The sequence below is a fragment of the Colletes latitarsis genome, chromosome 8 (genome assembly GCF_051014445.1).
Source record: "Colletes latitarsis isolate SP2378_abdomen chromosome 8, iyColLati1, whole genome shotgun sequence".
NCBI classification, from domain to species: domain Eukaryota; kingdom Metazoa; phylum Arthropoda; class Insecta; order Hymenoptera; family Colletidae; genus Colletes; species Colletes latitarsis.
The window spans coordinates 6,377,507-6,521,685 of NC_135141.1; the positions used below are offsets into that span (position 1 = coordinate 6,377,507).

General features: G+C 46.4%; 3 protein-coding genes across 3 annotated transcripts; 1 reads left to right on the forward strand and 2 right to left on the reverse strand.

Moving 5' to 3' along the window:
• Positions 1-35,934: 35,934 nt before the first annotated feature.
• LOC143344536 (uncharacterized) lies at positions 35,935-40,512 on the reverse strand. Its single transcript, XM_076770673.1, has 4 exons — positions 40,183-40,512; positions 38,784-38,914; positions 36,220-38,718; positions 35,935-36,130 (listed from the first exon to the last, which is right to left on the reverse strand). Exons 1-4 carry the CDS (start codon positions 40,510-40,512, stop codon positions 35,935-35,937), a joined length of 3,156 nt encoding a protein of 1,051 aa, XP_076626788.1.
• Positions 40,513-41,743: 1,231 nt separating this feature from the next.
• On the reverse strand, positions 41,744-67,191 carry LOC143344538 (uncharacterized). The gene is made up of 3 exons (XM_076770674.1): positions 66,752-67,191; positions 66,212-66,688; positions 41,744-41,822 (listed from the first exon to the last, which is right to left on the reverse strand). The coding sequence occupies exons 1-3, from the start codon at positions 67,189-67,191 to the stop codon at positions 41,744-41,746; spliced, it is 996 nt and encodes a 331-aa protein (XP_076626789.1).
• A 42,294-nt stretch (positions 67,192-109,485) lies between these two features.
• LOC143344539 (uncharacterized) lies at positions 109,486-115,094 on the forward strand. Its single transcript, XM_076770675.1, is given in 7 exon segments — positions 109,486-110,235; positions 110,317-110,528; positions 110,530-110,756; positions 111,228-111,610; positions 112,945-113,458; positions 114,362-114,742; positions 114,802-115,094. Coding segments are annotated over 7 exon segments (2,760 nt in total).
• Positions 115,095-144,179: the final 29,085 nt, after the last annotated feature.

The window sequence follows — 144,179 nt, forward strand, 5'->3', positions numbered from 1 at the left end:
CTCCCAGCCTAGGTCATCCGCCACGCCGAGGCGGCCGCCCGCGACGCCTCGCGACCGGGCGACGACCTCGGGCCACCGCACGAGCGCGAGCTTCAGCGGCGCGCTCCCTCCCCGCGGCCTCCTTCTGCAACATTACGTTCTCGCAGAAGGAGGCCACGGCCCTCCACTTCTCCTCGCTGCCTAGCATGGCGCGCACCACGCCTGGCAGCGAGACATCCCGCCCGACGACGCCGACCAGGACACGGCGCTCCGCCTCTCACGCGGGGCATACCTCCAGGGTATGTTCCGCCGTGTCCTGCTCAGCGTCGCAGTGGCAGCAACGCGCCGTCGGCTCCTTCCCTATCCGGCACAGGTATCTTCCGAAGCTGCCATGCCCGGAAAATACCTGTGCCAGCCGGTAGGTGAGGCTGCCATGGCCTCTGTCCAGCCACTCCTTCAGGAGTGGCCGAACAGCCCCGACAGTCCGGTGCCCCGCGGTTGGCAGAGCCAGCCGCTCCTGCCACGCGAGCAACACGGACTGCCGGGCCTGGCGCTTCAAATCGCCCCAAGCAGGTTCCTGCCCGCCCGGGACCGCCCCCACCCCCGCGCGACGGTCGACGCGGTGCCGGTACATCACCGCGTGCGACCGCGCGAGCAGGTCCATGGGCGGCATCCCCGCTAGAACCGTCGCCGCCTCATGTGACATGGTCCGATACCCGCGGACGACCCTGAGCGCCATGCGCCTCTGCACCCGACGCAGCATAGTCATGCTGCGCCGGGAGGCAGCCAGGTCGTCCGCCCAGACGGGGGCCCCGTATAGGGCCACCGACTGGACCATTGCCACATAGAGGCGACGAACTCGGCCCGCCGGGCCCCCCAGGTTGGGCAGGATCCGGCCCAGAGCCGCAACCATCCTTTCCAACCGGGTGACCAGGCAACGGAAATGCTCCTCGAAACGCCAGTGGCTATCGAGGATCAGCCCTAGATACCTGATCTGGGGCTTCACCTCGATGTCAGCCCCACCCACCCGGATCAGAGGGGGTGGCGGATCCTGCCGAGGTGAATGAAACGCAATCACCTCGGTCTTATGGACCGCCACCGTCATCCCCATCCCCCTGATCCGGTCGACGACGCGTTGCGACCCCTCCTCCGCGCGACGCATGGCCCTCCCCCCGTGCGCCCCGACGGCCAGCACCAGTGTGTCATCCGCATAACACACCGTGCTGACGCCGTCGGGGAGGCCGGCCCGCAACACCGAGTCGTACGCGATGTTCCACAGGAGTGGCCCGAGGACCGACCCCTGCGGAACACCGCAGTACACCTCCCTCCGCATATCACCATCCCGGCCCGGATACTCGATCCACCTGCCGCCGAGATAATCCCCGACGACCGCCCTGAGACAAGGGGGGACTCGATGATATTCGAGTCCCGTCCCTATCTCTTCCCAGGGGAGGGTGTTAAAGGCATTGGCAATATCCAAGGATATTGCCAATGCCACCCCTCCCCGGGAGACGGCCGCCTCCGAGAGGGCCCTCACACGACCTATCGCGTCGATAGTCGATCGGCCCCCCCGGAAACCGAACTGGCAGTCGGCCAGACCGGGATCACCCCGCGACAGGTGCTCGACGAGGCGGGCAGCAATCACACGCTCGAAGAGCTTGCCCACCTCGTCGAGGAGACAAATGGGCCGGTATGCGGAGGGAGACTCCGCGGGCCGACCCTCCTTCTGGAGGAGGACCATCCTCGCCACCTTCCAACTGGGGGGGAATCGCCCGTCCCTCAGGCAGCGGTCGAACAACCGCCTGAGGTCGGCCCCAAGGACGCCCTGGGTCAAGACCCAAACCCGGCCGGGCACACCATCCGGACCCGGGGCCGTGTTACGAACCCCGAGCCGTCTGATGGCCGCTGCCAGCTCCTCCTGCGTGACCCCCAGCTCGGCCGTCCACTCCACTGGGACAGCCGCCGCCGCCGGAGGACGCGGTCCCCTATCCCCAATTGGGAAGAGTGTATTGACCACGTCCTCCAGCAGCCGGGGGTCAAGACCCTCGGTGACGGGGGGCGCCCACGGGCGGAGCTTATTCAGCACCACCTTATATGGGCGCCCCCATGGATCGTCATCAAGGGTCTGGAGGAGCTCCTTCCATGCCTGGGTCCTGGCCCGTTTGATGGCGACCTGCAGAGCAACCCGCGCCACGCGGTATGCTTCATACAGGTCATCAGCTGCCCTCGCTCGCGCCACGCCGTCGCCTGTACCTTGACGACGGCGCGCGCGGGTGTACTGGCGTCGGGCGCGGACAGTCGCGACTCGCAACTCCGCGATCGCATCCGACCACCAGTACACCGCCCGGCGAGGAGAAGCCCGCCCGACCCGAGGCATCCCCGCGTCGCAAATACCCGCGACCAATGCTCCGAGCCGGGCGACCTCCTCCTCTATGCTCGGCAACTCGGCCGCTCCCTGCGGCCAAGTTACAGCGAGGGCAGCTGCCATCAGGGCGTCCTTGTCCAGGCGCCGAAGCGCCCAGCGGCGTGGTGGGGTGCCACGCAGGCGGCCGTGTCGGGATGCACTCGCTGCGGCAGAGACCTCCATCTGGATGTACCGATGATCGGAGAGTGTCTCTGCCCCCGCGACCACGTGCCAACCCGACACCATGCGCACGGCGTTGGGGGTCGCGAATCCAACATCCACGATGGACCCCCCATATCGCCGCACGCATGTGTGCTCCGACCCCCGGTTCAATACCCGGAGGTCGAGCCCCGCCGCCCAATCGCCCAGGATCCCGCCGCGAACGGAGGTCCTGGGGGATCCCCAAGCCACCGACTTGGCATTAAAATCCCCCAGGACCAACACCGGCCGGGCCGCGTAGCGCTGCACGCATGCCGCGACCTCGGCCAAGTACAGCTCGAACGCAGCGTGACCGCTACGGGGCGAAATGTAGCATCCCACCACAGCGACTCCCCCCCAGTCCACGGCGACATCAAGTCCTGTGCCGCGCGGCAGTGGTTGAGGTTGGCCTGGAGGAGGAGGCGGGGCGGCATTAATTAATTAATAGCCGCGCCAGCCTCCTCCCGGCCGTCCGTCCCCGTAGCACCGTCCACCTCCATGGAGGACGATGCCACCGCCCTCGGCACCGGAGCCGGTGCAGCCCGCCTCTTCCTCTCCTTCCGGGAGGGGGGGGGGGAGCACTTCTTGCTCCCCACCCTGTGATCGGCTGGCCTCCCCATGTCCGCACACAGCGGGCAGTGGGGGGCCGCCGAGCACTGGCTCGCACGATCTCTCCGATCCGCAGGTCCTCCACAGGACAGTCCCCCGCCCTCGCAAGGGCACGGGACACATCCTGTGCGCTGACCGAGTCGTCCAGCCCACAAACGCGCATCTCCGTGCGCTTCGTGGGCCGGGCGACCCGGACACCTCGCTCGCCCAGCTGCTCCCGGAGCCTCTGGGCGAGACGATCCGCCTTCGCGCCGCCTTCTGCACCGGGGATCTCCAGCAAGAGACCCCCGGTCACGGCCCTCTTCGCCCTCACGGAGGCGATGCCCAGCTCTTCCAGGGAGATATTCTCCATGGCGAGCCGCATCGCCTCCGCGAGGGTCAGGTCGCCCCCCTGCGCAACGGTCAGCGTCACCGCTGCCGTTTTTGGGGGACGACCTGGTCGTGCCTTCCCGACCTTCGCGGCCTTTACCTTGGCCGCCGGCGGCGGAGGCGGAGGCTGCGGTTGCGAGGCCTTCCTCGCCGCCCGCTTCGCCTTCCGCCCCACCACCTCACTCCACGCCACCCCCCCTTGGGAGGGTGCTGTGGAGGACGCGACCACCGCGACCACGGGTACACCACCCCCCTTGGGGGTCGCGACCCGGGGCCCTGGTGCCGCAACGCTGGGCGGAGCCTTCACTCCGCCCTTCTTTGCCATCCCCGACTGTACCGGAACAGGTCGGGGAGGCACCGCCTTCCTGCTGACCGCTCTTCCGGCGAGGAGCTCCTCCCGGAAGGCGGCCAGCTTGCCATCAATCATGTCCCCAATCCTCCTCAGAAGATCGTCTTCTGAGGAGGACGAGGACTTCTTCACGGGCGGAGTGCGGGTGGAGGGGCCCGCGGTGCCCCGCACCACTGCCGCCGCACTCCGCTTATTTACCTCCGCCGAGGGACGCGGCGGTGGAGGAGGAGGGAGGATGGGAGGGAGGGCCGCGCTGTTCCACAGCGCCTCTGCCCTCCTCCTCCCCTGTCGCTCCTCCTCCAACAGGAGCTGCAGACGGGCGTTCCGCCCTCTGAGCTCCCGCGCCGCCTCCCTCATTTCCTCCGCCGCGGCCTTCAGGGCCTCCGCGCCACCGCTTTTCTGCCCCTTAAAGGCGCAGGCAGCGGCGACTTTCTCCACCCGCCTCAGGGACGAGGAGATCCTCTCCGATATCTCCTCGGTCACCTCGTCCCTGAGGCAACTCAGCCTCACCGACGGGCTCATCGCCCCGCCCACCTCGACGACGGCCTGCCCCGTCCTCTTCCTCTTAGAGCCTATGTGGCTCGTGCTGGAGGAGAAGGACGAGACCGACGCCGTCTCGTCGTCCTCCTCCACCCTCCACGAAGCCGGACCTGGCGCTGAGTGGGGCGCGAGCGCCGCCACCCTAACCCCAACCCCGTCTCCGTCCTCCCCAACCGACAAAACCGGCCCCATCCCCATTTTATTTTCTGTGTCCATAATAATCCCACGAGATGGTCGGAAATAAAGGTCCACCCGGGCAGAGCCGCCTTACCCGGGTAAGCCTAATACTCCGGGGGTTCGGCAGGTTCCCCGGAGGTGGTCGCTTGGGATTGGGCCTTCTCCCCCAACCATGCATCCCATCGCCGCGCACCATAGCTTAGGATTGGAGGGCGATTTTATAGAGTCGCCATACTCGTGGCCCAGGCGGTTAAGCCAAGACCCCCGTTCCTCCTGCGTCGCGTACCATTCACAAAACCAATAGGGAATTGTGAATGGGTCGTTGTGACGACCAACAGGAGGCTTACGGTGTGTGTATGACTCGGGTACCCCGGGTTCGTTAAGCCCGTACTGCAGCTGAAAGGCTGGCAGCCCCTGAGGGGTTGTTCCTAACTTACTGCTTTCTTACTAACATACTGCTTTCTTACCAGCGTAATCCTTCCTTACTTGCTTGCAGCATGCGTGCTAGCTTAATGCTTTGTTACTAACTTTCTGGTTCCTTACTAGCATAATGCTTGCTTACTAGCATACTGCTTCCGTACTAGCTACATGCTCGCTTACTAGCTTCCTGCTTGCTTACCTGCAAACTGGCTGCTTACTAGATTACCGCTCGCTTACTAGCATACTGCTTCCGTACTAGGTACATGCTCGCTTACTAGCATACTGCCTCAGTACTAGCTTCCTGCTCGCTTACTAGCTCACTGCTTGCTTACTAGCCTGCTGCTTGCTTTCTGGGCTTGCTGCTAGCTTACAAGCTTACTGCTTGCTTAATAGCTACATGCTTTCTTACTAGCCTACTGCTAGTTTACTAGCTTACTTCTTGCTTAGTCGACCGCTGCTTGCTTTCTAGCATACTGCTTCCTTACTAGCTTCCTGCTTGCTTACTATCTTACTACTATACTGCTTAGTATCTTACTACTTGCTTCCTAGCTAACTGCCTTCTCACCTGCTTACTGCTTGATAGTTGCTTACTTGTTGTTTACTAGATTACTGCATGCTCACTATCATGCTGCTTTCTTACTTGCTTCCTCCTCGCTTACTAGCTCACTGCTTGCTTACTAGCTTGCTGCTTGCTTACTAGCTTACTTGTTGATTACTCGCCTACTGCTTTCTTACTAGCCTGCAGCTGGCTTTCTAGCATCCTGCTGCATTACTAGCTTCCTGCTAGCTTAATAGCATACTGGTTCCTTAATAGTGTACTGCTAGCTTACTAGCATTCTGCACCCTTGAATTGTCCCGGCTCGCTTACTAGCTCACTGCTTGCTCACTAGCTTACTGCTTGCTTACTGGCATACTGCTTCCTTACTATCCAGCTGCTTGTTTACCAGCTTACAATCAGCTCACTCGCTTAGTGCTTGCTTACTAGCCCGCTGCTTGCCTTCTACCATACTGCTTGCTTACTAGCATGCTGCGTTCTTTCTAGATCACTGTGTGCATACTAGCTTACTGATTCCTTACTAGCTTCCTTCTTGCTTACTAGCTTACTACTTTTTTTTTTTTTTTTTTTTTTTTTGTCGTGGGGAAAATCTTCGAAAGACTCCCTCCCACCTCCTTGGGGAGAGGTGGGAGGGGTGTGTGTGGGATTCCCCGCGCCCGTACAACGACAGGCGCGGGACCTACCCACTAAAAACCCCACGGTGACCCTTCGGCACGCTTTGGGAGGATACCGGGAATCGCTCGAAGCATTCTTCCGGTATCCTCCCCGTGCCCGCGCTTTCGCGCCCATCCCCCGGGGGGACAATCGGTCCCCCCAGTAGACACTCTGCCTCATAGCGGCGGGACGGGGCCACTCCATCCCGCCGCTATCCGTCCCGGGGCCGCGTTTAGTGGCGGCTGCGAGCCCCAACTCGCAACCGCCCGCGACCCCGTTTCCACCCCTCGGCGGCCGGGCGTTCATGGCCGCACCAGACCGCCGAGGGTGCCTCCCCTTGCGTCGGACCGGTGGGGGGAGGCACTCCTACCCCCAACCGGTCCGACCCGGCGCCGCCTGGCGGGAGGAGGGTCCCCTCAGGACCCCCCTCCCAGCCTAGGTCATCCGCCACGCCGAGGCGGCCGCCCGCGACGCCTCGCGACCGGGCGACGACCTCCGGCCACCGCACGAGCGCGAGCTTCAGTGCGCCGCTGAAGCTCGCGCTCCCTCCCCGCGGCCTCCTTCTGCAACATTACGTTCTCGCAGAAGGAGGCCACGGCCCTCCACTTCTCCTCGCTGCCGAGCATGGCGCGCACCACGCCCGGCAGCGAGACATCCCGCCCGACGACGCCGACCAGGACACGGCGCTCCCCCTCCCACGCGGGGCATACCTCCAGGGTATGATCCGCCGTGTCCTGCTCAGCGTCGCAGTGGCAGCAACGCGCCGTCGGCTCCTTCCCTATCCGGCGCAGGTATCTTCCGAAGCTGCCATGCCCGGAAAATACCTGTGCCAGCCGGTAGGTGAGGCTGCCATGGCCTCTGTCCAGCCACTCCTTCAGGAGTGGCCGAACAGCCCCGACAGTCCGGTGCCCCGCGGTTGGCAGAGCCAGCCGCTCCTGCCACGCGAGCAACACGGACTGCCGGGCCTGGCGCTTCAAATCGCCCCAAGCAGGTTCCTGCCCGCCCGGGACCGCCCCCACCCCCGCGCGTCGGTCGACGCGGTGCCGGTACATCACCGCGTGCGACCGCGCGAGCAGGTCCATGGGCGGCATCCCCGCTAGAACCGTCGCCGCCTCATGTGACATGGTCCGATACCCGCGGACGACCCTGAGCGCCACGCGCCTCTGCACCCGACGCAGCATAGTCATGCTGCGCCGGGAGGCAGCCAGGTCGTCCGCCCAGACGGGGGCCCCGTATAGGGCCACCGACTGGACCATTGCCACATAGAGGCGACGAACTCGGCCCGCCGGGCCCCCCAGGTTGGGCAGGATCCGGCCCAGAGCCGCAACCATCCTTTCCAACCGGGGGACCAGGCAGCGGAAATGCTTCTCGAAACGCCAGTGGCTATCGAGGATCAGCCCTAGATACCTGATCTGGGGCTTCTACTAGCTTACTACTTGCTTACAAGCTTGCTGCCTGCTTACTAGCTTACTACTTGCTTAAGAGCTTACTGGTTGCTTACTAGCTTATTGCTTGCTTACTAGCATACTGCTTCCTTACTAGCCTCTTGCTTGCTTTCTAGCATATTTGTTGCTTCCTAGCCTGCTGCTTGCTTATTAAGCATACGGCTTTCTTACTAGCTTACTGCTCGCTGACTAGCTCACTGCTTGCTTACTAGCTTACTGCTTTCTTACCAGCTTACTGCTTGCGTACTAGCTCATTGTTTGCTTACTAGTATACTGGTTGCATACTGCCCTACTGCATTCTCACTAGCCTGCTGCTTGCTTACTAGCCTACGGCTTGCTGGCTAGTTTATTGCTAACTTACTAGCTCACAGCTTGCGCACTAGATTACTGCATGCGTACTACCTTACTGCTAGTTAAATCGCTTAATACTTGCTTGCTGGCTTACGGCTTGCTTTTTAGCTTCCTGCTTGCTTACTAGCATACTGTGTTCATACTAGCTACTTGCTTTCTTACTAGACTGCTGCTTGCTTACTAGTTTATTTGTTGCTTACTTGCTTACTGCCTGCTTACTAGCTCACTGCTAGTTTATGCGCTTACTGCTTGCATACTGGCTTACTACTTGCTTACTAGATAACTGCTTTCTTACTAGCTAACTGCTTCTTTACTAGCTTGCTGCTTGCTTACTAGCTCACTTCATGCTTACTAGCTAACTGCTACCTTACCATCTTACTGCTTGCTATCATACAGGATGCTTATTAGCTTACTTGTTGTTTACTAGCTTCCTGCTCTCTTACTAGCTCACTGCTTGCTTCGTACATTACTGCTTGGTTACCTGCTTACAGCTTGCTTAATAGCTAACTTGTTTTTTACTAGCATGCTGCTTGCCTTCTAGCGTAGTGCTTGCTCACTAGCCTGCTGCTTGCTTTCTAGCTCACTGCTTGCATACTGTCTTACTCGTTTCTTACTAGCTTACTGCTAGCTTACTCGCTTAATGCTTGCGTAAAAGCCTCCTTGGTGCTTAATAGCATACTGCTTTCTTTCTAGCTCACTGCTTGCTTACTGTCTTACTGATTGCTTACTACCTTACTGCTAGCTTACGAGCTTAGTGCTTGCTTAAAAGCCCCTGGTTGCTTTCTAGCTTACAACTTGCTTACTAGCTAACTGCGTTCTTACTATCTTACTGGTTGCTTACAAGCTTACAAGCGTTCTTACTAGCATACTGCTTGCTTACTAGCTAATTGCTTTCATACTAGCTCACTGCTTGTTTATTAGCTTACTGCTTGCTTACAAGCTTACTGCCTGCTTACTAGATTACTACTTGCTTACAAGCTTACTGGATGCTTACTAGCTTACTGCTTGCTTCCTAGCTACCTGCTTCCTTGCTACCCTGCAGCTTTATTTCCATCTTACTGCTTCTTTACTAGCTTACTGCTTACGTACTAGCTTACTGGTTGCTTTCAAGCATACTGCTTGCTTACTAGCTTCCTGCTTGCTTGCTAGCTAACTGCTTTCTCACTAGCCTACTGCTTGATTCTTAGCATTTTGATACCTTACTAGCTTCGTGCTTGCTTACTAGATCACATCATGCTCACTAGCTTCCCTCTTGCTTTCTAGCTCACAGCTAGCTTACTAGCGTACTACTTTCTTAGTAGCTCACTGCTTGCTTAGCAGATTACTGCTCGCTGACTAGCTCACTGCTTGCTTACTAGCTGACTGCTTCCTTGCCAGCTTACTGCTTGCGTACTAGCTTACTGTTTGCTTACTAGCTTGCTGGTTGCATACGGCCTTACTGCATTCTGACTAGCCTGCTGCTTGCTTACTAGCTTTCTGGTTGCTTACTGGCATACTGCTTGCTTACAATCTTACTGTTTGCTTACTATCGTACTGCTTGCTTACTACCTTACTTTTTTTTTTTTTTTTTTTTTTTGTCGTGGGGAAAATCTTCGAAAGACTCCCTCCCACCTCCTTGGGGAGAGGTGGGAGGGGTGTGTGGGATTCCCCGCGCCCGTACAACGACAGGCGCGGGACCTACCCACTAAAAACCCCACGGTGACCCTTCGGCACGCTTTGGGAGGATACCGGGAATCGCTCGAAGCATTCTTCCGGTATCCTCCCCGTGCCCGCGCTTTCGCGGCCATCCCCCGGGGGGACAATCGGTCCCCCCAGTAGACACACTGCCTCATAGCGGCGGGACGGGGCCACTCTATCCCGCCGCTATCCGTCCCGGGGCCACGTTTAGTGGCGGCTGCGAGCCCCACCTCGCAACCGCCCGCGACCCCGTTTCCACCCCTCGGCGGCCGGGCGTTCATGGCCGCACCAGACCGCCGAGGGTGCCTCCCCTTGCGTCGGACCGGTAGGGGGAGGCACTCCTACCCCCGACCCGGCGCCGCCTGGCGGGAGGAGGCTCCCCTCAGGACCACCCTCCCAGCCTAGGTCATCCGCCACGCCGAGGCGGCCGCCCGCGACGCCTCGCGACCGGGCGACGACCTCGGGCCACCGCACGAGCGCGAGCTTCAGCGCGCCGCTGAAGCTCGCGCTCCCTCCCCGCGGCCTCCTTCTGCAACATTACGTTCTCGCAGAAGGAGGCCACGGCCCTCCACTTCTCCTCGCTGCCGAGCATGGCGCGCACCACGCCCGGCAGCGAGACATCCCGCCCGACGACGCCGACCAGGACACGGCGCTCCCCCTCCCACGCGGGGCATACCTCCAGGGTATGATCCGCCGTGTCCTGCTCAGCGTCGCAGTGGCAGCAACGCGCCGTCGGCTCCTTCCCTATCCGGCACAGGTATCTTCCGAAGCTGCCATGCCCGGAAAATACCTGTGCCAGCCGGTAGGTGAGGCTGCCATGGCCTCTGTCCACCCACTCCTTCAGGAGTGGCCGAACAGCCCCGACAGTCCGGTGCCCCGCGGTTGGCAGAGCCAGCCGCTCCTGCCACGCGAGCAACACGGACTGCCGGGCCTGGCGCTTCAAATCGCCCCAAGCAGGTTCCTGCCCGCCCGGGACCGCCCCCACCCCCGCGCGACGGTCGACGCGGTGCCGGTACATCACCGCGTGCGACCGCGCGAGCAGGTCCATGGGCGGCATCCCCGCTAGAACCGTCGCCGCCTCATGTGACATGGTCCGATACCCGCGGACGACCCTGAGCGCCATGCGCCTCTGCACCCGACGCAGCATAGTCATGCTGCGCCGGGAGGCAGCCAGGTCGCCCGCCCAGACGGGGGCCCCGTATAGGACCACCGACTGGACCATTGCCACATAGAGGCGACGAACTCGGCCCGCCGGGCCCCCCAGGTTGGGCAGGATCCGGCCCAGAGCCGCAACCATCCTTTCCAACCGGGGGACCAGGCAGCGGAAATGCTCCTCGAAACGCCAGTGGCTATCGAGGATCAGCCCTAGATACCTGATCTGGGGCTTCACCTCGATGTCAGCCCCACCCACCCGGATCAGAGGGGGTTGCTTACTACCTTACTGCTTGCTTACAACATTCCTTCTTTTTTCCTAACTTACTGCATTCTTACTAACTTACCGCTCTCTTTCCAGACGAATGCTTACTAGCTTCCAGCTTGCTTACCAGGTTACTGCTTCGCTAAAATCTTACTGCTTTGTCACTAGCTTACTGCTTGGTTTCTAGGTTACTGGTTGCTTACTGGCTTAGTGCTTTGTTACTAACTTACTGCTTTCTTACTAGCTCACTGCTTGCTTACTGGCTTGCTGCTTGCTTACAAGCTTACTGCTTGTTTACTAGTTTATTGCGTGCTGACTAGCTTACTGGTTGCTTACTAGCTTACTGCTTGCTTACTAACATACCGCTTCCTTACTAGCTCCCTGCTCGCTTATTAGCTCACTGCTTGCTTACTAGCATACTTGTACACACGAAAAGAGGCGCGGACGAGGAACAGGGACGCGAAGAATGGCGAAGCAATTCACACAATCACAAATTTATTGTAAGATTGCACAGCGTTCACACTGCGGCAAGCGTAACTGGGACGCGGTGGGCACGTGTCCGATAACAATTGCAGGGGCAACTCCCTAGGAGAATGAGCAAGGGCGACGAAGGTCCGTTCTCGATATCACGTACAATCGGATCGACAGCTTGGATCGTTCTGCCGTTACAGGATCGCGCACGACAAACCGTTGATCTTTCAAATCTCGTCCATAGATCGGTGACGGTCGCGCCAACCGTTGGCACACATGACACGCTCTCACAACACTCATTCACTCTTTCTCTCATGCAATCCACACCGCTCGCACCTTAATCTAAACGCGAAGACGGTACAATAAACGTATTTCTATATCTTATCCTAATTCTTACACCTTATTCTAAACATGCCGCCCGCCTCGGCCGCGTGAAGGGCGACCGATGCCCCTTAGGAATTTTCACCGCACGCCGTCACGCCGTCGGGGTCCTCCGCAACCGGCAGGAGGACCAGGCGAGTGATAGGTCGCTCAATTTCTCCGCACGACGTGCGGATGGAGACCACGCGGACTCGCCCATCTCGACCGGGGTGTGCTCTGACTATTCGTCCTAACCTCCACTGACCCGGGGGAAGATTGTTCTCCCTGAAGACCACGAGGTCGTTGGGTTGGAAGTCCTGCGCTGGCCGTAACCACCGATATCGCTGCTGAAGGGACAGCACGTAGTCGCGCTGCCTCCGCTTCCAAAAATGATCGCACATTCGGGTGACGACCTGCCTACGGGAGAGCAGCGACGTCGCAGTTGCTTCGGGAACGCGAAGCGGAAGCACTAGCAGGGGGCCGCCGATTAGAAAATGTCCCGGAGTGAGTGCCGCACTATCGTCCACATCCGTCGACAGGGGTGTAAGCGGACGCGAATTGAGGCACGCCTCGACCATGGCTAACAGCGTCGCGAGTATCTCGAAGGTGAGAGGGTACTCGCGGGTGACCCGACGAAGATGATGCTTCACGCTTTTCACCGCGGCTTCCCACAAGCCTCCGAAGTGCGATGCATTGGGGGGGATGTATCGCCACGATAACTCCTCGGCATGAATGAACGCGGTGAACTCGGCAGACCGCGTTGCCGACCGGATGGAGACCCGCAGCTCACGATCCGCGCCGCGGAAGTTGGTCCCGTTGTCATTCCAAACCTCGGTTGGCTACCGCGTCAAGAAACGAAGCGCTGAAGCGCTGCAAGGAAGCCGTCGGAAGAGCAATCAGACACCAGTTCTAAGTGAACTGCCCTTGTAGCAACGCATACAAACACGCAGATATAGGCCTTGCGGGTCCGAGATCCGCGACCTCGAGCGATCCTAGTGGACAAGGGCCCGGCGTAGTCGACTCCCACACGTGAGGATGGACGCGAGGGGGTAATCCGAGCGGGTGGTATATCAGCCATCAACTGTACTCCAGTCTGAGCGCGATATCGGGTGCAGACCATGCAACGGTGTACCACGGAGCGAACCGCTAATCTGGCGCCCAACATCCAATAGATGCTTCTTAACACCTTGAGAGTGAGTTGGGGGCCCTCGTGCATTGCCCGTAGATGCGCATGCTCAATGATGCGGGCCGTGAGTGGTGACCGCGGAAGGATTATCGGATGCCGGGCGTCATATGAGCCTGGCGCGTGATGGATGCGTCCCCCCACCCGGATGACCCCGTCTTCGTCGACAAATGGGACGAGCGTGGTCAGCGTACTCGACGCGGAGACGGGCTTTCCCTCCCGAAGATTACGTAATTCCGCTCGAAACTCGTTAAGCTGCATCCACCGAATCCAAAATACACGCGCCCGGCGGCTATCCGGTATGTCGCGAACAACGAGGGGCCCCGGGTCGCGTGTAGCAAGGGATGCTTGGCTCGCGTGGATGAAACGCAGAATATGTGCGGTGATGCGTAGAAGTCGCGGCCACGATGAGACGCTATTCGGAAGGGGTTCGAGGGGACTACTCGCGGGAGCAGCCGAGCAATGCGCGATTGTCGTACGCAGTTCCGGTGCGACCGTTGGGGACGCGTCGTCCTGAGCGGGCCAGTCTGAGCGAGGGCTCGAGAGCTAGCCGGGGCCGTGCCACCACAGAGTATGGGCGAGAAAGGCTTCGGGTAACATTCCCCAGGATGCGCAGTCGGCAGGATTGTCGCGGGTCGGCACGTGTTGCCAGGACGCCGTGGGAAGTGCAGTCTGGATGTCGGAGACGCGGTTCGCCACAAAAACCTGCCACGTAGAAGGGTGTCGGCGGAGCCACTCTAGGACAACCCGGAAGTCCGTCCAAGCAAAAATGCTAGCCCGTACGAAGGGTGTTTCGGCGTGAATGCGCGCGAGGTGGCGCGTGAGCAGCACCGCGGCGCACAACTCGAGGCGAGGAATGCTCAACGTTTTGACCGGGGCGACACGCGTCTTAGCTACGAAAAGCGTGACGCGGATCGCCGCTCTCCCTTCCGACGCGACTCGGGCGTAGACCACCGCCGCGTACGCACAAGAGAACGCGTCGGCAAACCCGTGCAGCTCCAACGCCATGTTGCTCGGCGACAGCCCGCACCATCGTGGTACGCGCACGTGACGCAGTAAATGCAGTTCCGCTGCATAGCGACACCACTCCTGCAGCAATTCCGGCGGAAGAGGTGAATCCCAGTCGACCCCGCGAATCCATAGGCTTTGTAAGATAATTTTCGCGACAATGATGACCGGTGACACAACCAAGAGGGTCGAATAGCCGCGCCGTCATGGATAATACGGATCGCTTTGTGGGAGTCTCTGCGCTGGGCTTGTCCACGCGATACGCGAACACTTCGTCCTCGGGGTTCCACTGAAGCCCTAAAACGGAATGGAAGGGCTCATCCTCCGATCCTAAGGGTAGGGAATTTTCCGGCAAGGCTCCTTCCGGGAGAACGGCCGCCTCAGTTGCTGCCCATTTCCCCAACGAGAACCCGCCTTTCGCGAGCAACGAGGTTAGGTCGTGACGTGTCGCGATGGCTTCGGCCAGAGTGTCAGCCGCGAAGATGACGTCGTCGACGTAGAAGTTGTGGGTGAGAACGAGGCGACCGCGTGGGAAAGAGTCTCCGTGGTTATCGGCCAGCTGCCGTAGGACCCGCTGCGCTAAAAATGGTGCGGAGGTAGTGCCATACGTAACGGTACGTGTTGCGAAGGTGCCCGGTTCTTGCTTTGATTCGCGACGCCACAAGATGTATTGGTACGCGTGATCTTCCGGATCAACTAAAATTTGACGATACATTTTTTGTATGTCGGCCTTTAGAGCGACGCGCGGGATTCGCTATCGGAGCAGAATTGAAATCAAATCGGCCTGTAATTTCGGTCCCACCAGGAGGTGGTCGTTGAGCGACGTGCCGTTCGAGGTCACAGCGGACGCATTAAAAACTATACGAAGCTTGGAGGTCTGCTCGTGCACCACTGCATGGTGTGGTAAATAGACCGGCTCCGTCGCGAACGGAGTGCTGACGGGAGCCATATGGCCAAGAGCCTCATATTCGCGCAAAAACTCGACATATTGCGCTTCTAGTGTCATGTCGTTTTTCAATCTGCGATCGAGGGATCGCAGGAGTGCGACCGCGCGGGAACGGGACTCGCCGATGTCAACAGGCGGCTCGGTGCGAAAGGGCAGTCGTACAATGTACCGCCCGTCAGCCGCGCGACGATGCGTGCGCGCGAAGTGTTGTTCGCATCGAGCTTCTTCCGGCGATAGCGAAGAAGGAGACGCGACCTCCTCAATCTCCCAGAACCGACGCAGTAGGGAGCCGACGTCATCTCCCTTCGGCGGAGCGAGCGCGCGAGCATGATACACACCCACCGAGGACGTCTCGCGAGCGGTGGGCCCGGAGACCACCCAACCGAACACGGTGTGCTGCGCAATGGGGTCCTGCGCTCGACCACGACGCAATCCTGGGAGCAGGATGGCACCGAAATAATCTGCCCCTAATAAGACGTCGATGCCGCGAGATTCAGACGAATTGGAATCTGCGAGGGGCAAGTCTCGGATGTGAGGCCACGCAGTGGGAGAGAAGCCGGACACTCCCGAATAGGCGGTGAGGCGGGGAAGGACAAGAGCCGTCACTGTTGTATAAGCCAGGTCAGTACCTACATGCCGGAGTAATATTTCGACCTTCGCGGCCGATGTTCCCACTAAGACTCCCGCCGCCCCCGTGATTTCTGTAACGGCCTTGCGTTTTTATAGGTGGAGTGTCTGTACCAAGGACTCGGACACAAAGGAGGCATCCGAACCCTGGTCCAGTAATACGCGGACCAAGACGTGCCACCCGGATGCCGACCGCGCTTGCACGACAGCTGTCGCGAGCAGTACAGGGGTACTCGCGCGCTCTGGAGGGGCCGCGGCGCACGTATAGACGGACCGAGTGCCGTTAGATCCCGAAGGAGTGCCAGTGGGTTTCGAAGATGACGCTGCACGATCGCCGCCCGTCGGCGCTTCGACACTCGTCGTGGGAACGTGTAACAAACTGTGGTGATTGCGGTTACATCGCGAGCACGTGGTGCGAACCGGACACGTCGAAACCATGTATCCATCGCGAAGACAGTTAAAACAGGCGTTGGTCTGAGTCACTAGGTCTCGCCGCTGCGTAGGTTGTAGGCTATGGAACGCCGGACATCGATATAACGGATGCTTCGATCGGCACATCGGTCACCGGTTCAGAGCTGTATTCGCTGCGTGCGTGCGAACTCCCGTCGAGGGCGCCGATCGCGGCGCGGCGAGGCGCGCGGCCGAAGTTTCGGGTTTGTCGTGAAGCGCCTCGAGAGCGCGGATCCGCGCAACGAGGAATTGGTCGAGCATGTCGAAGGTGGGGGGCTCGGTGCTTGCTCCGCGGGATATCTCCCACTGTCGTAGCGTACGGCGGTCTAGCTTGGCGGTAAGGAGGAAGACGATGACGTCATCCCATGTATCCACCAAGCGACCGATACTGCGCAACATGGCGATCGACTCCTTCGTTGTGTCGCGAAGACGAGATAATTCGTCCGCGGACTCGTTAACAATAACCGGCAGCGAGATGAAATTGCTTAATAATGTTGATACTATAACGCGCTTGTTATTGTACCGGTCGGCTAGCGTCTTCCAGGCCGGTTCAAAATTCGCGTCGGTTATCGAGAAATGCGCGAGCAGGTTCGCGGCGTGACCTTCAACGGACGATTTTAAATAGTGTAACCGTTGCACGTTCGTTAGGGACTTATTGTCTAACACGAGCGATTTGAACAGATCGCGGAAACTGTGCCATTCGGCGTACGACCCAGCGAATTTGGACAGCGGGATTCGCGCGAGTTTCGCGACGGAGATGGAGTCGCCTGTGGGCGCAAGAGAGGGACTCGCTTGCGCGGCGCTGGTCGCAGTGCATTTCGCTGCAACGTCGGCGAAAAAGTCCCACGAGGCCCAATAGGTCTCCTGCACCCTTTCGAAGGTTACATCGATGAAGTACGGCATGATAGACTTAGCTTGAGCGGGGACTAACTGCAGAAACTCCAGGTGCAGCTTCTCGAAGCGCATCCACTCGCCGTCCAGTCTCTTGAGCCGTCCCTCGGCGGAAGCTGCGGAGAACTTGGCCTGCCCTTCCTTCCGGTAGTTAACCTCCATCCGGGTGATGGTGTGGGCGATGACCTGCAGCTGGTGTAGGTGAGCTTCCACGGTCTGATTGGTCAGCGGCGCTGATGTTGTTGCAGTTCGTGCGGTCTCCATTCTGCGTCGTCCTCAAATCCGGCTCGAAGGACCACTTTGTTAATGCACAGACGAAAAGAGGCGCGGACGAGGAACAGGGACGCGAAGAATGGTGGAGCAATTCACACAGTCACAAAGTTATTGTAAGATTGCACAACGTTCACACTGCGGCAAGCGCAACTGGGACGCGGTGGGCACGTGTCCGATAACAGCTGCAAGGGCAACTCCCAAGGAGAATGCGCAAGGGCGACGAAGGTCCGTTCTCGATATCACGTACAATCGGATCGACAGCTTGGATCGTTCTGCCGTTACAGAATCGCGCACGACAAACCGCTGATCTTTCAAATCTCGTCCATAGATCGGTGACGGTCGCGCCAACCGTCGGCACACATGACACGCTCCCACAACACTCATTCACTCTCTCTCTCACGCAATCCACACCGCTCGCACCTTAATCTAAACACGAATACGGTACAATAAACGTATTTCTACATCTAATCCTAATCCTTATACCTTATTCTAAACAATACTACTTGCTGACTAGCTTACTGCTTGCTTACCTGCTTATTGCTTGCTGACTAGCTCACTGCTTGCTCTCTAGCATACTGCTTGCTTACTGGCTTAGTGCTTTGTTACTAACTTACTGCTTTCTTACTAGCTTACTGCTTGCTTACTAGCGCACAGCTAGGTCACTAGCTTAATGCTTCCTTACAAGCTGCCTACTCGCTTACTAGCACACAGCTTGCTTTCTAGCTTACTGCCTCGTTACGAGCTCCGTATTCTCCTGCTAGCTTACTGCTTGCTTACTAGCTTCTTCCTTGCCTAGTAGCAAGCTGCTCGCTTACTAGCTTACTGCTTGCTAACTAGCTCACTGCTTGCTTACTAGATTACTGCTTGCTTATTAGCTTACTGCCAGCTTACACGCATCCTGCTTGCTTACTATCTGGCTGCTTGCTTTGGAGCCTACTGCTGACTTACTAACTTACTCCTTGCTTACTTGCCTACTACTTCCTTACTAGCTTACTGTTTGCTCACCAGCTTACTGCTTGCTTACTAGCTTACAGCTTGCTTAATAGAGTACTGGTTTGTTACTAACTTACTACACTGTTACGAGCTTACTGCTTCCTTACTAACTAACTGCTTTTTTACTAGCCTGCTGCTTGCTTACTAGGATACAGGTTTGTTACTAACTTACTGCTTGCTTACTAGCTTACAGGTTGCTTACTGGCTTACTACTTGCTTACTAGCATAACGCTTCCTTACTAGCTTCGTCCTCGCTTACTAGCTCACTGCTTGCTTACTAGCTTACTGCATGCATACAAGCTTACAGCTTCCTTACTAGCTTACTGCTTGCTTACTAGCAGGTTCCTTGCTTTCTAGCTAACTGCTTGCTTCCTAGCTTACTGCTTGCTTACTAGCAGGTTCCTTGCTTTCTAGCTTACTGCTTGCTTCCTAGCCTGCTGCTTGCTTACTAGATTACTTGTTGCTTACATGGTTACTGCTTGCTTACTAGCAGGTTCCTTGCTTTCTAGCTTACTGCTAGCTTACTAGATTACAGCTTACTAGCATAATACTTGCTTACTAGCTAACTGCTTTCTGACTAGCCGGCTGCTTGCTTACTACATTACCGCTTGCTTACTAGCTTACTGACTTCTTGCTAACTTACTGCTCTTTTCCTAGCCGAATGGTTCCTTGCTATGACTCAGGTTGCTTACTAGGTTACTGCTTGCTTAGTGGCATACTGCTTTCTTACTAGCTAGCTGTTTGCTTTCTAGCTTAGTGCATGCATACAAGCTAATTGCTTTCATGCCGCGCTTACTGCTTGGTTACTAGCTTACAGGTCGCCCACTAGCTTACTGCATGATTATAAGCATCCTGTTCCTTACTAGCTCTCTACTCGGTTGCTATTTCACTGCTTGCTTACCAGCTTACTGCATGCTCACTAGCTTGCTGCTTGCTTTCTAGCTTACAGCCTGCTTACTTGCTCACTGCTTGCTTACTAGCTGTGAGCTTTCTTACCTGCATACAGTTTGCTTACTAGATTATTACTTGCTTGCAAGCTTACTGCATTCTTACAAGCTTCCTGCTCGGCTACAAGCATTACTCTAGTAAGCAAGCAGTAACCTCGTAAGCAAGCAGTAAGTTAGCAACAAAGAAGTCTGCTAGTAAGCAAGCAGCCGGCTAGAAAAAATGCAGTTGTTTTGTAGGGAAGCTGTAAGTTTGTAGCTAAACTGTAACCTGGTAAACAAGCAGGAAGCTACTAAGGAAACAGTAAGCTAGTAAGCAACAGTAAGCTGACCAGAAAGGCAGAAGCAAGTTAACAAGAAAGCTGGAGTGTAGTAAGAAAGCAGTAAGTAGTAAGCAAGCAGTAAGTTACTAACAGAGCAATATGCTAGAAAGCAAGCAGGAAGCTAGTAAGGATGCAGTATGTAAATAAACAAGCAGTAAGCAAGTAAGCTAGGAAGCAAGCAGGAAGCTTGTATGTAACCACTTAGCTAGTATGAAAGCAGTTAATTAGTAAGTAAGTAGTAAGCTAGTAAGCTTGGTGTAAGCCAGTAAGCTACCACAGAGTTAGAAAGCGAGCAGGGTGCCAGCAAGGGAGCAGTAAGCTAATGAGCAAGCTGTAACCTTGCAAGCAAGTAGTAGGCTAGTAAGCAGGCTGTATGCTTCTAAGCAAGCCGTGAGCAAGTAAGCGAGGAGGAAGCTAGATAGCAAAGTGTAAGCTAGCAGCAAGCTAGTAAGCAAGCAGTAAGCTAGCACGAGTATGCTAGCAGCAAGCTAGTAAGCAAGCAGTAAGCTAGCACGAGTATGCTAGCAGCAAGCTAGTAAGCAAGCAGTAAGCTAGAAAGCAAGCAGCAGGCTATTAAGAAAGCAGTAAGCTATTGAGCTAGTAGTAAGCTAGTAAGCAAGCAGTATGCTAGAAGCAAGCAGCAACTTTGCAAGCAAGCAGTAAGCTGCATAGCAAGCAGCAGGTTAGGAAGAAAGCAGGTAGCTACTTAGCAAGCAGTAAGGTATTAAGGATGAAGAAAGCTAGTAAGCAACCAGTAAGCTTGCAAGCAAGTAGCAGGCTAGTAAGCTGGCAGTATGCATGTAAGCAAGCCGTGAGCAAGTAAGCGAGGAGGAAGCTAGATAGCAAAGTGTAAGCTAGCAGCAAGCTAGTAAGCAAGCAATAAGCTAGAAAGCAAGCAGCAGGCTATTAAGAAAGCAGTAAGCTATTGAGCTAGTAGTAAGCTAGTAAGCAGGCAGTATGCTTGTAAGCAAGCAGTAAGAGTGTAAGCAAGCAGTGAGCTAGTAAGCGAGCAGGGAGCTAGTAAGGACGCAGTATGCTAGTAGGCACGCAGTAAGCTAGTATAAAACAGGTAAGCTAGTAAGCGTGCAGCAGGCTAGTAAGAAAGCAATAAGCTAGTAAGCGACCAGTAAGATGGTAAACTAGCAGTGAGCTAGTAAGAAAGCAATTGTATAGTAAGCAAGCAGTAACAGAGTGTGCAAGCAGTTGGCTTGTGTGCAAGCAGGTAGCTACTAAGGAAGCAGTGAGCTAGTAAGGAAGCAGTAAGTTAAGAAGAAAGCTGTAGTGTTGTAAGGAAGCTGTTAGGTAGTAAGCATGCAGTAAGCTAGTAAGCAAGCAGCAGGCTAGTAAGCATGCAGTAAGCATGTAAGCAAGCAGTAAGCTGGTAAGAACGCAGGTAGCTTTTAAGAAGGTAGTAAGCTAGTAAGAATGCAACACTCCGGTAAGGAAGAAGAGGGCCGTGACCGGGGGCCTCCTGCTGGAGATTCCCGGACCGTAGGGCGGGGAGAAAGCAGGCTAGTGAGAAAGCAGCTAGCTAGTAAGAATGCAGTAGGCTAGTAAGTAAGCAGTAAGCTGTCATGAAGGCAATTAGCATGTAAGCAAAGAATAAGCTAGTATGCAGGCAGTGGGATAGTAAGCGAGGAGGAATCTAGTAAGGAAGCAGTATGCTCGTAAGCAAGCAGTAAGCTAATAAGATGACAGTTAGCTAGTATGAAAGCGGTATGCTAGTCAGCACGCAGTATGCTAGAAAGCAAGCAGCAAGCTAGTGAGCAAGCAATAAGCTAGGAAGCACGGAGCAGGCTACTAGGAAAGCAGTTAGCTAGTAAGCGAGCAGTAAGCTAATAAGCAACAAGATAGTAAGGAAGCAGTTAGCTGGTAAGAAAGCAGTACGCTAGTAAGCAAGTCGTAAGCTAGAATGCAAGCTGCAAGCTATGGAACTAGCAGTAACCTAGAAAGCAAGCTGTAAGCTCGAAAGCAAGCTGCAAGCTAGCAAGTAAGCAGGCAGCGAGTAAGCTAGCTGTAAGCTGGTAAGCAAGCAGTACGCTGGAAAGCAAGTGGCGACTAGCAAGAAAGCAGTTAGCTAGTAAGCAAGCAGTAAGCTGGTAAGAAAGAAAATTGCCAGTAAGCAAGCTGTAAGGTTGTATGCAAGCAGTGAGCTATTAAGTCAGGAGAAAGCTAGTAAGCAAGAATTGAGCTAGTAAGCGAGCAGGAAGCGAGTAAGGAAGCAGCATGATGATATGCAAGTAGTAAGCTAGTATGCAACAAGTAAGCTCGTAAGCATCCAGTAAGCTGGTAAGAAAGCAGTTAGCTAGTAAGCAAGTAGTATGCTAGTAAGCAAGTAGTAAGCTAGTAAGCAAGCGGTGTGCTAGTAAGCGAGGAAGAAGCTAGTAAGGGAGCAGTATGCTAGTAAGTATGCAGTAAGCGAGTAAGCTAGCAGTAGGCTAGTAAGCAAGCAGTGAGCTAGTAAGCGAGCAGTAAGCTTGTATGCAAGCAGTAAGCTGGTAATCATGCAGTTAGATATTAAGCGAGGAGGGAGCTAGTAAGGAAGCATTATGCTAGTAAGCATGCAGTAAGCTAGTAAGCAAGCAGTAAGCTTGTAAGCAAGCAACACTCCGGTAAGGAAGAAGAGGGCCGTGACCGGGGGCCTCCTGCTGGAGATTCCCGGACCGTAGGGCGGGGAGAAGGCGGGCCGACTCGCCCAGAGGGTCCGAGAGCAGCTGGGCGAGCGGGTTGTCCGGGTCGCAGCGCAGGATGTGTTTCGTGCCCTAGCTATGGCGGGGTATTGCCCCGAAGGAGGCGTGCGGGTCGGGGAGATCCGCAGGTCTCCTTCCGGCCTGGGGTCGGTGTGGGCCCGGGGCCCTCTCTCCGTTCCCCGCGAGGTTCCGGAATCCGTGAGGGTGTTGGTGGGTTGGGTTTCGGCGCGAGTGGAGATACTCGCGCCGCGCCCAATACAGTGTCACAGCTGTCTCGCGTTGGGGCACGTGTGGCTGTGGTGCACCTCACCAGTGGACCGCAGGGGTCAATGTTATCGCTGCAGAGCGAAAGGCCACCGGGCGAGCCAGTGCTCGGCGGCCCCCTACTGTCCGCTATGTGCGGACTTGGGGAGGTCGGCCGACCACAGGATGGGGCGCAAAAAGTGCTGTCCCGTCTTCTCCTCCAGGCAAACCTCAACCACTGCCGCGCGGCACAGGACATGATGTCCCAAGTCCTCGCGGAGTGGGGGTACCGCGTACTTGATCACCCTCATTGGGTGTGGGACGCGGACGGCTTGGTGGCGGCGGTATTGGTAGGAGTCGACGGGACCCCGCCTTTCTCCATCCTGGAGCGCGGTCGGGGATTCGTCGCCATGGACTGAGGGGGAGTCGCCGTGGTGGGGTGCTACATCTCGCCCCGCAGCGGTCACGCCGCGTTCGAGCAGTACCTGGCCAAGGTTGCGGCATGCGTGCAGCGCTGCGCGACCCGGCCGGTGATGGTCCTGGGGGATTTTAACGCCAAGTCGGTGGCGTGGGCATTCGTCAGGACCTCTGTTCGCGGCGAGATCCTGGGCGACTGGGCGGCCGGACTCGACCTTCGGTTACAGAACCGGGGGTCGGAGCAGACGTGCGTGCGGCGATATGGGGGGTCCATCGTGGATGTTGGATTCGGGACCCCCAACGCCTTGCGCATGGTGTCGGGATGGCAGGTGGTTTGGGGGGGGGGGAGGGGGAAGATCCACTCTCGGACCACCAGTATATTCGGATGCAGGTCTCTGCCCCCGGATGTACATCCCGACACCACCGGCTGGCTGGCGCCCCACCGCGGCGCTGGGCGCTTCGACGCCTGGACAAGAACGCGTTCTTGATGGCAGCTGCTCTAGCTGCAACTTGGCCGCAGGGAGCGGCCGAGTTGCCAAGCATAGAGAAGGAGGTCGTTCGGCTCGGGGGATTAGTCGCAAATATTTGCGACGCGACGATGCCCTGGGTCGGGCAGGCTACTCCTCGTCGGGCAGTGTACTGGTGGTCGACCGCGATCGCAGAATTGCGCGTCGCGAGTGTGCGCGCCCGACGCCAGTACAACCGCGCGCGCCGTCGTCTCCGAAGAGACGGTAGCGTGGCGCGAGCGAGGGCTGATGACCTGTATGAGTCATACCGTACGGCTCGTGTTGCTCTGCAGGTCGCCATCAAACGGACCAAAACCAGGGCATGGAAGGAGCTCCTCCAGACCCTCGATGACGATCCTTAGTGGCGCCCGTATAAGGTGGTGCTAAATAAGCTCCGCCCGTGGGCGCCCCCTGTCACCGAGGGTCTTGACCCCCGGCTGCTGGAGGACGTGGTCAATACTCTCTTTCCAATTGGGGAGGGAGGATCACGTCCTCTGGCGGTGTCGCCTTTCCCAATTGAGGGGGTGGCCGTGCTGAGGGTCTCGCAGGGGGAGCTGGCCACGATCATCAAACGGCACGGGGCGCGGAACACGACCCCGAGCCGGATGGTGTGCCCGACCTGGTTTGGGTTTTGACCCAGGACGTCCTTGGGGCCGACCTCCGGCGGTTCTTTGACCGATGCCTGAGGGACGGGCGATTCCCCCCTAGTTGGAAAGTGGCGAGGATGGTCCTCCTCCGGAAGACGGGTCGGCCCACTGAGTCTCCCGCCGCATACCGTCCCATCTATCTCCTCGACGAGGTGGGCAAGCTCTTCGAGCGCGTGATTGCTGCCCGCCTCGTCGAGCACTTGCCGCGGGGTGCCCTCGGCCTGGCCGACTGCCAGTACGGTTTCCGTGAGGGTCGATCGACGCCGGCAGTCTCCCGGAGGGGGGTGGCTTTGGCAGTATCCTTGGATATAGCCAACGCCTATAACACCCTTCCCTGGGAAGAGATAAGGAGGGGGCTCGAAGATCATCGGGCCCCACCTTATTTCAGGACAGTCGTCGGAGATTACCTCCGCGGGAGGTGGATCGAGTATCCGGGCCGAGATCGAGATATGCGGCGAGAGGTGTACTGCGGTGTTCCGCAGGGGTCGGTCTTCGGGCCACTCCTGTGGAACGTCGCGTACGATAAGGTGTTGCGGGCCGATCTCCCTGACGGCGTCAGCGCCATGTGTTATGTAGATGACACATTGGTGCTGGCCGTCGGGGCGCACGGGGGGGAGGGCCAAGCGCCTCGCGGAGATGGGGGCGCAGCGCGTCGTCCGCCGGATCAGGGGGATGGGGATGAAGGTGGCGGTCCATAAGACCGAGGTGATAGCGTTCCATTCACCTCGGCAGGAGCCCCCCCCCCCCCCTCGATGCAGGTGGGTGGGGCTGATATCGAGGTGAGCACCACATGAGGTATCTGGGGTTGATCCTCGATAGCCACTGGCGTTTCGAGGAGCATTTCCGCTGCCTGGTCCCCCGGTTGGAAAGGATGGTTGCGGGTCTGGGCCGGATCCTGCCCAACCTGGGGGGCCCGGCGGGCCGAGTTCGTCGCCTCTATGTGGCAATGGTCCAGTCGGTGGCCCTATACGGGGCCCCCGTCTGGGCGGACGACCTGGCTGCCTCCCGGCGCAGCATGACGATGCTGCTTCGGGTGCAAAGGTGGATGGCGCTGAGGGTCGTCAGCGGGTACCGCACCGTGTCGCATGAGGCGGCGTCGGTCCTTGCGGGGATCGTCATAGCGTCGACCGTCGTGCTGGGGTGGGGGCGGTCCCGGGATTGCAGGAACCTGCTTGGGGCGATTTGAAGCGCCAGGCCCGGCAGTTCGTGATGCTCGCGTGGCAGGAGCGGTTGGCTCTGCCAACCGCGGGGTACCGGACAGACGGGGCTGTTCGGCCACTCCTAAGTAATTGGCTGGACAGAGTCCTTGGGCCTCACTTACCGGATGGCACAGGTGTTCTCCGGACATGGCAGCTTCGGGAGATACCTGTGTCGGATAGGGAAGGAGTCGACGGCGCGCTGCTGCCATTGTGACGCTGAGCAGGACACGGGTGAACATACCCTCGAGGTGTGCCCTGCGCAGGACGGGGAGCGCCGTGCCCTGGTCAGCGTCATCGGGTGGGATGTCTCGTTGCCGGACATGGTGCGCGCCATGAACTGTAGCGAGGGGAAGTGGAGGGTCGTGGCCTCCATCTGCGAGAGGGTAATGTTGGAGAAGGAGGTCGCCAGCAGGGAACGCCAGCTTCAGCGGCGAGATGAGGCTCGCGGACGTGTGGTGGCAGGAGGGCGTCGTCCAGGCGCCGTGCATATTGGGCGGCCCCCGCGGCATGGCGGTTTACCCTGGCTGGGAGGGGGTTCCTGAAGGGAGCGTCCTCCAGGCACGAGGTGCAGAGCCGGATCGGATGGGGGTGGAAGTGTCACCCCAATTCCGGTCCGACGCATCGGGAGGCACCCTCGGTGGCATGGTGTGGCCATGAGCCACCAGCCGCCGAGGGATACAAATGGAGGTGCGTGCGGTTGCGAATTGGGGCTCGCCGACGCCACTTACCGCGACCCCGAGACGGATGGCGGCGGGACGGAGTGATCTCGTCCTGCCGCCATGAGACAGTGTGTCTGCCGGGAGGAACCTTTTGTTCCTCCGTGGAGGAGTGCACAGCGCAGGCACGGGGAGGCTACTGGAAGTATGCATCGAGCGATTCCCGGTATCCTCCCAAATCGTGCGGAAGGGCCACCGTGGAGTTTTTAGAGGGTAGGTCACGCGTCAGTCTTTCCACGGGCGCGGGGAATCGCACACACCTATCCTGCCTCACCCCAAAGAGGTGGGTGGGAGTCTTACGAAGATTTTCCCTACGAAAAAAAAAGGCTAGTAAGGAAGCAGTATGCTAGTAAGCAAGCTGTAAGTTAGTAAGTAACCAGTAAGCTAGTAATCAAGCAGTAAGCAGGCATGAAAGGAATTAGCTCGTAAGCGAGCAGTAAGCTAGTATGCAAGTAGTGACCTAGTAAGCGAGCAGGAAACTAATAATGAAGCATCATGCTACTAAGCAAGCAGTAAGATAGTATGAAACCAGATCGCTATTAAGAAAGCAGTAAGAAGGTAAGCAAGTAGTGAGCTAGTAAGTGACAAGTAATCTTGTAAGCAAGGAGTGGGCCAGTATGCGAGCAGCGAGCTAGGAAGGAAGCAGTATGCTAGAAAGAAAGGTGCAGGCTGGTAGGAAAGCAGTTAGCTATTAAGCTGGCAACAAACTAGTAAGCAAGCAGTAACCTTGTAAGTAAGACGTGGGCTAGTAAGCGTGCAGGGAGCTAGTAAGAAAGCAGTCTGCTAGTAAGAAAGGAGTAAGAAGGTAAGCAAGTATTGAGCTAGTAAGCGGGCAGAGAGCTAGTAAGGAAGTAGTATGCTAGAAAGCAAGCAGCAGGCTAGTAAGCAAGCAGTGAGCTAGTAAGCGAGCAGGGTGCTAGAAAGAAAGCAGTATGCTAGTAAGGAAGCAGTAAGCTAGTACGCTAGCATTAAGCTAGTAAGCAACCAGCAAGCTAGTATGGAAGCAACAGGCTAGTATGAAAGCACTTAGCTAGTAAGAAAGCAGTATGCTAGTATTAAGGATCTATCTTTGTGATAGATTTCTCCAATCGCTTTCCGCAGAAAGAAGAAGGAATAATTTGTTGAAACGGTATAATGTGTAAGACACGGAGCCGACGAAATGTGTGGAATACTTTTCTCCGCGGTCTGGGTTGTCGCACGACTAACTTCAAACCGGGAAAAATCCCGGCTATATATGCGTCGCCAAATGTTCGGCAGACCTATTGGTTTTATGACATGGCCTGGGCCGACGTCGAACAGAGAAAAATCGCGAAGATTATTTCTATTCTCAACACTCCCACTTATTTTGAATGTCCGCTAATATTTAATTTTTTTCTCGGATTGCAAAACGGCTGCTTTTGCAAAGGCTTAGTAAAGATATCAGCCAATTGTTCTTTCGTTTGAACATATCTAATTTCTACTTCTCCGCGATTAGTGACATCACGAGTAAAATGGTACTTTATATCGATGTGTTTCGAGCGCTTATGGTTTTCGGACTATTAGCAATTTTTATGGCCGCTTGGTTATCAACGAAAACAGGGACGATATTGCACACAACATCCAATTCATTCAACATACGACGTAACCAAACCGTTTCTTTCACGCCGTGAGCTAACGTGATATATTCCGACTCAGCGGTCGAAAGGGCAACGACCTTTTGCAATTGACTGGACCACAAAATTGGTCCACTATTCAAAATATAGACAAATCCACTCCTAGATCTTCGAGTCTCTGAGCATCCGGCATAATCAGCATCCGTGAATCCCGAAATATCAAGCGAACTCCCACTATTTCCGCAAACTATTCCGTGATCATGTGTTCCATTTAAATAAAGCATTATTTTCCTTACCGATTGCCAATGAGTGTCGTCGTAAGAACTCAAAAATTGACTTGCGTAATTGACCGCAAATTCGATATCTGGGCGACAAACTCGCGCAGCGAATAATAAAGAGCCTATTGCCTCACGAAACGGTATTTTACTGTCAGTCGCAGGTGTTTGTTTTTGCATGGGCATACCTGGTTCCGCAGGTACACTTGACGGATTTGCTTCATGCATATTAAAGGTCTTTAATATTTTCTTAATATAGCGCGGTTGAGAAATTTTTAAGAGTCGTCGTTCACGATCGTGTTTAATCTCGAAACCGAGAAATTCATCGGCCCGATCTACCGAGATTTTAAGATTACCTTCTAAATAATCTAAGATACTCTTAATTGCATTCTCGCTTTTGCTCATAATCAAATCATCATCCACATACAGGGCTAAATACACTTTTAAACTTTCCACTACACCGCCAAGCACGCACTTATCACTTGCGATGTTCACGAGATTAAATTCGTTCAAAAACCTCGTGAACTGCTCGTTCCAGTATTTGGGTGACTGCTTCAATCTATACAAACTGCGATGTAGCGGGATGACTGCATCCGGTTGCCTCTAAATTGTGTATTCTGGAGGCTGCTCCAAATAAATTTCTTCTTGAAGATCGCCATATAGAAAAGCGGTTTTCACATCAAACTTCATTATTTCATAATCTTCTTCCGCAGCTATTGCAACAAGAGTTCTAATGGACTCGCAGCGAACGACAGGTGCGAATGTGACAAAAAAATCGATTCCTTCTCGTTGTCGGAATGCTTTCGCTACGAGTCTCGCCTTGTATCTCTTAAGATTTCCAGCTGCATCATTTTTGATTGAGAAACCCCATTTGCGGAGTCTCGCTTGAGCCGTCACAACGTTAGGACGTACTTGTTTACGCTCGTGCCAGCGAGTTTACCATTCGATTCTATTATATAGTGAACCTATTACGGCAAAATAAGTTTCTGTGCTTTCTGTGTTCGGAAGTACTTTTCGTGGAAGGAGTATCAGCATAAATGAGTGCCTCCAATATTGGAGGTGCCCATTCTCAACGTTTTGTAAACTACACTGAAGTAAAACCAACAATATCTACAACAATGTCTACATCAAACGTATCGTATGCTCAAGTTACCCAAAATGTTGTCTTGACCCCCGGCTGCTGGAGGACGTGGTCAATACACTCTTCCCAATTGGGGAGAGGGGACCGCGTCCTCCGGCGGCGGCGGCTGTCCCAGTGGAGTGGACGGCCGAGCTGGGGGTCACGCAGGAGGAGCTGGCAGCGGCCATCAGACGGCTCGGGGTTCGTAACACGGCCCCGGGTCCGGATGGTGTGCCCGGCCGGGTTTGGGTCTTGACCCAGGGCGTCCTTGGGGCCGACCTCAGGCGGTTGTTCGACCGCTGCCTGAGGGACGGGCGATTCCCCCCCAGTTGGAAGGTGGCGAGGATGGTCCCCCTCCGGAAGGAGGGTCGGCCCGCGGAGTCTCCCTCCGCATACCGGCCCATTTGTCTCCTTGACGAGGTGGGCAAGCTCTTCGAGCGGGTGATTGCTGCCCGCCTCGTCGAGCACCTGTCGCGGGGTGATCCCGGTCTGGCCGACTGCCAGTTCGGTTTCCGGGGGGGCCGATCGACTATCGACGCGATAGGTCGTGTGAGGGCCCTCTCGGGGGCGGCCGTCTCCCGGGGAGGGGTGGCATTGGCAATATCCTTGGATATTGCCAATGCCTTTAACACCCTCCCCTGGGAAGAGATAGGGAGGGGACTCGAATATCATCGAGTCCCCCCTTGTCTCAGGGCGGTCGTCGGGGATTATCTCCGCGGCAGGTGGATCGAGTATCCGGGCCGGGATGGTGATATGCGGAGGGAGGTGTACTGCGGTGTTCCGCAGGGGTCGGTCCTCGGGCCACTCCTGTGGAACATCGCGTACGACTCGGTGTTGCGGGCCGGCCTCCCCGACGGCGTCAGCACGGTGTGTTATGCGGATGACACACTGGTGCTGGCCGTCGGGGCGCACTGGGGGAGGGCCATGCGTCGCGCGGAGGAGGGGTCGCAACGCGTCGTCGACCGGATCAGGGGAATGGGGATGACGGTGGCGGTCCATAAGACCGAGGTGATTGCGTTTCATTCACCTCGGCAGGATCCGCCACCCCCTCTGATCCGGGTGGGTGGGGCTGACATCGAGGTGAAGCCCCAGATCAGGTATCTGGGGCTGATCCTCGATAGCCACTGGCGTTTCGAGGAGCATTTCCGCTGCCTGGTCCCCCGGTTGGAAAGGATGGTTGCGGGTCTGGGCCGGATCCTGCCCAACCTGGGGGGCCCGGCGGGCCGAGTTCGTCGCCTCTATGTGGCAATGGTCCAGTCGGTGGCCCTATACGGGGCCCCCGTCTGGGCGGACGACCTGGCTGCCTCCCGGCGCAGCATGACTATGCTGCGTCGGGTGCAGAGGCGCATGGCGCTCAGGGTCGTCCGCGGGTATCGGACCATGTCACATGAGGCGGCGACGGTTCTAGCGGGGATGCCGCCCATGGACCTGCTCGCGCGGTCGCACGCGGTGATGTACCGGCACCGCGTCGACCGTCGCGCGGGGGTGAGGGCGGTCCCGGGCGGGCAGGAACCTGCTTGGGGCGATTTGAAGCGCCAGGCCCGGCAGTCCGTGTTGCTCGCGTGGCAGGGGCGGCTGGCTCTGCCAACCGCGGGGCACCGGACTGTCGGGGCTGTTCGGCCACTCCTGAAGGAGTGGCTGGACAGAGGCCATGGCAGCCTCACCTACCGGCTGGCACAGGTATTTTCCGGGCATGGCAGCTTCGGAAGATACCTGTGCCGGATAGGGAAGGAGCCGACGGCGCGTTGCTGCCACTGCGACGCTGAGCAGGACACGGCGGATCATACCCTGGAGGTATGCCCCGCGTGGGAGGGGGAGCGCCGTGTCCTGGTCGGCGTCGTCGGGCGGGATGTCTCGCTGCCGGGCGTGGTGCGCGCCATGCTCGGCAGCGAGGAGAAGTGGAGGGCCGTGGCCTCCTTCTGCGAGAACGTAATGTTGCAGAAGGAGGCCGCGGGGAGGGAGCGCGAGCTTCAGCGGCGCGCTGAAGCTCGCGCTCGTGCGGTGGCCCGAGGTCGTCGCCCGGTCGCGAGGCGTCGCGGGCGGCCGCCTCGGCGTGGCGGATGACCTAGGCTGGGAGGGGGGTCCTGAGGGGACCCTCCTCCCGCCAGGCGGCGCCGGGTCGGACCGGTTGGGGGTAGGAGTGCCTCCCCCTACCGGTCCGACGCAAGGGGAGGCACCCGCGGCGGTCTGGTGCGGCCATGAACACCCGGCCGCCGAGGGGTGGAAACCGGGTCGCGGGCGGTTGCGAGTTGGGGCTCGCAGCCGCCACTAAACGCGGCCCCGGGACGGATAGCGGCGGGATGGAGTGGCCCCGTCCCGCCGCTATGAGGCAGTGTGTCTACTGGGGGGACCGAATGTCCCCCCGGGGGATGGGCGCGAAAGCGCGGGCACGGGGAGGATACCGGAAGAATGCTTCGAGCGATTCCCGGTATCCTCCCAAAGCGTGCCGAAGGGTCACCGTGGGGTTTTTAGTGGGTAGGTCCCGCGCCTGTCGTTGTACGGGCGCGGGGAATCCCACACACCCCTCCCACCTCTCCCCAAGGAGGTGGGAGGGTGTCTTTCGAAGATTTTCCCCACGACAAAAAAAAAAAAAAAAAAGTTACCCAAAATGTTTTTGTTCCGAAAAAGGATCATGCCGTTGTAGTCGATTCAATAGAAGGAATCATGATCAAAAAATACACCATATCCATTGGAAAATTAGTCGGTCCAACTAATATACGATTCAGATCCAGAATTTCTCACGGGAGAGTATGTCTATATTTGAGCAGTCAAACTATCGTTGACACTCTCCTCAGTACCCACAAAAATGTAAACATTAGCGGTCACATTCTTGAAATACGTCCGCTTGTTTCTCCTGCTAAACGTATATTATTGTATAATGTATGCCCAACAATACCGAACAATATCATCGAAAATAAATTGATAGAACTGAATATATCTATAAAATCTCAAATATCGTATATTCGAGCAGGAATGACTGAACCTGGATACAGTCATATTCTGAGTTTCAGAAGACAAGTGTATATTGAACCAGATGATATTAATAAACTACCAGATGCTATGCAAATAAACTATGATAACACATTATACTGGATTTACATTTCAACTGTAAAATTGACGTGTTTCATTTGTAAAGCCGAAGGTTATCTCGCCAAGCACTGTAAAAATAGTGGCACTGCCAATCAAGAATCTTCAGTTACCGTTCAGCAGGAAGATCATACTTCTTTCACTCCAATGGTCGACCTTGAGAAGGAATCCAGTAATGATATGACTACTTACAGTCAAGTGATGGATGACATATCTGATAATAACAACCTTTCTCAAGAAATTCATCAGGATAAACAAGCATCAAACGAAGAAAACAATTCATTCAAAGTTCCTCTTGTACTCAGCATCAAACGTCCTCATTCAGACAACAGTTCGGTCTACAACTCCTCTAATTTAAGAGAAATTCCAACTACTACGGACATCGAAATTAAAAAAGCCATATGCAAAAACATAAAAAAAAAAAATAAGAAGTCTAAGACAGATAGCTTTTCAGATGAATTTAAAGAACAATTCGATCTTATAAAACCACTCATTAAGAGTACGACACAAAACCCTCCTCTCAGTGTTGAGAATTTATCCAATTTTATTGTGGAAAGTTTGAACAACTCAGATATACAAGGACTTGCTTTTAAATTCATCAACGACACTCCAGCACTTATCGAAATGTTAAAACAAACGCAAAAACACATCAAAAAGGAAAAATGTAAGGTTCTGACTTCCAGTATTATTAAAAAGTTACTATCAAATAAGAAAGACACTTCTAGTGAGGATTTTAGCTCTACAGAAGACCAATGAATAATTCAAATTTGTTATTTCAATCGCAATCTCCCACCTATTCTACTCAACGTAGTCGCAGCTCCTCAAATTTACGTCTGTTCTTCTGGAATGCAAGAAGCATCATACAACGGAAAGAAGAAGTTGAAGTTTTGTTAAAAAATTTAGACATATTTGTGTGTGTGGAATCGTGGTTGACTCCCGAAAAGGACTTAAAGTTTCCAAGCTTTAATGCATATAGACGTGATAGACTACATTCTCGCGAAGGCGGCATTATTTTTCTTATACGTAAGTCCATTGCGTTTTCAGAGATATATCATTCAATTTCAGTTCATGACTCCATCGAAATTGGTGGCGTAAATTTAACTAATATTAATCCCCCTTTAAAGATCATATCTTGTTATAGAACTCCAGGTTCTGTTCTTTCCCAATCACAATGGGATCAACTAGTTAGTAATATTGGAAGAAATGACAATTGTATTTTCATGGGGGACTTTAACTCCCATCATAGGATATGGAATTGTTCCATTACTGACCAGAATGGTGAAAGGCTTTTGCAGACTATTGATAATAATGATTTATTTCTGCATAACCCAAATTCATTCACTCATATCGATCTTTGTAGGAATAATAAGTCTAATATTGACCTCATGCTATCATCTATGAATATTGCAGATAAAATGAACATTAAGGTTTCTGATGAAACTCTAGGTTCTGATCATTATCCTATCTTTTTTGACATTTTGGTCGAAAAAAATTATTATTATAGAAAATCTTTTAAAATTGATTCTGTTCGCACAGATTGGGACGGTGCCCTATCATACCTAGATATTCATTATGTCGATTTTTTTGATCCTCTTTATGACACTATAACTGCTAATGAAAAATATAAATTTTTTATTAATGTACTAACGAATTCCATTAAGCACAACACTCCTGAAAGGAAAAGAGTAAATCTTCGTAGACATAGAAATCCTGTCCCTTGGTGGGACTTGGAATGTGATAAGTTCAAAAGCCTAAGAAAAGCTGCATATAAAAAATGGGAATATTCTCATAACCTAACTGATTTAATTAACTATAAGAAAATTCTAGCTCAAACAAAGAACTTATTTAAAAAAAAAAGAAGGATAGTCTAAGGGAATTCGCTGAAAAAATCAACATTCATACTGATACAAAATTTGCTTGGAACAGAGTTAGAATTTTAAAAAATAAATGGGTTAAAATTAACCCAAAGAGCATAACTGAGAATCTCCAAAATGAAAATCAAATTTTGTCTTCTCTGGAAAAGATTAGTCCTCCATGGGTTCCTATCGATCCTACCTATATATCAAACGGTAATGTCAATGAGTTTTTTGATGTATGCTTCAATCTAACCGAATTTAACGCTGCCTTAGCCTCACGATATGATGGCTCGGCTCCAGGTCTTGACGGGATCAATTATCTAGTTATCAAAACATTATCTGTACAATATAAGTTATTACTTCTAGATATTTATAACGAAATTTACTTATCAAATGACTACCCTCAGGAATGGAATCAATATTACATTCATTTCATTGAAAAATCAGGCAAAAAAAGCGTCCGTCCTATAGCCCTTTCCTCTTGCTTCTGTAAACTGTTTCAAACGCTTATAAAAAATAGGTTACAATGGTGGATTGAACACCAAAATCTACTTCCAGCTAGCCAAACGGGTTTTCGTAAAGGACAATCATGTATAGATAATGCCACCAAGCTAATGTTATACATTCAGGAAGGATTTTATAAGAGAAAGGACACCTTGGCAGCCTTTTTGGATGTCCAAGGTGCTTTTGATAATGTTAATAGCGATATTTTGTTAAACAAATTGGCCTCTGTAGCTTGCACTGACCGTTTAATTCCATTTGTTAAATTTTTAACATACAAAAGAGAAATAATCACAAGTTTTACAGGCGACGAAGTTAGATTTGTCTTCAAAGGTGTCCCCCAAGGAGGTGTATTGAGTCCACTTCTTTATCTAATATATGTTCCAAAAATTACTGAAAATTTGCCCAAAAATATTTGTGTATCTCAATTCGCAGATGACATTGCAGTTTATTGAAAAATCTCTCCACTAAGAAAATGTAAACATCATATAGAAAGATCTATTTTCATTATAAAGTGTAACCTTCTTTTATTAGGTTTGGAACTTAGCCCACAGAAAACAGCCTTCCTTCACTTTAACAGCAAAAAGATCCTTCCTGGACAAACTGAAATTAAAGTAAATGATTGCATTATCAAATCTAGTTGCTCCACTCGATTCTTAGGAATAATTTTTGATTATGAACTATCTTTCAAGATTCATTTATCTTATGTTCATAACAAATGTATGAGAGCCTTAAATTTCGTTAAATTTCTATGCGGAACATGGTGGGGCTCAGCACCAACAACATTATTAATTCTTTACAAAAGTTTCCTTCGTTCAAATATTGATTATGGATGCTTCATTTATTTTCCTACATGTAAAGATCTAAACTACAAACTAGAAAAAATTTAATTTCCTGCCATTAGATCGGCTTTAGGTTATCGTATATCTACTCCTACCAACATTCTATTGGCTGAGTCAAAGCTCCCGTTAATAAGAGATCGTGTAAAATTCTTATGTAATAGCTACTTGAGTAAAGTTATTTCCAATACTTCCATCCTGGTCAACAATGAAATACATCAATATTATTCCAAGACCAGAAATTTTAAACGCAAGAGGAAAAGACATACATCAATGTATTGATGATATCCCTATCATAAAAAGAAATTTAAGAATCAGTAACTGTTATGATATTTATCGTCTGGATTATAATGTTATTATTAATTCGATTCCAATAAATACTGAACTTGGTCATGATCTTAAAATATGTGACCATCCAAATTCCATATTACATAATTGGCTTTCAAACTGTGACTCATACGCAATTTTTACTGATGGTAGTAAAATTCCAGGTTCTAACTCTGTTGGACCTGGATGCATTTGTAAGGATTTAAATATATCTACCAAAAAAAGCATCCCATCTAGTGCTTCTATATTTACGGCTGAATGCATTGCTTTAATTGATGTTCTTCTTCTTCTTCATGGATGTTTTTTTACGCCGCGTCGACTGCGAGGTCCTTGGCGGCGGATGTGTACTTCAGCGTTATATTTTGTTGTATATGTTTGTTTCTTTGAGGAATTTTATGGTGTCTCTTATGCTGTTCTGAGCTGTAAGGGCTGTGTCCGGTTTTATAGAATATTTCTGTCTTTGTAGTTCGGTTCTTCTGCACTGGTATAGGATGTGGTCTACTGTGAGAATTTCAGTGGGGCAGTAGTTGCAATAAGGTTGATCGGCCTTTTTTATTATATGTTCATGCGTTATCTTTGTATGGCCTGACCTTAGTCGAGACATTATGGCCTTTTCTTTTCTATTTAAATTGCAGATAGGGATTGGTTGGTAGAAATTTTGTATTATGTCGTGTATTTTTGTTCTTTTTGTTGTGGTCCAAATTCTGTTCCATTCTTCTTTTGTGGTTTTTTTAATGTGGTTTATGAGGTCTTGACATGGTATCGGAACGGTTATTTCGGTTGGTGGTAAGGTTGTTGCATCTTTTGCTGCCACGTCTGCTTCCTCGTTTCCCGTTATGCCTTGATGCGAGGGTACCCAAATAATATTTATATCGGTATTGCTATTTTTGTCTAATTCTGTGTATGTTTCCTGTATTTTTGTTATGATCTCATGGCTATTGTTGCTGTTTGTGGTTTCTAGGTCTTTTATCACACTCAACGAATCCGAAAAGATGGCAACGTTTTTAAGGTTGTTGATGCTAGCATGTTTCAGGGTTTCAAATATTGCATATGCCTTGGCGGTAAAGATTGATGTCGCTTTGGGGAGACTTTGTTTTATTGTCAAGTTTTCGGTGACGATGCTGTATCCTGCTCCTAAATCGGATTTGGAAGCGTCGGTATAGATTTGATTACAGTGAGAGAAGCTGTTTTTTAGGTTTAGGAATTTGGTTTTATGTGTTGTTCGGTCTAATTGATTTTTTGGCAGGTCCGCTAGGTTCAAGTTGATGGGTGGTGTCTTGATAATCCAAGGAGCTATTTTACTTTGTTTGCGTTCGATAGTAGGGGTCCATTCGATGGGAGGTTTCAGGATTTTGTTGAGTCTGATACGGAGTGGTTGTGGGAGTTTTGGTTTTTTGGAGTATAATTTATTAAAACTATCAGAGTAAATACGGTTGAAGGTCGGGTTGTCCGGAGTGGCGGAGATTTTTGAGGCGTATTTGAGCGTTAAATATTTCCTTCTTTGTTCGAGGGTCATTTCATTGGCCTCGAACAGAATGCTGGTTATTGGGCAGGTGTAGTATAAGCCTGTAGAAATACTCAGTGCCGTATGGTGAATTGGATCAATTATTTTTAAGGTGCGTTTCTTTGCTGAGTTGAAAACAGTTGAGCCGTAGTCAATTTTTGCTCGTATCAACGCACGGTATGTTTGTAGCAGTATTTCCTGGTCAGCTCCCCAGTTGTTGTTGGCTAGTACTTTAATTATATTTAGCCTTTTCATGCAGGAGTCTCTTAGGTATCGCATGTGTGGGACCCACGTCAGTTTCTTGTCCAGGATGAGTCCTAGGAGTCTAATGTGATCTACAAATTTTAGTTCAGTTTCTCCCATAGTTAGTTTTAGTTGAGTCTGGTATTTTGTTTTTTTGGTGAAAAGGATGCATTGAGTTTTTTGGGGAGAGAATTTGAGACCTGATTTGTTGGACCATTCCTGAAGATGGTTTATGGATGTTTGCAGAAGATTATATATTGTGTTTAGGTTCTTACCGTGGCAGATTATTGTGAGGTTGTCGGCGTATAGATAGGCTTTTATTGGCGCGTTTAGGTTTTTTACAATATCGTTGATCCCAATTAGAAAGAGGGTGACACTTATGACGGATCCTTGGGGAATCCCGTTCTGTATTTTTATGGGATTTGATATTGATCCATTAGTTCTGACTTGGATTGACCTGTCTATCAGGAAATTCACTATAAACGCTAGCATATGCCCGTTGATGTTTATTTTGGAGAGAGTTTTAATTATTTTGGGTTTCCAGATCATGTCGTATGCTTTTTCAATGTCGAGACATATAGCAACAAGATGTTCGCTTCTCTGGAAGGCATCACATATGTCTGCTTCAATGTTGGTTAAGACGTCTATTCTCGAACGATACTGCCAAAAACCATACTGGATTGGGGTTAGAATACTGTTAGCTTCTAGATGCCATCGGAGTCTTTTGTTGATAATTTTTTCTAATAGTTTGCACATAGTGTTTGTGAGAGCAATTGGTCGGTAGCTTTCTGGTTTATGTTTGTTTTTATTTGACTTGAGAATAGGTACCACTATGGCTTTTCTCCAGTTAGCGGGGAAGACTTTATGAGTCCAGATACAGTTATAGATCTTAAGTAGGTGGTCTATTCCGGGTTTCGGGAGGGACTTTAATAGTTTGTTTTGAATGTTGTCAGGTCCTGGTGCAGAGTTTTTTGTTGTTGAGAGGGTACTGGTTATTTCTTTTGATGATATTGGAACATTTAATGTAGGGTTCATATTGTTATCGTCGGTGTGAAGTAAGATTTCTTTTAGGAACTCGTCTTGATCTGGGTTGTCGGCTATAAAGGACAGGTTGTAGTTGTTGTTGCTTGAATTTAGTTTAAATTGTTCGGCTAGGAGATTTGCAATGTCGTCGTGGTGCGTTACGTATTTATTTGGCTCAGTTTCGAGAAACTGTATCCCGTGGTTTACGCGGTCCCCGTTGATGCGTTTGATTTTTTCCCATACCCTTTTAGTAGGAGTTTGTGCAGTTATACTCGAGATATAGTCTTTCCATGCTTCCTTCTTGCTTTCTTTGCAGATTCTGCGGAATTTGGCTCTTAGCTTTTTAAATTCTATTAGGCTTTCATTAGTGGGGTGTTTTTTTGCTCGGTTAAATGCGTGATGACTTTCTCGTAGGGCTGCTTTACACTTTTCATTCCACCAAGGGACGGTTTGTTTTCTGGTTTTCCTAGTTTGGGGGGTTTCAGATGCTTTCCTTGCTGCTGATTTGATAATTTCTGTGAATTCATTTATTGCTTCATTGATTTTGTTTGGGTCTATTTTGTGGTTCTCTTCTCTTTCAGTGAGCGAGTGTGTTATATTTGTTTGATATAACGTCCAGTTAATTTTGTTAATACTCCATTCAGGTCGGGGGAAACTTTGAGGAGGAGGGATATTGTCTTCAAATGTTATTTTGATGGGGAAATGATCACTGTCATATAGATAATTTAGGGTTTCCCAGTTTATATGTTGTGCTAGATTTGTGCTACATATTGTGAGGTCTATTGCACTTGTAGTTCCATTGTTAATGTTGAAGTGAGTTGGGGTGCCTGTATTTAGGAGAATTAAGCTCGGGTTTCTTAACAGCTCTTCAATCTTTTCCCCTCTGCTGTCCAATTTGGATGACCCCCATAATGAGTGGTGGCTATTAAAATCACCAGCTAGAATTAATGGTGTCGGGATTTGTTTAATGAGATCTTCAAGTTCATCAAGTTCGAGGGGGTGGCTGTTTGGGATGTAGATACTGCAGATATGTATTTTACGAGGTATAGATGTTGAAATTGCTACTGCTTCTATGTTGGTGGTTAGAGGGATTTCGGTCGAGTCATATTTACTCGATATTGCGATGGCTACGCCACCACTTGCGTGGTTTTCGTTTACTCTGTTTTTTACAAAGGTATTGTAATGTTTTATGGCGGGGTAGTGATTCCGTTTGAAGTTAGTTTCTTGCAAGCATAGTATGTCTGGGTTGTGTTGTTTCAATATAATTTGGAGTTGTTCGAGGTGTGCGTAATATCCATTGATGTTCCACTGTATGATTGACTTCATATTTATTTTGGATGTTTGTTTAAGATGATTGTGATGTGTCAGATTCAGTATCTGATGCCCAGTTAACCGAGTGTTCGTTAGGTGTTTGAGCGGAGAGTTTTTTGCAAAGTCTGTGTATTCGGTTTTTTATACTTCGATTATCTAGAAGGGGGTAGATATCTTTTAGCATTTGTATTAAGGCCGGTGTGTTTTCTGTATATTCTTTGGATATTTCGAGTGGGTGGTTTGTTCCAAAAGTATTTTCAAGGAGGCTTTTTAACTGAGTGTAGTTTAGGATATATTTTTCTTTATGGAATTCAATTTCTTGGTTCGCTGGTTTTAACATTTCTTCTATTTTTTCATGGTTTATTGGTGACTTAGGCCGTATAGGTTGGATTATTTTTTCCTTTGTAATGGCAGCTTTTTTAAAGGCTTTGGTTGGTAGTGGCGTGGGGAAAATGATTTCGTCTAGACTTACATAATCGGGGTTGGTATCGTTTGATGAGTGCGATAAAGGTCTTTTAATGCCTGTGTGGGTCTTCGGTGGATCTGTTGTTGATTCCGTCGTTTGTTTTTCTGGTAGTTCCATCGGTACTTCAGGTGTTTCAATTGCCGGTGTGTTCCTGTTTGTCGACGATTCTGTAGTTTGAAAGGTGACGCTGGGACTCGAGTTTACGTTGGCTGTTGTCTTGTCTTGCTTTGAAATTGTATTATAGGGGCACAGTTTGGCAACATGGCCCTCTTGTTTGCACATGAAGCAGTTTAGTGTATTTGTGGTAGTAAAAATTCGATATTGCGTGTCTTCCATGGTTATTAGAAATGAGTCTGGGATTTTTTTAACATCATCTGGGTTGACGTACACTTGTCTTCTAAAGCTTAGTATGTGTGAATATTCTGGATCAGGCATTCCTGCTTTTAGGTAGGATATTCTTGAGCAAAGTCGGACATTATTTTGTTTGAATGTGTTTTCTATTGTTAGGTTGGGTATGATGGGGGAAACGTTAGATAGAATTATTCGTTGGGCTGGAGTCAGCATGGGTCTCATTTCAATTGCTTTATTGTTTATTGTTATTGATTTGTGGTTTGCAGTTAGGAGGGTCACTGTTTCTTTTTTGTCCAAATAGATGCATACTCTGCCATTTGATATTCTTGATATAAATTTTATTGCTTTCGGGCCTGTTATCTTTCCTACTGCACAGGCGTATTCTTTGATACTAATGCCGTCTATTGCTTCGAGAATGATGGCTTGTTCTTTAGTGGGTATAGATTCGTATTTTGCAGCATGGGCATAGGATCTGTCTGGAGCTGAGTTATTTTCGGTTGAGCTTTCTCCTGTGGGGGTTGTGGGCGAGATGCCTCTGTACTCAGAAGTCTCGTTTGATTGCCGATGATCTATTGTCGGTTCCATTGAGGTTGGCTTTATTCCGTATACGAGTATACGGAGCCGATTATTGCGAAGGCACTAACACGAGTGTCTTGTTTATAACACTTTCACTAGTACACTTGCACTGTACGTATGGCACACGCGGCGGAGCCGTTGTAGCACGTCTACACAGTTATACGGTTGACGCGAGACTGAATTGATGTTCTTGACATTGCTCTTTTGGACACAAACCAAAATTATAAAATATTTACCGATTCTCTCAGTGTCCTGTTATGTCTACAAAGGTCAAAGATTAATATAATGACCAACTTCTATATTTATGAAATTAAGAAGAAATACTTTAAGTTTAAGAAAAGCACATCAAATAATAGCAGTATAGAATTTGTTTGGATTCCGTCCCATTCAGGCATTGTTGGAAATGATGAGGCTGACGCCGTAGCTAAGTCGGCTACACTAGAACGAGCTAATAAGAGTATTGTCATTCCATTTCCTGATTTACGGGTATTTATTAAACACAAATGTAGACAAAGTACTAGTGATTTCACAATGCAGCAGGGTCAATTTAAAGGCAAGGAATACTTTCAGTATTATGTTAGAGATGTTACTGCACCATGGTTCTCGGGTAGAGGTTTATCACGGCAATTTATTGTCACATTCAATCGTTGTAGAGCAGGTCACTATCATCTTGCAGCATCTCTTTCACGACTACACATAATAGATGATCCCAAATGTAACTGCGGTAATGAGGTTCAAGATCTTAACCATACCATTTGGCAATGTACCTTGTTTGAATCACAAAGAGTTGATCTCATGAAAAAATTAAGGAAGCTCAAATTGTTTCCACCCTTAAATATCAGATCGTTACTTTATGAACCGAATATTCAGGCATGTTATTTTCTTTTCAATTTTTTCAAGCAATGTAATTTAAAGATTTAAAGTGATGTACTTATGTGTTATTTACCTAATGTGTCCCACGGATCCGATATTCTTAATGCTTAACAGTAAGATATACATATATTACTAATGTATAGCTTTATAACCCCCTATGGGGGGATTCAATTAGGCTTGCAATATAAAAAAAAAAAAAAAAGTAAGCTAGTGAGCAAGCAGCAAGCTAGTAAGCAAGCAGTGAGCTAGTAAGCAAGCAGTAGGTGCGTAAGCTAGCATTAAGCTAGTAAGCAAGCAGCAAGCTAGTAAGCAAACAGGAAGCGAGCAAGCCAGGAGGAAGGTATAGAGGAAGCAGGAGGCCAGTAGGCAAGCGGTAAGCTAGAAAGCATGCAGCAAGCTAGTCTGCAACCTGTAAGCTAGAAAGCAAGCAGCAGGCTAGTAAGAAAGCAATTAGCTATTGAGCAAGCAGTAAACTAGTGACCAGCCAGTAGACTTGTAAGCCAGTAGACTTGTAGGCAAGCAGTAAGATGGTGAGAATACAGTTATCTAGGGAGCACGTAGTAAGCTAGTAAGCAAGCAGTTAGCCCGAAAGCAAGCAGCAGGCTAGCAAGCAAGAAGCAAGTAAGTAAGCTACCCCGGGACGGATGGCGGCGGGATGGAGTGGCCCCGTCCTGCCGCTATGAGAAAGTGTGTCTGCCGGGGGGACCGTTTGTGGGGTTTTTAGTGGGTAGGTCCCGCGCCCGTCATTCTACGGGCGCGGGGAATCCCACACAACCCTCCCGCCTCTCCCCAAAGAGGTGGGAGGGAGTCTTTCGAAGATTTTCCCCACGACAAAAAAAAAAAAAAAAAAAAAAAAAAAAGTAAGTAAGCTACCGGTAAGCCAGTAAGCAAGCAGTGAGCTAGTAGGCGAGGCGGAAGCTAGTAAACAACCAGTAAGCTTGTCAGCAAGCAGTTAGATAGTAAGCAGGCAGTAAGCTTGTAAGCAAGTAAGACTGGGATCCGGGGGATGGGCGCGATAGCGCGGGCACGGGGAGGATACCGGAAGAATGCTTCGAGCGATTCCCGGTATCCTCCCAAAGCGTGCCGAAGGGTCACCGTGGGGTTTTTAGTGGGTAGGTCCCGCGCCTGTCGTTGTACGGGCGCGGGGAATCCCACACACCCCTCCCACCTCTCCCCAAGGAGGTGGGAGGGAGTCTTTCGAAGATTTTCCCCACGACGAAAAAAAAAAAAAAAAAAAAAAGTAAGACTGGGATTTGCCCCCATCTGGCTCATACTTTCGCATTTTTCGCATACTTGTTGGCCAGATCCTGAGTTTTCTCTGGTTTGGATCACGCAGTAATGTGGTACCACACTGAAACAGTCGATTAAACCTGGTCTCGATCAATATTTTAGAGGATAACGCATGTTACGTCTGGGTTAGGTCTAGGATTTGATCTCATCTGGCTCATACTTTCGCATTTTTCGCAAACTTGTTGGCCAGATCCTGGGTTTTCTCCGGTTTGGATCAAGCTGTAATGTGGTACCACACTGAAACAGTCGATTAAACCTGGTTTCGATCAATATTTTAGAGGATAACGCTGGTTAGATCTGGGTTAGGTCTGAGATTTGCTCTCACCTGGCTCAGACTATCGCAATTTTCTCATAGTTGTTGGCCAGATCCAGGGTTTTTTCTGGTTTGAATAACGTAGTAATGCGGTGCCACACAGGAACAATCAATGAAACCTGGCCTCGACCAATATTTTAGAGGATAACGCCGGTTAGGTCTGGGTTAGATCTGGGATTTGCTCTCATCTGGCTTATACTTTCGCATTTTTCTCGTACTTGTTGGCCAGATCCAGGGTTTTCTCTGGTTTGAATCACGTAGTAATGTGGTACCAGACTGAAACAGTCAATTAAGCCTGGTTTCGATGAATATTTTAGAGGATAACACCGGTTTGGCAGGGTTAGGTCTGGGTTATACCCGCATCTGGCTCATACTTCTGGCCAAGAAGTATGCGAAAAATGCGAAAGTATGAGCCAGATGAGGGCAAATCCAAGACCTAAACGTGACCCAACCGGTGTTATACTTTAAAATATTGATCGAGGCCAGGTTTAATAGACTGTTTCAGTGTGGTACCACATTACTACGTGATCCAAACCAGAAAAACCCCAGGATCAGGCCAACAGGTATGCGAAAGATGAGAAAGTATGAGCCAGATGAGGGCAAATCCCAGACCTAAACGAGACCTAACCTCCGTTATCCTCTGAAGTATTGATCGAAACCAGGTTTAATAGTCTGCTTCAGTGTGGTACCACATTACTACGTGATCCAAACCAGAAAAAACCCAGGATCTGGCGAACAAGTATGCGAAAAATGCGAAAGTACGAGCCAGGTGAGGGCAAATCCCTGAACTAAAGGAGACCTAACCTTTGTTATCCTTTAGAATATTAACCGGAACCAGGTTTAATTGTCTATTGATGTTCGGTGCCATATTAATACGTTATGCTAACCAGAAGATGCCCAGGATCTGGCCATCAAGTATGCGAATCTATGAGCTAGATAATGGCAAATACCGGACCTAACCCAGACCTAACCGGCGTTATCCTGTAAGATATTAATCGCAACCAGGTTTAATTGCCTGTTTCGGGGTAGTATCGCATTACTACGTTAACCAAACCTGGAAAAGCCCTGGATCTGGCCAACAAGTATGCGAAAAAAGCGAAAGTATGGGCCAGATGATTGCAAATACCAGGCGTAACCCAGACCTAACCGGTGTTATCCGCCAATATATTGATAGCAACCAGGTTTAAGTGACTGTTTCTGCATGGTACCACATTACTACGTGATCCAAACCTGCAAAAGTCCAGGATCTGGCCAACAAGTATGCGAAAAATGCGAAAGTATGAGCCAGATGAGTGCATATCCAAGACCTAAACGTGACCTAGCCTTTGTTATCCATTAAAATATTGTTGCGCCGGGGAGTATTGCTCGTCGATCGCCTCATATTATAACACAATTAAAATAGCACAACTAATGCAAACTAAGAACTTTATTAACAAGAGTGCTTTTCGATACGTTTGTTCGCCTTGCGATCTGTCGTAATTCTAATCTTCAAATCGTTGCCGGTTTCTCAGCAACCGGAAGGCTCGGGATCTCGCATCCGTTCGTTTTTGTGTGGCAACTTCACCTCATCGCGAAGCCTCTTCACACCATTGCGGCGATGCAATTTCGCGGTATTGTGCGGCATCTTCGTACCGTCGCAACACTGCTCCCTCTTCCCTCAGAGCGGTCGTCCCGACCGCTGCAAATTCCGTTCGAGCAGCCAACTTCACCCGTAGTCTCCTAACCTCCGGGTTGTCGCGTAGCTGCGTCGAACCTGTACACCTCTGTCTGTAAAGTAGATACACTAATAGGTCGAACATTACCTGAGTGGCCTTTATCAGACTGTCAGCGCCTTGACATTCGTCCTTCGTCCCAAGGAAAACCACTCAAAAACCTTGAGCAAGGCGCCGGTGTAAGTCCTTTGTGTGGTTCCTCTGGATGGAACTTAAATCCCGACCGCTCCTCGCCCTCCTCTTGACTCTTACGACTTGCGTACTTCTTTCTTGATGTCTTCTCGGATGCGGATTCCCCCCCAACCTCACGAGAGAACTTCCCATGGGATGTTCCCCAATCTCCAAGGAGAATTTCCTCGAAGATCGGTTGTGGAACATACCACAATTCCACCGTCCGACCGTCTGTGCCCCACTCCGCTATTAGAGTCGAGCATGACTGGGGGGCGACCCTCCCCGGGGAGAATCGCACTTCCCCGGCCGTTCTGACCTGCGGAAATGGAGAGTCCTCCGCGGCCGGTGAGAAAACCCGATCCTCACCTTCTGCGATGAAACGTCCTCTTCTTGGGCGAAGATGTCGGCCATCTTCCTTGATCCTCACCTTGCAATATCTTCGCAGGGGGCCTCTCGTGAATCGTACCGAGCCAGTCGATTCACATGCACAACCCTTGGTTTGGACTTCTAGAAACGGACTATACGGAAACCCAACTTATCCAGCCGATTCTTCACATCGCCTTCTTGTTGTCACCTTCAGCACAGACCTTGGCAGGGAACCCATAACATAGAGCGCTTTCCCTTCAGAAGGTGCTCCCATAAGCCCTATCCTCCCGAAAGATGCCCCGACGAGCGCCATCCCTCTAGAAGGTGCTCTGGCGAGCCCTATCCCTTCAAAGGGTGCTGCGACGAGCCTTATCCCTTCGAAAAGTGCTCCCACGAGCCCTATCCTTCCAAAAGATGCCCCGCCGAGCGCCATCCCATCAGAAGGTGCTCCGGCGAGCCTTATCCCTCCAAAGGGTGCTCCTCTTCCCTTCTTAAAAGGTCCTTCCATTGCAGACTGCTGACCATGACGATGATTCATTTTCCAAATCATCTCGGCGATTCCTTCAACGCGGAACAATTCTCCTTCTACGCCGCCTTCTGCTGGTACTTTCTAGGGCAGTTCCACCGCATAGGTCCCGTTTCCCCGCAGTTCCAACACTCCATGGGCCTCTCGCTTTCAGTCCCCCTTTTCCGGTGTATCCTCTTCTTCGTCCGGATATCTCCTCTTGCGAGACTCTCCCGCCTCGACGGAAGAACAATCCTTGACAGCGATCCTGCGCACGACGGGGGCGGATGAAGACGAAGTCGGCGGGAGCCCCACTACGCCAACTTCTTCCAGTTTCCCTTCTTCTAGGGGGCCTCTTCTCTCCTCCTCTTCTTCGGGCAATTCCGCTGTAAATGTCCCTCCTGTCGCAGTTCCAGCACTCCGAGACCGGCTTCTCAGCAGTCTTCTTCTCCAACTTCCCCTTGGGAAAACAAGTGACACTCTGAATGCAGTCCTTAACACGGCAAGGACCAGGGGCCACAGACTCGACGGCCTCAATCACCAGGGCTCTGATCACAGCCGCCCTGAGAGTAGTGAAACCGCCCAGCCTCAGCGCCCTCCTCATTTCCTCATTGGCCAGGGCGGAGACGAACTGAGAGGCGGCCAGCTTATCCCTGACTTCCATTGGGCAATCACAAAAGGAAGCCTGCGCCAACCTCTCAATCTCCGAAGCCAAATCAGAAATCGACTCCCCCTTCCGTTGAGTATAATTTTGGAATTTCACGTAATTTAGATTCGCGAAATTCTTGGTTCCGAAACGGAACTCCAAAGCGGAAACCAAGACACCAAAATCGTAACGCAACTCCTCGGAAAGGGTAGTCAAAACACTCCGAGCGGGCCCCTCCAGACATGCGACCAAGGCCAAAGCCTTCCTTGGTGCATCCCATCCATTCGCCTTCGCAATCGCCTCAAATTGCACCCGGTACTCCTCCCAACAAGCTCTCCCATCAAACGCTGGTGGTTTCAGGACGTACCCCAGAAATCCACCACTCGCTTCCAACGGAGGAGCCGACTGCGAAGTGGAAGGCATCGCGAGTCCAGCAACAACAGGATTATCCCTAACAAAATTATTAACAAGGCTGGACTCGCGATCCTCGCTACGGAACGCCGCGGCCGACAGGTTATCGATCACACTCTTAAAATTCTCTGAAAGCACCTGATAACGGTCTTCCATGGCCTTATCCTTCCTTCCACAGCAGCCTCCTTCGCGGCCTGCCTCTCTTCGGTCCGCTTCCGATCCTCTTCCCACCTGGACTCGAAAGTTCTCTGCTGCTCCTGGAACTGCGCCGCGAGGCTCCTCTGCAGGCCCCCGAACAACAGATCCAAGGAAGGAACGGCCTCTCCCTCCCCGGCGGTAGATCGGGTCGACATCCCGCTTCTGACACCACTGTTGCGCCGGGGAGTATTGCTCGTCGATCGCCTCATATTATAACACAATTAAAATAGCACAACTAATGCAAACTAAGAACTTTATTAACAAGAGTGCTTTTCGATACGTTTGTTCGCCTTGCGATCTGTCGTAATTCTAATCTTCAAATCGTTGCCGGTTTCTCAGCATCCGGAAGGATCGGGATCACGCATCCGCTCGTTTTTGTGTGGCAGCTTCACCTCATAGCGAAGCCTCTTCATACCATTGCGACGATGCAATTTCGCGGTATTGCGCGGCATCTTCATACCGTCGCAACAATATTAACCGGAACCAGGTTTAATTGACTATTTCAGAGCGGTGCCACATTAATACGTGATCCTAACCAGAAAAAGCACAGGTTCTGGCCAACAAGTATGCAAAGAATGCGAAAGTATGAGCCAGATGGGGGCAACTGCCAGACCTAAACGAGACCTAACCTCTGTTATCCTTTAAAATATTGGTCGAGGCCAGGTTTAATTGACTGATAAAGTTTGATACCACATTACTACGTGATCCAAACCAGAAAAAGCCCAGGATCTGGCCAACAAGTATGCGAAAAATGCGAAAGTATGAGACAGATGATTGCAAATACCAGACGTAACCCAGACCTAACCGGCGCTATCCGGTAAAATATTTATAGCAACCAGGTTTAAGTGACTGTTTCTGTGTGGTACCACATTACTACGTGATCCAAACCAGAAAAATCCCAGGATCAGGCCAACAGGTAAGTGAAAAATGAGAAAGCATGAGCCAGATGAGGGCAAATCCCAGAACTAAACGAGACCTAACCTTTGTTATCCTTTAAAATACTAACCGGAACCAGGTTTAATTGACTATTTCAGTGTGGTACCACATTACTACGTGATCCATTCCAGAAAAAGCCCAGGATCTGGACAACAACAATGCGAAGAATGCGAACGTACGATCCAGATGATTGCAAATACCAGACCTAACACAAACCTGACCTGTGATATCCTCTAAAATATTGATCGAATCCAAGTTTAATTGACAGTTTCATTCTGGTACCACATTACTACGTGATCCAAACCAGAAGAAGCCCAGGATCAGGCCAACAAGTATGCGAAAAATGCGAAAGTATGAGACAGATGATTGCAAATACCAGACGTAACCCAGACCTAACCGGCGCTATCCGGTAAAATATTTATAGCAACCAGGTTTAAGTGACTGTTTCTGTGTGGTACCACATTACTACGTGATCCAAACCAGAAAAATCCCAGGATCAGGCCAACAGGTAAGTGAAAAATGAGAAAGCATGAGCCAGATGAGGGCAAATCCCAGAACTAAACGAGACCTAACCTTTGTTATCCTTTAAAATACTAACCGGAACCAGGTTTAATTGACTATTTCAGTGTGGTACCACATTACTACGTGATCCATTCCAGAAAAAGCCCAGGATCTGGACAACAACAATGCGAAGAATGCGAACGTACGATCCAGATGATTGCAAATACCAGACCTAACACAAACCTGACCTGTGATATCCTCTAAAATATTGATCGAATCCAAGTTTAATTGACAGTTTCATTCTGGTACCACATTACTACGTGATCCAAACCAGAAGAAGCCCAGGATCAGGCCAACAGGTATGCGAAAAATGAGAAAGTGTGAGCCAGATGAGGGCAAATGCCAGACCTAAACGTGACCCAACCGGTGTTATTCTCTAAAATATTGATCGAGGCAAGGTTTAATTGACTGTTTCATTCTGGTACCACATTACTACGTGATCCCAACCAGAAGAAGCCCAGGATCAGGCCAACAGGTATGCGAAAAATGAGAAAGTGTGAGCCAGATAAGGGTAAATCCCAGAACTAAACGATACCTAACCTTTGTTATCCATTAAAATATTAACCGGAAGCAGGTTTAATTCACTGTTTCAGTGTTGTACCACATAACTACGTGATCCAAACCAGAAGAAGCCCAGGATCAGGCCAACAGGTATGCGAAAAATGAGAAAGTATGAGCCAGATGAGGGCAAATGCCAGACCTAAACGTGACCCAACCGGTGTTATTCTCTAAAATATTGATCGAGGCGAGGTTTAATAGACTGTTTCAGTGTGGTACCACATTACTACGTGATCGTAACCAGAATAAGCCCAGGATCTGGCCAACAACAATGCGAAGAATGCGAAAGTATGAGCCAGATGATTGCAAATACCACACCTAACACAAACCTAACCGGTGTTATCCACTAAAATATTGACCTAATCCAGGTGTAACTCACTGTTTCAGTGTGGTACCGCATTACTACGTGATCCAAACCAGAAGAAGCCCAGGATCAGGCCAACAGGTATGCGAAAAGTGAGAAAGTGTGAGCCAGATGAGGGCAAATCCCAGATGTAAACGAGACCTAACCTTTGTCATCCTTTAAAATATTAACCGGAACCAGGTTTAATTGACTATTTCAGAGCGGTGCCACATTAATACTGTTGCGCCGGGGAGTATTACTCGTTGATCGCCGCATATTACAACACAATTAAAATAGCACAACGTAACACAACTAAGAACTTTATTAACAAGGATGCTTTTCGATACGTTTGTTCGCCACGAGATCTATCGCAGGTCTAATCTTCAAATCGTTGCCGGTTTCTCAGCAACCCGGAAGGTCACGGGATCTCGCTTCCGCTCGTTCGTAGGGGCAGCTTGACATCGCTGCGGAACTGCCTTCACGTTGCCGCAACGATGCATCTTCAATCCGTCGCAACAATACGTTACTCTAACCAGAAAAAGCCCAGATTCTGGCCAACAAGTATGCGAAAAATGTAAAAGTATGAGGCAGATGATTGCGAATACCAGAAATAACCCAGACCTAACCGGTGTTATCCACTAAAATATTGATCGAAACCAGGTTTAATGGACAGTTTCAGTGTGGTATTACATTACTACGTGATCCAAACCGGAAAAAGCCCAGGATCTGGCCAACAAGTATGCGAAAAATGCGAAAGTACAAGCCAGATGTGGGCAAATCCCAGACCTAACCCAGGCCTAACCGGTGTTATCCTCTAAAATATTGGTCGAATCCAGGATTAATTTACTGTTTCAGCGTGGTACCACATTATTACGTTATCCAAACCAGAAAAAAATCCAGGATCTGGCCAAGAAGTATGCGAAAAATGCGAAAGTATGAGTCATATGATTGCGAATACCAGAAATAACCCAGACCTAACCGGTGTTATCCACTAAAATATTGATCGAAACCAGGTTTAATGGACAGTTTCAGTGTGGTATTACATTACTACGTGATCCAAACCGGAAAAAGCCCAGGATCTGGCCAACAAGTATGCGAAGAATGCGAAAGTATGAACTAGATGATGGCAAATACCAGACGTAACCCAGACCTAACCGGTGTTATCCACTAAAATGTTGATAGCAACCAGGTTTAAGTGACTGTTTATGTGTGGGACCACAATACTACGTGATCAAAATCCGAAAAAGCCCAGGATCTGGTCAACAAGTATCCGAAAAATGCGAAAGCATGAGCCAGATGAGGGCAAATCCTAGACCTAACCCAGACCTAACCGGTGTTACCCTCTAAAATATTGGTCGAATCCAGGATTAATTTACTGTTTCAGCGTGGTACCACATTATTACGTTATCCAAACCAGAAAAAAATCCAGGATCTGGCCAAGAAGTATGCGAAAAATGCGAAAGTATGAGTCATATGATTGCAAATACCAAACCTAAACGTGACCCAATCGGTGTTATACTTTAAAATATCGATCGAGGCCAGGTTTAATAGACTGTTTCAGTGTGGTACCTCATTACTACGTGATCCAAAGCAGAAAAAGCTCAGGATCTGGCCAACGACAATGCGAAGTGTGCGAAGGTATGAGCCAGATGTGCGCAAATCCCAGACCTAACCCACACCTAAGCGGTGTTATGCTCCAAAATATTGAACGAGACCAGGTTTAATTGACAGTTTCAGTGTGGTACCACATTACTACGTGATGCAAACCAGAAAAAACCCAGGATCTGGCCAACAAGTATGCGAAAAATGCGAAAGTACGAGCCAGATGTGGGCAAATCCCAGACCTAACCCACACCTAAGCGGAGTTATCCTCTAAAATATTGATCGAAACCAGGTTTAATTGACTGTTTCTGTGGGGTAGCACATTACTACATTATCCATACGAGAATGAAACCCAGGATCTGGCCAAGAAGTATGCGAAAGTTGCGAATGTATGGGTCAGATGATTGCAAATACCAGACCTAACACAAACCGAACCGGTGTTATCGTCTAAAATATTGATCGAATCCAGGTTTAATTGACTGTTTCATTCTGGCACCACGTTTACTGCGTGATCCAAATCAGAATAAAACCCAGGATCTGGCCAAGAAGTATGCGAAAAATGCGAAAGTATGAGCCAGATGATTGCGAATACCAGAAATAACCCAGACCCAACCGGTGTTATCCTGTAAAATATTGATCGAATCCAGGTTGAATTGCATATTTCAGTGTGGCACCACATTAATACGTGATCCTAACCAGAAAAAAAACCCAGGATCTGGCCTACAAGTATGCGAAAGATGCTAAAGTATGAGGCAGATGATTGCAAATACCAGACCTAACCCACACCTAAGCGGTGTTATCTGCTAAAATATTGTTAGCAACCAGGTTTAAGTGACTGTTTCTGTGTGGTACCACATTACTACGTGATCCAAACTTGCAAAAGCCCAGGATCTGGTCAACAAGTATCCGAAAAATGCGAAAGCATGAGCCAGATGAGGGCATTACCCAGACCTAACCCAGACCATACTGGTGTTATCGTCTAAAATATTGGTCGAATCCAGGATTAATTTACTGTTTCAGCGTGGTACCACATTATTACGTTATCCAAACCAGAAAAAAATCCAGGATCTGGCCAAGAAGTATGCGAAAAATGCGAAAGTATGAGCCATATGATTGCAAATACCAAACCTAAACGTGACCCAATCGGTGTTATACTTTAAAATATCGATCGAGGCCAGGTTTAATAGACTGTTTCAGTGTGGTACCTCATTACTACGTGATCCACAGCAGAAAAAGCTCAGGATCTGGCCAACGACAATGCGAAGAGTGCGAAGGTATGAGCAAGATGATTGCAAATACCAGATGTAACCCAGACCTAAGCGGTGTTATCTGCTAAAATATTGTTAGCAACCAGGTTTAATTGACTACTTCTGTGTGGTAGCACATTACAGCGTGATCCAAACCAGAAAAAGCCCAGGATCTGGCCAACAAGTATGCGAAAAATGCGAAAGTACGAGCCAGATGTGGGCAAATCCTAGACCTAACCCAGACCATACTGGTGTTATCCTCTAAAATATTGATCGAGACCAGGTTTAGTTGACAGTTTCAGTGTGGTACCACATTACTACGTGATCCAAACCAGGAGAAACCCAGGATCTGGCCAACAAGAGTTGGTGGGAAAGGGGAGTTCTGGACAGGGGGATCTTGGGGGGGGGGGGGGAGATGATGGTGAGGGGGTGATAAGGGTGAGGGGAGGCGGGGGAGGAACCTGCGCGCTGGAGTGGGATGCCCGTGGTGGGTTCTTCGGGGGGGGGGGGGCGACAGTCGGAGTGGGGGGTCGGTAACTATTACCGACAGTCAATAATTGGTATCTACGGTCGGTAATTAGTATCTATGGTTGGTAATTAGTATCTATGGTCGGTAATTAGTATCAACGATCGATAATTGACATCAACGGCTGGTAATTAGCAGAGGTTAGAAATTGAAAGAGGGTAATTGCCTGGTATCGATAAAACGGGAAGGGGAGATAAATTAGATGCATCTGGTAAAGAAGTGGTCATTATCAAAGGTAATTATCAGAGGTCGATAAAGAGGAGGTGAGGAAAGAAATTAGACGCCTTTTGACTATTTCGAAAAAGTAATATATTAAATTTTTTATCACAATTCAGTGCAAGTATAAATTGTGTAATTTTATTCCACAAAAATTAGATACAGTTTTTATTTTTAATTATTAATAGCATCATATAAAATGTTATCCAGCGAATATGCCAACAGCTCGCAATCTACAGGCGAATTTTTGTCGTAATATTCACGAAGGATTTTGTCTGCATCACGTTTACGCATAATACTATTGCGTTTTAAAATCTTTGTAAATTCTTGGTATTTCTCACCAACGTAGTGCGTATTTTGTCATAGCCACGAATATGCATGCTCGATACACTGTTCCAGTTCGTATAAAAATAATAGAGTTGTTGGTTTCATATACATGCAAGCATCATGCAATTTCACTTGTACAATGTTCATATCACGCATTGCAACAACCGTAAGCACCAAATCACAAATTGATAACGATGTTGGAGAAGAAGCTGATAGCACATGTTGTTTGATATCCTCGCGTTTCTGAATAAACACCATCCATGTTGAGTAAGACAACAACAATTTATTTCCTCGAGTATCGCCAAGTATAATTTCCACGGCGGATACAGGTCCTACACCGATTACAATATCCAAATACTTGTATGCTGTGGATGTGAGGGCAAACCTCCTTCCCTGTATATGAGGCGTTGAATGCTGTTTCTTGCTACTGTTACATGTAGAAAAGTAAATAAAGAATAAAAGGTAAGTAATGACAACAAGTAATGACGATAAGAAAAAAATGGATAAGAAAAATGGTAATAATAATACTTACTCATTACTTGTGCATGCTGTATCGCAAGGAATGCAATAATTCATTTTTTCAGAAAAAATTTGAACGTAGAATTCAATAGATAATGTTTCACGACGATACTATCAAACGAGTGGTAATTTTGTGCAGCACCTAAATGCAACGTTGCATCATATGTATCAGGGAAGCGGGTGGCGCGTAGTGGGGGGAGGAATTTTTTATATCACATGTTCTTCTGCGAAAAGTGCAACTTTTGCAAAAATGTCTTTTAGATTACCTTGAACACGTCTAAACATGCAACTTCTGCAAAGCGTATAACATTACATTCGCAGGATGATGCAAACAAATAATATTCTTCGCGACATAGATCATTTGTGGGGAAGGAGGAATTTTTTATATCACGTGTTCTTCTTCTGTGAAAAGTGCAACTTTTTGCAAAAATTGTCTTTTAGATTACCTTGAACATGTCTATACATGCAACTTCTGCAAAGCGTATAACATTACATTCGCAGAATGATGCAACCAAATAATATTCTTCGCGACATAGATCATTTTTTTTTACGTTCACACTATACCCAATAATTTTTATGGGATCCACGAATTGTGCGAGCTATTGAGTCCTAATCATTTTACGTACACGCTATTCATATTCTTATTTTATGTCGCATGTTCTTCTTCTGCGAAAAGCGCAACGTTTTTTTGCAAGACGTTTTAGATTACACTGAACACGTGCTAAAACGCAACTTCTGCAAAACGTATACATTGCATTCACAGGCAAAGAATTCTGTAATATATATATATATATATGGAGAACCTTACCATGGGAAAGAAATTAGATACCATGTTTTGATGATTTAAAAATATGATATATTTATTAAAGCAATGAATAATTATATTACAAAACATTACTTTTATGGATCCACGAATTGTGCGAGTTATTGAGCCCCAACCATTCTACATACACATTGTTCCCCTTCTTACGCAATACTTTTTCAACTAGATACACGTCGGAATTTGCAACGCGTTGCAACTCGTGTTCGTAGAATCCTCCAGAAATTGGTTTTTCATAAATATCTTTCAGCAGTTACGTTGCAAGATTAGTTTTCTGTACCTCGGCGATTGTAAATATTTCAGTGTTCCAATTCGGTGTGTAACTTTTTTCAAAAATTGTCTTGAATTTGCTCACGCGTACTGCATCTCCCACTTTGAATCGTGCAGGAGCGGCAATTTTTATATCATTATACGCCATTGTTAAGAGCTTAGCAGCGTTTGTTGGTGTAACATCAATTGGTCGCATAGCGATAGTTCGATGCTTTCGCCCGTTGTAATTTGATAAGAGATGCTGCAACGAATCAATCCATTTATAATTTCCATTAAGCGTAAACAGTTTCCACATATCGTTTTTGAGTGTACGATTGAACCGCTCGACGACTGACGCCTTCATCACCGAATACGTTGAATAATGATTTATGGTGTATTTTGACAAAAGTTTTTGCATATTTGCGTTGTAAAATTCCTTTCCTTTGTCGGTCTGCAAATTTTTCGGATACCTCCCACTGTCTCGGATTATCTTCCCGATCACTGTAGAAACTTCATTTCCATTCTTGGTTTTGAGGGGTATAGCCCACGCATGCTTACTCAGCACATCGATAACAGTGAGTATGTAATGGAAGCCTCTGTTATATCGCGTGTAAGGTCGCGTGTATGACTCACCACTAACGCGAAGACCTAACGTACACACCTTATCAATCAATGTTCAACGTCTCAATGCCCTAACGCCCCCAACATTCCAACACCTCAACACCCCAACATCTCAACGCCTCAACGTCCCAACGTCCCAACGTCCCAACGTCCCAACGTCCCAACGTCCCAACGTTCCAACGTCCCAACATCCAGCTATTGATGCATTTGATTTCGGAATTCGATAATATCCCTCTCCAAGTGATTCAGTTGATCTTTCAAATTCTGAACGTAATCTTGAAACATGATCATCTTCTTGTCGAATTCATCTTGACGATTTTTTATAAATGTCATGTTTTCTTGCAAGTATAGTTTATTGATAGCGTCACCATCCTCTACAGGTGGTGCTACTCGACGAATCTTGCGCGACTTTGCATCATAATCGGCACCGACAATACATAGAGCGTTGTTGCGCACATAATTTCTCACTACTCCATTCCAGCGATAGTATGATTCCATTGTTCCAAACGATGACCCAAACTTGTTGATTGGCATTTTGATAATGATTGACTGTATCGTCAAAGTGCAGCTTAATTTATAATGAGCTCTGCCTCGCGAAGTTCCTCGATAATCGATAACATCTCATTGTCGTGAGCATTGTGACCAGCTTGACGCGAAGCCTCGAGCAATCGAAGCCGATCTACGAGTTCGTTAGGATCATTCCAGTGAACGTATTCAATCTTGTTGCTGGTTAATCTCATCGAGCTTGGTACACCCTTTCCAACTTTTCTATCTTTCAATAAAGGCTTGATTACATAGTTATACTTGTATCCTTTGTTGCCTAATGTTTTACCATACGAATCATGCTTGTACTTATGTGCACTCGTTGTCAGCAGTATGTCCCTATATTTGCATTCATCAGCCTCAGTATAAATGTCGTTATCTGGAATTTTCTTAAATATCAATTCATAAAGACCGGGTGTACCAGAATATCGTATGCCCTCGATAAGTATGTTATCGGCATTGTCCACATCAACATGTTTATTACCGAGCATCGGTCCATCATTACCGAGATAAACGCCATACACATGATCCATACCAACCTCTATGTCTCCACGTAATACAGGCGCGATGTATTTTTGACTCAGCGGACCTAGGTGATTCCGCAACGTTTCTTCACCTTCCGACGTTTGCAACCGACTTCGAACAGACGTTCAGAAACTGCTTTTTGGGCTGTCAAAAACATCTTCGTTTGCTAAGCTTTTTGGACTTTCAAAAGTATCTTCTTTTCCTAAGCTTTTTGTTGCTAGTGCTGTTTTAATCGGTATAGAGGTCATCGTATTCATACCAGGTAAACTGCTTAATCTTGCTGAGGTTTTTATTGTTGGTACTGTCTTAATCGGTGTAGAGGCCATCGGATTTGTATCGGGTAAACTGCTTAATCTTGCTGAGCTATTTATTGTTGGCATCGTCTTAATCGATGTAGAGGCCGGTGTAGAAATCATGGGATTCATATCGAGTAAACTGCTTAATCTTGGTGTTTTTATTTTTAGTGGTTTCGAAAGATTTAGCCAGTAATTTGATTGTGTTTTATCCAATTCCTTGATATTCGGAGTGGCTAATGGTTCGCTTCCGGTATCTGTATTATTGTATAGATCATAATTTTTTGTCGCGTTAACAACAATTGCTTTCAGCGGTTCAGTAACAGGCTTAAAGTGTTTTTCCAGCGCAATCTCTTCCTCAATTTTACCAGTTTTCAATTCACGATACTTTTTGCGAATCAAATCACTCGTTCTCGCAATCTGTTTCGTTATCCTCTCACAATCTTCAATATTGTTGCTCATGTTGGAACACTGCTTTGTCAACGTATCGGAAATAACTGAACATGTTATGATATTGCAAAGTCATTAAATCCCTTTCTATAGCGACCATTCCATAATGCGCTGTCTTTATCAATCACTACAAATCCATATTTTTCTTGCCAACAAGCGGTACACAATTTGCAGAAATTCTCAAATGACATGTCAGTGTTAACATGATCGTTGTATACAAGTTTTAGATTTGTACCATCTTGTTTGAACATGATCAGCAGGTTCGCGTTGTCGCGTATCGGATGCTTCGGTATCTTTGCATATGTCTGACAAAGATGGAAACAGTCAACGTCCGAGTGCCTACCCATTGCAAAGTATTCTCTTACCACGTTTTGCTTATCACATGCCACATCATCAAAGATAAAAATGGAATTCGGAAGTGCATCGCTCGGCGGAACGACATCGCTGTTATTCGAAAATGTAAAATAACCATTTTCGTCTATCGATGAGAATATATTTTCTAGATATCGATATTGCGGTTGGTGCAACGATTTCGAGTACACGTATACGTTTTCGAAACGAATACCGTGCGGACTTTCTAACAAACTAATCAACACGTTCGTTGTGCCGCAATTCGATGGACCGCAGATGATACCACGTATAGAGGCCGGCAGCATATTTCCATGTTTGCGTAACTCTTTCTCAGACTGTATCTTTTTGTCTAGATTAGTCACTTTGATCATAGGTGATTGGCGTATGAACTGCATATTTTATCAGCATTATACAAATGAAGATACTTTCGAAAGAGTGCTGGTCTATTTATAGCGATGCATAGAGCTGAAACGATCAGTATTCAAATATAACCTGTCGAGTCAGCAGAACACACATTGACTGTCTACCACCACCATCGATAAACAACTGTGACGAATGTCAGCAAAAATTGGGAAAGGCCTATTAAATCGCGTTATAAATACACTTCCGATTGAATTACATATTCCAGGTTATCAGTTTTGTGGCCCCGGAACACATTTAGAGAAACGTTTGGCGCGAGGCGATCAATCCGCTGGATGCTGCATGCCGCGAGCATGATATAGCGTATTCGCAAAATAACGATCTCGTAAAACGACACGCAGCTGACAACATCCTAGCAGCAAAAGCACGAGAACGCATTACCGCCAGAGATTCTAGTCTCGGGGAAAAGGTTGCTGCTACAACCGTTTGGGCGACTATGAAGGCCGAAACAAAATTCGGCATGGGTTTGAAAAAGAAAAAAAAGAGTGCTGTGAAGAAGCGAATACTTCCAACGGCAAAACGTGGCGGTATCCTACCGATTTTACCATTATTGGTGGTTCCCGACTCATTGGTTGGAGGGGCGACAGGAGTCGCGAAGGTCGCGAACGATAAGAAGGCAATGCAGCGTCAGCTAAAAAAAATGAAACGTCATAATCTCGCCATGGTAGGTCACGGGCTTTATCTCGCGTCATACAAACGCGGCCGAGGAGTCTCAAAGAGGAAAAAAAAAATCAAAATTAAAATGCCTGAAGGCGTAACTACATACAACTGCAGCAACTGGCAAAGCGTATGCGTATTCCATATTTCAGAGGTATTTTTATGCGCAATACTTTACCAACAGATGGGGTACGCAGGAATGAGAGCGGGATCGTAAATTTGGATACTGTTGAGGGATCAGGTACTCATTGGGTGGCATATGCAAAACGGGGAACATGTGCCATACATTTTGATAGTTTTGGCAATCTTCAATCACCGAGGGAACTGATACAATATTTGAAGAATAGTGTAATCGGGTATAATCACATGCCTTGTCAGCGCTATAATCAAAGCAATTGTGGACAGCTGTGTTTACAGCTTCTGCTGACTGTTGACAATCAATCTAAGGACAATCATTGTACGCTTTAACTCCAGTATCCGTTGGAACATGTCACTGACGCTAACGCTCACCGGACAAAGTAGTATTCTCGCAGTAAGCTATTTTCCAGCCATCGATTTGAGCAATAGTGATTACGAACTCGGTCTTATAGACTTTGAAACATATTACACAATACCGAATGTAAATTTGTCAAATAATAAATTTTACTACGATAATGATGATAAGGAAATCATTATTCCCGAGGGATCTTATGAGCTGGACGACATTCACATGTATTTGCAACGATCGCTTTCATGGGATAATGAAGGGAACCCGCCATTGATGCTTAGAGCTAACAACAATACGATGAAGAGCGAAATCAGGTGTAATTATAGCATAAATTTTACCAAACCCAATACTATTGGCTCGTTACTGGGGTTTTCAACGAATCGGGTGCTACAACCACGAAAATGGCACGAATCGGATACATCAATCAATATAATGAATGTAAATATCATTCGCATTGAATGCAACGTGACAGCTGGCGCTTACAGCAATAACAAGTGTGCGCACACGATACATGAGTTTTCGCCTACCGTTCCACCAGGATATAAGATATGGGAAAGACCAACACAGATCATTTACCTTCCGATTACTGCACGAAGCATTTCGGATTTGACGATTCGCGTTGTGAATCAAGACGATCAATTGCTCGATTTTCGAAGGGAACAGATCACCGTTCGATTGCATGTGCGGAGACAACAACTGTAGTAGGAGATGCTTGTGCTGAACGAAGGGGAGCAAGTGAAACAGACGACGCATGAAAATAAAGAGAAGACAATTCAATCGCTTGCACACCACACTGTATCGAATATTGACTGTCTAAAACCATCAGGCGAGAGGACAATTCGATCACCCACAAAACTTACTGCACCGAATGTTGAATTTCTGAAATCGTTGGGTTTTGTTGTACGAAATGACTAATATCTTAAACATTGGAAGCGGACCGATCTTTGATGACCGCATTGTCAAGATTGAGACTCACACGTACAACCCATACGCCAACACAACGTTTGGACACAACGATGAGATACGAATACCTATGCAACAGCAGGATTTATACACGCTACCATGTGAGAGCTTTCTATACGTTGAAGGAAGATTCATAGTAAAGAAGCCAAACAATGAGTTGGATGCATTCCTCGGAAATAATTGTGTTGCGTTTATGTTTGATGAAATTCGATATGAACTCAATGGTGTGGAGATCGATCGTAACAGAAACGTTGGGATAACAAGTACCATCAAAACATTTGTGTCCTCAACATATGACAAATCGTGAATTTTACGGAATGCTGGATGGGCCGCGCAATCAAACATACCGACAGGTTACTTTAACTTTTGTGTACCGCTCAATATGCTGTTGGGGTTTTGCGAAGATTACAGACGTATAGTAGTCAACGCTCCACATGAACTCATCCTTATACACGCTCGCAATGATAACAACTGCATTATTGCAAATTCCGCGCTGGAGCCGTAGATCGAATTACTAAAGATACAGTGGCGAATGCCGCGAATTATACTGAATGATACGAATAAACTATCGATGTTGCGGATTTTGGAAAGCGGACAATACCTAAGCATGAGTTTTCGTTCGTGGGACCTGTACGAGTACCCATTATTGCAAAGCACAACAAAACATTCATGGGCTGTTAAAACTGCAACTCAGCTGGAGAAGCCGCGATACGTTATTTTTGCGCTGCAGACTGGTCGGAAGAACAACATGTCTAACGATGCAAGCAATTTCGATGAATGTAACTTGACCAATGTGAAACTGTATCTAAATTCTGACTTTTATCCATATGATAACTTGAATCTTGATTTTGATAAAAACAGATATGCTATTCTTTTTGATATGTATGCACGTTTTCATAAAGCTTATTATGGATACGACTGTTACGAAACGCTTTGCAACAGGGAGAACTTTTCGTTGTATGGACCGTTTGTAGTCATCGATTGTTCGAGACAGAACGAATCAATCAAGAGCGCTACCATAGATGTGCGAATAGAATTTGATTGTAAAGAAAACGTGCCAGCAAGTACTACCGCCTATTGTCTTATTTTACATGATCGTGTTGTCGAATACTGTCCACTGTCCAACGTTGTGCGCAAGATTACATAAACTGTAACATCAGCAATGTTTGTAATATATATATAACAGGCGGACACACACCGCATTGCAGCATAGTTTCAAAGATATTTTCATGATGGTACCAACATTTGTCGACATACAAGGATTCGTTAGCGACACAGAGTTTGTTGTAAAGGAAGTGGCAGTGCTGAAAAAAGGAAGCATTCTAGCGCATTATATCTTCCAAAGTCCATATCCATGGTGTTTATTATCTGCGTCCGATAAATCACGAGCTACTTGGGTGACGAAGAATCATCACGGACTGTCGTGGGACGACGGTTTTGTACCCTACAGCATGAGCAAAATGCTTATTACATCGGCAATAGTAGATGAGTCAAACCCAATCGTCTATGTAAAAGGGCTTCAAAAGCGTGATTGGTTAACCAACATGGTGGCTGAACATATTAATGCTGAGAACATCGATGCTGATTATGGTGATATTGAATGTTTAAAAAATCTTGATTGTGCAAATACATGGCGATGTGGTAACCATAAAAAGACATGTGCTATGCAAAATGTATTTAAATTATACAATTGGTGGTTAAAATATCAAAAATAAATGTACCTTTTTTGATTTGCAAAATGTATTTAAATTATGCAATTGGTGGTTAAAATATTGGAAATAAATGTATCTTTTTGAATCAATTTATGCCATTTAAAAAATACATCTAATTTCCCCATCCTCCTCCTTCCTAGCAATTTTATAAAATTATGTACTTTCAGAATATGTCTAAAAATCTTTTAATGTTTTTGCAAGCTTCTGAAAAAACATGTACTTATTAATGATGGTTGAAATATTGGATATAAATGTATTTTTTTATAAAATTATGAACTTTCATACTAGTTAATGGTGGTTAAAATACTGGAAATAAATGTATCTTTTTATAAAATTATGAACTTTAGAATAAATCTAAAATCATTGATGCCGATTACGAAGATATCAAGTGTTTGAAAAATCTCGATCGTGCTAATACATTGCGATCCAACAACCATGAAAAGACTTGTGCTTTACAAAAATGTATTTAAATTATACAACTGGTGGTTGAAATACCAGAAATAAATGTATTTTTTGTTTTAAAGTGTAATTTACATCAATTTCTTTCCCCTCCTTCGTAGTACTTTTACTCTTTTCATAATGTAAAATTAATAACAAATTGGGGCAAGGGAGATATGTGGAGATACTGATCACAATACCATGTATATAAATTGTTTTTATTACATACTATAATTACAAAAAGGATTAATAAGAAAAAATATATAATTAAAATACATACATAAAAATATAAATAAAAATATATATATAATGATTAAGAAAATGATTAAAAAATATAAAAAATGATTAAAAATATAAAATAATTAAAATATAAAATGATTAAAATGTATATGCTATTGCAAATTTTCGCAGACTATTATCGCTTGTCGCGATATTCGATGCATTGGAATTTTTGTAATCGCATCAACGCATCCCATGCAGTGTATTGAATCTGCGTATTTATATATTTCATTATTGCATTCGCTACAATACAGTATATTGTTCTCATCGTCAAACATCGACACCATCACAAGAATGTGCATTGGTTGGCGGTCATATTGAATTGCCTCATGCTGCGGCAGCGCATTTAAACATTGTTTACAAATTCGCCGCCGTTCGTTTCTCCGGCGATAGCATTTGCCTCCCCATAAACAACACCTTTTACTAATAATATTGTATTGGGATGCTAATAATACTGTCTCCGCATAGGAGCCAGTGCCACCTAGGCTGACTCTTGCTGCGGGGGGAGAATGTTCATATTAGAATATTATATTTTGTAATTATGATTGTTAAATATGGTACAAACTAATGTGATAAAAATTATTCCTGCTTTACATACCTTCATCCCACTTGTCAGCAACCATTTTTAAATTTTTTTTATTTTTTTATGTAAAAACTTACAAATCACTTCTGTTATAAATGGCATGGACTGGTCGTACAACTCTTTATATAGTGCATTACTCGAGTGGGGGAGGACTCGGTCTTCTTAAGAATGGGAGTGGTACTCGCTCGTATCTACAAACATTAGTAGAATTGCATACCCTCAGCTTCTCCCACAGCATTCTGCAATCTTTGCGTTCTTGGATCTTTTATGGTGTTACAAACATATGTATACTGGTATGTCTAAAGCGGTATTTTATAATGCACCCACGGCAGCGTCTTGGTTGAATATGGTACAATATATCGTTTGTCATCGTATGGACTCAAAGCAATTTTTGTTTCTAATACCGTGTACACTTCATGCAACATGGATCTTATACACGATTGGTGACAAATCTTTTCAACCTCACCCATCAAACATTGCACATAATCATCAAATGTTATAGTTCGCGCTACAACATTACTCTTGACACCTTTCACCTTTTTCGTATCTTTCTTACCATCGACTTGTATGGCATACATTTTCGCTCTCAATCCAACAAATTCTGTCATAATCGCACCATTATTTTCATTTTTCATTAAACCTGGTACCTTCTTATTAGCAAGCGGAATACCATATCGATTATCTGCGGGATAATCGCTCGTGTCAAAGCGGGTAATATCGCGTATCATAAGTTCATAAATATCGTCACACTCGATGTGGTAGATTAGACTGTCTGTATCGGTGTACATAATTTTACATTTATTCCTATGTGTGGGTAACATGTAATCGTGATGGAATTCATACAAACAAATCTTAGATATATCTAGTATACACATGCCCACATAGATTGGTTTGTTAAATTTTACGAACAATTTATGCAGTTCGATCGCAACTAGGTTTTCCGAAAATATGCTGCGACTGTGGAAATTTGGCTTAGCGATCAGTGCCTCTACACCGTCTCTCCCTCCCCATTTCGTTACTAATTTGACATCTACATGATTGCGCACATTCTCCATGGTTTTGCCAAACACTGCATTATTCATTAACTTATATAAATTTTTCTCAAAATCGTTTGTAGCAAGAGTTCTGAACTTTGTATTTAGTTCGATGTAATCGCGAAGCCATGGGGATTGGGAAAACTGTAATATGCGGTGAACTTCAGTTACGCGAAGGCCGTGACGAATACATTGCTGCAGATTGCGATAGTGTATTACGTAACGCTTCTTATCGTATAGAGTCGCAAGGAGCTTCTCCTGGCGCTTGCCAGGCGGTTTATCATGTGTTGGGCAGAACGGTAGGTCAGTGTGCGAATCATGCAGATGTTGCGGATACTCCAGGTCGACTTCCAAAATATACCCCGTCGATGAGTCTAACGCTACGGCCATTACATCTACATCTTTGTTGTTGGCCCACTGAAAATTGGCATATGGTAATGGTTGACACATTGCCCAGCCGTACAAATTATTTACATCGAAATACATTAAATATGACGACGGTTGCGATGGATCGTGCGACTGCATGTACTTGTTGTTGGCTCGCGCGCGTCTGTTGGAACATTGACTCAAACCACCACGTATACCACGTTCGATAAATAGGACCATGTCGATATCGGTAAGAAGTTCGAAATTGATACGTGTATGCTTCAGCATGGCATCCCACGTAAAACCAGGCAAAGTATAATAGTGTGCGGGGTCGAGTCCATAACTTGCGATGCAACTATTGCGAAAATTTTCAAAAATATCAGCCAACAGCAAGACATCCGTCTTCAGATACAAATCGCTATACTCGCCGAGCGTTTCAATGGAGAACCGCTTCCACACGTTGACAGCGTGTGCGTAGTCGTTTTCGGATACTGTATCGCCAGTTAAGGAACTGTAAAATGAATTGCGTGATGGTAAACATGATTGGTCCAACTTTTCGACACAGTCAATGTACTCGTACGAAAACACCCCTTTTCGCGTCAATAAATCAAAATCTTCCGCAGATAATTTTTGAAACTCGGATCGTGTAATTTCAAGTTTATCTTTACTAAGAAAAGATACCAATTTCTCGAGACTCGTATTTAAAAATTTAAATGAATCGATGAATTGCAATTTTATGCGCTTGCGCGAGTTTGATTCTTCATTCGCGTTTTCAACGTATTTTGTAAATGAAATGTACTTCTCTTTTGTTATCGGCAATACAGTGACATCACCCGCAAATGCTGTGGCTATCTCCTTGATAATAAAATGTGAATCATAAACGGATAAATTGTGAAAGACTATAGGGATGGCAAACGCGTCTTTATAATTTAGATTGTGATTTGAATGTGCAGGACCTCTGTACCGACCGGTTAAGTGGCAATGATCGCGTACCCGCATATCATCTCGCGTAAACGGTGTTTCGCATATATGGCAGTGTGTTGCCGTATTAAAATTTCGTAATTGTTCAGCTGATAAATTTTCCATGGGTACATTGATCGATAAAATGGACTTTACACGATTGGACAAATCTTGAAGTTGTCTCACAAACCATGATACGCAATCGGGATCGCGACGACATTGAAACGTAGATAACGAGTCGTCGTACGAGCACCGCACATAATATCCCACGCTAAATACTTGATGATGCTGGTACATGTATCTTGACGCTTCTCGATCAGTATCCGTTTTCTCCAGGATGCATTCCAGATCGGCATACACGATAAACGGAACACGCTCTTTCCTGTTGTAGTTGCTGAAGCTGAGCCACCTACTGCCATCATCATTTGGCAATATGATTGCGCAATCATTCATCTTCTCACAATCCATGGTGTGAGCTTCCAGCTTCTCATTCGAACTAAAGTAGTGTAGGCATCTGCAATAAGAGACATAATTTTTATCTAACATAAAATATTTAAAAGATTTATTATATACATACCTATCACAAAAGTATTTCCTGCCATTATGTTTACTCAATTGTGTGCATACGAGGCGAGATAAGTTCTTAATCCATGTGAAATGTCCCACGTCGTTTGCTCCTTCTAAATACAACAAATTGACATGTCTTTCCATCTTCTTATCGGTGACTCGTATTGGTAACACCTTCTTATTCTCAATGGTATAGACATTGATTGAGATGTTGTTGATATGTTCAAACTTTTTAATTTGGTTCAATGTCATTGGAAATTCAATATCCTGGATATTCAACACTGTTGTATAATGAGGATATGACGATACGAGAGATACGTGACTTTCGGCTGGATACAGAGCAGCCACCACCGACCACGCAAAACATGTATTGTCCGTCGAGCATACATTGATTACTGCTTTCTTTAGCCGTACCTCTCGCCGTAATTGTACGGTACATCCTGCATGCATCGGCATATATTTATTTACATTAACAATTAAATTCAGTATACGCGACAGCGCCCACCCACTATCGCGTTCCTGAAACTCGTCTAAGGATGCTAGAATGGGTTCGATGACATGTAAATCATACCATTCGCGTAGGTCAGACAAGCGAAAAAGTTCACAATTTTTCGTGTTAACACTTTTGTTTGCACATTTGTTACCAGCAACAAATTCACCGTTAAGTATAGTATTTATTTTAACACTATCATGTTTCAGCACAATGTTTCGCACATGATCGACTACAATATCCCTCGCATCTTCGAGAAAATTGCGAGGTTCTATGTGGTTAGAATTTATCACTGCACTGGTCAATATACGGTTAACGAAAGCCGTATCAATTTCATGCCATCTGAGTCTTGCACTATGTCCAGCACCCGCATGTACAAATCGATTGCGTGTCGAATCTTTTAGACTTTCTAATCTAGCGATACGAGCAATCAATGATTGTTTTTCACCGATTGAGAGTCGCAGTCTCTTGATTCGGCTTCGTTCCTCCAACGAATCGAGATAGTCGCCAAATCGATGTTCCCATAAATTGTATTCTTCCATCGTCCTTAATTGAGCGGCTTGCTCGTACAGCTCCTGCTCTTCATGATCCATACTGCCGTCTTTTGTGTTAATGTGTATAGTGATGCATACGATATATTACAAAAAATCACTGTTCCCGATGATGCTTTCGGTGATGCTCGGGATATATTACAGAAATCTGTGTCCGCCAATCCGCTGTTATAGGTTTTGCAGAGGTTGTGTTTTTTGGCGCGTGTTCGTCCACAAATGTATTGTATACGTTTTGCACATGTTCAGTGTAATCTAAAACACCTTGCAAAAAAGTTGCGTTTTTCGCAGAAGAAGAACATGTGACATAAAATAGTAAGAAGGGGGAACAACGTGTACGTAAAATGGTTGGGGCTCAATAACTCGCACAATTCGTGGATCCATAAAAGTAATGTTTTGTAACATAATTATTCATTGCTTTAATAAATATATCATATTTTTAAATCACCAAAACATGGTATCTAATTTCTTTCCCATGGTAAGGGTCTCCATATATATATATATATATACAGGGTGTCCAGTAAATAGTGTAAGAACCGGAAATGGGGGCTAGCTGAGACGATTCTGAACAACAATTTCCTTTGCGAAAATGCCGGATGGGGCTTCGTTTTTGAATTATTAACGAAAAACACTGACCAATCACGGCGCGCGCCTGCCGCGCGCTCAGGGCCGTCCGAACTCAGAGAGCCACCGTGTCGGGTAGGTAGCAAGATGTGCATCGGAGATACGTCGAGGAACAAATACAAATAATTAAAAATACTACCACTGCAACTGTTACCTCTGCGGATTGGATAAATCAGCCAGCTAAATCGAATTTATTAATTATTTGTATTCGCTGTTTCCAAGGAAGAAGGAATAAAATGTGGGAAGATGCTCTCAGAATTTTTAGGAAATTAATTCTGCGCACCTGAGTGACGCTTCTCGCCAAAATGTGTTAAAATTAAAATAAGAATTATTTTCAGAAAATTAAAATAAATACGGCAAGAACCATTTGTAATCGTTTGTTACTAAAAACTGTACTGGACAAGCAGACTGGATTTGTGCGTACCGAAACATTCTTCGCATGCAAGGGGTTAATAGTGTAGGATAAAATCATCGCACACACTCGCTCCGCATTCCCCAATCGCTCGCAACACTGTCTTTTCCCCGGTCACTCTCTCCTAATCTCTCATACTCACACACACACACACACGCGCGCGCGCGCGCGCGCGCACCCCTTAAGACAAAACCTGCACGCATTCTGCATTCGTCTTCGTAACCGGGCAATCGATAAAACCGGGCAATCCATTAGTTTGCTTTCCCGGTCCGAACAGCTGACTCCAGTCATTCACCTCACGCATTTACATACCAACGCACTCACATTCTCACTCCACAATAGAGAATTAATTGAAATTCGCCTTACCCATTTACTTGCAAGTTGCAATAGGGCCGGCGAAGAATTAATTTCCTAAAAATTCCGAGAGCATCTTCCCACATTTTATTCCTTCTTCCTTGGAAACAGCGAATACAAATAATTAATAAATTGGATTTAGCTGGCTGATTTATCCAATCCGCAGAGGTAACAGTTGCAGTGGTAGTATTTTTAATTATTTGTATTCGTTCCTCGACGTATCTTCGATGCACATCTTGCTACCTACCCGACACGGTGGCTCTCTGAGTTCGGACGGCCCTGAGCGCGCGGCAGGCGCGCGCCGTGATTGGTCAGTGTTTTTCGTTAATAATTCAAAAACGAAGCCCCATCCGGCATTTTCGCAAAGGAAATTGTTGTTCAGAATCGTCTCAGCTACCCCCCATTTCCGGTTTTTACACTATTTACGGGACACCCTGTATATTACAGAATTCTTTGCCTGTGAATGCAATGTATACGTTTTGCAGAAGTTGCGTTTTAGCACGTGTTCAGTGTAATCTAAAACGTCTTGCAAAAAAACGTTGCGCTTTTCGCAGAAGAAGAACATACGACATAAAATAAGAATATGAATAGCGTGTACGTAAAATGATTAGGACTCAATAGCTCGCACAATTCGTGGATCCCATAAAAATTATTGGGTATAGTGTGAACGTAAAAAAAAATGATCTATGTCGCGAAGAATATTATTTGGTTGCATCATTCTGCGAATGTAATGTTATACGCTTTGCAGAAGTTGCATGTATAGACATGTTCAAGGTAATCTAAAAGACAATTTTTGCAAAAAGTTGCACTTTTCACAGAAGAAGAACACGTGATATAAAAAATTCCTCCTTCCCCACAAATGATCTATGTCGCGAAGAATATTATTTGTTTGCATCATCCTGCGAATGTAATGTTATACGCTTTGCAGAAGTTGCATGTTTAGACGTGTTCAAGGTAATCTAAAAGACATTTTTGCAAAAGTTGCACTTTTCGCAGAAGAACATGTGATATAAAAAATTCCTCCCCCCACTACGCGCCACCCGCTTCCCTGATACATATGATGCAACGTTGCATTTAGGTGCTGCACAAAATTACCACTCGTTTGATAGTATCGTCGTGAAACATTATCTATTGAATTCTACGTTCAAATTTTTTCTGAAAAAATGAATTATTGCATTCCTTGCGATACAGCATGCACAAGTAATGAGTAAGTATTATTATTACCATTTTTCTTATCCATTTTTTTCTTATCGTCATTACTTGTTGTCATTACTTACCTTTTATTCTTTATTTACTTTTCTACATGTAACAGTAGCAAGAAACAGCATTCAACGCCTCATATACAGGGAAGGAGGTTTGCCCTCACATCCACAGCATACAAGTATTTGGATATTGTAATCGGTGTAGGACCTGTATCCGCCGTGGAAATTATACTTGGCGATACTCGAGGAAATAAATTGTTGTTGTCTTACTCAACATGGATGGTGTTTATTCAGAAACGCGAGGATATCAAACAACATGTGCTATCAGCTTCTTCTCCAACATCGTTATCAATTTGTGATTTGGTGCTTACGGTTGTTGCAATGCGTGATATGAACATTGTACAAGTGAAATTGCATGATGCTTGCATGTATATGAAACCAACAACTCTATTATTTTTATACGAACTGGAACAGTGTATCGAGCATGCATATTCGTGGCTATGACAAAATACGCACTACGTTGGTGAGAAATACCAAGAATTTACAAAGATTTTAAAACGCAATAGTATTATGCGTAAACGTGATGCAGACAAAATCCTTCGTGAATATTACGACAAAAATTCGCCTGTAGATTGCGAGCTGTTGGCATATTCGCTGGATAACATTTTATATGATGCTATTAATAATTAAAAATAAAAACTGTATCTAATTTTTGTGGAATAAAATTACACAATTTATACTTGCACTGAATTGTGATAAAAAATTTAATATATTACTTTTTCGAAATAGTCAAAAGGCGTCTAATTTCTTTCCTCACCTCCTCTTTATCGACCTCTGATAATTACCTTTGATAATGACCACTTCTTTACCAGATGCATCTAATTTATCTCCCCTTCCCGTTTTATCGATACCAGGCAATTACCCTCTTTCAATTTCTAACCTCTGCTAATTACCAGCCGTTGATGTCAATTAACGATCGTTGATACTAATTACCGACCATAGATACTAATTACCAACCATAGATACTAATTACCGACCGTAGATACCAATTATTGACTGTCGGTAATAGTTACCGACCCCCCACTCCGACTGTTGTCCCCCCCCCCCCCGACGAACCCACCACGGGCATCCCACTCCAGCGTGCAGGTTCCTCCCCCGCCTCCCCTCACCCTTATCACCCCCTCACCATCATCTCCCCCCCCCCCCCAAGATCCCCCTGTCCAGAACTCCCCTTTCCCACAAACTCTTGTTGGCCAGATCCTGGGTTTCTCCTGGTTTGGATCACGTAGTAATGTGGTACCACACTGAAACTGTCAACTAAACCTGGTCTCGATCAATATTTTAGAGGATAACACCAGTATGGTCTGGGTTAGGTCTGGGTAATACCCGCATCTGGCTAATGCTTTCGCATTTTTCGGATACTTGTTGACCAGATCCTGGGCTTTTTCTGGTTTGGCTCACGCTGTAATGTGCTACCACACAGAAGTAGTCAATTAAACCTGGTTGCTAACAATATTTTAGCAGATAACACCGCTTAGGTCTGGGTTACATCTGGTATTTGCAATCATCTTGCTCATACCTTCGCACTCTTCGCATTGTCGTTGGCCAGATCCTGAGCTTTTTCTGCTGTGGATCACGTAGTAATGAGGTACCACACTGAAACAGTCTATTAAACCTGGCCTCGATCGATATTTTAAAGTATAACACCGATTGGGTCACGTTTAGGTTTGGTATTTGCAATCATATGGCTCATACTTTCGCATTTTTCGCATACTTCTTGGCCAGATCCTGGATTTTTTTCTGGTTTGGATAACGTAATAATGTGGTACCACGCTGAAACAGTAAATTAATCCTGGATTCGACCAATATTTTAGACGATAACACCAGTATGGTCTGGGTTAGGTCTGGGTAATGCCTTCATCTGGCTCATGCTTTCGCATTTTTCGGATACTTGTTGACCAGATCCTGGGCTTTTGCAAGTTTGGATCACGTAGTAATGTGGTACCACACAGATAACATTTTATATGATGCTATTAATAATTAAAAATAAAAACTGTGTCTAATTTTTGTGGAATAAAATTACACAATTTATACTTGCACTGAATTGTGATAAAAAATTTAATATATTACTTTTTCGAAATAGTCAAAAGGCGTCTAATTTCTTTCCCCACATCCTCTTTATCGACCTCTGATAATTACCTTTGATAATTACTACTTCTTTTTACCAGATGCATCTAATTTATCTCCCCCTCCCTTTTTATCGATACCAGGCAATTACACTCTTTCATTTTCTAACCTCTGCTAATTACCAGCCGTTAATGTCAATTATCGATCGTTGATACTAATTACCGACCATAGATACTAATTACCAAACATAGATACCAATTATCGACTGTCGGTAATAGTTACCGACCCCCCCCCCCAATCCGACTGTCGCCCCCCCCCCATCGACGAACCCACCACGGGCACCCCACTCCGACGCGCAGGCCCCCTCCCTCCCACCACTCCTCACTCTCACCACCCCCCCCCCCCCCCCGGTGCCCCCTGACCAGAACTCCCCTTTCTCACCTACTAACAAGTATGCGAAAAATGCGAAAGTATGAGCCGGATGTGGGCAAATCTCAGACCTAACCCAGACCTTACTGGTGTTATCCTTTAAAATATTAACCAGAACCAGGTTTAATTGAGTATTTCAGTGTGGTAGCACATTACTACGTTATCCAAACCAGAAAAAGCCCAGGATGAGACCAACAGGTATGCGAACAATGAGAAAGTATGAGCCAGATGAGGGCAAATCCCAGACCTAAACGTGACCTAACCTCTGTTATCCTTTAAAATATTGATCGAGGCCAGGTTTAATTGACTGTTAAAGTTTGGTACCACATTACTACGTGACCCAAACCAGAAAAAGCCCAGGATCTGGCCAACAAGTAAGCAAAAATGCGAAAGTATGAGGCAGATGATTGCAAATACCAGACCTAACACAAAACTAGCTGGTGTTATCCTCTAAATTATTGATCGGAACCAGGTTTAATTGACTGTTTCAGTGTGGTACCACATCACTACGTGATCCAAATCCGAAAAAGTCCAGGATCTGGCCAACAAGTATGCGAAAAACGCGAAAGCATGAGGCAGATGATTGCAAACACCAGACTTACCCCAGACCTAACCGGTGTTATCCGCTAAAATATGTATAGCAACCAAGTTTAAGTGACTGTTTCTTTGTGGTACCACATTACTACGTGATGCAAACCAGAAAAAGTCCAGAATCAGGGCAACAAGTATGCCAAAAACGCGAAAGTATGAGGCAGATGATTGCAAATACCAGACGTAACCCAGACCCAACCGGTGTTATCCTCTAAAATATTGATCGAATCCAGGTTTACTTGACTGCTTCATGCTGGTACCACATTACTACGTGATCCAAACCAGAAAAAGCTCCGGATCTGGCCAACAAGTACGCGAAAAATGCGAAAGTATGAAGCAGATGACTGCAAATACCAGACCTAACACAAACCTAAACGGTGCTAGCCTGTAAAATATTGATCGAATCCAGGTTAAATTGTTGTTTCATTCTGGTACCACATTACTATGTGAACCAAATCTGCAAAAGCCCAGGAACTAGCCAACAAGTATGCGAAATATGCGAAAGTATGAGCCTGGTGATGGCAAATACCAAACCTAACGGAGACCTAACCGGTGTTATCCTCTAATATATTGATCGAAGCCAGGATTAATTGACTATTTCAGTGTGGTACCACATTACTACGTGATCCAAACCGGAAAAAGCCCAGGATCTGGCCAACAAGTATGCGAAAAACGCGAAAGTATGAGGCAGATGATTGCAAATACCAGACGTAACCCAGACCCAACCGGTGTTATCCTCTAAAATATTGATCGAATCCAGGTTTATTTGACTGCTTCATGCTGGTACCACATTACAACGTGATCCAACCCAGAAAAAGCTCCGGATCTGGCCAACAAGTACGCGAAAAATGCGAAAGTATGAAGCAGATGACTGCAAATACCAGACCTAACACAAATCTAAACGGTGCTAGCCTGTAAAATATTGATCGAAACCAGGTTAAATTGACTGTTTCACTCTGGTACCACATTGCTATGTGAACCAAATCTGCAAAAGCCCAGGATCTGGCCAACAAGTATGCGAAATATGCGAAAGTATGAGCCTGGTGATGGCAAATACCAAACCTAACGGAGACCTAACCGGTGTTATCCTCTAAAATATTGATCGAATCCAGGTTAACTTGACTGTTTCATTCTGGTGCCACATTACTACGTGGTCGAAACCAGAATAAAACCCAGGTTCTGGCCAAGAGGTATGCGAAAAATGCGAAAGAATGAGCAAGATGAAGGCAAATACCAGACGAAACCCAGATCTAACTGGTGTTATCCGCTAATATATTGATAGCAACCAGCATTAAGTGACTATTTCAGTGTGGTACCACTTTACAACGTGATCCAAATCTGCAATAGGCCGGGATATGGCCAATGAGTATGCGAAATATGCGAAAGTATGAGCCTGGTGATGGCAATTACCAAACCTAACGCAGACCTAACCGGTGTTATCCTCTAAAATATTGATCGGATCCAGGTTTACTTGACTGTTTCATTCTGGTGCCACAGTACTACGTGATCCAAACCAGAAAAGGCCCGGGATCAGGCCAACAGGTATGCGACAAATGAGAAAGTATGAGCCAGGTGAGGGCAAATACCAGAACTAAACGGGACCTAACCTTTTTTATCCTGTAAAATATTAACCGGAACCAGGGATAATTTTACGATTCCGGTGTGGTACCACATTGCTACGTGATCCAAACCGGAAAAAGCCCAGGATCTGGCCAACAAGTATCCGAGGAATGCGAAAGTATGAGCTAGATAATGGCAAATACCAAAGCTAACGCAGACCTAACCGGTGTTATTCTCTAAAATATTGATCGAGACCAGGTTTAATTGGCAGTTTCAGTGTGGTACCACATTACTACGTGATCCAAACCAGAAAAAACTCAGGATCTGGCCAGCAAGTATGCGAAAAATGCGAAAGTACGAGCCAGATGAGGGCAAATTCCAGACCTAACCCAGACCTAACCGGTGTTATCCTCTCAAATATTGATCGAATCCAGGTTTAGTTGACTGTTTCTTTGTGGTACCACATTACTACGTGACCCAAACCAGTAAAAGCCCAGGATCTGGCCAACAAGTAAGCGAAAATGCGAAAGTATGATGCAGATGATTGCAAATACCGGACCTAACACAAAACTAGCTGGTGATATCCTCTAAATTATTGATCGGAACCAGGTTTACTTGACTGTTTCAGTGTGGTACCACATCACTACGTGATCCAAATCCGAAAAAGTCCAGGATCTGGCCAACAAGTATGCGAAGAATGCAAAAGTATGAGGCAGACGATTGCAAATGCGAGACCTAACACAAACCTAACCTGTGTTATCCTCTCAAATATTGATCTAATCCAGGAGTAAGTCACTGTTTCGGTGTGGTACCACATCACTACGTTATCCAAACATGCAATTGTCCAGGATCTGGCCAACAAGTTTGCGAAAAACGCGAAAGTATGAGGCAGACGATTGCAAATGCCAGACCTAACACAAACCTAACCTGTGTTATACTCCAAAATATGGATCTAATCTAGGAGTAAGTCACTGTTTCAGTGTGGTACCGCATAACTACGTGATCCAAACCACAAAAAGCTCAGGATCTGGCCAACAAGGATTGCGAAATATGTGAAAGTATGAGCCAGATGATGGCAAATACCAGACGTAACCTAGACCCAACCGGTGTTATCCTCCAAAATATTGATCTAATCCAGGTGTAACACACTGCTTCAGTGTGGTACCGCATTACTACGTGATCCAAACCACAAAAACTCTGGATCTGGCCAACAAGTATGCGAAGAATGCAAAAGTATGAGGCAGACAATTGCAAATACCAGACCTAACACAAACCTAACCTGTGTTATCCTCTAATATATTGATCTAATCCAGGTGTAACTCACTGTTTCAGTGTGGTACCACAATAATACGTGATCATAACCACAAAAAAACCCAGGATCTGGCCAAAAAGTATGCGAAAATTGCGAAAGTATGTGGCAAATGATTGCAAATACCAGACGTAACTCAGACCCAACCGATGTTATCCTCTAAATGATTGACCGAAAGCAGGCTTAATTGACTGTTTCGGTGTGGTACCACATTACTACGTGATCCAAACCAGAAAAAACCCAGGATCTGGCCAACAAGTATGCGAAAAATGCGAAAGTACGTGCCGGATGTGTGCGAATCCCAGACCTAACCGCTGTTATTCTCTAAAATATTGATCGAATCCAGGTGTAACACACTGCTTCAGTGTGGTACCGCATTACTACGTGATCCAAATCACAAAAAGCCCAGGATCTGTCCAACAAGTATGCCAAATATGCGAAAGTATGAGGCAGATGATTGCAAATACCAGGCCTAACACAAATCTAGCCGGTGTTATCCTCTAAAGTATTGATCGAAACGAGGTTTAATTGACTGTTTCTGTGTGGTACCACATTACTACTTGATCCATACCTGCAAAAGCCCAGGATCTGGCCAACAAGTATGCGAACAGGGCGACTAGACATATCCAGTGTTATCCGCTAAAATATTGATCGCAACCAGGTTTAAGTGACTGTTTCTGTGTAGTACCACATTACTAAGTGATCCATAACTGCAAAAGCCCAGGATCTGGCCATCAAGTATGCGAAAAATACAACTGTATGAGCCAGATGATTGCAATCACCAGACGTATCCCTGACCAAACCGGTGTTATCCTCTAAAGTATTGATCGAATCCAGATTTAATTGACTGCCTCAGTGTGGTACCACATTACTACGTGATCCGAACCGGAAAAAGCCCAGGATCTGGGCAACATGTATGCGAAGAATGCAAAAGTATGAGCTAGATGATGGCAAATACCAGACGTAACCCAGACCCAACCGCTGTTATTCTCTAAAATATTGATCGAATCCAGGTTTACCTGACTGTTTCATTCTGGTACCACATTACTACGTGATCCAAATCAGAATAAAACCCAGGTTCTGGCCAAGAGATATGCGAAAAATGCGAAAGAATGAGCAGGATGAGGGCAAATACCAGACGAAACCCAGACCTAACTGGTGTTATCCGCTAATATATTGATAACAACCAGGATTAAGTGACTGTTTGAGTGTGGTACCACATTACAACGTGATCCAAATCTGCAATAGGCCGGGATCTGGCCAACAAGTATGCGAAATATGCGAAAGTATGAGTGTTAAAATAGGTACGAGTTCGTGCAAAGGTTATGATAAAACCTTGTCTCGTACCCTTTAACGAAGTATGGTCCGGATTACGAGGGATTGGAAATATGGGGGAAAGTGATTGTACAATTGAAAAATTTCCTTCGCCTGGTCCACCGGACACAGGCCGTTTATTTAAACAAAGTAAATTGAAAATAAACAAAAAAAATGAAGGAAAATAAAAATTGAAATTAAATTTATATTTGTGATTTTAAAAAACTGCAGGAAAAAACCCCGAGCTGATGGCTCGGGAAAAAAAACCTGCGCCGCCGTCGGCCCCTACCGAAACCAGCCGAGGTATTTACCCAGGGAATACCGAATAAGACCCCTATCGGGTGTTATCCCAAACTTTTGTGTCGACCCTGGAAAACGACGAGCCCAACCCAGGGAGAATGCAACAAAGTTGCCCTATAGATTGGGTTTTTGAACCGTGCAATAGCCAAACAGAGAATCAAGAAATTCTCTCGGTTCTCAAACACGACCACTGATTTCAGCAATACGTGTTTGTCCGTCACAACGGTGGCGATAATCCAGCACTGATTAAGTGCAATCTGATTATATTCAGCCACCGATGGCGGGTTGTGAAAATTGCTCAAATTATCGAGTAAATTTTCCTGTTCCTCTGGTTCATTTTCCGCGGAAATCGAGATATTCTCACGAAACCGTAGGGTACGAAATTCGACTTGGCGTGATTCTTTCGAATCCGCAGCAGTCTCTTTCTTGTACCGTTTCGGTTAAGTGGATCCACGATCGTATTAGATGAATCTAATTAATCGTATTTATCGATTCCGATAGATTGACGAGGTCGGCTCAGGAGATCCGCACTCGTCGAGAACCAGGTAGCAAGTGTTCCCCAGACATACCTGCTTAACCGTGGCCACGAGGGAGGGGAAATTTTCATCTCATGGCGCTGTCTGGTTTAAGCTGTCTGTCTCTTACTAATTTTGTATCCTCTCTGTAATTTTGGCGTATTAACACGTGTTCTCGGGGAACCGTTACTAGGCCGATCGCGTGATTTGTATCGAAAGTAAGTTTGTAGTTTTTCTACACGGTATTGCTCGAAACATATTACGCCGCAGAGAAGGCTCTGGAATGTCGCGTAAACTGAGAACACGGTAAAAGAAATGTCCTGCTCTTTCTATCGATCACGCGACGGTTTAACCGACTTTTCAAACAACGAATTAACGCGTTATTTAAACAATGAGCCTGGTGATGGCAATTACCAAACCTAACGCAGACCTAACCGGTGTTATCCTCTAAAATATTGATCGAATCCAGGTTTACTTGACTGTTTCATTCTGGTGCCACATTACTACGTGATCCAAATCTGCAATAGGCCGGGATCTGGCCAACAAGTATGCGAAATATGCGAAATATGCGAAAGTATGAGCCTGGTGATGGCAATTACCAAACCTAACGCAGACCTAACCGGTGTTATCCTCTAAAATATTGATCGAATCCAGGTTTACTTGACTGTTTCATTCTGGTGCCACATTACTACGTGATCCAAACCAGAATAAAACCCAGGTTCTGGCAAAGAGGTATGCGAAAAATGCGAAAGAATGAGCAAAATGAGGGCAAATACCTGAACTAAACGAGACCTAACCTTTCTTATCCTTTAAAATATTAACCGGAACCAGGTTTAATTGACTATTTCAGTGTGGTACCACATTACTACGTGATCCAAACCGGAAAAAGCCCAGGATCTGGCCAACAAGTATGCGAAAAACGCGAAAGTATGAGGCAGATGATTGCAAATACCAGACCCAACACAATCCCAACCGGTGTTATCCTCTAAAGTATTGATCGACTCCTGGTTTAATTGTCTGTTTATGTGTGGTACCAGATTACTGCGTGATCCAAAACCAGAAAATGCCCATGATCTGGTCAACAAGTATGCGAAAAACGCGAAAGTATGAGGCAGATGATTGCAAATACCACACCTGTCCCAGACCTAACCGGTGTTATCCTCTAATATATTGATCTAATCCAGGTGTAACTCACTGTTTCAGTGTGGTACCACAATAATACGTGATCATAACCACAAAATAACCCAGGATCTGGCCAAAAAGTATGCGAAAAATGCGAAAGTATGTGGCACATGATTGCAAATACCAGACGTAACCCAGACCCAACCGATGTTATCCTCTAAATGATTGATCGAAAGCAGGCTTAATTGACTGTTTCGGTGTGGTACCACATTACTACGTGATCCAAACCAGAAAAAGCCCAGGATCTGGCCAACAAGTATGCGAAGAATGCAAAAGTATGAGCCAGATGTGTGCGAATCCCAGACCTAACCCATACCTAACCGCTGTTATTCTCTAAAATATTGATCAAAACCAGGTTTAATGGACTGTTTCAGTGTGGTACCACATTACTACGTTATTCAATTCAAAAATAACCCATGATCTGGCCAACAAGTATGCGAAAAATGCGAAAGTATGAGCCAGATGATGACAAATACCAGACCTAACCCGGACCTAACCGGCGTTATCCTGTAAAATATGTAAGAGTGTTTTTTTTTTATCAACGCTTGTTGAAATTTCACATCGTGAAAGAAAAGCCGATCGATGCCTATGAAGAAGAGTTTTATTTATGACAATTGTATACCTAATTAACAATAACATATACTTCACAATTCCTAACCCATAAAGAAGAATCGAAAGCTATGCTGCCTCTCACACGATCTACCAACAGCGAGTGTACGCTAGAGCCGCAGTCTAGCCGCGTGGCGGCGTGACAGTGTGGTGATGTAACTATACTTAAGGTGGAGGTTACACTTAAAGGAAGTTCTTATGAATTTCCTTTACATATTTAATTTTTTATCACAATTCAGTGTGAGTATAAATTGTGTAATTCTATTTCACAAAATTAGATACAGTTTTTTATTTGTAATTATTCATAACATCATATAAAATGTTATCCAGCGCATATGCCAACAGCTCGCAATCTACAGGCGATTTTTTGTCGTAATATTCACGAAGGATTTTGTCAGCCTCACGTTTACGCATAATACTATTCCGTTTTAAAATATTTGTGAATTCTTGGTATTTCTCATCAACATAGTGCGTATTTTGGCATAGCCACGAATATGCATGCTCGATGCACTGTTCCAGTTCGAATAAAAATAATAGAGTTGACGGTTTCATATACATGCAAGCATCATGTAATTTCACTTATACAATGTTCATATCATGCATTGCAACAACTGTAAGCACCAAATCACAAATTGATAACGATGTTGGAGAAGGAGCTGATAGCACATGTTGTTTGATATCCTCGCGTTTCGTGAATAAACACCATCCATGTTGAGTAAGACAGCAACAATGTATTTCCTCGAGTATCACCAAGAATAATTTCCACGGTGGATACAGGTCCTACACCGATTGCAATATCCAAATACTTGTATGCTGTGGATGTGAGGGCAAACCTCCTTCCCAGTAAATGAGGCGTTAAACGCTGTTTCCTGTTACATGTAGAAAAGTAAATAAAGAATAAAAGGTAAGTAACGACAATAAGTAATGATGATAAGAAAAAAAATGCATAAGAAAAAATGGCGATAATAATACTTACTCATTACTTGTGCATACCGTACCGCAAGGAATGCAATAATTCACTTTTTTCAGAAAAATTTGTACGTAGAATTCAATAGATAATGTTTCACGATGACACTATCAAACGAGTGTGAATATTGTGTAGCACTTAAATGCAACGTTGCATCATATGTACCTGAGGAAGCGAGTGGCGCGTAGTGTGGTGAGGAATTTTTATATCACGCGTTCTTCTTCTGTGAAAGTGCAACTTTTGCAAAACTGTCTTTTAGATTACCTTGAACACGTCTAAACGTGCAACTTCTGCAAAACATATACATTGCATTCACAGGCAAAGAATTCTGTAATATATATATATATATGGAGACCCTTACCGTGGAAAAGAAATTAGATACCATGTTTTGATGATTTAAAAATATGATATACTTATTAAAGCAATGAATAATTATGTTACAAAACATTACTTTTATGGATCCACGAATTGCGCGAGTTATTGACCCCCAACCATTTTACGTACACATTGTTCCCCTTCTTACGCAATACTTTTTCAACTAGATACACGTCGGAATTTGCAACGCGTTGCAACTCGTGATCGTAGAATCCTCCAGCAATTGGTTTTTCATAAATATCTTTCAGCAGATCCGTTGCAGGATTAGTTTTCTGTACCTCGGCGATTGTAAATATTTCAGTGCTCCAATTCGGTGTGTAACTTTTTTCAAACATTATCTTGAATTTGCTCACGCGTACTGCATCTCCCACTTTGAATCGTGCAGGAGCGGCAATTTTTATATGATTATACCCCATTGTTAAGAGCTTAGCAGCGTTTGTTGGTGTAACATCAATTGATCGCATAGCGATAGTTCGATGCTTTCACGCGTTGTAATTTGATATCAGATGCTGCAGCGAATCAATCCATTTATAATTTCCATTAAGCGTAAACACCTTCCACATGTCGTTTTTGAGTGTACGATTGAACTGCTCGACGACTGACGCCTTTATCACCGAATACGTTGAATAATGATTTATGGTGTATTTTGACAAAAGTTTTTGCATATTTGCGTTGTAAAATTCCTTTCCTTTGTCAATCTGCAAATTTTTCGGATACCTCCCACTGTCCCAGATTATCTTCTCGATCGCTGTAGAAACTTCATTTCTATTCTTGGTTTTGAGGGGTATAGCCCACGCATGCTTACTCAACACATCGATAACAGTGAGTATGTAATGGAAGCCTCTGTTATATCGCGTGTAAGGTCGCATCTCGACCATGTCCGCTTGCCATAGGTCGTCGTATCCATGTACTCTGACACGTCTTCGAGGAAAATGCCTTCTCGCCGGAGCATGCAATTCTTCCAAAGACATCGTTTCTCGATACTGGAAGTTTTTTTCTCGGCCATGTATGACTCACCACTAACGCGAAGACCTAACGTACACACCTTATCAATCTAAATTCAACGTCTCAATGCCCTAACGCCCCCAACATTCCAACACCTCAACACCCCAACATCTCAACGCCTCAACGTCCCAACGTCCCAACGTCCCAACGTCCCAACGTCCCAACGTCCCAACGTCCCAACGTCCCAACGTCCCAACGTCCCAACGTCCCAACGTCCCAACGTCCCAACGTCCCAACGGCCCAACGTTCAGCTATTGATGCATTTGATTTCGGAATTCGATAATATCCCTCTCCAAGTGATTCAATTGATCTTTCAAACTCTGAACGTAATCTTGAAATATGATCATCTTCTTGTCGAATTCATCTTGTCGATTTTTTATAATTGTCATGTTTTCTTGCAAGTATAGTTTGTTGATAGCATCGCCATCCTCTACTAGAGCATTGTTGCGCACATAATTTGTCACTACTCCATTCCAGCGATAGTATGATTCCATTGTTCCCAAACCAAGACCCAAACTTGTTGATTGACATTTTTGATAATGATTGACTGTATCGCCAAAGTGTAGCTTAATTTATAATGACCTCTGCCTCGCGAAGTTCCTCGATAATCGATGACATCTCATTGTCGTGAGCATTGTGACCGGCTTGGCACGAAGCCTCGAGCAATCGAAGCCGATCTACGAGTTCGTTAGGATCATTCCAGTAAACGTAATCAGTCTAGTTGTTGGTTAATCTCATTGAGCTTGATACACCCTTTCCAACTTTTCTATCTTTCAATAAAGGTTTGATTACATAGTTATACTTGTATCCTTTGTTGCCTAATGTTTTACCATACGAATCATGCTTGTACTTATGTACACTCGTTGTCAGCAGTATGCCCCTATATTTGCATTGATCAGCCTCAGTATAAATGTCGTTATCTGGAATTTTCTTAAATATCAATTCATAAAGGCCGGGTGTACCAGAATATCGTATGCCATCGATAATTATGTTATCGGCATTGTCAACGTCAACATGTTTATTACCGAGCATCGGTCTATCATTGCCGAGATAAACACCATACACATAATCCATACCAACCACTATGTCTCCATGTAATACAGGCGCGATGTATGTTTGGCTCAGCGGACCTAAGTGATTCCAAAACGTTTCTTCACCTTCCGACGTTTGCAGTCGACTTTGAACAGACGTTGAGAAACTGCTTTCTGAGCTTTCAAAAACATCTTCGTTCGCTAAGCTTTTTGGACTTTCAAAAGTAACTTCGTTTCCTAAGTTTTTTGTTACTAGTGCTGTTTTAATCGGTATAGAGGTCATCGTATTCATACCAGGTAAACTGCTTAATCTTGCTGAGGTTTCTATTGTTGGCACCGTCTTAATCGATGTAGAGATCGGTGTAGAAATCATGGGATTCATATCGAATAAATTGCTTAACCTTGATTTTTTTTATTTTTGATAGTTTCGAAGGATTTAGCTAGTAATTTGATCGTGTTTTATCCGATTCCTTGATATTCGGAGTGGCTCATGGTTCGTTTCCAATATCTGTATTATTGTATAGATCATAATTTTTTGTCGCGTTGTCGACAATTGCTTTCAGCGGTTCAATAACAGGCTTAAAGTGTTTTTCCAGCGCAATCTCTTCCTCAATTTTACCAGTTTTCAATTCACGATACTTTTTGCGAATCAAATCACTCGTTCTCGCAATCTGTTTCGTTATCCTCTCACAATCTTCAATATTGTTGCTCATGTTGGAACACTGCTTTGTCAACGTATCGGAAATAACTGGTCATGTTACGGTTATTGCAAAGTTACTAAATCCCTTTTTATAGCGACCATTCCATAATGCACTGTCTTTGTCAATCACTACAAATCCACATTCTTCTTGCCAACAAGCGGTACACAATTTGCAGAAATTCTCAAATGACATGTCAGTATTAACATGATCGTTGTACACATGTTTCAAATTTGTACCATACTGTTTGAACATGATCAGCAGGTTCGCGTTGTCGCGTATCGGATGCTTCGGTATCTTCGCATATGTCTGACAGAGATAGAAACAGTCAACGTCCGAGTGCCTACCCATTGCAAAGTATTCTCTTACCACGTTTTGCTTATCACATGCCACATCATCAAAGATAAAAATGGAATTCGGAAGTGCATCGCTCGGCGGAACGACATCGCTGTTATTCGAAAATGTAAAATAACCAATTTCATCTATCGATGAGAATATATTTTCTAGATATCGATATTTCGGTTGTTGCAACGATTTCGAGTACACGTATACGTTTTCGAAACGAACACCGTGCGGACTTTCTAATAAACTAATCAACACTTTCGTTTTGCCGCAATTCGATGGACCGCAGATGATACCACGTATAGAGGTCGGCAGCATATTTCCATGTTTGCGTACCTCTTTCTTGGATTGTGTCTTTTTGTCTACATTAGTCACTTTTATCATAGGTGATTGGCGTACGAACTGCATATTTTATCGGCATTATACAAATGAAGATACTTTCGGGATGCGGCTGGTCTATTTACAGCGGTGCACAGAGCTGAAACGATCAGTATTGAAATATAACCTGTCCAGTCAACAGAACACACATTGACAGTCCACCACCATTGATAAACAACTGTGGCGAATGTCAGCAAAAATTGGAAAAGGCCTATTAAATCGCGCTATAAACGCACTTCTGATTGAGTTACATATTTCAGGTTATTACTTTTGTGGTCCCGGACACATTTAGAGAAACGTTTGGCGCGAGGAGATCAAGGTATCAATCCGCTGGACGTTGCATGCCGCGAGCATGATATAGCGTATTCGCAAAATAACGATCTCGTAAAACGACACGTGGCTGACAACATCCTAGCAGCAAAAGCGCGAGAACGCATTACCGCGAGAGATTCCAGTCTCGGGGGAAAGGCTGTTCCTACAACCGTTTGGGTGGCTATGAAGGCCAAAACAAAATTCGGTATGGGTTTGAAAAAGAAAAATAAGAGTGCCGCAAAGAAGCGAATACTTCCAACAGCGAAACGTGGTGGTATCCTACCGTTTTTGCCATTATTGGGGGTTCTCGGCTCATTGGTCGGAGGGGCGGCAGGAGTCGCGAAGGTCGTGAACGATAAGAAGGCAATGCAGCGTCTGCTTAGAGAAATGAAACGTTATAATCTCGCCATGAAAGGTCACGGACTTTATCTCACGCCGTACAAACGCGGGCGAGGAGTCTCAAAGAGAAAAAAAAACGTCAAAATTAGAATGCCTGAAGGCGTAACCACAAACTTGCAACTGGAGTAACTGGCAAAGCGTATGCGTATTCCATATTTCAGGTGTATTTTTATGCGCAATACTTTACCAACAGATGGGGTACGCAGGAATGAGTGCGGACTCGTAAATTTGGATACTGTTGAGGGACCAGGTACTCACTGGGTGGCATACGCAAAACGGGGAATATGCGCCATATATTTTGATAGTTTTGGCAATCTTCAACCCCCGAGGGAACTGATACAATATTTGAAGAATAGTGTAATCGAGTATAATCACATGCCTTATCAGCGCTATAATCAAAGATATTGTGGGCAGCTGTGTTTACAGTTGTAGCGGCAAATCCGCCGATCGTGTGTCGCTACCCACTCTCTCTCACTCTCCGTCTCTCTCTCTCCCGCGCTGTCGCAGAGCAAACGGCGCGCGTCGGGTATAAATCGCGAGCGCGGCGCGATATCGGGGAGATCGCCCGAGTCCGTTAAGTGGTTTCTTTCGCCGATAAGAGAGCAGAGCACCCGAACCAATACGGAGCGATTCTCGTCCAACGGAGTGCGTCAAAGCGAAGTGCGTCCGCAGCTGACTTTGACGCTCACTGCACCGTTCAACCGACAGTCCCGACATTGTGGTATACAAGGCCACGAAAGGTGGACATCTGGTCACCGGTAGGGACTAGTGCGTCTGCAGAGCCCCTCCGGTTTCACGGCCTCCTTTAGCCAAGGGAAGGGTGGAGGTGCGACCACTGCCATTCGACCTCACTAGTCGGCAATTCCAAACTCGCCTCCCGATATCCTCCTACCTTAGCGAAATATTGTACCAGCGGGCGCCCACGGGGCCACGTTCTCACGAGCGAGCGGCTAGCCCCGGCTGGCCACGTAGCGTAGGGACCTTTATACCCCTAGCTTAGGAGCGAGCGAACCCGGCGTGCCGACTGAGCCGGCGAAACCTGGGAACTCGCCCGGAGTTACCATTACAAGCTAATGTCCTCTGGCACCGTTGTACTCTCTAAAAAACTGTCTGCCTGGATGTCCAAGTCTTATAAAACATTGCGCCTGTTCTCCTCCGTGTCCGTTTTGTAGCAAAAATCAAACAGCTTCGAATACCACTCTGCGTCTCCACCCCTATTCGCAGTTCTTGCAAATTCATGGTTGCTAGATATCATTAGGATCAACTCTTCTCTAATCAGTAGAGTAAGGTAGAGATATAATAAGTCTGGGTCTAGCTTTCGAAAAAGACTAGTACATATGATTTTCTTATTGCTATGTAATCTAACCCTTTGATTTGTAGATAGTTTTTCCATAGCCTTCTGCCACCACTGTTGTCGGCTTAAAACATTTGGCAGAAGCCAACTAACCTCCCTCATTACACCAACGAAGCCAACGTTGTGGTGGTTTTGTATCACTGCCCAATCCAATCGGCGCTCCGATTCTAATTGCAACATCGCTATCGCTGCGGTCCTTTTATCAATTGGGTAATCCGAAAGTGGTTGCAAGCCTCTAGGCGTCACATACCAGACCATGTTTGTTCTGCCTGTTCTGCCCTTACATTGTAATGCTGTAGCTCTGCCAATACGCCTTCGAACCAGATTGTGTTTATAAATCATGCTGCGATCACCACTGATCAAAGTAGTGGAGGACTTCATTTCTTCTAGAAAGTCCACCACCACGCGACAACCTGGCACGGTTACCGCCTGGCCTACGATATCTGTACAAAAGCACCAGCGATCTGAAGCCATATCATTTAAAGTGAACGTTGTTCCTCCATGTATTGACAAATATTGCCGAGAACTACCACAGGTCCTTGGCGCGTGTGTCAACAGTTTCTCACAAGTCTGCAACTGCTGTCTTAAAGAAATTGTCTGGAACCATATCCAATGATCTGTCAGGCGCCATCACTGTTAACGCCAAAGCCTCTTCTGCTCCACCAACATACTTGCTACTTGATATAGCTCGGCTTTCTATTCTCCCTAAACCATAAATAGACACTACTTCTCCACGCGAATTAAAAATTGGACTGCCACTCATCCCTAGCACCCCCTTCTAATTGCTGCTGCGGATAAAGTTAATGCTAGAGTCAATATCTATTGATCGCATTTCATAAAATAAAGCTTCTTCTCTACTGTTGAAGCTGCTTCTAGCTGTTTCCACAATAAGGAATTGAGCTATTCTTCTTGTTGGACATGCGATGCAGACAATCTCCCCTTTCTCAACCGTCGCCATTTTAAAAGCTCTTTCGCCGTAAACCAGCAAGTCCTCATCCACGGAACTGTGGAATATCTTGTCCCAGGTATACGTCATACCTGCTCGAGTTAACGTGACGTCGTTGCCGTATGTGACGTGGTAAGAAGTCGCCAGATTACTAACACCGCCAAAACAACAGCCTGCGTCTAACGATGAAACCATTTCGCCCAACCATGGGTCTCCAGGTTGGACATCGCATATCTCCTCTGCGCTCGTAACTTCACACGCTACTCGATCACGATCGAAGGCCAGCTCGTTAACCTCTATTGCTTGTACGGCACTCCATTCGCGTAAAAACTTTAATGTCATGTCTGCTTCTAAAGCTGGAGCTAGCCTAGCAGCTCCAATTAGCCAATCAGGATGTATTAGTAATCCATTGCCAAGGATGACCGCGTCCTTAAGATCTGGGTCCTGTGGCAAGAACCAATTTTGAAGCTCCGATAAAGTTGTGTGGTCCCTGGCCAAACACAATAAAGTTGGAGTGCTGACGTTGGCACACCCAACAAACAACAATTCGGCATCCTGGCTAGGATCTCTAGACAATGCAAGCAAATCCCCGACGTACGTTATCACTTGGAACCCGTTGTTCCACAAAAACCGATTGACTCTACCGCAGGTTTCCAATATCTCGCTAGATGGGCATCGTATCCTAAGTTCTCCCGACAGCTCACAAATTGACAATTCGATTTACATCAAGACGAACCCTGCAAACATTTTGCTTAATCATCGAAGCCATACCGAAACCCAACGTTGGTGAAATTCCTTCCGCCAAAAGGCCCGGACCTTCCAAAACTCTCTTTTCAATTGACCGCATCCAAAGCACTATTCTTCCACTTTTCGAAACACGATTGTCCAAGTCCAAACGAACCCCACCTAATAAGGTGCAGAATCGAACGTGCCTGGTCGCGCAATACTCATAATCCCAAGGGCTGTAGTCTTCATAATTAGGCATCGTCCAACTAACCAGGATTTCCTTAGTGGCGCTCAAAAGACGATACATGATGTTGTGACATTTCTTCCATTCAATATATTTAACACCAACTTTTCCATTCTCAACCTCCCTGTGGCGATTGTAAGCCGTTGAAGTTATTCCGTCATCAATCAAATTAAATTTGTAAATTTCTGAACTATCGTTTAAAATCGCACTGTACTAATATCCCCCAATTTGGCGCGCTATAGTTATAACTCCAGCAACGCGCACACTGGTCTTCCTGTACGGACACCAGTTTGATGTCCAGTAATACACACATTGTCCACTAATTAATTTCGTCGTTGTTTTAATTACTAAGGCATTAATCACATACAGAGACCTATTCCTTATCATTATGAAAGTTTGCCGTGGCTGTGGGAAAAAGTACCTCCCAGTATCCTCATGCGTGTATATGCAGTCGCGCTCGTTGGAAGAGCAGGCTTAATTTAGAGTTTCGAGTGTTGTTACTATGTCCGAATAGATTTCTCTAAGCCGGGAGTAGTTTCCCGTATGACCTTTTTTTTTTTTTTTTGTCGTGGGGAAAATCTTCGAAAGACTCCCTCCCACCTCCTTGGGGAGAGGTGGGAGGGGTGTGTGGGATTCCCCGCGCCCGTACAACGACAGGCGCGGGACCTACCCACTAAAACCCCCACGGTGACCCTTCGGCACGCTTTGGGAGGATACCGGGAATCGCTCGAAGCATTCTTCCGGTATCCTCCCCGTGCCCGCGCTTTCGCGCCCATCCCCCGGGGGGACAATCGGTCCCCCCAGTAGACACACTGCCTCATAGCGGCGGGACGGAGCCACTCCATCCCGCCGCTATCCGTCCCGGGGCCGCGTTTAGTGGCGGCTGCGAGCCCCAACTCGCAACCGCCCGCGACCCCGTTTCCACCCCTCGGCGGCCGGGCGTTCATGGCCGCACCAGACCGCCGAGGGTGCCTCTCCTTGCGTCGGACCGGTAGGGGGAGGCACTCCTACCCTCAACCGGTCCGACCCGGCGCCGCCTGGCGGGAGGAGGGTCCCCTCAGGACCCCCCCCCCCAGCCTAGGTCATCCGCCACGCCGAGGCGGCCGCTCGCGACGCCTCGCGACCGGGCGACGACCTCGGGCCACCGCACGAGCGCGAGCTTCAGCGCGCCGCTGAAGCTCGCGCTCCCTCCCCGCGGCCTCCTTCTGCAACATTACGTTCTCGCAGAAGGAGGCCACGGCCCTCCACTTCTCCTCGCTGCCGAGCATGGCGCGCACCACGTCCGGCAGCGAGACATCCCGCCCGACGACGCCGACCAGGACACGGCGCTCCCCCTCCCACGCGGGGCATACCTCCAGGGTATGATCCGCCGTGTCCTGCTCAGCGTCGCAGTGGCAGCAACGCGCCGTCGGCTCCTTCCCTATCCGGCACAGATATCTTCCGAAGCTGCCATGCCCGGAAAATACCTGTGCCAGCCGGTAGGTGAGGCTGCCATGGCCTCTGTCCAGCCACTCCTTCAGGAGTGGCCGAACAGCCCCGACAGTCCGGTGCCCCGCGGTTGGCAGAGCCAGCCGCTCCTGCCACGCGAGCAACACGGACTGCCGGGCCTGGCGCTTCAAATCGCCCCAAGCAGGTTCCTGCCCGCCCGGGACCGCCCCCACCCCCGCGCGACGGTCGACGCGGTGCCGGTACATCACCGCGTGCGACCGCGCGAGCAGGTCCATGGGCGGCATCCCCGCTAGAACCGTCGCCGCCTCATGTGACATGGTCCGATACCCGCGGACGACCCTGAGCGCCATGCGCCTCTGCACCCGACGCAGCATAGTCATGCTGCGCCGGGAGGCAGCCAGGTCGTCCGCCCAGACGGGGGCCCCGTATAGGGCCACCGACTGGACCATTGCCACATAGAGGCGACGAACTCGGCCCGCCGGGCCCCCCAGGTTGGGCAGGATCCGGCCCAGAGCCGCAACCATCCTTTCCAACCGGGGGACCAGGCAGCGGAAATGCTCCTCGAAACGCCAGTGGCTATCGAGGATCAGCCCCAGATACCTGATCTGGGGCTTCACCTCGATGTCAGCCCCACCCACCCGGATCAGAGGGGGTGGCGGATCCTGCCGAGGTGAATGAAACGCAATCACCTCGGTCTTATGGACCGCCACCGTCATCCCCATCCCCCTGATCCGGTCGACGACGCGTTGCGACCCCTCCTCCGCGCGACGCATGGCCCTCCCCCAGTGCGCCCCGACGGCCAGCACCAGTGTGTCATCCGCATAACACACCGTGCTGACGCCGTCGGGGATTCCCGTATGACCTGCGTAAATTGGCACTTCACGGCACTTCACGAAGAGCAGATTCTCGTAGGTGTGTTTATACTTGGTCCCCCAATCTGCGGCTGACCGACATACTGAGGCAATGGAACTGGTTCATGATACTCATCCATATCAACTTCTTGTTGTTCGTCTTCGTCAATCAAGACCTCTTCCGGTTGCCCCTCACTGGAACTACCCTCGCTCCCCTCTGATATGCCACTACAACTAACGCACGGCACGTCACATGACAACGGCGCAGTACTCACTTCAGAGACCACATCAACCAGTTTATCGCCAACACATTTACTGTGGATTACATAGTATTTGCCTTTTTTAGATATTAATACTGAACCGCTCAACCCAACAGGATCTATTCTCTCGTTGTTCCGCCACATGTTTGACTCGCAAACTTCTATCGTATCGTCAGCGCTACAGATACTATTTTGCAAAGGTCGACTCTGCGGCTCTCTGAAAGTTGCAACATGGACATCTCCATAGACACTCACAACACCTGGGGGAGGATTAACAACATGCGAGCATATGTATAGACACAATTTTCCCTTATGCCACACCCATGATAAATATCCGCCATTTATGGCAATGCTGTTATTGCCATCGTGGCTATGATTGGGGCACATTATAAACTTCTTCGCAACTCGACATTGGATTGATTGGAGTCCATCTCCACAGTTGACGTGTGACAATCTTTCCACCAAGCTACGATACCGAACTGGTCTGTCAATAATGGGACCAATATCAAATACATCGTTGCTACTCTCAATATGAGTTTTCGTTACGCACAAATGTCTGGACAAAGAATCAACAAAAGGTAATCTCTGGTCTAGTCCCACAGCCAATATTGAATCTAAATAATTAGTGGATATCATAATTCTGTGCACTCCTTTAATTAGTTGTACGGTGATCAGTGAAAATAATAAACCAAACTACTAATTATCACAAAAGAAAAGACATAACAGAATATTTCTACCAAATCCGCGTAAAAGTACCAATCAGGCATATTATAGCTTAGAAACCACCGAAAATTACAAACGACTAATTTTGAAGGCTGCACCACTACTGGTATCAAATCTAACTTGATTGCAAAGGTCACGGACGTAAATACTATGAGATACAAACTGCCTAAGCTTATCATGACGTTACTCATGTTTCCGCGAGCTAAACTTTGATATGAAATAAAAAGTAAAAGTACAGATATAGCAATTTTAATCCATGAAAAAGTGAACAACGCATTTGACCATGTCGTCAGCCTAGTTAAGTCGATTGTTCCAAGCCAATGAGCCAACTGGCTTCCCCACATTGTTGGATTGATGGAAACATACTTTTTAACAATTTCACTATATATCTCCTGGTTAAGAGGGGCCCAATTTTTCTTGACATTTTGAACATCGAATGTTTTCTTATCTTTTTGGTTCCTGATCAAGACGGTTCGCGTGGCATTGCCTCGACAGTAAGAATCTAATCTCTGTGCTCTATTAGCGTCAAACCGCACTAGTCCGCCTTGCAAAGGCAAATATCCCTCAAATTCAACCTCAACGTCGCAGGCTTGCGCATAAGTGCTTACAATCTCTATGATCATAGTTGTTCTAAATCCAGATAACCCCGGTTCATTCGTTAGCCTAATATGGCCCATAGGGCATCAACTTTCCACTAAATCGCCCATGTCTTATTTAGTTTCAATCTCAAACGTAGCAGTAGACACTTCAAGATTTAATAGCACTTCATATGCATCGCATGATACGTTGATCTAGTTTCTATATTTTGAGAAATCATTATGTAATATTTGCTCGGCATCTCTCTTCTCATAATCGATTTTGTAGCTCTGCTGCGATGGGAACCAGGAATGTGCAACGTTAAAACTCTCGTTGTCAATATTAAGTGGTTGAGTAAGGTCAACACTTCCGCACAATTTATCAAGCTCTACCACTATGTCTGAACACATTACAGTTGCAACCCTTTGGGCTATAACCTTCGGGTGCACAAGGGGAGCCGAACTACTGGTAATTGGGATGATCGTGTCGCCGCGGCGGTCCGCTCAGTGTTTTATGCCTGGGTGGACCGTAGCTGGGGAACGCCCACCTACCGCCTGACACAGGTGCTGACCGGACACGGTGGTCTCGGTCGGTACCTGCATTAGATAGGGTGGGAGGTGACAGCTGCATGCCGTCAGTGTGAGGAGAGGGAGGACACCGCGCAGCATACGTTGGAGTTATGCCCAGCGCGGTGTTCTCGTTGGAGTAGTTGGAGCGGACCTCTCGCTGTCGGCGGTCATTCGTGCGATGGTCGACAGTGAGGAGGCATGGGCGGCCATGGCCTTATTTTGTGAAGAGGTCATGGCCACCAAGGAGTGCGTCAAAAGGGCGCGTGAGGAGATGAGGGGGGGGGCAGGCGGCGTCGCCGCCCGTAGGCCTCCTCACCACTCCCCATGGCAGGGGGAGCGCGAAGGGGTCGGTGAAGGAGTTTGTGGTGCGAGGTGAGGGGCTTTATCCCCCCATTCCCCCTCGCAGCTAGACCATCACCGTACCGGGGGCCCGTGGCAGAGGCCCCGTCTTGCGTGGGCGGCAGTCTTAGCCGGTCTCGCCGCCGTGGCTGCGATCGAGTGGGGGTCCGGTCGCGGATAGTAACAACGACATGAGTGGGGGTGACGTCGCGAGTGACCGCGCGGCCTCACCGGGGGCCAATCAGTCGCATTTGCCCCCCACTGGGGGAAGAGGATCACATTTCCTCCACCGGGAAGGACCCATAATAGAGCGTTGCGCCAACGGGGGGGTCGCGGTGGTATCGTTAGTTTGGTTCCCGTGACTCTCCCCAGATAAAGGGCGCAGGCGGTCACCGTGGTGTTTTAGCCGGTAAGAGTCCGGCACTACCCTGGCCTCCTCCCCCCTCCCCCCGGGAGCCGGGGTGTCCATGAAGATTTCACCACGTTAAAAAAAAAAGATCTCTCTTTTGTGCGTGACATAGGAGTGAACGGTCGGGGGTCCTCGTCGCTCTTGACAAGGGGCGGATTTAAGGGGGGAAAACAGTGATGGGGGGCCCCCAGGTAGGACCAGGGCCGAAGGGTCAGGTGACATGAGTGTTGTATGAGAAAGCTGTGAGTTTTCTAAATCTAGTGACCGAGAAATATCGGATAATATGTGCGAGGTGGTTAATGGCGGTGCCAGAATGGCCGATGGAGATGACATGCAAGAAGGAAAGGAATACACGAGAAGGGAGACGAGGACCGGCGACCGGCACGTTAACGAAGGCGAGAGAGGGGTGAGACACATCACGGGTGAGTACCTAGATGTAGAAACTGTGAAAGTGCGATGTATTAAGAGGAAAAATATGAAATCGTGGGATGAAAAAGGAAAGATGCATGCATGCGCAGATGACAGCGTGACGTCACGGCGCATGCGTGGCCGACGTCTGAGGATCTGTTAATGTAGGAAATATGGGATGAGGACACACCACATTGGTGGGGGAGGACCTCGAAGGGAGGCCTCCGACCGGGAATGAGATAGCGAGTTGGGTGTTAGTGTGAACACGGGTGCGGAGTTAAGGGCCACGCACCCGTTTGATTGTCCAGGCGGCAGGGGAGGTGAACCCCTACGTGGCGCGTCCCCAGGTGGCGGATAGGGGCAGCCGCTGGGATGGGATGCATGACATCTCGGAGGTCGGAGCGAAAGCTCCCGCAGACCAAACACTGGTATGAATGCGGGTGTGAATGTGTGTGTGAGTGGCCCAGAGCATGGGATATTTACCGCGGGTTTCACCTAAGGCTGCAGGTTGACCAGTTGGCTGCGGATGAATCCTGCGGCCAACGTGGCCACCCGGCCGGCGGCTTAGTCCCATGTCACGGGGCCGCGGGCGTTAGTGACCAGGCGCCTGCGGTTGAGTGGGAATGCGGTGGGAGGAGTGCCTCCCTCCGGGAGAGGCCTGAAAAGGCACGACGCGGCGGGGGACTCTGTGATGTCTCACTAGAGTTCCCGGTCCCTCGCCAGGCGTTTTTTGCTGCAGAAAAATAACGAAGATCAGCGTTTTCATCCGGTATATTATTCTAGCGGCAAAACAACATCGAGCGAAGTAAAATATGCGAGTTATGAGCTAGAAGTTCTTGCGATCGTGAAAGCGTTGAAGAAATTCCGGGTATATTTATTAGGCATTACATTTGTAATAGTTACGGATTGTCGCGCTTTTGATCTTACAATGGGGAAAAAGGATCTCTGCGTGCGTGTTGCAACGTGAGCGTCGTTGCTTGAAGAATTCAGTTACTGCATCGAGCATCGTCGTCATGTGGATGCGCTTAGCAGAAATCCACTTGCCACGTGTTTTGAGATTAATGAGTCTGACAGCGGATTGACAGTTCGACTACGGAAAGCTCAAGACGATGACGATGCCGTGCGTAAACTTCGGAACTTAGTGCGAAAAGGCAAAACTGAGGACTATGTTATGCGTGGCGGTCTCGCTTACAGGCAATTCAACGGGGACTTTTAGCTTGTCGTGCCACAGAAGATGCAAACGTAAGCTATAAGACGAGCTCATGAGTGTGGGCATTTCGCTACTAGAAAAACCGAAGCTCTAATACGAAGAGACTATTGGATACCGAATTTACGACAAAGAGTGGAAAAAGTCGTTCAAAATTGTATAACGTTGTAACGCGAATATCCTACCCGGAACTGCGAACCAAGCACCGTCGCGGCCGAGTCCCCGCGACCGGTGGTTCCCCGCGCGGCCGCTAGGCATCCGCAACTTCTCGCAACTAATTACGCGCCGCGCGGGTATTAATACCGAGCCACCGGCCGGATTCAGGGGACTCGTGTCTTGCTCGTCGAAGCCAGATTTAGTGGCGAGAGATTGCGTACGAACCACTACGGATCTACACGAGCTCCGCTTTTTGGAAACACGAGAGTGCGAGGGGCACTCTCGCGACCAATCCGCCGAACCTCCCGTAACCTTGGATACTGGGTCGAACCTCTCCTAGATCTCCTACCCTGGCCCTACCGACATCGCGGCCTCGTAGCAGCGTAGGTAGGGTATTGCCTGACTCCGCACCCACTGTGGCCTCCGACCGACACTGCACCTCCAATAACCCTGGATACTGGGTGAAACCTATCCCACCGTGCCCAGCCTGGCCCGACCGACATCGCGGCCTCGTAGCAGCGTAGGTAGGGTATTGTATGTCTTCTCCCCTCCGCTGAGCGCCCGAACGCTCACACCGCCGAGCAATCGCTCGCAGCACCGTTCTTGCTGAGCGACCGACCGCTCATTGCGCTGTACTCGTCGAGCGATCGACCGCTCACCGCGCCGTCTTCCGTAGTCGTAAGATTTGTACCATTACACTAAGTTAGTAATAAATACGTTTTAAACCGACAACCCAGCCTACGTCACTCACCGCAACGAACCCTCGACCGCCGACTGAGTCGGCACACGCCACCTTCCTCCGCGTCCCCTTCGAACCAGACCGTCTACGGGGGAACGGTCACAGCGTGTATTCTTGCAGAAAGAAAGCACGGCAAACAAGAATGTTTGTTGAATCCGATTGAGAAGGGTAGTGTTCCATTGGATACGTTGCATATCGACCATCTCGGACCCCTTCCATCCACAAAGAAGTCGTATCAACACATTTTTGTAATAGTCGACGCTTTCTCAAAATTTACGTAGCTCTATGCAACCAAGACGACGGGTACTGCAGAAGTACTGATGCGATTGAAGAGACAGGCTTTGGTTTCCTGTAATCCACGGAAGATCATCGCCGATATAGGTGCTGCGTTCAGGGCGAATGAATTTAAGCAGTATTGCCGCGACGAGAACATAGAACTTTCGTTAATTACTGCAGGTGTTCCGAGGGCCAATGGTCAAGTTGAGCGACTTAACAGAACATTGATATCATTATTGACTAAATTGTCTGCTCCAAAACCCTGTGATTGGTATAAAAATCTTGAAGTCGCCCAACAATGTTTAAATTCAACTGTGCATCAGAGCATTGGGACATCACCATTCCATCTCCTTTTCGGAACTCATCCAAGACTGAAGAACTACTCGGATATCAAAGAACTGCTTCATAAGGAATGGATAGCGACGTTTCAAGAAGAGAGAGATTAATTACGAGTGCAGGCAAGCGAAAGTATTGCGAAAGTGCAGCAGGAGAATAAACGAGCATTTGACAAAGGTAGGCGAAAGGCAAGGGCTTATTGCGAAGATGACTTGGTTGCCATTAAGCGAACTCAACGAGGTCCGGGTCTTAAGATGGCTCATAAATGCCTTGGGCCCTATGAGGTAATTCGAGTTCTTCGCAATCAGCGTTATTTAGTACAGAAGATTGGCGAAGAAGAAGGTCCTCAACAGACCTCTACATCTGCAGATTTCATGAAGTTGTGGATCAGCAGTGAAAGCGAAGAATCAGCGAAAGAAGAAAATAACGAGGTTGACAAAGACAATCGAGGTTGAATGTCCTAGCAGGATGGCCGAGTGTAGGAGTGAAGGGTATAGTAAATGTTAAAAAGCTAATGCTTTTAACGACGAAGTCCGGATAGAGGGATCGGAATTTATTGTGGGAAGTGATTGAGACGTGTAAGATTTTCTTTTCCAAAAACTGTTTATTATAAAAATAAAAATAAAATAAACAATAATAAAACTAAAGAAAAATCTGATTTCGTTGTCCAAATAATTGCTTTCCAGGCCTCTCGTCGAATTTGGTGCGTTTAGGTAGGCCAGGGTTTCTGTGAACAGAAGAACACGGCAATGTGTTAGACACGTAAACACGTTACATGTATATTCGCCGCGTTTGTGTCCTCACGCTCCTGGCTTCGATCTGTAGGAGTCCGGCGGGATCTGTAGAAGTAAGGAGGCGAAGACCGAATGTCAAACGTCCTAAGTGGAGTGAGCCCACCTGAGGTTTACCACGTAGGTGCCTCCCTTCGGTGTCTCCTAAGCCGAACGGCAATCCCAAAGAAGTTTGGACGTTATTCGCCCACTTCTTTGTGTTTCAAACGTATATACGCTTGAAACGACCAGACAATACTGTACAAGGGGGGGTCGAACACCTTATTGGTGTATTCTCGAACCCTCCAAAATAATCAGTAAAGAAGGACTCGAAGCTCGCTTGAGAATTTCCCGAACGAAACTTCTGGATGCTCTTGTACGAATCGGAATTCGGTTCGTTTGACAAGTAAAGACTGAATTCATTTTACGCTTTTTCGAGCTTTAACGAATTCTCAGCTGTGCGAGGTCAATCAGTGGACCCGCACCAGACTGAACATCTGCTCGTTGCACCCTGTATTTAAGAACAGTCTAATCGCTTTTCTTAAGAATTTCTATCTCAAGGTTCGCTCGAGTTCTGCTCGGACACGATCGGGAGCCGATGTGTCTCTCTCAGAAGTCGTTGTAAGACTGTGCGGATTGACAGCCGAAGACGTCGCCGTGGTACACTAATTGGTCGTTCCGCTGCGCTGTCTAAATTTCGGCAGTCTATCTTTGTCTAATAATTTGCGCGCTACTCTCTCACGATACTGACGTCATCAACACCGTTGGCACACTCGAATCGAAGGTAATGAACCGTTACCGATGCCAGAAAAACTAGTAATACACGCGTTTTTCTATCACTGCTTGCTATACAAATCCTATTAGAGATAATCTCCTTAGAATTGTACGCTAACAGGATTAACGGTAATTGCGGCCGAGAATAATCGCTCGGCATTATGCAATCTTTAAACAGTAGTAATGCAAACACGAGCGCGATTGCTGCCAGTAAATGTACGAGGACTATGCTTGTTACATGAAAACTTAAAATAAAATATTAATAAATATATGTTAAAAAACATATTCATATGCTTTTATGTTCTTATTACTATCAAATACCCAACAAACAGTCGAACCATAGCGTAGAGTCGATCGGTCGAGCCGTCCGAAACGGTCGAACCGCCCGAACATTCGAGCCGCCCGAGAGTTCGAATGTCTCGGGAGCCCGCTCGAGCCCGCTCGATTTTCTCTAGCTCGATCTAACGATTCGGGCGCCCGACACATGAGACGGGCTGCACATCCCTAGTTTTGATGCATCCGCTAAGACCGATACGGGAATATCTCTGAACGATACGCTTATGGTAGGCCCGACAATTCAAGAAGATGTTTTTGCTTTAATTACGTGCTTCCGATCGCATGTATATGTACTAACCGCTGACATCGAAAAGATGTTTAGATAAGTAAGTCTGCAACCAGACGATGCAATATATCATAAAATATTATGGCGGAAAAATCCTACTGAAGCAATTAAGACATACCAATTACATACTGCCACCTATGGTACTGCATGTGCTCCATTTCTCGCAGTTTGTTGCTTAAATCAACTAGCTAGTGATAGTGAAAAATCATTTCCCTTAGCAGCAAATGCAATAAAACGCGATTTTTATATGGACGATCTGCTAACCGGTACACAAACGCTAAACGAAGCTACAGCTTTACGTGATCACCTAGTCGAAGCCTTAAAAACGGGAGGGTTTAATTTGCAACAATGGGCGTCGAATGAACCTTCATTAATTGCAAATTTCAAAGAGCTTGCTTCGGAAGAATTTTTATTTTTAGATATTGGAACGGTAAAAAGGACTCGCGGCATTTATTGGCGTCCACGCGATGATTCCATTAGCTATAAAGTAACTATTACTGATCAGGAATCGCAAATAACGAAACGAACTTTTTGTGGTGGTAAAAGCAAAGCTAATAATACAAGAATTGTGGAAACGCAGTGTAGAATGGGATAACACTGTTCCGTCGGATATATTATCGTTATGGAATATATATATTGTTGCGACGGATTGAAGACGCATCGTTGCAGCAACGTGAAGGCTGTTCCGCAACAATGTGAAGCTGCCCCTAAGAACGAGCGGAAGCGAGATCCCGTGCATTCCGGTTACTGAGAAACCGGCAACGCCTTGAAAGAGGAGAACTACGACAGAACTCGTACAGCACAGACGTCATTAAAGCAATATTAATAAAATTCCTAGTTTGTGTTATAAATTTGTGTTACGTTATATTTCGTGGTGTTGTTATGAGTTTATTGAGAAACGCCTTGCCCCGGCGCTACAATATATATGTCGCAATTGCCTGTACTTAATAATTTTGTGGTGCCACGCCAAATTATCGGTAATAACACACTGGAATGTCAGTTACACGGATTTTGCGATGCAAGCGAAATTGCGTACGGAGATGCCAAGAAAGGCACTACGACAAATCTAATAGCGGCAAAGTCTCGCGTAGCTCCGCTAAAAACGATCACAATTCCAAAATTGGAATTATGTGCTGCTGAATTGCTCAGCAGTCTGTATCGAACAGTCGCGGAAACATTGAAAAGGCCTTTTGAACGCGGTTCATTTTTGGTCCGATTCCACAATAGTATTAGGATGGTTAAATTCACTACAGCACACTCTAGAAACCTTTATCGCGAACCGCGTTGCAAAAATAAAAGAGCGTACTAATGCAAAGGATTGGAAACATGTATCATCATCGGAGAATACCGCGAATTGTATATCTCGCGGTCAATTACCATTAGAATTTCTAGAAAATCATCTCTGGTTAAATGATCCAGCATGGTTGTCCGAATTGCCATAAAAGTGGCCCATAATACCAATCCTTACCAAAAATATACAAGGGCTTCGGGTTACGCTAGTTAGTAGTGTTACGAGCCAGGGCCGTGCAGCGCGCGTGGCCTGCGAGTGCGAGAGAGAGTATGGAATATGGTATCAATTTGTTAGTTAGGTGCACGGACGAACCCAATGCGAAATTGGGGAGCCGCTAGGATAGTTGATAACGAGGACGAACCTGATGCGAAATCAGGGAGCCTCTGGGATGGAGTCACGTACGGACGAACCTGGTGCGAAACCAGGAAGCCGTAGGAGGGTGAAACGTCGTGAACGAACCCGATGCGAAATCAGGGAGTCACTAGGATTGTTGATAACGACGCAGACGAACCCAATGCGAAATCGGGGAGCTGCTAGGAGGTTGGAAGAAACGCAGACGAACTCGATGCGTATTCGAGGAGCTGCTGGGAAGTTGGATAAATCACAGACGAACCTGATGCGAAATCAGGGAGCTGTAGGATGCGGACGAACCTGATGCGTAATCAGGGAGCCACTAGGATGGTAATAGATTGCGTGGACGAACTCGATGCGTAATCGAGGAGCCACTAGGTTGTAAGAGGTTGTATTTGGATTTGGGGATGTGTTAATTGAACTCGTAACTATGAATTATTAAATATAATATAACCCGAGCGGTAAGGTTATATTATTATGGGAACGTTTAACTAATGATAACCGCTTTATATAATTATGGGTTAAAGAAGTTGGGTAACTCTGATTTGATAATAAAAGTAGATATATTCTTAAATCAACAAATAAAATACAATTGTTTCGTGTATCTTGTGTCGCGATCAAAGAATGATTATATTTACCTAAAAAGATCTTGCGCGGTGTTAACGCACTGGCGATGCGGGGGTATGTCAGTTGAAAGTAATGGCCGCAATAGAATTTATGCCGGTTCACGGATTCTATGTGGTATAATATTGATACAACAGGGAACTGTAGTCCGATCTCACAAATACAACTGACTAACAAAAATCGTATACGCGTAACGAGAGTCGTGGAGTTGATACTAAGCGTGACGGTACGATTATGATCCCCCGAGTAACGAAGTCACGGGATTTATATACCGAAAAATCTGTGTGGGGCGGATTCAAAAGTACGTTAGAAATCACCGTGTGCACTATTCTCCGAATTGTATTAATTAACGAGCTGCTCTATTCTCCGAATTGTATTAATTAACGGGCCGCTGCATCGCGTCGGAAGTGACCCCCATTTCAAAGGTTAGATAAGTAGCAGGGCGATTTCCTAATGCACGCAAGTGGCAAGAAAAATTTGAGGAACGAAACGTTCGACATACGTAACAGTAGTATAAATCAAATAAATTATTTCAAGCGCCTTTCCTCGTTAACCACCGTGCAGCAAGTAACAGCATATTGTTTTCGTTTCTAAAGAAATGCCTTAAAGCTAGAGACAAATACGGGGCCGCTGTCGGTTTACGAGCTTCGAAGAGCTCAAGACAGTATTATTAAAAATATCCAAAGAACTCATTTCGCGCGAGAATTTCAGGAGTTAAATACCAAGGGCATGGTTTCTAAAACCAGCAACTTGTATGCACTGTCTCCTTTTATCGAACACGGTATCATTCGCGTCGGTGGGCGCCTGCAAAATTCAAACATTAGATATTCGCAAAAACATCCGATTCTTCATCCTAAGTCTAATCACGTGTCATCACTCATTATACGTAACGAGTACCACCGCTGTATGCACGCAGCTATTCTATTGGGAACGTTAAACGCGGTGAGACAAAGGTATTAGCCCATCGATGGCAAAAATACCGTAAGGTAAATAATTCGAAATTGTATCAAATGTTTTAGAACTAATCCGCAAGTTACATCAGGATATCCAATGGGTAATTTACCGAAAGATCGTGTAAACTCAGCGCGACCGTTTCACGTTTCAAATCGTCGGAAATGATTTTTGCGATCTATTTTATATTAAAAAGCAGAAATTCCGCAATACGAAAAAATTAAAGGTTTGGATTGCCGTCTTTATATGTTTTGTAACACAGGCGATGCACCTCGAAGATGTTAGCGATTTGTCAGCCGATGCGTTTATTGCTAGTTTAAGTAGATTTTTTAGTAGACAAGGTTAAGCTCACAACATTCATTCTGACAATGGTACAAATTTTGTAAGGGCTAGAAATAAGTTAACCGAGATGGAAGAGTTATTAAGGTCCGGAGAACATCGCCATGTAACTATCAAATATTTAACCGACAAGGGCATTACTTTCTTTTTTTTTTTTCTTTTTTTTTCGTGGGGAAAATCTTCGTAAGACTCCCTCCCACCTCTTTGGGGAGAGGCGGGAGGGATATGTGGGATTCCCCGCGCCCATGGCATGACGGGCGCGGGACCTACCCACTAAAAACCCCACGGTGACCCTTCCGCACGATTTGGGAGGATACCGGGAATCGCTCGAAGCATACTTCCGGTATCCTCCCCATGCCTGCGCCGTGCGCCCATCCACAGGAGGACAAAAGGGTCCCCCGGCTGTCACGCTATCTCATGGCGGCAGGACGAGGTCACTCCGTCCCGCCGCCATCTGTCTCGAGGCCGCGTTCAGTGACGGCTACGAGTCCCAACTCGCAACCGCCCGCGGCCCCATTTCTACCCCTCGGCGGCTGGTGGCTCATGGCCATACCATGCCACCGAGGATGCCTCCCGATGAGCCGAACCGGAATTAGGGTAGCACTCCCACCCCCACCCGGCCCGGCCCCGTGCCTCGTGACAGGACGAGGCTCCCTTTAGGAACCCCCTCCCAGCCAGGGTCATCCGCCACGCCGCGGGTGTCGCCCACGACGCCCTCCCCCCACCACACGAGCGCGAGCCTCAGCACGCCGCTGATACTCGCGCTCCCTGCCCGCGGCCTCCTTCTGTAGCATTACGCTCTCGCAGAAGGAGGCCACGGCCCTCCACTTCCCCTCGCTGCCGAGTATAGCACGCATCACGCCCGGTAGCGAGACATTCCGCCCGATGACGCCGACCAGGACACGGCGCTCCCCCTCCCACGCAGGGCATACCTGGAGGGTGTGTTCAGCCGTGTCCTGTTCAGCATCACAATGGCAGCAACGCGCCGTCGGCTCCTTCCCTATCCGGCACAGGAATCTTCCGAAGCTGCCATGCCCGGAAAATACCTGTGCCAGACGGTAAGTGAGGCTTCCATGGCCTCTGTCCCACCACTCACTCAGGAGTGGCCGAACAGGTTCCTGCACACCCGAGATTGCCCCCACCTCCGCGCGATGGTCGATGCGGTGACGATACATCACCGCGTGCGACTGCGCGAGGAGGACCATGGGCGGCATTCCCGCAAGAACCGTCGCCGCTTCTTGCGACACGGTTCGGTACCCGCGGACGACCCTCAGCGCCATCCGCCTCTGCACCCGACGCAGCATCGTCATGCTGCGCCGGGAGGCCGCCAGATCGTCCGCCCAGACGGGGGCCCCGTGTAGGGCCACCGACTGAACCATTGCCACATAGAGGCGGCGAACTCGTCCCGCCGGGCCCCCCAGGTTGGGTAGGATTCGGCCTAAAGCCGCGACCATCCCCTCTAACCGGGGGACCAGGCAACGGAAATGCTCCTCAAAGCGCCAGTGGCTATTGAGGATCAGCCCCAGATACCTCATCTGGGGTTTCACCTCGATATCAGCCTCACCTACCCGGATCAGAGGGGGTGGCGGATCCTGCCGAGGTGAATGGAAAGCTATCACCTCGGTCTTATGGACCGCCACCATCATCCCCATCCCCCTGATCCGGTCGACGACGCGTTGCGCCCCCTCCTTGGCGAGGCGCTTGGCCCTCCCCCACTGAGCCCCGACGGCCAGCACCAGTGTGTCATCTGCGTAACACACGGCACTGACGCCGTTGGGGAGGTTGGCCCGCAACACCTTATCGTACGCGACGTTCCACAGGAGTGGCCCGAGGACCGACCCCTGCGGAACGCCGCAGAACACCTCCCTTCGCATATCTCCATCCCGACCCGAATACTCGATCCACCTGCCGCGGGGATAATCCCCGACGACTGCCCTGAGATAAGGAGGGACCCGATGATATTCGACCCCCTCCTTATCTCTGGGGGCAGGGTATTAGAGGCGTTGGCATTATCCAAAGATATTGCTAAAGCCATTCTTCCCCGGGAGACGGCCGACACCGAGAAAGCCCTGACGTGACCTATCGCGTCGATCGTCGATCGATCCTCCCGGAAACCGTACTTGTTACGTCGTCCGTACGACGTTTGATCTAGTACGTTTCATATTGCTATATTCCATACTTTGTTATTTTAATTTAATATATCGTTCATTATTGTTCGATTCAGTATATTCTCTATTATTATAAATAGTATTACGAATTTATATCAGTATTGTAGAATTCTTTATTATTATAAATAATATTTAGTATTACAAATTTATATCAATATCGTATTGCGTCATTTTATGCATAATGGAAGTACGCGTGAATTTATATTGTTAATTAAAGAATGGAAGTACACATGAATTTATATTGTTAATTAAAGAATGGAGGTACGCGTGAATTTATATTGTTAATTTATGAATGGAAGTACGCGTGAATTTATACTGTTAATTAAAGAATGGAAGTATGCGAGAATTTATATTGTTAATTAAAGAATGGACGTACGCGTGAATTTATATTGTTAATTAAAGAATGGAAGTATGCAAGAATTTATATTGTTAATTAAAGAATGGAAGTATGCGTGAATTTATATTGTTAATTAAGAATGGGAGAATTTATATTGTTAATTAAAGAATGGAAGTATGCGAGAATTTATATTGTTAACTAAAGAATGGAAGCATGTGAGGATTTTATTGTTAATTAAGAATAGGAGAATTTATATTGCCAATTAGGGACCAGTTAGTTATGTAACACTCATCATGAATAACCATTTATTGAACATTGTACAATTTCAACTGGGACACCCGTTGTGCACATTTCATCGAGCACCCGGTACGTGGTGCCGAGATAACAGCATCCGGTCAGCTCACGCGTGGAGCCCAGACGCTGAGTCAGCAGTCCCCAGAGGGACCCAACCTGGGGGACCCGGCGGGACGAGTTCGCCGCCTCTATGTGGCAATGGTTCAGTCGGTGGCCCTATACGGGGCCCCCGTCTGGGCGGACGACCTCGCGGCCTCCCGGCGCAGCATGACGATGCTGCGTCGGGTGCAGAGGCGGATGGCGCTGAGGGTCGTCCGCGGCTACCGGACCGTGTCACATGAGGCGGCGACGGTTCTTGCGGGAATGCCGCCCATGGATCTCCTCGCGCGGTCGCACGCGATGATGTATCATCATCGTGTCGACCGTCGCGTGGGAGTGGGGGCGGTCCCGGGAGAGCAGGTACCTGCTTGGGGCGATTTGAAGCGCCAGGCCCGGCAGTTCGTGGTGCTCGCATGGCAGGAGCGGTTGGCCCTGCCAACCGCGGGGTGCCGGACAGTCGGGGCTGTTCGGCCACTCCTGAGTGAGTGGCTGGACAGAGGCCATGGAAGCCTCACTTACCGTCTGACACAGGTATTTTCCAGGCATGGCAGCTTCGGAAGATGCCTGTGCCGGATAGGGAAGGAGCCGACGGCGCGTTGCTGCCATTGTGATGCTGAACAGGACACGGCTGAACACACCCTCCAGGTATGCCCTGCGTGGGAGGGGGAGCGCCGTGTCCTGGTCGGCGTCATAGGGCGGGAAGTCTCGCTGCCGGGTGTGGTGCGCGCCATGCTCGGCAGCGAGAGGAAGTGGAGGGCTGTGGTCTCCTTCTGCGAGACCGTAATGCTGCAGAAGGAGGCCGCGGGAAGGGAGCGTGAGCTTCAGCGCCGCGCTGAGGCTCGCGCTCGTATGGTGGCGCGAGGGCGTCGCCCGGGCGCCAGGCGTCGCGGGCGGCCGCCCTTGCGCGGCGGATGACCCTGGCTGGGAGGGGGGCCCTGAGGGGAGCCTCCTCCCGCCAGGCGGCGAAGGGTCGGACCAGGTGGGTCCGGCCCACGGGGAGGCACCCTCGGAGGCCTGGAGCGGCCATGAGCTCCCGGCCGCCGAGGGGTAGAAACGGGGTCGCAGGCGGTTGCGAGTTGGGGCTCGCAGCCGCCACTAAACGCGGCCCCGGGACGGATGGCGGCGGGATGGAGTGGCCCCGTCCTGCCGCTATGAGACAGAGTGTCTACCGGGGGGACTGTTTGTCCCCCCCGGGGATGGGCGCACAGCGCGGGCGCGGGGAGGTTACCGGAAGAATGCTTCGAGCAATACCCGGTATCCTCCCAAATCGTGCGGAAGGGTCACCGTGGGGTTTTTAGTGGGTAGGTCCCGCGCCAGTCATTCTACGGGCGCGGGGAATCCCACACACCCCTCCCGCCTCTCCCCAAAGAGGTGGGAGGGAGTCTTTCGAAGATTTTCCCCACGACAAAAAAAAAAAAAAAAAAAAGTCCCCAGAGGGAGAGAGAACGCACGAGGCGCAGCCATCCTTCTCGCAACAGTAGCTGCTGACGCAGCATCGCTGTCTCTCAATACTTGCACCGTGCTAACCACCAGTTGCTGAGGTTGCAATTCCGTCTCGCTCCAGCCAGGAGTTCTCAACGCCGTTTCTTTCCAACCTGGGAGAAGAAAACCACATAAATTAAGCGCTCAATCAAGAGCATCGCTTTTTGTCGTCGGCTTTTAGCCGGGGCATTTATGTTGGAAATTGTCGCGCTAAATTGTTCGCAGCGTATTAATTTCTACTTCACGACCCGAGCAAGGGGTCTCTAATTGTACTAAGTAATAAACTACATTTTAAGACTAAACGTCTCAATTCTTATAAACCTCGACGATTATTAATTAACTACTTCACGACCCGAGCAAGGAGTCTCTAATCGTATTAAGTAATAACTTACATTCTAAGACTAAACGTCTCACTTCGCTATTAAATAATTAGAACTTCGTTTTGAACAAGTTAAAGATAGAAAGTCAAATACTAGTATCTTCGGCATTGAGTTTAGTACGAATTAAAATCAAAGTTGAATATAATAAGTGACTCGACTGTGTGCTCCTAAACGACCACACCTATACCCAATATTGCTAACACAGTTCAAGCATAATCTATCGGTGCCCACCAGAGGCACGGGATTTGTGGAAAACCAATTCCGCCTTTAAAACTCGTACCATATCCTATTCAAGACCTGTCTATCGGTGCCCACCAGAGGCACGGGGTTTCACTGAGAGTTATACGGATTTGAGAGATTCTCCAGATGAGTATTTTTATTGGTCGCGTAAATTTATTAACAATTTGTAAATGCAATATTACAGAATATCAATGCCCAGGACACGACGTGCGGGTCGTAAAAGCCAGTTACGGAAAGTATTCGCGGAGTTATATAATCCAGCAATCGCGAAAAGATATCCGTTAGGCATTCGCGGGGTTCCAGTCGTAACATCCATCGTGAAGATACAGTACCCTGTCATCGCAGCCGTAACATCATTAACCACCATCGAGGAGTACAGGGTAAAGCTGTGGCAGAACTTCGCTGTACCGACGGCAGCTATCCAGACAACGCATCAGACGGCAGCAGCCGTTACCGACCCTCGTCTGCAACAGGACAACCCTTCTATGCCAGAACTAGCATAGAACACGAAGGTAGCGCTATTTCTACAGCCGGCACCTTACCGACAGCACGCTTCATCACCAGCAGCTGCGAGCTGTTCTATCAACCATCGTTACCGGCAACTTATCATCGAACGGTGAGTCCCTACCCTTTTGTAAGCTCGAACCTGTTACCGTGCGTTAAATTCCCGTTTAGACGTGGACGGAAGTGCCTCGTGAACCAAAAAGACGACTCAAAACGTGACGAACCGGACTCGTGGTGATTTCCTTTTATTTTACCGCGACGAAAACCTGGGACGTGACAACTGGCAGTCGGCCAGGCCGGGGGCACCCTGCCACAGGTGCTCGACGAGGCGGGCAGCAATCACGCGCTCGAAGAGCTTGCCCACCTCGTCGAGGAAACAGATGGGCCGGTATGCGGAGGGAGACTCCGCGGGCCGACCCTCCTTCCGGAGATGGACTATTCTCGCCACCTTCCAACTGGAGGGGAATCGCCCGTCCCTCAGGTATTGGTCAAACAACCGCTTGCGGTCGACCCCAAGGACACCCTGGGTCAAGATCCAAGCACGGCCGGGCACCCCATCTGGTTCCGGGGCCGTGTTACGTGCCCGGAGCCGTGTGATTGCCGCGGCCAGCTCCACCATTTTTTTTTTTTGTACGTGTGGAAATCCTCATGGACAACCGCGGGCCCACTCGAGGAGCGGGTGCCGGACTCTTACAGGGTAAAACTCCACGGTGACCATCCTCAGACGTCTGGCGAGGAACCGGGAACTCTAATGTGACATCACAGAGTCCCCCGCCGCATCGTGCCACTTTAGGCTCCTCCCGGTGAGAGGCACACCTCCCACCGCATTCTCATTCAACCGTAGGCGCCTGGTCTCCAGCGTCCGCGGCTCCATGACATGAGACTAAGCTGCCGGCCGGGTGGTCACCTTAGTCGCAGGACTCGGATATTGCCCGAATCCGTTTTGGCAATCGTCGACGAAAGTAGTAAGCCCGAATCCGCTTCGGAATGTCGTAATAAATATAGTAAGTCCGAATCGCAAATACCCCTTAGCTCTGTTTCTACGTCCAATACCGGTTCCGAAACCGGTTTTGCTATATCAGAATCTCCGTCACAACGTCACAAAGAATTGTTGGATATAATTATCGCTAGTCATTTGAACGCGGAGGAAAAGGATCATCTGTCCTTAATCCTCGAAGAAAATCATGACCTCTTTCATCTTCCCGGTGATCGGTTGGGTAAAACTAGTGCTGCTACTCACAAAATACGTACTTCCGACGACACACCGGTTCACGTCCGTCAGTGCTGCTATTCACCGATCCACATGGAAGAAATAAATAAACAAATGAAGGAATTATTAGAGAATGATGTTGTAAGACCCTCCAAATCGCCTTATAACTCTCCCCTGTGGATCGTTCCTAAAAAACCCGATGCGAACGGGGATAAACGATGCAGAATGGTAATTGATTATCGAGCTTTAAACGAGAAATCGGTAGTAGATGCGTATTCGTTGCCAAACATTAACGAAATTCTAGATCAGCTAAGTAGCGCCAAATATTTTAGCGTTTTCGATCTCGCAAGCGGTTTCCATCAAATAGGCATCGAAGAAGCAGGCATTATAAATTTGTCCGCATGCCTTTTGGGCTACGTAACGCCCCGGCAACATTCCAAAGACTTATGAATTCTGTCCTGACGGGTTTGCAAGGGATAGAGATGTTTGTTTATCTAGATAGTCGCGTCGCGACTCAGGCAGGCAAACCTGAAATTAGAACCTTCGAAATGTGCGTTCCTTCATAGGGAAGTCGCTTATCTCGGACACGTAATCGGCGAGGATGGAGTTAAACCATGTTCAAAGAAAATCATCGCCATCAAGGAATACCAGCGTCCTAAAACCATAAAGAATGTACGGGAGTTCCTCGGTCTTGCTGGTTACTATCGTCGATAAATTTTCTAATATCGCGAAACCATTAATGAATTTGCTGAAGAAGGACAAGAAGTTTGAATGGGGTCCTGATCAGGACAGAGCCTTTGCAAACCTTCGTGACGCCTTGTGCACCGAACCTGTTCTACAATATCCAGACTTTTCCAAGCCTTTTAATGTCACTACCGACGTGTCGGGTTACGCAATCGGCGGTATTCTTAGCCAAGGGGAGGTGGGCCAGGACAGACCCATTGTTTAGAATAAGGTATAAGAATTAGGATAAGATGTAGAAATACGTTTATTGTACCGTCTTCGTGTTTAGATTAAGGTGCGAGCGGTGTGGATTGTGTGAGAGAGAGTGAATGAGTGTTGTGAGGGCGTGTCATGTGTGCCGACGGTTGGAGCGACCGTCACCGATATATGGACGAGATTTGAAAGATCAACGGTTTGTCGTGCGCGATCCTGTAACGGCAGAACGATCCAAGCTGTCGATCCGATTGTACGTGATATCGAGAACGGACCATCGTCGCTCTTGCGCATTCTCCTAGGGAGTTGTCCTTGCAACTGTTATCGGACACGTGCCCACCGCGTCCAAGTTACGCTTGCCGCAGTGTGAACGTTGTGCAATCTTACAATAAATTTGTGACTGTGTGAATTGCTCCGCCATTCTTCGCGTCCCGGTTCCTCGTCCGCGCCTCTTTTCGTCTGTGCATTAACATCTATCGCGTATGCCTCTCGCCTTCTGCAAGGAGCCGAATTAAATTATTCTACGATAGAGAAGGAATGCCTTGTGATCATCTTCGCGGTACAATATTTCCGGCCATATATTTACGGCCAGTCATTCAATCTAATAACCGATCATCGACCGTTGGTATGGATGAATTCCGTTAAAGACCCCACTTCGCGATTACTTCGGTGGCGGCTGAAATTAGCCGAATTTGATTATAAAATTATGTACAAGGCAGGTAAGGCAAACGTAAATGCGGACGCACTATCCCGAAACCCAGTGCCCATTCTTCCGGTTCAAGCCAGCTCTTCCTCGGACTCCATATTTACGTATCCGTCTCCTGTAAAGAGGAAACGAACACCCGCCAATTCTACGGTACCTCCACCGGGCACAGACTCATCTTCAATATCGTATTCCCCGCCTTCAAAAATGCACAGACCTTCCCCTATATTGGGAAGGGGCCAGCCGCATCCAATACCTCCCCCCACCCCGTCACAACACCTTTCTCCGCCCCCAACATTGACAACACCTCTGCCCAGATCTCGGGAAGACTCCTCCCCTAACACGGAATCTGACGACTCTGATTCTTCAGCCATTTTGGACCGACCAGACGTTACGGCCCACAACCGTCGACATTTTCTAATTCATACAAGGGACAAACTAGTCATGCGACCCGACAATTTAGCCTGCTTTGTATCATTAGACGGACAACCCATGGATACCGGAGCAACCGACCTAGCTTTACGAAATAAATTAACCCCCCTTAAAGACGCAATCTTGGGGCGAGCAAGTCTCCAAATTCGGGAAAATCATCCTGATCCAGCTCCCTGTAAAATCGACTCCGCTCCATTCAGCATCCACCGAAGATGTCCTGGAGTGTCTGAGATCATTATGTGATGTAGCTACAGAGCTCGGCTTGCGTTCAATTAGCATATCTCGCACCGGTATAGATCGCGTTCCAAGCGAATTCCTACAGGAAGCCTTAATCGAACTTTTTGCAACCACAGACACGCAGATTTTCTTCTGCTCTAATGAAATACGAATACCACCGGAGAATCTCAGGCCGGACATTTTATCCGAAAATCACGTTTCAGCATTCAGGGGACATAAGGGCATTACTAAAACATACAGGAGAATCAGAGAACGTTATTACTGGCCAACACTGGAAAGGGACGGATAGGATTTCATAAACGCGTGTACAAGCTGCCAGTTAAAAAAATTAATACGAGTAAAAACTAAACTCCCGATGACTCTAACAGACACGTCCGGTACGGCGTTTGACAAAGTATCAATGGACATTGTAGGCCCTATACCAATCACTACAGACGGCTATGAATACATATTAACACTTCAGGACCTATTAACAAAGCCACCGCGCCAAGGTATGTGGCGCGGCGTCCCCAGTGTGCCCCCTCTGTGTGGACATACCGGGGAGACCCACGGGGCACCGATTGGGGAGGGCCGGGTTGTGCCCCGCCACCCAGACAGGGCCGTCGAGGGCAGGCCAGGGTTATAGGGGGGCCCAAGGCCCCTGTCAATAAAGGGAGCGAAGACGCACAGGCTCCACCAGCAATGGGGGTTGACGAGCCGGTCGGGGGGGGGGGGCCTCTTCCAGCGGCGAAGTCGAAGGTGGAGCGGGAGCGCCCCTTCCCAACTGAGAGTAAAGGCCTGGAGGAGGCTGTTAAAGAATAAAATTCACCCTCCTCCAGGCCAATCTGGCGAGGGCTCGCAGGGCACAGGACATGTTTGTTCACGCCCTGCGAGCCCAAAGGGTAGGCCTTGCCATCGCCGCCGAGCCGTACATGGTTCCCGACCAGCCCAATTGGGTCGGGAGCCTGTGCGGTTTGGTGGTGATGGTCTGGGCGTGGCTGCCAGACTCCCCTCCCGTTACCATCCTACAACGGGGAAGGGGGTTTCTGGCGGTCCAATGGGGGACCATCGCGGTTGTGGGCTGTTATGTGTCGCCCAACTGCGACCTCGCCACATATGCGGCATACCTGGACGGAGTGGGCGATTGTATAAGGAGATTCCTGCCCCGTCCGGTACTAGTCTTGGAGGACTTCAATGCCCATGCAGCCGCATGGGGCAACCCCAGGACTACCCGTCGTGGCGAGACCCTATTGGATTGGGCGGCCGAGCACCACCTGCGGCTGGTCAATCGGAGCTCTGAAGCCACGCTCGTAGGGCCGCAGGGAACGTCCATTATCGCCATGCACCCGTTTGGTTGTCCAGGCGGCATGGGAGGTGAACCCCTACGTGGCGCGTCCCCAGGTGGCGGATAGGGGTAGCCGCTGGGATGGGATGCGGGGATGGGGTCACCAGCCTGAGGAGGCTGGTGACCGCATCCTCGCATGGCATCCCGGAGGTTGGAGAGAAAGCTCCCGCGGACCAAACACCGGTATGAATGCTTTGTGTGAGTGAATGTGTGTGTGTGGGGGGGGGGGGGGCCCGGGGCACGGGATATTTGCCGCGGGTGTTACCTAAGGCTGCAGGTTGGCCCGTTGGCTGCGGATGAGTCCAGCGGCCAACGTGGCCGCCCAGTCGGCGGCTTAGTCCTATGTCACGGGGCCATGGGCGCTGGTGACCGGGCGCCTGCGGTTGAGTGGGAATGCGGTGGGAGGAGTGCCTCCCACCGGGATGGGCCTGAAAAGGCACGACGCGGCGGGGTACTCCGTGATGTCTCACTAGAGTTCCCTGTCCCCCGCGACAGCGCCCGAGGATGGTCACCGTGGGGTTTTAGCCGGTAGGAGTCCGGCACTACCCCAAGGCCCTCCGCTACTTAAGGGCCTCGGGGTGTCCATGAGGATTTCCCCATGTAAAAAAAAAAAAAAAGGACCTACTAACAAAATACTCTCTAGCGGTGCCGTTAAAACACCCAAGTGCCCTAGAGATAGCCGATGCATTCATTAATAAAATAATTTGCCGTTTCGGAGTCCCTAAGGCCATTCTAACCGACCAAGCCGCGAATTTTACCGAAGCTCTTATGAAAGCAATCGCGCGGAAATTCTGAATCTCACAATTCAAAACTACCGCGTTTCATCCCCAATCTAACGGCTCGATAGAACGTTCGCACCACGTATTGACAGAATATTTAAAACATTACATTTTAAACAATGATTGGGACAGATGGCTCAACCTCGCAATGTTTAGTTATAACAAGCGTACACGAAGGCACATTATTCACCCCTCATGAATTAATATTCGGACATTTAGCACGAGTGCCATCCGCCGACCCCATTCAGATCAATTCCGATAATGAGTCATACGCCGCGTATCTGGACGACCTACAGAACAAAATCATTCAAATACAAAGCAAGGCAAAGGAAAATCTCGAAAGAGCAAAATTACGTTCCAAACATTATTACGATAGGTCGGTAAACGATAAGGTATTCCTCCCTGGCGATAAGGTTCTACTATTGACGGAACCGCGAAAAGGAAAATTTGACAATCAGTATTACGGACCGTACGAGGTAATCGACGTAATTTCTAAGGATAATGTAAGGATTCGTATCCATAATAAGTACAAAATCGTTCAATGTAATAAACTTAAAACATACAAATCTCAGATCCAACCATCTCCAACCGTATATACGATAACAAAGGACAGCACCACTCCTGCGGAACCACAGTCATCCACGACGCAACGCACGTGGAAGGAGTAGCAGCCAAGGAAGGGGCAACCGGCCCGCATAAAAAGGAGTTACCATTGGGGCAAGCCTCAAACTCTTGGGAAACTCATCATGTGCTTGGATTACAAACGTCTCGCTTCCAGCCAAAGAAGCCGGCAGTGGCGGCTAGTCCGACATCGCCTCAAAATAACTGTCTGCGTGAGAGTGGCGTTCTACGTCACAATAGATGACGAGCACGCGATTTGCGGCGATTGTGCCGAATTCATTCCCGTTACCGTGTGTTACGAGCCAGGGCCGTGCAGCGCGCATGGCTGGCGAGTGCAAGAGAGAGTATGGAATATGGTATCAATTTGTTAGTTAGGTACACGGACGAACCCGATGCGAAATCGGGGAGCCGCTAGGATAGTTGACAACAAGGACGAACCTGATGCGAAATCAGGGAGCTGCTAGGAGGTTGGAACAAACGCAGACGAACTCGATGCGTAATCGAGGAGCTGCTGGGAGGTTGAATAAATCACAGACGAACCTGATGCGAAATCAGGGAGCTGTAGGATGCGGACGAACCTGATGCGTAATCAGGGAGCCACTAGGATGGTAATAGATAGCATGGACGAACTCGATGCGTAATCGAGGAGCCACTAGGTTGTAAGAATTTGTATTTGGATTCAGGATATGTTAATTGACCTCATAACTTTCAATTTTTAAATATAATATAATTCGAGCGGTAAAGTTATATTATTGTGGGAACGTTTAACTAATAATAATCGCTTTATATAATTATGGGTTAAAGAAGTTGGATAACTCTGATTTAATAATAAAAGTAGATATATTCTTAAATCAACAAGTAAAATACAGGTGTTTCGTGTATCATATGTCACGATCAAAGAATGATTATATTTACCTAAAATGACCTTGCACAGTATTGACGCACTGGCGATGCGGGGGTAAGTCGGTTGAAAATAATGGCCGTAATAGAATTTATGTCGGCTCACGGATTCTATATAGTTTAATATTGATACGAAAGGGTATGGTAGCCCGATCTCACAAAATACAACTGACTATGAAACCATATACGTGTGACGAGAGACGTGACGTTGACTCTAACGTGACAATATGATTATGATCCACCGAGTAAGAAAATCAAGGGGTTTATATACCCAAAAATCCGTGGGGGAGGATTCAAATGCACGTTAGACATTACCATATTCGGTAATCTCCGAATTGCGTTAGTCACCGAGCAGCTGCATCTCGTGCGAACTGACGCTACATTCCAAAGGGTAGATAAGTAGCAGGGCGTTTTCATAATGCACGCAAGTGGTACAGAAAAATTGGGGAACGAAACGTTCGGCATACGTAACACGCCAGATTAGAAAGTCTAAAAGATTCGACACGCAATCGATTTGTACATGTGGGTGCTGGACATAGTGCAAGACTCAGATGGCATGAAATTGATACGGCTTTCATTAACCATAGAGCCTCGCAATTTTCTCGAAGATGCAAGGGATATTGTAGTCGATCATGTGTGGAACATTGTGCTGAAACATGATAGTGTAAAAATAAATACTATACTTAACGGTGAATTTGTGGCTGGTAACAAATGTGCAAACAAAAGTGTTAACACGAAAAACTGTGAACTTTTTCACTTGTCTGACCTACGCGAATGGTACGATTTACGTGTCATCGAACCCATTCTAGCATCCATAGACGAGTTTCAGGAACGCGATAGTGGGTGGGCGCTGTCGCGTATACTGAATTTAATTGTTAATGTAAATAAATATATGCCGATGCATGCAGGACGTGCCATACAATTACCGCGAGAGATACGACTAAAGAAAGCAGTGATCAATGTATGCTCGACGGACAATGCATGTTTTGCGTGGTCGGTGGTGGCCGCTCTGTATCCAGCCGAAAGTCGCGTATCTCTGGCATCGTCATATCCTCATTATACAACAGTGTTGAATATCCAGGATATTGAATTTCCAATGACATTGAACCAAATTAAAAAGTTTGAACATATCAACAACATCTCCATCAATGTATATACCATTGAGAATAAGAAGGTGTTACCAATACGAGTCACTGATAAGAAGATGGAGAGGCATGTCAATTTGTTGTATTTAGAAGGAGCAAACGACGTGGGACATTTCGCATGGAGTAAGAACTTATCTCGCCTCGTATCCACCCAATTGAGTAAACATAATGGCAGGAAATACTTTTGTGATAGGTATGCATATAATAAATCTTTTTAAATATTTTATGTTAGATAAAAATTATGTCTCTTATTGCAGATGCTTACACTACTTTAGCTCGAATGAGAAGCTCACACCATGGATTGTGAGAAGATGAACGATTGCGCAATCATATTGCCAAATGATGATTGCAGTAAGTGGCTTAGCTTCAGCAACTACAACAGGAAAGAGCGTGTTCCGTTTATCGTGTATGCCGATCTGGAATGCATCCTGGAGAAAACGGATACTGATCGAGAAGCGTCAAGATACATGTACCGGCATCATCAAGTATTTAGCGTGGGATATTATGTGCGGTGCTCGTACGACGACTCGTTATCTACGTTTCAATGTCGTCGCGATCCCGATTGCGTATCATGGTTTGTGAGACAACTTCAAGATTTGTCCAATCGTGTAAAGTCCATTTTATCGATCAATGTACCCATGGAAAATTTATCAGCTGAACAATTACGAAATTTTAATATGGCAACACACTGTCATATATGCGAAACACCGTTTACGCGAGATGATAAGCGGGTACGCGATCATTGCCACTTAACCGGTCGATACAGAGGTCCTGCACATTCAAATCACAATCTAAATTATAAAGACGCGTTTGTCATCCCCATAGTCTTTCACAATTTATCCGGTTATGATTCACATTTTATTATCAAGGAGATAGCCACAGCATTTGAGGGTGATGTCACTGTATTGCCGATAACAAAAGAGAAGTACATTTCATTTACAAAATACGTTGAAAACGCGAATGAAGAATCAAACTCGCGCAAGCGCATCAAATTGCAATTCATCGATTCATTTAAATTTTTAAATACAAGTCTCGAGAAATTGGTATCTTTTCTTAGTAAAGATAAACTTGAAATTACACGGTCCGAGTTTCAAAAATTATCTGCGGAAGATTTTGATTTATTGACGCGAAAAGGGGTGTTTCCGTACGAGTACATTGACTGTGTCGAAAAGTTGGACCAATCATGTTTACCATCACGCAATTCATTTTACAGTTCCTACACTGGCGATACAGTATCCGAAAACGACTACGCACACGCTGTCAACGTGTGGAAGCGGTTCTCCATTGAAACGCTCGGCGAGTATAGCGATTTGTATCTGAAGACGGATGTCTTGCTGTTGGCTGATATTTTTGAAAATTTTCGCAATAGTTGCATCGCAAGTTATGGACTCGACCCCACACACTATTATACTTTGCCTGGTTTTACGTTGGATGCCATGCTGAAGCATACACGTATCAATTTCGAACTTCTTACCGATATCGACATGGTCCTATTTATCGAACGTGGTATACGTGGTGGTTTGAGTCAATGTTCCAACAGACGCGCACGAGCCAACAACAAGTACATGCAGTCGTCATATTTAATATATTTCGATGTAAATAATTTGTACGGTTGGGCAATGTGTCAACCATTACCATACGCCAATTTTCAGTGGGCCAACAACATAGTTGTAAATGTAATGGCCGTAGCGTTAGACTCATCGACGGGGTATATTTTGGAAGTCGACCTGGAGTATCCGCAACATCTGCATGATTCGCACACTGACCTACCGTTCTGCCCAACACATGATAAACCACCTGGCAAGCGCCAGGAGAAGCTCCTTGCGACTCTATACGATAAGAAGTGTTACGTAATACACTACCGCAATCTGCAGCAATGTATTCGTCACGGCCTTCGCGTAACTGAATTTCACCCCTTATTACAGTTTTCCCAATCCCCATGGCTTCGCGATTACATCGAACTAAATACAAAGTTCAGAACTCTTGCTACAAACGATTTTGAGAAAAATTTATATAAGTTAATGAACAATGCAGTGTTTGGCAAAACCATGGAGAATGTGCGCAATCATGTAGATGTCAAATTAGTAACGAAGTGGGGAGGGAGATATGGTGCAGAGGCACTGATCGCTAAGCCAAATTTCCATAGTTGCAGCATATTTTCGGAAACCCTAGTTGCAATCGAACTGCATAAATTGTTCGTAAAATTTAACAAACCAATCTATGTGGGTATGTGTATACTAGATATATCTATGATTTGTTTGTATGAATTCCATCATGATTACATGTTACTCACAGATAGGAATAAACGTAAAATTATGTATACCGATACAGACAGTCTAATCTACTACATCGAGTGTGACGATATTTATGAACTTGTGATACGCGATATTACCCGCTTTGACACGAGCGATTATCCCACAGATAATCGATATGGTATTCCGCTTGCTAATAAGAAGATACCAGGTTTAATGAAAGATGAAAATTGTTAAAGTACTAAGGGACTTTAACGTGGGTCCGGATGAGGGAACAGACAGGTAGAGAAACAGTTACAACTTTTACAAAAAAGTTAAATTTATTTTACAAAATATAATTTCTTACAAAATTAAAAATGTGAAAAATAAATATAATGGAAAAACGAAAATTATAGAATGCCCGGCTCGGTTTTTTCGACCGGTTTCCTCTTTTCTCTCCTAATTCATTTACCTTGGTGGAGGCCTTCTGTAACACAATTGTACAGCAAAGTATGAATATTTTGCGGACAGCTTACACGTTAACGCGCGCGTCAGCTGCTCATCTCGCGCTCCAGCGACAGTTTAGTGTGTTTGGAGGGGAGAGCTGGCTGGCAATTTAGCGCTCTAACCAGTGGACTGTATATTCTTTCTGGTCGATGAGATTCGTTCCTTACGATCTCACCGACGTGCACAACCGGGTAGATGAAGATCTCCTCCGATCTACCGGGTTCGCTCTCGCAATGCCACGGACGGGAAACCAAATGGAGGTTGTAAGGCTCCAAGAGGCTATATCCCGCAAGCACGCTCACCGTGCGAGTGGCGTCTGGACACCACCTACGCAAGAGGACGTCTTGTCCTGGTTCGGCTTCCTCGTCAGCTGCTCCTCAGGAGCGACCTGCGGCCTGCCTACGCAGCTGCCTAGCCAGCGATTCCTTTCAACCAGGAATGCCCGACAGCCAGCCGTAGCGGCCTCGATGGCGGCTCCTATAGTCCGAGGAACTGGCCTGCGGCTCGCCAGATTAGGACGAAATTCCCCTGCTAACCTATCCACCCTACTTTTACAGCCCAGTGTGGTCGACTCACAGCTGGTAGTAGGTGTAGAGGTGGGAGGAAGGCTCTTCGAACCCTTTGCTCCACCGTACGCTTAGGCTCTACTTATTGTCCCCTCACGACGGTATATTGGAACGGGTTCTCAGAAGCCCGATGCACGGAGAGCACCACGAGGTGATATCCTTCCTGAATATCTACCTTCCGGTTGCTCCTACGCCGTATAGCTCCAGACAGGTCGGTGAAACTTTCCACCCCACCGATCGGTGTACTCTCTACGGTACACAGGACGGGTGGCTTCAGTGGGTTTCGTACGACTTCTACAAACGGTGAACTACCACCAGGCGATACTGGTATATCAGTATCAGCCTTCCAGTAGCTGTAACCGGATAATTGGAAGAAGACTCAAGGCGATCGACACCGAGTCTCCAACGTCGCAGTCGCATCCACGACCGGCAACGTTCAATCACACTCCTGCGTTACGATCGCTTCACACCCGGCGTGCCGTGCGATCGCTACAACAACAGGCAGATTGTCCTATCTCTGGGAAAATCTCAAGTCACGATGACGAGATTTTCCAATAAATTATTATCGCTGTCCACTTGCTGTTTCTACTTAAGAGCGAGCTTAGCTCACACTCTTCTGAGCTTCGATTGAAAACCGGAGCGAGATCGTAAATAGGTCTGCTCTGGATCACCGACGGCTCAGTAATGAAGCGTGACGATCTGCAAGCAGCCACGGCCCCGGCTGGCTCCGACGCGCAGGCGCAGTACTGGTTAGCGACGCATCGCGCTGCTGGGCCCCGGGCAGCTCCTCTCTGCGTGGCCACGGCGCGGCACTGCTGCGTTTCGTCTATCGATCTTCCTTCGATAGATCTCGTTTCTCTCTCTTTCTCGTCGCTAGCAACACAATTCCTAGAATTTCTCTCAAAACTCGAGAATTCCCGTGAAGCTAACTGGAAAAACACGTAAATAGCCGCGGTATACGAAACTGAACGATGGAAAATTTCCACGTCAGCACAACCATCTAGAATTCCGCGAATTCAATATAAATACGGGCATCGCGGCCGAGTTTCTCCGTCTCGGACTCACGCGATATTTAAACAAAAATAATGGGGCGATTATGACCGAATTTGTTGGATTGAGAGCGAAGATGTATGCCATACAAGTCGATGGTAAGAAAGATACGAAAAAAGGTGAAAGGTGTCAAGAATAATGTTGTAACGCGAACTATAACATTTGATGATTATGTGCAATGTTTGATGGGTGAGGTGGAAAAGATTTGTCACCAATCGTGTATAAGATCCATGTTGCATAAAGTGTACACGATGTTAGAAACAAAAATTGCTTTGAGTCCATACGATGACAAACGATATATCGTACCATATTCAACCAAGATGCTGCCATGGGGGCATTATAAAATACCGCTTTAGACATACCAGTATACATATGTTTGTAACACCATAAAAGATCCAAGAACGCAAAGTTTGCAGAATGCTGTGGGAGAAGCTGAAGGCATGCAATTCTGCTAATGTTGGCAGATACGAGCGAGTACCACTCCCATTCCTAAGAAGACCAAGTCCTCCCCCACCCGAGTAATGCACTATATAAAGAGTTGTACGACCAGTCCATACCATTTATAGCCGAAGTGATTTTATAAACTTTTTACATAAAAAATAAAAAAATTTGTTTAACAATGGTAGCAGACAAGTGGGTCGAAGGTATGTAAAGCAGAAATAATATTTATCACATTAGTTTGTATCATATTTTAACAATCTCAATTACAAAATATAATATTCTAATATGAACATTCTTGCCCCCACACAGCAAGAGTTAGCGCAGATGGTGCTCGCCCATATGCGGAGGTTGTCTTACTTTCAGTAAGATATAATATTATTAACAAGAGGCATTGCTTATGGGGAGGCAAGTGCTATAGGCGGAGGCTGGAGCCATGCCGAATTTGCAAAGAATGCCTAGACGCACTGCCAAGTTATGAAAGTATAGAATATGACAAAGAGCCAACCCATATTTTGGCAATGTCATCATTGTTTGATGACCGTTACAATATATTATATTGTAGCAAATGCAACACCCAAATATATAAACTCGCCGATCCGCTACACTGTATGGGATGTGTCAAGGCAATACAAAAAATCCCACTGCATAAAATTTCGAGGCAGGCGATAATAATTTGTGATAACTTATATTAATAATTTTTATATTTTTATTCATTTTTCATTATGTATTTTTATTTATATTTTTATGTAATTTTTATATTTTTTATTCATTTTCAATATATATACTTTTTATTTCTATTTTTATGTAATTTTTATATTTTTTATTCATATTACTATTTCTATTTTTATGTATGTAATTATAGTATGTAATAAAACAATTTATATATACGTGGTATCATATTCAGTATCTCTACACATCTCCCTCACCCCAATTTGTTATTAATTTTACATTAGGAAAAGTTCACAGTAAAAAAAAAAAAAAAAAAATATTATTTCTGATATTTCAACCACTCGCTGTATAATTTAAATACATTTTTGTAAAGCACAAGTCTTTTCATGGTTGTTGGATCGCAATGTATTGGCACAATCGAGATTTTTCAAACACTTGATATCTTCGTAATCGACATCAATGGTTTTAGATTTATTCTAAAGTTCATAATTTTTATAAAAAGATACATTTATTTCCAGTATTTCAACCACCATTAACTAGTATGAAAGGTCATAATTTTATAAAAAGATACATTTATATCCAGTATTTCAACCATCATTAACAAGTACATGTTTTTCAAAAGCTTACAAAAACATTAAAAGATTTTTTAGACATATTCTGAAAGTTCATAATTTTATAAAATTGCTAAGAAAGAAGGGATGGGGAAATTAGATGTATTTTTTTAAATGACATAAATTGATTCAAAATGATACATTTATTTCCAATATTTTAACCATCAATTGTATAATTTAAATACATTTTGCATAGCGCATGTCTTTTTATGGTTACCACTTCGCCATGTGTTTGCACAATCAAGATTTTTTAAGCATTCAATATCATCATAATCAACATCGATGTTCTCAGCATTAATATGTTCAGTCACCATGCTGGTTAACCAATCATGCTTTTGAAGCCCTTTTACATATACGATTGGGTTTGACTCATCTACAATAGCCGATGTAATAAGCGTTTTGGCCATGCTGTAGGGTATAAAGCCATCGCCCCACGACAGTCCATGATGATTCTTCGTCACCCAAGTAGCTCGTGATTTATCGGACGCAGATAATAAACACCATGGATATGGACTGTGGAAGATATAATGCGCTAGAATGCTTCTTTTTTTCAGCACTGCCATTTCCTTTACAACAAACTCTGTGTCGCTAACGAATCCTTGTATGTCGACAAATGTTGGTACCATCATGAAAATATCTTTGAAACTATGCTGCAATGCGGTGTGTGCCCGCCTGTTATATATATATTACAAACATTGCTGATGTTACAGTTTATGTAATCTTGCGCACAACGTTGGACAGTGGACAGTATTCGACAACACGATCATGTAAAATAAGACAATTGGCGGTAGTATTTGCTGGCACGTTTTCTTTACAATCAAATTCTATTCGCACATCTATGGTAGCGCTCTTGATTGATTCGTTCTGTCTCGAACAATCGATGACTACAAACGGTCCATATAACGAAAAGTTCTCCCTGTTGCAAAGCGTTTCGTAGCAGTCGTACTCGTAATAAGCTTTACGAAAACGTGCATACATATCAAAAAGAATAGCATATCTGTTTTTATCAAAATCAAGATTCAAGTCATCATATGGATAAAAGTCAGAGTTTAGATACAGTTTCACGTTGGTCAAGTTACATTCATCGAAATTGCTTGCATCTTTAGACATGTTGTTCTTCCGACCAGTCTACAGCGCAAAAATGACGTATCGCGGCTTCTCCAGCTGAGTTGCAGTTTTAACAGCCCATGAATGTTTTGTTGTACTTTGCAATAATGGGTACTCGTACAGGTCCCACGAACGAAAACTCATGCTTAGGTATTGTCCACCTTCCAAAATCCGCAACATCGATAGTTTATTCGTATCATTCAGTATAATTCGTGGCATTCGCCAATGTATCATTAGTAATTCGATCTCCGGCTCCAGCGCGGAATTTGCAATGATGCAGTTGTTATCATTGCGAGCGCGTATAAGGATGAGTTCATGTCGAGCGTTGACTACTATACGCTTGTAATCTTCGCAAAACCCCAACAGCATATTAAGCGGTACACAAAAGTTAAAGTTTTGATGGTACTTGTTATCCCAACGTTTCTGTTACGATCGATCTCCACACCATTGAGTTCATATCGAATTTCATCAAACATAAACGCAACACAATTATTTCCGAGGAATGCATCCAACTCATTGTTTGGCTTCTTTACTATGAATCTTCTTTCAACGTATCGAATGCTCTCACATGGTATAAATCCTGCTGTTGTATAGGTATTCGTATCTCATCGTTGTGTCCAAACGTTGTGTTGGCGTATGGGTTGTACGTGTGAGTCTCAATCTTGACAATGCGATCGTCAAAGATCGGTTCGCTTCCAATGTTTAAGATATTAGCCATTTCGTACAACAAAACTCAACGATTTCAGAAATTCAACATTCGATGCAGTAAGTTTTGTGGGTGATCGCATTGTCCTCTCGCCTGATGGTTTTAGACAGTCAATATTCGATACAGTGTGGTGTGCAAGCGATTGAATTGTCTTCTCTTTATTTTCACGCGTCGTCTGTTTCACTTGCTCCCCATCGTTCAGCACAAGCATCTCCCACTATAGTCGTTGTCTCCGCACATGCAGTCGAACGGTGATCTGTTCCCCTCGAAAATCGAGCAGTTGATCGTCTTGATTCACAACGCGAATCGTCAAATCCGAAATGCTTCGTGCAGTAATCGGAAGGTAAATGATCTGTGTTGGTCTTTCCGATATCTTATATCCTGGTAAAACGGTAGGCGAAAACTCATGTATCGTGTGCGCACACTTGTTATTGCTGTAAGCGCCAGCTGTCACGTTGCATTCAATGCGAATGATATTTACATTCACTATATTAATTGATGTATCCGATTCGTGCCATTTTCGTGGTTGTAGCACTCGATTCGTTGAAAACCCCAACAACCAGCCAATAGTATTGGGTTTGGTAAAATTTATGCTATAATTACACTTGATTTCGCTCTTCATCGTATTGTTGTTAGCTCTAAGCATCAAAGGTGGGTCCCCTTCATTATCCCATGAAAGCGATCGTTGCAAATACATGTGAATATCGTTCAGCTCATAAGATCCCTCGGGAATAATGATTTCCTTATCATCATTATCGTAGTAAAATTTATTATTTGACAAATTTACATTCAGTATTGTGTAATATGTCTCAAAGTCTATAAGACCGAGTTCGTAATCACCATCGCTCAAATCGATGGCTGGAAAATAGCTTACTGCGAGAATACTACTTTGTCCGGTGAGCGTTAGCGTCAGTGACATGTTCCAACGGATACTGGAGTTAAAGCGTACAATGATTGTCCTTAGATTGATTGTCAACAGTCAGCAGAAGCTGTAAACACAGCTGTCCACAATTGCTTTGATTATAGCGCTGACAAGGCATGTGATTATACCCGATTACACTATTCTTCAAATATTGTATCAGTTCCCTCGGGGGTTGAAGATTGCCAAAACTATCAAAATATATGGCGCATGTTCCCCGTTTTGCATATGCCACCCAATGAGTACCTGGTCCCTCAACAGTATCCAAATTTACGAGTCCACACTCATTCCTGCGTACCCCATCTGTTGGTAAAGTATTGCGCATAAAAATACACCTGAAATATGGAATACGCATACGCTTTGCCAGTTACTCCAGTTGCAAGTTTGTGGTTACGCCTTCAGGCATTCTAATTTTGACGTTTTTTTTTTCTCTTTGAGACTCCTCGCCCGCGTTTGTACGGCGTGAGATAAAGTCCGTGACCTTCCATGGCGAGATTATAACGTTTCATTTCTCTAAGCAGACGCTGCATTGCCTTCTTATCGTTCAGGACCTTCGCGACACCTGGCGCCCCACCGACCAATGAGCCCAGAACCCCCAATAATGGTAAAATCGGTAGGTTACCGCCACGTTTCGCCGTTGGAAGTATTCGCTTCTTCGCAGCACTCCTTTTTTTCTTTTTCAAACTCATACCGAATTTTGTTTTGGCCTTCATAGTCGCCCAAACGGTTGTAGCAGCAACCTTTTCCCCGAGACTAGAATCTCTGGCGGTAATGCGTTCTCGTGCTTTTGCTGCTAGGATGTTGTCAGCTGCGTGTCGTTTTACGAGATCGTTATTTTGCGAATACGCTATATCATGCTCGCGGCATGCAGCATCCAGCGGATTGATCGCCTCGCGCCAAACGTTTCTCTAAATGTGTTCCGGGATCACAAAACTGATAACCTGGAATATGTAATTCAATCGGAAGTGTGTTTATAACGCGATTTAATAGGCCTTTCCCAATTTTTGTTGACATTCGCCACAGTCGTTTATCAATTGCGGTGGACTGTTAATGTGTGTTCTGTTGACTGGACAGGTTATATTTCTATACTGATCGTTTCAGCTCTGTGCACCGCTGTAAATAGACCAGCCGCATCCCGAAAGTATCTTCATTTGTATAATGCCGATAAAATATGCAGTTCGTACGCCAATCACCTATTATAAAAGTGACTAATGTAGACAAAAAGACACAATCCAAGAAAGAGGTACGCAAACATGGAAATATGCTGCCGACCTCTATACGTGGTATCATCTGCGGTCCATCGAATTGCGGCAAAACGAAAGTGTTGATTAGTTTATTAGAAAGTCCTCACGGTGTTCGTTTCGAAAACGTATACGTGTACTCGAAATCGTTGCAACAACCGAAATATCGATATCTAGAAAATATATTCTCATCGATAGATGAAATTGGTTATTTTACATTTTCAAATAACAGCGATGTCGTTCCGTCGAGCGATGCACTTCCGAATTCCATTTTTATCTTTGATGATGTGGCATGTGATAAGCAAAACGTGGTAACAGAATACTTTGCAATGGGTAGGCACTCGGACGTTGACTGTTTCTATCTTTGTCAGACATATGCAAAGATACCAAAGCATCTGATACGCGATAACGCGAACCTGCTGATCATGTACAAACAAGATGGTACAAATCTAATACATGTATACAACGATCATGTTAACACTGACATGTCATTTGAGAGTTTCTACAAATTGTGTACCGCTTGTTGGCAAGAAAAATGTGGATTTGTAGTGATTGACAAAGACAGTGCATTATGGAATGGTCGCTATAAAAAGGGATTTAGTAACTTTGCAATAACCGTAACATGACCAGTTATTTCCGATACGTTGACAAAGCAGTGTTCCAACATGAGCAACAATATTGAAGATTGTGTGAGGATAACGAAACAGATTGCGAGGACGAGTGATTTGATTCGCAAAAAGTATCGTGAATTGAAAACTGGTAAAATTGAGGAACAGATTGCGCTGGAAAAACACTTTAAGCCTGTTATTGAACCGCTGAAAGCAATTGTCGACAACGCGACAAAAAATTATGATCTATACAATAATACAGATATCGGAAGCGAACCATTAGCCACTCCGAATATCAAGGAATCGGATAAAACACAATCAAATTACTGGTTAAATCTTTCGAAACCATCAAAAATAAAAAAACCAAGATTTAGCAGTTTACTCGATATGAATCCCATGATTTCTACACCGACCTCTGCATCGATTAAGATGGTGCCAACAATAAAAACCTCAGCAAGATTAAGCAGTTTACCTGGTATGAATACGATGACCTCTATACCGATTAAAACAGCACTAGTAAGAAAAAGCTTAGGAAACGAAGTTACTTTTGAAAGTCCAAAAAGTTTAGCAAACGAAGATGTTTTTGAAAGCTCAGAAAGCAGTTTCTCAACGTCTGTTCAAAGTCGACTGCAATCGTCGGAAGGTGAAGCAACGTTGCGGAATCACTTAGGTCCGCTGAGCCAAAAATACATCGCGCCTGTATTACATGGAGACATAGAGGTTGGTATGGATCATGTGTATGGTGTTTATCTCGGCAATGATAGACCGATGCTCGGTAATAAGCATGTTGACATTGATAATGCCGATAACATAATTATCGATGGCATACGATATTCTGGTACACCCGGCCTTTATGAATTGATATTCAAGAAAATTCCAGATAACGACATTTATACTGAGGCTGATGAATGCAAATATAGGGACATACTGCTGACAACGAGTGTACATAAGTACAAGCATGATTCGTATGGTAAAACATTAGGCAACAAAGGATGCAAGTATAACTATGTAATCAAACCTTTATTGAAAGATAGAAAAGTTGGAAAGGGTGTATCAAGCTCAATGAGATTAACCAGCAACAAGATTGATTACGTTTACTGGAATGATCCTAACGAACTCGTAGATCGGCTTCGATTGCTCGAGGCTTCGCGCCAAGCCGGTCACAATGCTCACGACAATGAGATGTCATCGATTATCGAGGAACTTCGCGAGGCAGAGGTCATTATAAATTAAGCTACACTTTGATGATACAGTCAATCATTATCAAAAATGTCAATCAACAAGTTTGGGTCTTCGTTTGGGAACAATGGAATCATACTATCGCTGGAATGGAGTAGTGACAAATTATGTGCGCAACAACGCTCTAGTAGAGGATGGCGATGCTATCAACAAACTATACTTGCAAGAAAACATGACAATTATAAAAAATCGACAAGGTGAATTCGACAAGAAGATGATCATGTTTCAAGATTACGTTCAGAGTTTGAAAGATCAATTGAATCACTTGGAGAGGGATATTATCGAATTCCGAAATCAAATGCATCAATAGCTGAACGTTGGGCCGTTGGGACGTTGGAATGTTGGGACGTTGGGACGTTGAGACGTTGGGACGTTGGGACGTTGGGACGTTGGGACGTTGGGACGTTGAGGCGTTGAGATGTTGGGGTGTTCAGGTGTTGGAATGTTGGGGGCGTTAGGGCATTGAGACGTTGAACATTGATTGATAAGGTGTGTACGTTAGGTCTTCGCGTTACTGGTGAGTCATACATGGCCGAGAAAAAAATCTCCAGTATCGAGAAACGATGTCTTTTGGAAGAATTGCATACTCCGGCGAGAAGGCATTTTCCTCGAAGACGTGTCAGAGTACATGGATACGACGACCTATGGCAAGTGGACGTGATCGAGATGCGACCTTACACGCGATATAACAGAGGCTTCCATTACATACTCACTGTTATCGATGTGTTGAGTAAGCATGCATGGGCTAAACCCCTCAAAACCAAGAATGGAAATGAAGTTTCTACGGTAATTGGGAAGATAATTCGACACAGTGGAAGGTATCCGAAAAATTTGCAGACTGACAAAGGAAAGGAATTTTACAACGCAAATGTGCAAAAACTATTGCCAAAATACACCATAAATCATTATTCAACGTATTCGGTGATGAAAGCATCAGTAGTCTGGCGATTCAATCATACGCTCAGAAACGACATGTGGAAACTGTTTACGCTTAATGGAAATTATAAATGGATTGATTCGCTGCAGCATCTCATATCAAATTACAACGCGCGAAAGCATCGAACTATCGGTATGCGACCAATTGATGTTACACCAACAAACGCTGCTAAGCTCTTAACAATGGTGTATAATCATGTAAAAATTGCCGCTCCTGCACGATTAAAAGTGGGAGATGCAGTACGCGTGAGCAAATTCAAGACAATTTTTGAAAAAAGTTACACACCGAATTGGAGCACTGAAATATTTACAATCGCCGAGGTACAGAAAACCAATTCTGCAACGTATCTGCTGAAAGATGTTTATAACAAACCAATTGCTGGAGTATTCTACGAACACGAGTTGCAACGCGTTGCAAATTCTGACGTATATCTATTTGAAAAAGTATTGCGTAAGAAGGGGAACAACGTGTACGTAAAATGGTTGGGGCTCAATAACTCGCACAATTCATGGATCCATAAAAGTAATGTTTTGTAACATAATTATTCAATGCTTTAATAAATATATCATATTTTTAAATCATCAAAACATGATATCTAATTTTTTCCCACGGTAAGGGTCTCCATATATATATTACAGAATTCTTTGTCTATGAATGCAGTGTATACGTTTTGCAGAAGTTGCGTTTTTGCACGTGTTCAGTGTAATCTAAAACGCCTTGCAAAAAACGTTGTGCTTTTCGCAGAAGAAGAAGAACATGCGACATAAAATAACAAGATGAACAGCGTGTACGTAAAATGATTAGGACCCAATAGCTCGCACAATTCGTGGATCCCATAAAAATTATTGGGTATAGTGTGAACGTAAAAAAATGATGTATGTCGCGAAGAATATTATTTGATTGCATCATTCTGCGAATGTAATGTTATACGCTTTGCAGAAGTTGCATGTTTAGACATGTTCAAGGTAATCTAAAAGACAATTTTTGCAAAAAGTTGCACTTTGCACAGAAGAAGAACACGTGATATAAAAAATTCCTCCTTCCCCACAAATGATCTATGTCGCGAAGAATATTATTTGTTTGCATCATCCTGCGAATGTAATGTTATACGCTTTGCAGAAGTTGCATGTTTAGACGTGTTCAAGGTAATCTAAAAGACATTTTTGCAAAAGTTGCACTTTTCGCAGAAGAAGAACATGTGATATAAAAAATTCCTCCCCCCACTACGCGCCACCCGCTTCCCCTGATACATATGATGCAACGTTGCATTTAAGTGCTACACAATATTCACACTCGTTTGATAGTGTCATCGTGAAACATTATCTATTGAATTCTACGTACAAATTTTTCTGAAAAAAGTGAATTATTGCATTCTTTGCGATACGGTATGCACAAGTAATGAGTAAGTATTATTATCACCATTTTTTCTTACCCATTTTTTTCTTATCGTCATTACTTATTGTCGTTACTTACCTTTTATTCTTTATTTACTTTTCTACATGAAACAGGAAACAGCGTTTAACGCCTCATTTACTGGGAAGGAGGTTTGCCCTCACATCCACAGCATACAAGTATTTGGATATTGCAATCGGTGTAGGACCTGTATCCACCGTGGAAATTATTCTTAGTGATACTCGAGGAAATACATTGTTGCTGTCTTACTCAACATGGATGGTGTTTATTCAGAAACGCGAGGATATCAAACAGCATGTGCTATGAGCTCTTTCTCCAACATCGTTATCAATTTGTGATTTGATGCTTACGGTTGTTGCAATGCGTGATATGAACATTGTACAAGTGAAATTGCATGATGTTTGCATGTATATGGAACCGACAACTCTATTATTTATATTCGAACTGGAACAGTGCATCGAGCAAGCATATTCGTGGCTATGCCAAAATACGCACTATGTTGATGAGAAATACCAAAAATTTACAAATATTTTAAAACGCAATAGTATTATGCGTAAACGTGATGCAGATAAAATCTTTCGTGAATATTACGACAAAAATTCGCCTGTAGATTGCGAGCTGTTGGCATATGCGCTGGATAACATTTTATATGATGCTATTAATAATTAAAAATAAAAACTGTATCTAATTTTTGTGGAATAAAATTACACAATTTATACTTGCACTGAATTGTGATAAAAATTAAATATATCACTTTTTCGAAATAGTTGAAAGACGTCTAATTTCTCTCCCCACCTCCTCTTTATCGACCTCTGATAATTACCTTTGATAATTACCACTTCTTTTTACCAGATGCATCTAATTTATCTCCCCTTCCCTTTTTATCGATACCAGGCAATTACCCTCTTTCATTTTCTAACCTCTGCTAATTACCAACCGTTAATGCCAATTATCGATCGTTGATACTAATTACCGACCATAGATACTAATTACCAATCATAGATACTAATTACCGACCGTAGATACCAATTATTGACTGTCGGTAATAGTTACCGACCCCCCACTCCGACTGTCGGCCCCTCCCCCGACGGACCCACCACGGGCCCCCCGACTCCGACGCGCAAGCCCCCCCTTCCCTCACCCTCATCACCCCCCCCCCCGGGTGCCCCCCTCGGAGCTCCCTGTCCACAACTCCCCTTTCTCACCTACTTATTACTTATTACAATAGGAGACCCCTTGCTCGGGCGGTGAAGTAGTTTATTAATAATAGACGCGAGAAATTGACATACTGACTAACTGTACCGAACAATGAGCAATAAGCCAATAAGCTGTGGACAATTAGCGGCGACTAGAAGCGACGACTAAAAGGCACCGACTAAAAGCGATGCTCTTGATTGAGCGCTTAATTTATATGATTTTCTTCTGCCAGGTTAGAAAGGAACAACGTTGAGAAACCCTGGCTGGAGCGAGACGGAGTTGCAACCTCAGCAACTGGTGGTTAGCACGGTGCAGCTATTGAGAGACAGCGATGCTGCGTCAGCAGCTACTGGCGTGAGGAGGATGACTGCGCCTCATGCGTTCTCTCTCCCTCTGGAATCCGCTGACTCAGCGCCTGGGCTCTACGCGCGAGTTGGCCGGATGCTGTTATCTCGGTACCACATACCGGGTGCTGGATGAAATGTGCACAACGGGTGTCGGAATTGGAATTTGTTACAAGATACAAGATTGAGAGACTTTCCAGACGAGTATTTTTGTTAGTCGCGTAAATTTGTTGATAACTCGTTAATACAATATTAAAGAGCCTCAATGCCAAAGACACAACGCGCGGGGCGTAAAATCCAGTTACGTAAATTATTCGCGGAGCTATATGAACCAGCGGTCGCAGAACGAACCCGTTAGGGATTCGCGGGGTTCCTGTCGTAACATCCATCGTGAAGATCCAATACCCGGTCATCACAGGCGTAACTTCATTAACCACCATCGAGGAATACGGGGTAAAGCCGTGGCAGAGCTTCGCCGTACCGACGTCAGCTATCCAGGCAGCACACCAGACGGCAGCAGCCGTAACCGACCCTCGCCTGCGACAGGACAACCTTTCCATGCCAGAACTGGAATAGAACACGAAGGCAGCGCTATCTCTTCGGTCGGCACCTTACCGACAGCACGCTTCATCACCAGCCGTTGCAAGCCGTTCTATCAACCATCGATACCGGCAAGCTATCATCCAACGGTGAGTCCCTCCCTTTGTAAACTCGAACTGTTACCGTGCTTTAATTCCCGGTTAGACGTGGACGAAAGTGCCTCGTGAACCAAAAAGACTACTCAAAACGTTACGAACTGGACTCGTGGTGATTTCCTTTTATTTTTACCGCGACGAAAACCCGGGACGCGACATATTTTTGGTGGGAGCGGTGGGATATTCGAGTGATCCGTACGGAAACAGTAGAAGCACGTTTAGGTCAGGGACAAGCGTTTCTAGAATTTTAATTTTAATTTTTACATCGCAAACATGAGCAGTAAAGATAGCATGAATACGCGTTCAAAAGGGGCAGCAAGTCCCCAATCGTTAGTTTCAGAAGCTGAATTAATAGCTTTACAAAAACAATTAGCCGAAAAAGGAAAGCGATTACGAAAGGAAGATAAAGCATTAGAAGCACAGCGTTGCGAAATACAAGGGGCCGCGGAATAAAAAATAGAATTGGAAAGATTAAATTCCGAATTAAAAGACGCTAAGGCAAATCCTTCGGGCTTCGACATGGAGGAAACCCACGTGGAATTGAACGAGGCTTGGCGCGAGACATTTTCGGGTTAAATAAAACCATAGATCATTACCGAGGAGAATTGGCAAACGTTTATCAGGGACCATCGGAACATATTTTGGACTATATAAGTAGGGTTAAAGATTTGAGAACCGCGATTCTCGACTGTGAAAGAAGCAATCCGGACCCGATGGAAGTAAATCGCTTAACCCATGATAGCTTTGTAAGCGGGCTAATTCCTGTTCTGCGAATCGACGTAAAATCTCGACCACACTCTACGTTAGGCTCAGCTTATGACGCAGCCATAGAAGTTTTCAAACAATACGAATTGGACAGAACTCGCTACGAGCCACTTAAACGTGTACAATTTTCGGAAGGTAGGCGCGAAATAAATAGTCACCCGGTACGTGCAAATAATATTTCTCCGCGACAGAATATTTGGTCGTACCCTAACACAGAGCGTACGCGTTATCAGGCTCCCGCGCCACGAGAATCGTTATCTTCGCGATATGAAACATCCGGTCGCAACATAGTTTCGCCTATACGCAACTCTGGTCCCAGGCGCAATGATTTTAATTCACGCTTCTGCAACTACTGTAAAAACCCTGGGCACGATATTCATGAATGTAGGAAAAGAGAATTTAAAATGATAAGGCCAATAACAACGAAAGTTACAGAATCGCCGGAGTCAGAACATTAAAAGACTCCACGGTACCACAAGTTTTGATTTCCGCACCGGAATTAGACAACGCTGCTACCTCCATGATCGACACCGGTGCAGAATTAAATTTAATAAAAGCAAATACATTGAGGAAGGGAATTGTCGTCGATCCGTCTGAAACGATAAAATTATGTGGTATCACTGAAGGCCACATCAAAACATTGGGAACGGCAACGATTAATATCAATTCTTGTCCTATAAAATTTTGGGTAGTCCACGAGGACTTTCCGATACCGACAAACGGGATTTTAGGATCAATTTTTTTGAAAGAGGGCGCGGAAATCTCCTATATGAAAGGATCCATACAATGGAAAGGGACGGAGATCCCATTTTGTAACGTAAAGCAAATAGTAATTCCAGCACGCACGGTAGCCTGTATCGAGGCAGGGACCACCGGGCCCGCCATGGGTCTTTTGCGTAAACGGGAAATTATGAACGGGGTCTTTATTTGTTATTCACTCGTCCGTAATCGCGACGGGTATATCTATGTTAATTGCGCGAATACGACTAGCAAAGCGGTAGCCTTTCCGATGCCTTTGCTAGAGATAGAAGATGTAGAGCAAATACGGAATGATAAGGATGTTCCATATGAAATATGTAACCCCGAATCCGTTTCGGCATGTCATAATAAATATAGTAAGCCCGAATCCGTTTTAGCATGTCTTAATGAATATAATGAGTCCGAATCACAAATACACCTTAGCTCCGTTTCTTCGTCCAATACCGGTTCCGAAACCGTTTTTACTATATCGAAATCCCCGTCGCAACGTCTCAAGGAATTGCTGAATATAATTACCACTAGTCACTCGAACGCGGAGGAAAGGGATCATCCCTGTAAGCCCGAATCTGTTTCGGCATGGCATACTGATAATAATAAGTTCGAATCACCAATATTTACCGTTTCTGAATGTCGCCTGCCATACGACAGCAGGGCAACGGGCATAAATGCTTTAGATTACCTGAACGAGCAGAAAAGAATTTGCAAATACGCGAACGTTTTATTAATCCACATACGGTCTGACATCAAGGAAAATTATATTCAGCAGCTGTACCATAAGCATAGAGACATAGAGCGCGCTCGGGGTATTCGAATCTTCCCCCACCATAAAGGGCTTAGTTATAAAATGAGGCTCGTGCCTTGTGACGGTCAGTTTTTCGCGGACAACCGAACAATGTTTATCCGAGTAGCAATCGTAAATATTATTTTTGGCCACGCATTGGCCATCATCGGTTATGACTGTGGGGGGCGAACGTTAAACGTTACCACCTTTTCTGCCATTGACGAACCAAATTGTAACTCCGAGGAAATCGAACCAGCAACTGAAGAACGTGATATCCAGCTACTCCAATTGGCAGATTTCAAGGAGACATCGGTTGAGCAATGCAACGTTGAAATTGACAGAACAATTTTTTTATTGCGGTATGCATTCGCATGTGTCCATAGTAAACAATGGTAGGCAACAATACATATTAACAATATCCAAGGATACGGAAACGGGGTCAATGTTCATCAATGTCGCTATACAAATCACAGGCATAATGCCAAATTCTACAACGACGAGGAGTCTTACCCTAGCCGGAATGGTAAATTCGGAGGGTACCTGTTCGGGTACAACGTACAGCAAACCATACGGAACTTGGACAAGCGTAGTGGTTCAAGCAGTAGCTCGAATCTCATTAAAAAACTATGTGGCCCCGGTGAAACTGAGCACGAACGAGGTAATCCTGCATTCGGGGCAGCGCTGCAAATTACAGTACGGACATTGCCTGGATTCGGAGGACGGCTTCAGCTTTTGGGATAGCGCACCGATAGACCCCTGTAATTTTAATAGTTATGATGTTTTATACGACGGCAGAGCCACCCGCATCACGCCTCTGGGAGATAAAGGACTCGTAGTATACACTGTCACCTCGGATGATGCCATGTTCGCTCTAACGGAAACAAGCCGTACCACTATCTGTGGATATACACTGGCGAAAACAGAGCATCCTAAACTATTCATTCTGGAAACCGCGAAGACCGGAAGATTCAAGGAAAAGGTACGGATCCCGGTCAGCAACCTGGACATCTTCACATACGTTAACTCCAAATTCGTCTACGTGGAAAAGCACATGAAGGTACAGATAAAGCAGTTATACCAGGACCTCGTAAAACAACGTTGCCTTGTGGAACAGCGTGTGCTGCAAAACGCGCTCGCATTAGTACACAGTGCACCAGAAGAAGTAGCGACCGCGATAGCTCGTGCACCCGGTTATATGATAATTCCATCAGGGGAAGCACTACATTTGGTAAAATGTATTCCGGTAAACTGCCAAGCTCGGAAAACAGACGAATGTTTCAACGAACTCCCTGTAACTTACAATAATAAATCTTATTTTCTGTTACCACGAACGCACATTCTCTCCAGAACAGGAACACGCAAAACCTGCTACGAGCTAATGCCCACTTTATATAAGCTTCAAGGGGCTTGGTACAGGCTTTCCCCAAGGTTGGTGGAAAGTTTACCACCGCAACCGCTGGCTCCGTTGACAAAATCAACATGGAAGTACGTCGATCCCAAAAGCCTTGCTAATGGCGCGATCTATTCGCATGAAGACCTGGAAAAGTTAAAGGAACACATCATGTTCCCAATCGAGAAGGGGGCAATCATCAGCTTTCTGGCACAGGGGGCCACAGGGCGGCAGTTCAGGCCTGGTGCCATTTCTATGTTCGACCTCATGGACGAGGAGTCATTGGAGAAAATAGCCAAGTCAGCTGGAACCAAGATATGGGAGGGTTTCATTTCCTTTGGTTCACTTAGTGCACGGGTAATCGGAATTTACATTCTGGTTCGTCTCATGAAAGGGGCCATAGGCACACTCGTCAATGGCATTGCACTCCACTCAAACCTATGGATGGAGCCTGCATCTTTTGGGGGCAATTTGGGGTTCGCTAACCACTGCCCTTCTCTTCTTCGGACGAAATCGGGAACCAGCCAGCACGGGAAGATTCGCCAAAATATGAAGGAGTTCTTCGATTTAGCTAAAAATTTGTAAATAGCTGTTATCGAGGTCGCTGATTACGAATCAAAAGTCATAATTGGAAAAAACAAAATGGCGTTTTCAATAGAGCTCACGCGTATGCGAAGGAAATGTAGGAATCACGTGAAAATTACAATACATAATTATACATAAGTTATAATATATTTAAAACACACTGTTCAAGAATTAAAGCAAATTTATTGATTGTACGCTATTTTTTGCTCGCTCTCTATTGGTTTGCTATACAGGGTGTTCGGCCACCTCTGGGAAATATTTTAATGGGAGATTCCAGAGGCCAAAATAAAACGAAAATCAAGAATACAAATTTGTTGATGTAGGCTTCGTTAAAAAGTTATTAGCGTTTAAAGTACCGCCCGTACTGAATTTTTTTCTAGAAAATAGGTAGGATTTCAAGGGAATGTGTATTGACCAAAAATTATTGTAATTGACGCCCGCAACCAAAAATAATTTTTTCAGAATAATTAGAAATTTTTTAAATTAATTTGTTAATAACTTTTTAATGAAACCTAAGTCAAGGAATTGATACTCTTTATTTTCGTCTTGTTTTGGCCTCTAGAATCTCCCATTAAAATTTTTACCAGGGGTTGCCGAACACCCTGTATAAGTAAAAAATCTACATGGAAACGAAAGAAAGAGAAAACGAAAGATTATACCGCACAGATATTTCGTGACCGTCATAAAGTAAGGCAGGTATAAGGTACAACCTGGCTATAAAATGCCACCCTGCATTATAAAATAGGGCTGTACGATCAAAAGGGGCAAAAAGTGGCAGCTAATTTTTGCAAATTCTATAAGATCAAAGTATCAAATACAAGTCTGAAGAGGAATTGTACCGTGATATTGTGGGATATGCAACTTTTTGCTTACATGTTTGCGATGCATACATGAAATTTCACGTTCTATTTTCAGTAATAAATGTACCGGTTTACAAACTTACTGGATCACAATTTTCAATATATCACTACTCAGAAATGCTGTACCTACTTCCAGGAACAGCATCCATTTTGCAGAATTGATATTGATGTCTTCTAAAAAAACTTATTCACTTTTCACTTGGTCGCACGTATTCACGCTTACGCTCTCGCCAAACGACTGACTAAAGAAGCCGAAGTTTGGATCGCAATTGCCATCCAGCTATAAAAATATGACACATTTCATTTGCCCTACCCTAAAGGGACATCATTAAACTAACGATCCCGACAGGTCAAACCTCCGTAGCGAAAAATTATTTTTTGGGGTTTTGGCCACGATTTCACGATTTGGGACCACTGTGCGTCTGTTCGGAGTCGGTTGTAAACGTCGGAAGGTGAAGAAACGTTGCGGAATCACCTAGGTCCGCTGAGGCAAAAATACGTCGCGCCTGTATTACGCGGAGACGTAGAGGTTAGTATGGATCATGTGTGTGGTGTTTATCTCGGCAATGATGGACCGATGCTCGGTAATAAACATTTTGACGTGGACAATGCCGATAACATAATTATCGATGGCATACGATATTCTGGTACACCCGGCCTTTATGAATTGATATTTAGGAAAATTCCAGATAACGACATTTATACTGAGGCTGATGATCGCAACTATAGGGACATACTGCTGACAACGAGTGCGCATAAGTACAAGCATGATTCGTATGGTAAAACATTAGGCAACAAAGGATACAAGAATATCTACGTAATCAAACCTTTATTGAACGATAGAAAAGTTGGAAAGGGCGTACCATGCTCGATGAGATTAACCAGCAACAAGATTGATTACGTTCACTGGAATGATCCCAACGAATTCGTAGATCGGCTTCGATTGCTCGAGGCTTTGCGTCAAGCTGGTCACAATGCTTACGACAATGAGATGTTATCGATTATCGAGGAACTTCGCGAGACAGAAGACATTATAAATTATGCTGCACTTTTGGCGATACAGTCAATCGTTATCAAAATGCCAATCAACAAGCTTGGGTCATCTTTTGGCACAATGGAATCATACTATCACTGAAATGGAGTAGTGACAAATTATGTACGCGACAACGCTTTTTCTATTGTTGGTGCCAATTACGATGCAAAGTCGTGCAAGATTCGACGGGTAGCACCGCCTGTAGAGGATGACGATGCTATCAACACGCTATACTTGCAAGAAAACATAACAATTATAAAAAATCGACAAGACGAATTCGTCAAGAAGATGATCATGTTTCAAGATTACGTTCAAAGCTTGAAAGATCAACTGAATCAATTGGAGAGGGATAGTACCGACTTCCAAAATCAAATGCATCAACAGCTGAAGGTTGGGACGTGGGGACGAGGTAGGGATGTAAGGACGTTGGGTCGTTGGGCGTCGGGACGATGGGACGTTGAGGACGTTAGGACGATGGGACAATGTGATGTCGAACGTCGATTTGATGTTTGATAAGACGTGTACATAAGGTCTTTGCGTCAGTAGCGACTCATAAATGGCTGAGAAGAAAACCCCTAGTATCGAGAAACAGTGTCTTGTGGAACAATTGCATGCACAGGCGAGAAGGGTTTTTCCCCGAAGACGCGTCATAGTACATGGGTACGACGACCTATGGCAAGCGGACATGGTCGAGATGCGACCTCACACGCGGTATAACAGAGGCTTCCATTACATACTCACTGTTATCGATGTGTTGAGTAAGCATGCGTGGGCTATACCCCTCAAAACCAAGAATAGAAATGAAGTTTCTACGGTAATTGGGAAGATAATTCGACACAGTGGAAGGTATCCGAAAAATTTGCAGATTGACAAAGGAAAGGAATTTTACAACGCAAATATGCAAAAACTTTTGTCAAAATACACCATAAATCATTATTCAACGTATTCGGTGATGAAAGCATCAGTAGTCGGGCGATTCAATCATACGCTCAGAAACGACATGTGGAAACTGTTTACGCTTAATGGAAATTATAAATGGATTGATTCGCTGCAGCATCTCATATCAAATTACAACGCGCGAAAGCATCGAACTATCGGTATGCGACCAATTGATGTTACACCAACAAACGCTGCTAAGCTCTTAACAATGGTGTATAATCACGTAAAGATTGCCGCTCCAGCACAATTCAAAGTTGGAGATGCGGTACGTGTGAGCAAATTTAAGACAATTTTTAAAAAAGGTTACACACCGAATTGGAGCACTGAAATATTTACAATCGCCGAGGTGCAGAAAACTAATTCCGCAACGCATCTGCTGAAATATGTTTATGAAAATCGAATCGCCAGAGGATTCTATGAATACGAGTTACAACATGTTGCTAATACCGACGTGTATCTGGTTGAAAAAGTATTGCGTAAGAATGGGAACAGTGTGTACGTAAAATGGCTAAGACACAATAACTCGCACAATTCGTGGATCCATAAAAGTAATGTTTTGTAATATAAAGCTTTAATAAATATAACATATTTTAAATCATAAAAAAGGCATCTAATTTCTTTTCCCCGGCCATGATGCTCGCAATATATTACAGAAATCTGTGTTTGCAAATGCAATGTCATACGTTTTGCAGAAGAAGAACACGTGACATAAAAATTCCTCCCCCCCCCCCACTATCCGCCACAAAAAAGTTGCTATTTAGCATGTGTTTAAGGTAACCTAAAATGCAATTAAATATATCATTTTATTAAAATAGTCAAAGAAAACTAATTTCATTCCCCACCTCCTCATTACCGACCTCTGATAATTACCTCTTCTTTTTTTTTACCAGAGACATCTAATTTCATTCCCCTTCTCTTTTACCGACATCTGGCAATTACCTCTTACTTTTTTTACTAACTTTTAGTAATTATCAAACATTGATACTAATTACCGACCGTGGGTAATAATAACCGATCCCCCACCCTGTCCCCTTCCGCCGACAAACTCCCTACACCCGCAAACACCGGCGAACCCACCACCCCAGCGCGCAGGGTCCTCCCCCGCAGCCCTTTCAGAGAGCCATAACTTAGATAGAACACTCCTTCCTCACCTACATGGACCATATAATTGCACCATATAATTGAGCGTTATTCGAATATTCTAACACGATTTGAGACAGCGATGCTACCCGCCACTTGGTCCATTGCTGTAATTGATGGAGAAATTCGGTGTTCCATCGCTGCCAAAAATGCTGTAATATTCTTTGAATGTGCTCGTAACGATTAAATTTATTGTCTGGGATGTGTCGAACATCGGGGACAGGAAGTGTATTCAACGTGTCACCAATAAGGAAATGACCCAGCATCAATAAAGATAGGTCAGTGGGATCGTCGGATAAAGTATATAGAAATCGGGAGTTCAAACATACCTCTACTTCTGTTAACAGTGTAAACAAGTTAAAAGTGTATACAATTCTTCGTACGTGAGTTTAGTATCACCTATGACTCGTTTTAAATGAAATTTCGTGGCCTTTACTACTCTTTCCCTTAGTCAACCAAAATGAGGAGCGCAAGGCGGAATCAAGTGCCATTCAATTTGATTATCACTTAAGAGGGCAGTCTCATGTGAATACAAAATAAATTTTTCAATAATTTTTATTAACTTTTCGTGCTTTTGTTACGATCACAGTAAACATGTGCTTAAACACTGGCGAAGGTAATTGTAGCTCTCAAAGTTGACTAAATCAAACAAATCAGAAAGATTTTTATTCGATAGGTGTCCTGTTCTCGCCCCTAGCAAAATAATTAATTTATGTTGAAAATTAGCAAAATGGCGAAAGCTTGAATTAAAAATTGCAAAATTTTGTCCTTTTCCGCAAACTTTTTAATAAAATTATATGATATACTCATTATAAAAATATAATTTTGGTACGGGCGAGAGCTACTAGTATGTGAACATTGTGTAAAAATTTTTTGAGATTTTGTCTACGCCAATTAAGAAAGTAACATTTCAAGAGAAACGAATTTAAAGTCTGCAAGATTATACTAATTAATCCCAGCTCCATTCAGAATTCCTTCCAAAGTGTTGATATCCAGATGGCACAAACGCACATTGTAACAGAACATACTCAAATATATATACTTTCAAAAAATGTAATAAAAAAAAATTTATTTTTTTAGGTCTCACATGAGACTGCCCCCTTAACAATTTAGTTACAGGTTCATTGTGCTGACTGTCCCTTAAAAGAGTATTTAATTCTAGAAGTTCATTACGTACACCGACAAAATTGGCTCCATTGTCGGAGTATGTACAGTGACATAGTCCTCGGTGCGAAACAAATCTTCGTAATGTACTTAACCCCTTGACATAAAATGACAAGTCTGACTCGTTACAAATTCTTAACGTCAAGTTTCACGATCATGAAGCTACACACTCATCATCAAGTTTTACTCATAAAACAAATTTATTCTTTTTCGTGGCCATTCCTTGTACAAACAAATTCAATTAATATTGAATAGAATACGATTGAAAAATTATACAGAATCAAATCGTACGTCAAGGGGTTAAGAATGCATCGGTACTTAAATCTATAGTTTAAATCTTACGGTAAATCTACAGCTAGTTTGAATTGAATTGCATTTGTAACGAAACAGATAAAAATAAATATATTATAAAAATAATAGGCCTTTGATGTGAGCCTTGTGCGAATGTTTTCTTTTATGAATACCGAACCTGTTGGGGTATTTCGTACGGCAGGTAAATTCCCCATTCTTGAGTCACGGCTTTAGTCCTAAGACATCAAACGCAATTTCGTATTGCGTTCTTCACAATATTTTCAGCTGAAAGTGTCCAGTAACGTCTGCGTGATGACGATAGCCTTGCTCGACAGTCTACGTGTAATAATCTTAAATGTTCATGCGAAACGAGAAGTTTCGTGAGATACTGCTTCGATGGTAATATGACGGGATGCCTTCGATTAAATGAAATCTGGGCTTCTTCCAATCTCCTGTCCACTCTGATTAATTCAGTTTCGTCTATAAATGAATTCAAAGAACGTAATGCAATGGATTTTGACAGAGATTGTCAAAAAACAATTCGATTGTGCACTTCGAAGAGAAAGAATTTCGGTACGTTTCAATTCTTCTGATGAAAAATAACCTGTGTGTACAATTGTATGATTTTCTGGTGTGTACAATTGTACGATTTTCTGGTGTATTCACTAATTTGATACGATTATGAATACGACTTCTTACGTTTCTTACAAAACGTAAACAATATGTCATGGTCCATAAGAGTCGAGTGAATGATGAAAATCGTTCTTTTATTGCAAATCATTAATGCTTGGTATTTCAGTTGCACGTGGTTCTATTGATGGCTAGATAGACGAATCCTTTTCTAGCCATGACGGTCCGTTCCACCAAAGGGTTGCAGAAAGAAGCGACAAAAGGTTGACTCTGCGCGATATGATGTCTGCTGCAAATTTTCCTTTGATTGCACGTACATGCAAATTCCTCGAGACAGTTATTGGATTTCAGTCGTCCTGTTAACTACGAACGTCTCCCATTTACTGGGTGACGATTTGCTCCAAGCAAGCATGATCATTCAATCGCACCAGTAGGACTCGTTACAATTTAATCGTAACGCTGTCCC

Bases quoted from the DNA above. Each gene is read 5' to 3' on its own strand.
- LOC143344536 (XM_076770673.1), bottom strand. From the start codon at position 40,512: ATGGAAGACACGCAATATCGAATTTTTACTACCACAAATACACTAAAC. The intron at 38,915-40,182 runs GTAAGTCTAGAC...ATGAATTCACAG, and splicing joins ACGATACCAACCCCGATTAT to AAATTATCAAATCAGCAGCA. The intron at 38,719-38,783 runs GCAAAAAAACAC...CAAATTCCGCAG, and splicing joins GTCATCACGCATTTAACCGA to AATCTGCAAAGAAAGCAAGA.
- LOC143344538 (XM_076770674.1), bottom strand. From the start codon at position 67,191: ATGCATGCAGGATGTACCGTACAATTACGGCGAGAGGTACGGCTAAAG. The intron at 66,689-66,751 runs GTATGTATATAA...CTCTTATTGCAG, and splicing joins AGGAAATACTTTTGTGATAG to ATGCCTACACTACTTTAGTT. The intron at 41,823-66,211 runs GCGGGTACGCGA...TCATTACCGCAG, and splicing joins CCGTTTACGCGAGATGATAT to TTACATTTGGGATCATCTAT.